The following is a 144,179-nucleotide window of genomic DNA, read 5'->3' on the forward strand; positions in this document are numbered from 1 at the left end:
TGTACCAAATTTCATGCTTTTAACACAAACTGAACGATTGTTTTGGTTATCTGCTGCACTACAACCCCTGGCAAAAATTATGGAATCACCGGCCTCGGAGGATGTTCATTCAGTTGTTTAATTTTGTAGAAAAAAAGCAGATCACAGACATGACACAAAACTAAATTCAATTCAAATGGCAGCTTTCTGGCTTTAAGAAACACTATAAGAAATCAGGAAAAATAATTGTGGCAGTCAGTAATGGTTACGTTTTTAGACCAAGCAGAGGAAAAAAAATATGGACTCACTCAATTCTGAGGAATAAATTATGGAATCACCCTGTAAATTTTCATCCCCAAAACTAACACCTGCATCAAATCAGATCTGCTCATTAGTCTGCATCTAAAAAGGAGTGATCACACCTTGGAGAGCTGTTGCACCAAGTGTACTGACATGAATCATGGCTCCAACATGAGCGATGTCAACTGAAACAAAGGAGAGGATTATCAAACTCTTAAAAGAGGGTATATCATCATGCAATGTTGCAAAAAGATGTTGGTTGTTCACAGTCAGTTGTGTCTAAACTCTGGACCAAATACAAACATGTGAAGGTTGTTAAAGGCAAACATACTGGTAGACCAATGAAGACATCAAAGCGTCAAGACAGAAAACTTAAAGCAATATGTCTCAAAAATCTAAAATGCACAACAAAACAAATGAAGAACGAATGGGAGGAAACTGGAGTCAACGTCTGTGACTGAACTGTAAGAAACCGCCTAAAGGAAATGGGATTTACATACAGAAAAGCTAGACGAAAGCCATCATTAACACCTAAACAGAAAAAAACAAGGTTACAATGGGCTAAGGAAAAGTAATCGTGGACTGTGGATGACTGGATGAAAGTCATATTCAGTGATGAATCTCGAATCTGCATTGGGCAAGGTGATGATGTTGGAACTTTTGTTTGGCGCCGTTCCAGTGAGATTTATAAAGATGAGTGCCTGAAGAGAACATGTAAATTTCCACAGTCATTGATGATATGGGGCTGCATGTCAGGTAAAAGCACTGGGGAGATGGCTGTCATTACATCATCAATAAATGCACAAGTTTACGTTGATATTTTGGACACTTTTCTTATCCCATCAATTGAAAGGATGTTTGGGGATGATGAAATAATTTTTCAAGATGATAATGCATCTTGCCATAGAGCAAAAACTGTGAAAACATTCCTTGCAAAAAGACACATAGGGTCAATGTCATGGCCTGCAAATAGTCCGGATCTTAATCCAATTGAAAATCTTTGGTGGAAGTTGAAGAAAATGGTCCATGACAAGGCTCCAACCTGCAAAGCTGATCTGGCAACAGCAATCAGAGAAAGTTGGAGCCAGATTGATGAAGAGTACTGTTTGTCACTCATTAAGTCCATGCCTCAGAGACTGCAAGCTGTTATAAAACCCAGAGGTGGTGCAACAAAATACTAGTGGTGTTGGAGCGTTCTTTTGTTTTTCATGATTCCATAATTTTTTCCTCAGAACTGAGTGATTCCATATTTTTTTCCCTCTGCTTGTTCTAAAAAAGTAACCGTTACTGACTGCCACAATTTTTTTTTTCCTGATTTCTTATAGTGTTTCTTAAAGCCAGAAAGTTGCCATTTGAAATGACTTTAGTTTTGTGTCATGTCTGTGATCTGCTTTTTTTCTACAAAATTAAACAACTGAATGAACATCCTCCGAGGCCGGTGATTCCATAATTTTTGCCAGGGGTTGTATAACCAAGCCATCAGGAATGCAAATAAGTAATTAACAAATATTTGCTCCTGAATTGTGGCTTAAAAATTTTCAGTTAGCTCATTGCGATCTTTTAGCATTATAATTTAAAGTGGTTATGCTGTCAAATTCTACTGAAAACTAATATAAATGAAAGGTGTCTTTAAAACATATTAAGGTTTGCAGCCAAGAATTCCTTCAGACACTGAGGTGGGTGATGTATTCTAAAAACCATCAGGTCTGTGGAAAATGACCTCAAATTTCCACTTGGTGAGGAGGCATCCTTCAAGTTGACACTGCACAGGATGACTGGACACCAACACCAGGGTGTTAAGGTTCAGTTGTGGAGTGGAATCAGGGTACAAACAACCCTTACTTTGTATGATGATTTTTGGACTCTGTAAAAGGAGGGAATGATATGCAAAAAGGGCTGTAATTCCTAGTGGTTTTTTTTTTCTTGAATTAAAGTTGAAAATCTACAAGCACAGTTGAATTGTTTCATTTCAAAAACTAGAAAAGCTGTGTCAATGAACAAATACTTGAGGACCTGATTGCTCTACCATAAGAAAAACAATGGGCAGGTTTTTATTCTTTACGTATGTAGAACAGAAAGCGTCAGCAGCAGCACTGTCGCTTCTAAAGAGATGTTTTCATCTATCTGTGGACAATTTCTCAAAAAGGTACAGCAAATGAAACTGGTTAAATCTTCAGTAATGGTCGAGTTTAGATTTTGAGGCACACCAAAATGTACAACTATTTTGAGATTCTAGTAACCAACTATTGCCAACTGCTGGTGAATAAGTTAAATGTTTTCTATCAGTTCAGCTGTGTCTAGCTGGCTGTGGCTGCTTCCAGCCATGTAAATGAATTCAGTTCTTTCCACAGTGCTGCAGCATTTTGTCCAAGCAACACAAACTCACATTTCATACATAGAAAATTTAATCAAAAATTAAATATGACAACCAATTATAAAGGCTCAAATTAGGACCAGGATCAGATCAAGACAAAAAGGTCTCAATATACAGCTGTAATGTAAAAGCGACAATTTTATAACCAGGTGGGGGGAATACAATTATGTGAAACAAAAACAAAATTAATCCCTTGCAGAGTATGATATGCAACCAATAACAGTGATGTGGAATTTATAGAAACACTCCTTTGAAATTATTCAGCAATATGTCCAGAAATGCTGAAGATGTAGTCCCTCATAATTTTAACCATAAACAATTTGCTTCTGCACCACTAATTTTTAAGTTTAGTTTTCAAATAAAGGATTCACAATCTTATATTGCAAAACATTAACAATGTTCACCTTTTCTGCGAAAAGTGTAAGTGAAAGTGTAAAGAATAAATAGATAAAATAAAAATAGAAACATAAGCACAGTGATGCACACAGTGAATAAACACAGGCTACCAGGTAAAATCTGAACAAATTTCACATTTTGCTCCATATACCTGCTGTGTCAGTTATAAATACCAACAGTCACAGTTACAAAACTTTAAACTTCATTTGCCAAAATGAGTCAGTGGGGGTAATAATATTTTATCAGTTTTATGTGCCAGATTTAAAATTCCCAGTTTCCTTTGAATGATGAATGATTAACTTCAAATGCTTCCTCCCTATCGACTGCAAGATCTCAAGGAGTAAAGTCAACCCCCCCAAAAAAGAAACAGAAATAACATTAGCTGTAATTTTGTTATACCACAGAAATAATGTTGCTTTAGAAACAAAATCCAGAGGAGTTACACCTTTAGGTTTCACAGTTTGATAGAAAAACAATGCCACAGTCCTCAAAAGTACAAATGAGTGATGATAGTGTAGTGCTCGAACAAAAACAAAGGAGTGTATCTCAAGATGGTATCCATGAGGACAATCCCTTAGATGAGAGACGGGCACTCATTGAATAATGCGACCACAGAGCTACAGTATGCCAACTGTAAACGTAAAGAATTCACATTAGAATAAGAGCAACCCACAGAGACAGACAGAAAGAAAGATCAGCATGAAGGGGTTAGAGGGTAAAGACATGTAGATTCCAAAGCATCATGAACACATTGAAAAAGCTTCAATGGCCTGGACGTGACACAACACAGATTGCACGAAAGATTCTTATTTGTCGTCCAGTGGCGATAAAACAATAACTGAATTAACTAGGTTCATCCATTAACAAGCACAAATATCACTTTCTGCTGGTTCCAGCTTCTCAAACGTGACGATTTTCTGCTTTTTACTGGATGTATGTTTGAGACCATCAGTTGGCTAAAACAAGCACTTTGAAGTCTTTGTGGAATTGTGACAGACAGCAGTCATTTCCTGACATTACGCAGACAAATCAGTGAAATAATTAAGAGCTGTACTGCTGACATTCTGTGGAAAAAAAAAATTGTTTTCAGGTAGAAGGAGAAGTCACATCTGTACAGAACAAAGAGAAAATAAATGCTACACACCATTTACTACTGCCCCCTAGTGTTCCCTCACCGTATCAGTTTTTGGGTTGTGCTTCGAGTGCCCGTCCACTTAACCAACAACAGCAGGTCTTTTGGTCCTGTCAGCTCCAAACTGATCAGTTCTGCATATTTTGTGTTCTTGGCATATGTCTCTCTCACACACACACACACGATAAATAATCACCCCTTACAGTATCAATACATATACTTATCAATGTGGACTCAGAGCCCGAAATATTTTCTGAATGTAAAGATTTGATTTACTCGCATGTTTTTTTTTGTCAGCACCATCATGAAAGGCACAGTCTGTAAACGGACAAGTCTGTCCACAGAAGAACTTTAAACCCTCAATCTGTGTAAACGCAAAAAAAAAAAAAAAAAAAAAAAAATCACACCATACAGCGGAACAAGCTAAAGTGTTTGAGATGATGACCCTGAATTCAAACTACATCGATGTCGTCACAGCCGAAGACTGAAACTTCATATGATCACATAACAAAACCCAACAATTTCCACACCATTCCAAAACAATAAAAAATGTAATCAGCTGTACAGATGTTTGAGTTTATGCAACTTAAAAAGATCTCATTTTAAGTTGCGTAAACTCAAACATTTGTGCAGCTGTTTACCTTAAGTTTTCTCAACTTTTTTTTTTTTTTTTTTACTGTTCACACGTCAACACAACACAGGTGTCAGTTTTGTTTTTTTCCATAAGTAAACCTCTTCCATTATTAAACAAACAAAGAAAAAAAAAATCATCACACACAACAAGGATTATCATGCTTTATGCTTTCATTAGGAAAGTGATGTGTGCAGCGTGCTATATAAGCCTTAAATATAAATCTATCTCCAGCTGGACTTTAAAATGCTTTCAAGCAAAAAAGCCATCTGATGTCTGGTGCTGACAGACACAAAGCCCCACCCAGGCTCCAGAGCGCCATTGTGTACATGGCATCGCGAGTGGAAAAGGATTCCCGTGGGAAGGCTCCGCAGATGACAAATGCAACCAGAGCGCGCAGCCTACAAAATCAAAGGATTCTTCAAGTAAAAACCAAATGCTAGTAACGTCTGACATTAACAAACATGTTGAAGACAAAAAGCAAAAATTGCAGTGAAACTATTTTATTTTTTTACTTCAAGCTAACTCCAAATATTTCAAGTTTTGGGACTAGTCTCCACTTAGTGTAAACCAGAGAGGTCTTTAAACTTTGCTTGGGAACAACGCAGATCTCAGCACCATAAGTCTTTCAAAGGAATCACAGAGGCACAAATAAAACAAGACACCATTAAGAGCAAAGTCCAAACAAATATGCAATTATTACAACAAAACAGTTATTTTATGAGATTATAAAAATAAGTCTGAACCCTGTGATGATCTAGTTACATTAAACTGCATTTCTGCCATTTCACAACCAGATTATCAGGAGTTGACACCTTTGTTCATATTATAAATTAGTTATTTCTGCATTTGGCTACTTTCTCGTCAATAAGATTTTCTTAAAGGTACAACTTTTTTCTTCATAAAAACGGCACTATATTTTCAAAATCTGATCTCAGTGGCACTAATACTCATTTATAGTGTTCTAACTTAAACCTAGCATCTTTTTATAAGTGCATTAAAATTGTCTTTCTATAATAATAATATAAACACTACGTAATTACATGAAATAGCAGCTCGTCTGGTTCTGATGACGTTAGCACAACCCATTAGCACAATGACATTAAGCTACGAGGGCAGGCAGCCGACACCCTCAAACTCCGGCCCTGTGGGTGAGGGGCACTTCCACAACACAATACACAGAGCTGGGCTTCCAAAAACACATCAGATCCCCTTATTGCATAACTACTGAATTCAAAAGTACATTTTAGAAGTACTGCCTTCGAAATAGATAGCATTTCAAGTACTGAAACTGATTCAGGTGTGGAATACCCAGCCCAGACCGTCGCTGAACCAAAACTCGAGACAAACTGCAAATGCCAGGACCACACATTTGAGTCACCAGGTATGTGGTTAGCCTCCTCAGAAATTCACATTTAAAACTGCTGCACCACTGCAAAGGCCAGAGGTCACATGTTCTTATGTAGTTATATAATTGTTTAAAGAAAACATAACCTCATGATCCCCCAAAATCATTTTTGCCAATATTTAATATAAAATTTACTCTTGTTGCAGTAATGACACACCTTTTCCTGTGTGTTTGGGACATTTCTTCATAAAAAAAGAAAAATAATAATTAAATAAAATCTGAACTTGGGGTAGAGTCTTCCGGGGACCAGGTTGTGCACCATTGTTGCATTAGTGGAAATAAGGCATTAGTAATCCCAGAACAGCGCAAGACCACAGTCTATTTCTGCAGAGAACACAGAGTATAAATTTCTTCATGATGCATCATTGCTTTTATAATTGTGGCAAAACCTAATTCTCTTAAGAGCATGAAACAACTGTGAAAAAGGGGGTTTTATTTCATGATCGATTATTTTCTATGATCATGAAACATTCAAAATTCTGTAACATTCAAAAAAGTTTGCCCATGTGATTTCATAAAATATTTTTTGATCAATAAGAAAGTGCGTCGAGTTATTTTCTGATCGTGAGACGACAAATGTGAAATATTCACGTACAACCTGCAATATCCACGTATAATCCTGACGTGTCAAAATACACCATCACTGATTCACAGACACACTCGAACCAACACACGATTTAAAACCTTCACCCTTCCAACAGTTCACTCTCGATCCAAATCAGGCACTTTATTTAATCTCGTCCTCGCCACCATCACAGACCGACACCTCTCCGCTGTGGCACCCACTCTATTCTTCTTAAGAATGCCAATAACACTGTACATTCCTGAATCCACGTTCACTTACCAAAACATTGCTAAAGGTCACATGACCTGCTCTGTCTGCAGTAACACTTATTGCACTGAAGGAGCTCTTGACAAAACTGATCACTTCCTTATAAAAACTGGGAAAAACCATGAAGTGTGTGGTCAACCAACGATTTATATATATTAAAAAAAAAACAGCCTAAGGTACTCTATTGCTGAAAGTGAATGTTAAGTTAAAAAGAAAACTAATAAATAGTAAGAGAAACAGAACACACAGGAAAGTTTGGTATAACGTGCTGTACCAAGCTGAACTGCAAAAGAAAGAGTTAAAAAAAAAAAAAGTCCATCTCATAGACAACATGCAGCTCTGAGTAAGGCGTCAAACACACGATGCCTCATGGAGCAGCTGTACGTGGCTTTGTTAGGTTTCATTCAGAGTCTGTGTTCAGAGTGCAGAGTTACGCTTCTTCCTCTGGCTGAGTGTTGGTTCCAGGAACCACTGGCTTAAAGGGAGAGAGAAGAGTAACCGTAAGGCAGCCTCCCGTTTGGAGAAAAGACCCAAGCACCGCTCCACCGTCATGCGTTACCATGGCTAGCACGCTTTCCTTTTTGCAAGTGGAGACGCACAAATGTAGAAAATCCATCAAGGACATGAACCAGAAAGGATCCGGCTCAGTCACGTCATGAGGGGTACTGCTTTGTACCCACCTGTGCACCACAGTCTTGTATCTCCGTGATCTGTCGCTTCACCCACACATCACAAAGACAAAATGGCAAATTTAAAAATAAAACTTTAGCTGCTGTCACAAACAGATGACAAGGACACAATGTAGGAGCCAAGTGAGGATTAAAAAGGAGAATCCATCATGCTTAAAGTGACAGCAGATGAGATGCTGGAGACGGATGCATAGGCAGGTGCCCACAAACAATCAGCTGGTTTTAAACTGCATAATGTGACATTCTCCTCCGGCTTACAGCGTCCTGACGCACCGCGCTGTTGGCAGCATTCAACACTCCACGCTGGCCCAGTACAGAGCAGCTGATCCACGTCAGGTGCTAAGACTGGATTTCTGGAGAAGGGATGAGGAGGATTTCAGGCGAAGTACATGGTCCTCAGTGTGTCATGGTGGATCTGAACAGCCTTGGCGAGCGCTTGCGGGTCCCTGCCGTTACTCTGCCCTGAGACGTGGCTTCCTTCCGCACTGTCACGGCGATAGAAAGAGACACAAAACACAAGGACAAGTATCATTATGATTTTACTCACAGCTTAAACTTTAGTTGCTACAGTAGCTCAGGACAAAGTAGTTCCAGCAGGTCAGAGCGTCTCAGCTCATATGGGAAATTGATGATATATATATACACACGAGGTCTGTTAGAAAAGTATCCGACCTTTTTATTTTTTTGAAAAACCATATGGATTTGAATCACGTGTGATTGCATCAGCCAAGATTGAACCTTCGTGCGCATGTGTGAGTTTTTTCACGCCTGTCGGTTGCGTCATTCGCCTGTGAGCAGGCTTTGTGTGAACAGTGGTCCACCCCTCTCATCGTATTTTTATTGCGAATAAATGTCTGAACGATTTGGAGCTTTGCTGCATCAATTTTTTCCAGAAACTGTGAGAGACCTCCAGGTGGACACCATTTGGAAAATTCAGATGGCTTTCAGGGACGATTTTATGGGGATTACACAGATTAAGGAGTGCTCCAGCCGGTTTAAAGACCGCCCACAGCTGCTGAGGGCGCGCTGCGCTCTGAGCGCCGATTGACAGGCTGAATCAACCAGATCATTTCCAACGTGAAGGCTTTGTTGATCCGGGACGTCGTCTCACTTACACAAAAATGGCAGGAGACGTGGACATCAGTACTTTTTCGGCACATTACACTGTTACAGGAGTTTTTTCATGGAAAGAAAAGCGGACGGATGCGGCACGGTGAGGCTTCATCAACGGCGTTGCTTTGCGCCATGCAGCACCGCCGCGACGAGCGGAATTCTTCCACTCCTCTTTCCATGACAAAAACTCCTGTAACAGTGGAATGTGCCGTTCATTTCCAAACTGGACGCTGTGTTTTATCCGGGACGTCCTCTGACTAGCACAGGAATTGCGGAAGACGTGGACAGCAGCACTTTTTCGGCACATTGAGACAGACGTGCGGAGGAATTCCGCGCATCGCGGTGGAGCCGCATGCGCAAAGCAACGCCATGATGAAGCCTCACAGGACATGTTCTGGCATGTCCAGGCACATCCACAATTTCTCGGTTAGTCACACGACTGAAAACCCACCGACAGCCGTCTGAAAGCCGTCCTGTGAGACCAACACGGAGGTGGTTTTGTGCCGCGCCATGAGCGGCTCCGTGGCACATCCGTCCACTTTTCTTTCCATGAAAAAACTCCTGTAACAGTGTAATGTGCCGAAAAAGTACTGATGTCCACGTCTCCCACCATTTTTGTGTAAGTCAGACGACGTCCTGGATCAACAAAGCCTTCACGTTGGAAATGATCTGGTTGATTCAGCCTGTGGATCGGCGCTCAGAGCGTGGTGCGCTCTCAGCAGCTGTGGGCGGTCTTTAAACCGGCTGGAGCACTCCTTAATCTGTGTAATCCCCATAAAATCGTCCCTGAAAGCCATCTGAATTTTCCGAATGGTGTCCACCTGGAGGTCTCTCACAGTTTCTGGAAAAAATTGATGCAGCAAAGCTCCAAATCGTTCAGACATTTATTCGCAATAAAAATCCGACGAGAGGGGTGGACCACTGCTCACAGGCGAATGACGCAACCATCAAGCGTGAAAAAACTCACACGAAGGTTCAAGCTTGGCTGATGCAATCACACGTGATTCAAAACCCATATGGTTTTTGGGAAAAATAAAAAGGTCGGATACTTTTCTAACAGACCTCGTGTGTGTATATATAAATATATATGAAAATTAACCTTGTGTAGTGAAATGTTACTTATCAAAATAATAATTTTTTTTTAAAATTAATTTTGTATTGTGAAATTCAATCCAAAATTTGCAAAATAAAGTAATCGCCGCAAAATTAAATGCACTTATATATATATATATATATATATACACGAGGGCTGTCCGTAAAGTATAGGTCCTTTTTATTTTTTTCAAAAACTATATGGATTTCATTCATATGTTTTTACGTCAGACATGCTTGCACCCTCGTGCGCATGCGTGCGTTTTTCCATGCCTGTCGGTGACGTCATTCGCCTGTGAGCACTCCTTGTGGGAGGAGTCGTCCAGCGCCTCGTCGGAATTCCTTTGTCTGAGAAGTTGCTGAGAGACTGGCGCTTTGTTTGATCAAAATTTTTTCTAAACCTGTGAGACACATCGAAGTGGACATGGTTCGAAAAATTAAGCTGGTTTTCAGTGAAAATGTTAACAGCTGTTGAGAGATTTTGAGGTGATTCTGTCGCTTTAAGGACTTTTCACGGTGCGAGACGTCGCTCAGCGCTCTCAGGCAGCGTCATCAGCCTGTTTCAAGCTTAAAACCTCCACATTTCAGGCTCTATTGATCCAGGACGTCGTGAGAGAACAGAGAAGTTTCAGAAGAAGTCGGTTTCAGCATTTTATCCGGATATTCCACTGTTAAAGGAGATTTTTTTAATGAAAGACGTGCGGACGGGTCCGCGCGTCGGGACGCAGCCCACGCGTCGCGGCGGCACAGGAAAAACACCTCCGTGTTGATAACCATTTGTAAAATCCAGGCGGCTTTTGATGGCTTTCAGTGGAGTGAGTATATGAGAAATTGTTTATCAGCTGGAGATGTTCCAACTTGTCCTCAAGGCTTCCAACAGAGGTGTTTTTCCTGTGGCGGAGCGTCGCGGCGGCTGCGAGCCGATGCTGCAATCCGCCCGCACGTCTTTCATTAAAAAAATCTCCTTTAACAGTGGAATATCCGGATAAAATGCTGAAACCGACTTCTTCTGAAACTTCTCTGTTCTCTCACGATGTCCTGGATCAATAAAGCCTGAAATGTGGAGGTTTTAAGCTTGAAACAGGCTGATGACACCGCCTGAGAGCGCTGCGCGACGTCTCGCACCGTGAAAAGTCCTTAAAGCAACAGAATCACCTCAAAAAACATAAAAACATATGAATGAAATCCATATAGTTTTTGAAAAAAATAAAAAGGACCTATACTTTACGGACAGCCCTCGTATATATAGACACACACACACACACACACACACACACACACACACACACACACACACACACACACACACACACACACACACACACACACAACCCCTGGCAAAAATTATGGAATCACCAGCCTCGGAGGATGTTCATTCAGTTGTTTAATTTTGTAGAAAAAAAAGCAGATCACAGACATGACACAAAACTAAAGTCATTTCAAATGGCAACTTCCTGGCTTTAAGAAACACTATAAGAAATCAAGAAAAATAATTGTGGCAGTCAGTAACGGTTACTTTTTAGACCAAGCAGAGGGAAAAAAATATGGACTCACTCAATTCTGAGGAATAAATTATGGAATCACCCTGTAAATTTTCATCCCCAAAACTAACACCTGCATCAAATCAGATCTGCTCGTTAGTCTGCATCTAAAAAGGAGTGATCACACCTTGGAGAGCTGTTGCACCAAGTGGACTGACATGAATCATGGCTCCAACACGAGAGATGTCAATTGAAACAAAGGAGAGGATTATCAAACTCTTAAAAGAGGGTAAATCATCACGCAATGTTGCAAAAGATGTTGGTTGTTCACAGTCAGCTGTGTCTAAACTCTGGACCAAATACAAACAACATGGGAAGGTTGTTAAAGGCAAACATACTGGTAGACCAAGGAAGAAATCAAAGCATCAAGACAGAAAACTTAAAGCAATGTCTCAAAAATTGAAAATGCACAACAAAACAAATGAGGAACGAATGGGAGGAAACTGGAGTCAACGTCTTTGACCGAACTGTAAGAAACTGCCTAAAGGAAATGGGATTTACATACAGAAAAGCTAAACGAAAGCCATCATTAACACCTAAACAGAAAAAAAACAAGGTTACAGTGGGCTAAGGAAAAGCAGTCGTGGACTGTGGATGACTGGATGAAAGTCATATTCAGTGATGAATCTCGAATCTGCATTGGGCAAGGTGATGATGCTGGAACTTTTGTTTGGTGCCGTTCCAATGAGATTTATAAAGATGACTGCCTGAAGAGAACATGTAAATGTCCACAGTCATTGATGATATGGGGCTGCATGTCAGGTAAAGGCACTGGGGAGATGGCTGTCATTACATCATCAATAAATGCACAAGTTTACGTTGATATTTTGGACACTTTTCTTATCCCATCAATTGAAAGGATGTTTGGGGATGATGACATCATTTTTCAAGATGATAATGCATCTTGCCATAGAGCAAAAACTGTGAAAACATTCCTTGCAAAAAGACACATAGGGTCAATGTCATGGCCTGCAAATAGTCTGGATCTTAATCCAATTGAAAATCTTTGGTGGAAGTTGAAGAAAATGGTCCATGACAAGGCTCCAACCTGCAAAGCTGATCTGGCAAAAGCAATCAGAGAAAGTTACAGCCAGACTGATGAAGAGTACTGTTTGTCACTCATTAAGTCCATGCCTCAGAGACTGCAAGCTGTTATAAAAGCCAGAGGTGGTGCAACAAAATACTAGTGATGTGTTGGAGCGTTCTTTTGTTTTTCATGATTCCATAATTTTTTCCTCAGAATTGAGTGATTCCATATTTTTTTCCCTCTGCTTGGTCTAAAAAAGTAACTGTTACTGACTGCCACAATTTTTTTTCCTGATTTCTTATAGTGTTTCTTAAAGCCAGAAAGTTGCCATTTGAAATGACTTTAGTTTTGTGTCATGTCTGTGATCTGCTTTTTTCTACAAAATTAAACAACTGAATGAACATCCTCCGAGACCAGTGATTCCATAATTTTTGCCAGGGGTTGTATATACACCTCTTTAAAAAAAACCTAGTAAATAAGGCAAATTGAAATAATTTCGCCCTACCTGTCATGTTCTTTGTCCACCAGGTGGTAGCGAGCACGGAAGGCCACCAGATGGGCATAGTAGGCCGGTGCTGGGATGGAAACAGACCGTGTGCAGCGCACGTAGGTGTGGCACAGCTGGTAGGTGAGGAGCTGGAACTCATCAGCCGTGAAACAATTGTCATCCCAGAGTACATGGTAGTGGGAGGGCCGGCTCGTCCCCTGGGTGGATGGAACAGAGTGAATCACACAACGATTCTGTACATAGAGAACATGCAAAACAATGAGCAGCTAAATTTAGATTAAGCAGGGAAGTCCGGCTATTCCACAGACATGGGAAAACTGATCCCTAAACAGCTACCGGTTGTGCAGATGATCAGACGATAGCTTGAAATGCTTTAAAAAGATTGTTTTTGGGTTTGTTTGTTTTTTTATGTTTTGGGTCTTGGTGGACTGATGTCCTCTAATGATTGCAGTCAGACATTTGTTTTCATAGGGGGACAACTTCAACATTCAGCCAAAGGACGACCTGGTGAACCCAAGTTGAACGAGTGTCAACTGCATAACATTCATGTTAATAAAATTTTATTCAATAAATTAAAATAATAAAACTGACAGTTAATATGAAAAACCCTTTATGTCATAGTAATTGCACTATACATGATGTAATCAGTTGATATCAGCAATCTCTAATGAGGCATAATGTGAAGTTTAAAGGACATGCCGCACAGAAATCATAAATTTAGGCTGTTAGTGACCATCCGATAATACTCCAGGATTACTTTGTGCACTTCTGAGACTAGTCTCAAAGTATACGTGTCAAGGATTTTATATAGTTCATGCTCTTATTATCATTTATTTTCTTTAGTTTATGCTTATATTATTATTTATTTTCTTATAGTTTATGCTTATTATCTTTCCTCTTTGTGAGAAGAGGAGGTTTTAGAAAGAAAGACTTGTTGTCTGCATTCTTCATGATTGAGCAAACTATTTTTCATTTTGCCTTATCCTGCTTTGAAGAGCCACAAGGCTCATGTTGCAGGAATGGAAGGTTTCAGCTGTTACCTCGCTTTGCTATCACCCTCTTGCAGACATGACTCATGTGTAACCTCTCCCGACTGTCCTTGTTTGTTTTTTCTCATGTTGAACTAAATAAAAGGCTGGGCCAGAGGAGGAGATTTTAGGAGAGCTTTGTAGCTGAGCACTTACAAGCTGCTTCATTGTTCTCCTCCTCTGCGCAGAGCAAAAAATATATATTTGTCTCTCTCTGACTGGTTTCTTTTCAGTGTTTGTGCCTCTCATTTCTTTAAAAACAGGGTGCAAACCCAACAATACGGCATTCGCAACAAATGGCTACGGAGACTGCCGAAAACAGAGTACTTGTGAGTATTCATTTTTCCGAGTGTTTCCAACAGCATTCACAAAGCTTTGAGGAAATGTCCCAGTGCAATGGTGAATGAAATGTTTACATAAGTGTGATGTCATGTTATGATGACATGTTTTTAAGTGATAATTCTTCATTTTTATGCAGTCACGGTAAAAGGACTTGGTGCACGTCCATTAGTCATGAACACAGCCTGTTAAAAACAGTCTCTGCTCGAGACTCAGCTTTTGCAGGTTATAAGTGTTGTCATCGATATAACTGTGAAAACTAAGAAATACATCTGTGTGATCAGGCAGCCTGAAAAACAATGTAAAGTTCCACATGCATGCTCACGGCGGGAGCTATAACAGGGTTAAAACATGTTCATCGATTAGACTCTTTCTCTCCGATTGTTCTGTCTGAGTTATTTTCATTAGTTACTTCATCCAAACCATCAACATGTTTATTAGACCCCATTCCTACCAGGCTGCTCAAGGAAGCCCTACCATTATTTAATGCTTCGACCTTAAATATGATCAATCTATCTTTGTTAGTTGGCTATGTACCACAGGCTTTTAAGGTGGCAGTAATTAAACCATTACTTAAAAAGCCATCACTTGACCCAGCTATCTTAGCTAATTATAGGCCAATCTCCAACCTTCCTTTTCTCTCAATAATTCTTGAAAGGGTAGTTGTAAAACAGCTAACTGATCATCTGCAGAGGAATGGTCTATTTGAAGAGTTTCAGTCAGGTTTTAGAATTCATCATAGTACAGAAACAGCATTAGTGAAGGTTGCAAATGATCTTCTTATGGCCTCAGACAGTGGACTCATCTCTGTGCTTGTTCTGTTAGACCTCAGTGCTGCTTTTGATACTGTTGACCATAAAATTTTATTACAGAGATTAGAGCATGCCATAGGTATTAAAGGCACTGCGCTGCGGTGGTTTGAATCATATTTGTCTAATAGATTACAATTTGTTCATGTAAATGGGGAATCTTCTTCACAGACTAAAGTTAATTATGGAGTTCCACAAGGTTCTGTGCTAGGACCAATTTTATTCACTTTATACATGCTTCCCTTAGGCAGTATTATTAGACGGTATTGCTTAAATTTTCATTGTTACGCAGATGATACCCAGCTTTATCTATCCATGAAGCCAGAGGACACACACCAATTAGCTAAACTGCAGGATTGTCTTACAGACATAAAGACATGGATGACCTCTAATTTCCTGCTTTTAAACTCAGATAAAACTGAAGTTATTGTACTTGGCCCCACAAATCTTAGAAACATGGTGTCTAACCAGATCCTTACTCTGGATGGCATTACCCTGACCTCTAGTAATACTGTGAGAAATCTTGGAGTCATTTTTGATCAGGATATGTCATTCAAAGCGCATATTAAACAAATATGTAGGACTGCTTTTTTGCATTTACGCAATATCTCTAAAATTAGAAAGGTCTTGTCTCAGAGTGATGCTGAAAAACTAATTCATGCATTTATTTCCTCTAGGCTGGACTATTGTAATTCATTATTATCAGGTTGTCCTAAAAGTTCCCTAAAAAGCCTTCAGTTAATTCAAAATGCTGCAGCTAGAGTACTGACGGGGACTAGAAGGAGAGAGCATATCTCACCCATATTGGCCTCTCTTCATCGGCTTCCTGTTAATTCTAGAATAGAATTTAAAATTCTTCTTCTTACTTATAAGGTTTTGAATAATCAGGTCCCATCTTATCTTAGGGACCTCGTAGTACCATATCACCCCAATAGAGCGCTTCGCTCTCAGACTGCAGGCTTACTTGTAGTTCCTAGGGTTTGTAAGAGTAGAATGGGAGGCAGAGCCTTCAGCTTCCAGGCTCCTCTCCTGTGGAACCAGCTCCCAATTCAGATCAGGGAGACAGACACCCTCTCTACTTTTAAGATTAGGCTTAAAACTTTCCTTTTTGCTAAAGCTTATAGTTAGGGCTGGATCAGGTGACCATGAACCATCCCTTAGTTATGCTGCTATAGACGTAGACTGCTGGGGGGTTCCCATGATGCACTGTTTCTTTCTCTTTTTGCTCTGTATGCACCACTCTGCATTTAATCATTAGTGATCGATCTCTGCTCCCCTCCACAGCATGTCTTTTTCCTGGTTCTCTCCCTCAGCCCCAACCAGTCCCAACAGAAGACTGCCCCTCCCTTAGCCTGGTTCTGCTGGAGGTTTCTTCCTGTTAAAAGGGAGTTTTTCCCTTCCCACTGTAGCCAAGTGCTTGCTCACAGGGGGTCGTTTTGACCGTTGGGATTTTACATAATTATTGTATGGCCTTGCCTTACAATATAAAGCACCTTGGGGCAACTGTTTGTTGTGATTTGGCGCTATATAAAAAAAAATTGATTGATTGAGGTCCAGATCATCAAAGAAGTCCTGGCTGGCACCGTCAAGCATAGATGGTGCACAATGGCCAGTTGGAGAACCATGTCCAGGTCCACGCCATCCTCCTGTGGACAGATGTCCCCCATGGTTCCACTGCCTTTAAGCCCACCTCTGTGTGCGGGGGCTAACCACAGCTGCTAGCATGAGACGTTTTCCCATTGTGGTCCTGATTTAGAAGAAGATTAATAACAGGTGTGTCTAGTCCACTGACCATGAGCCATGGCTGCTGGACTTTCTCAGCCACTTCCAAAAGTGGTTCTCTATCCGATCATCTCTGCTATTTTGGTGTGCTCACACGGCAGCTCTGCCGTCAGCTCCTCACCAAGTTTGCTCACAGTTCTGGCATGTTAGATAAAGCCCATTATCTCCTGAAAATAACATTCTGACTTTTTCCAATGTAAGAAATACATCTGCATGTTCAGGCAGCCTGTAAAAACAGCACAGTGGAGACATTCAAAGTGGGCATTCACGGCGGCAGTAAAATAACGTACTGCAACATAGACAGTAGACTCAGTACACGTTAGGATCCAAAATCCGACAGACTTTCAAAAAAAATTAAGAGTTTCGGGGTGACGTATGTTGTCTCCTCTATGTACATCCTATGTAAATTCGACTTTAGAATCAAAGCTCAGAAGCTTCATTATCAGACGTAGCAGCATTCATTTCACTCCATCTGTCGACCATCAGGATGTTTCCGAGTTTGCTAAAATGTATGTCACACAAAGAGAAAGAGAAATGCAGAGCGGAAATGCACCTACTGACTTGCCGAGCGAGAGGGATAATTAGCAATAAAATACATCAGCGACCACTAATTATTACCACGTGCATGGATAGTCTTACAGTCATGAATACTTTGATGTTGTGTTGCTAACTGAGACATTAAATAACCTGCTTCATTCCATCCTTTAATGGAATGAAGCTTCTGGTGAAGCAGTTGGCTGAGAGGCTCAAGTGTCAAGGCTCTGATACTTAACTCATCTCAGTCACTACTTTGTTGTTGGGCAACATTCTTTACCATGAAATATTCATGCCAAATTCCTCCTTCTGAGCAACACTGAGCACAAACCACCACTTAAGTATGGAAGGGTCTGTTTTGGCTGCTGGATGAATGACCTGAAGATTCTGGTAGAAAACTGAACACCAAGTCACAGTGTTGCAAGATGAAAAGTACAACGTGACTGTCAGCTAACACAAGTTCACTGCTGTTATTAATTTTGACTTCTGTGTTTGTGCTGTGGATCACCACAGCAGATGAGAGTATCCATATGGACAATGGGCACGGGTGGTTTTAAACCGAGAACCTTGTGTTTTGGAAGCAAGCACCCTAACCTCTGATATGGAGAAAATACAGAATGTAACCACTTTAAACTACAAATTGATGCTTCCAATTTCAACAACACAATGGAGTGTACCATCACTGTTATCTGATCAGTTTTTCTTCTCATCCTGTACAATAAGACTTGATATCAAACTTTGGGCAAAAAGTATGCAGACTCATGAAATAGGATTGAATTCAGAGTTGGTTACCTGGATCCCAGCGTGACTGCAGAGGTAAAAGTCAAACTCGTAGGGATGTGTGATGTCCGTGTCCACTGTGGTGCCTGCAGGAATGTTCCCACTTCGCCCAACCTGCAAACAGTTTACTTCATCTTAACTGAAAACTGTGCAGGGCAGAGAAACTACAGATGTCAAATTAAGGTAACTCTTAACAAATGAAGACGACCAGCAAACTAAGAAGCGCATGTTGCTCACCCGCTCGTTGCGATCTGCACAGAAGAGGCGTGTGTGGTGTCGTTTCTGCACGACTATGTAGGTAATGCCTGGCTGGTATTCCTTCTCTAAACTGATGCACGCCTCCCTGATGGCCAGCAGCTCATAGTACAGCACCTATACAGAAAAATACAGAACCAGGAATAAGAATACTCCAGAAGAACAAATACAAACTCCTGTTACCATCTTACATTTTAAAAGAACCTTAACAACACCATAAACAAGCTACTAATTACCAAAAAACAAGAGACCTTTGATCCCTTTTTAAAAAACTAAACTGAAATTTTCCATCAGTTTGTATATTTGAGTGTTGCAACATTTATATAAAAATATGTACCTGTCTGAACTGGCCTTCTGACACGCCATCCCTGTAGAAGATGATCCTAGTTGGCTTATAGCGTGTTGATTTGTAGAACTGGATCAAGAGTTCTCGCACCATAGAGGCCAAGTCCTGGATAATCTCCTGTCTGGGCCTTTGGACCCGAACTGTAGCACAGTATCTGCTGGGGTGGGCGTCCATGCTGCCCACTACCTATTGGTGCAGAGCAGGCAGCTTAGACCAGTGATTCTCAACCGGGGTGCCGCAGCACCCTAGGGTGCCGTGATCGATCGTCAGGGGTGCCGTGGGTATTTTTCATATTCGCGATTACCGTGAATTATTTATTTTATCCACAAAGCATAAAACGACTCAGAATCTGATGTCAAACGTGCTGCAGCCTCGCTCTCGTCTTAAGGCGGGACAATAACAAGGAGGCTGATGGCCGATTAAAACAGTGCTGTCTCCTTCAAAAGCCGTCTAAAATGCGGAGCTGTCGCTGTGTGTGTCTGTGCCTGTGTGTGTGCACGCAGAGTTAACAGGCTGCAGACTGCGAGGGAGGGGGTGCGTGAGGGAGGGGGTACGTGAGGGAGATTCCTGAATGCAGGCGCGACACATTCAGTGCGCAGCGAGCGCGGAGCAGAGAAAGGATTTTAACCCGAGTGAATGTTAACAAAACGGAAACGTGAAGCTGCCTTTACTTCTCTCTGAACTTTCTCTAAAAGGTGTGATTCTGCCGTTACCGTCCTGTTCACACCATGTGCGCATCGTATGCTGAATTTATGAGATCATGAGATGAAATAAACGGTCAAATATCTTTAAAAACATATTTAAAAAATGAGAATATATGAATGAACTGAGCCACAAAAAAAAACAAAAAAAAAAAACAATGTTCAGACGCACAGATCACAAAAAGCAGGTGAGAACTCTGAACTTTAACAGCTGTTATTTTCCAAAGGTATTTATTTGTTCAATCTTGAGCTTAATGCAGTGTTTAAGCACAAAACGTGACTGATGAGGAGAAACAATTTCAGAAATGCAACAGAAACAACCACAAATCAGAAAAAGTTGGGACTGTATGTAAAATGAAGATAAAAATAAAAATGTTGCACCATTCCCAGTTTCTCCACTCACAGAAGCCAAACATTCTTCCAGAGTTGTGTAATTATACTACAATAGTAGAATATAAAGAAGGGGGAAAAAAAGAAAAAAAAAATAGACAATATATTCGTCAAACGCAATTATCTGTCTGACAATTAATCGTCTCCAGAAATTCCTAATCATGACAGCCCTACTTGAGATCAGAGCGCAAAATGCTTGAGGAATTTCGAAATGCGGTGTTTTCTGTATCGATTTTCTATTAATAATAATAACAATGATATTTGGGTTTTGCGCAAAACCAGAGGTAATAGTATTATAATATTATTTTGGTTGGTGGGGTGCCGCAGGATTTTGTAAATATAAAAAGGGTGCCGCGGCTCAAAAAAGGTTGAAAAATCACTGGCTTAGACGCACAGCTGTGATAACGTGTGAAAAAGCATCCCAAACAAGGTGAAAACATCTGGGAAATAAATTGTTGTTATTATTATTATTATTTTAAGGAATTCTCACTGCTGCAATGGATGGCTTTTTCCCATCTCCTGCTGGAGGGTGTGTGACATCAGCCCCAAGAAAGATGACAGGCTGCTGGAACACAGAAGGTCTGGATGGATCATATGAGATACAATTAACTTCCAATCATGCCTCCCACAAGGTCTTTACCAGTTTGCGATTTTTACCGCTGATGTGGAACCAGGATGTTGTTGATGCCTCCCAGTTTCACGTTGATTTTGAGGCAGAGGTTGGACAGGGTCTGAGGGGATGTCTTTACTACATTCTTCACCTGGACACATTGGGTGGCCATGCCGAGGAGGGTGTCTCCCACTCGCTTCACTTCCGCTGTGGGTTGCAGAGTTGGACAATCTGCCTTTAATTTATACTTACATTTAACTATCAGAGTTTCTGGAGGTATAAGTCACACCTATCACAAAAAAAAAGTCTCTTGAAGAGGAAAAGATATTATGTCACATCGATCAGCATTTCCAAAGGGGTGAGGTTAACAACGAAAAGAAACTCAGTAGCACATGTGCACACCACAATGTGTGCTGCTCTTTAAAATAAGAATTTTTACATACCAAAAATAAGCAAGATAGACAAATGAACCTGCACTGGACAACGTATTGAAGGTTATTTGATCCAGCTGAACACTGACTGCAGATCCACAGCATTAGAAACACTACAATAAAAATTAGAGTAAATTAGAGTTTAAAAAAAAATAATTTTTTTATTAGCTCTGTAATTTGGTTTTTTTTTGTGCATTGCCGTCATCGTGTGCATTTATTATTGCAGTGATTCCTGGGAAACCCCTATATAAATAGTTATTATTGTAAAAAATAATGAATGCATGATTTTGCGGTATACAAGTCACACCAGAGTATAAGCTACAGAACCTCCCAAACTAGTAAAAATAAATAAAATACAAAATAAAACAGAGACTTGTACTCCGGAAAATACATATGGTACACATCGATCACTGATAGGTTCTCAGTAGAAATTTTTAACTGCCTCACAAACATCACTTAATGACTGAAGCAACAACAATAACTATGTGTGTTAGTCACCTTGACACTTGCAAGCGTTTAACCTCCGCACTGCCGCGCAATTCGTCGTGCCAATGCAACCCTCTGGATGCTCTGCTTTGTGCTGCTGGAGCTGCACTGTATAAAATAATTATTTCGTAGCAGATGAATCATTTGCTCTTAGAGTTTGACTGATGAAACCACCTCTACTCACTTACGGAATCACAGAAGAATTTTCTACAGCTGCAGCTTTTTTCCTCTCTCGCTCTCATGCGCTTCATGATGTGGAGAATACATTTGGAATAGTCTAAAAGGTAATTATTTGTAATATTTTTATTGTAATGGCTTGGTAAAACATTTGCATTTTCATTCTTTCCCATGAGTATCTGTAAAATTAAGTTTATGATAGATTTAACATCTTGTTATAATCATTCAGACATGTTATGCTGCGCTGATGCAATGACTCACACTCAGTGTTTTCGATTTTTTTGTGCAATGTTCATGTGACGTTCATATAATTAACACGTGCCAGAGATTTTGAACATTTCAAAGTTTTCTTTGCGCACTTGCACAAAGCTGGACACGGTTTACAATGAGTTTACTCTCTGGCATGGCAGATTGTGTACCAGTACACGGATCAAATCTGTGCAAGTGTCAAGGCACCTTTAGCCTTTACAAGTATTGGTCACACGCTAGTAAAATCAGAACTGTGATAGCGGTTCACCGTTGTATCAGCTTTACGTGTTGCCATTTTAGTACCATAGACGGGTGTTTTGCCAGGCAGGATCACGATGATGAGCTGCAGGCCGGCGTAGGTGTTCTTAAGGTGTCGGAACATGGGCTCCACACTGTCAGCTCCTTGGGCGTATTTACAAAAACATGGCTGGCCTTGAATTGGCATCCCAGCATCCTTTGAAATCTTCCGCAGCTGGTCAGTGAAGCTCCTGAACATGAGTGGGGAGAAAAAAGGATGCAACATGTAGTACAAGAATCGACTGTATATATAAACTGCAAAGCCTGCATGACATCACCCATTGGTATTCTATAGCGACCTGGAACAGCCGAAATGACACGCTGTGCATCACCATGTTGAGAGCCCCCCACCCCCCTCGACACACACTGATTCACAATGAACTCATTAATGCATAAAGGGGTGGAGCATGGGAGGCTCACTGTGTGACAAAAAATGCAGAGAACACACCCCTCTCTTCAAGTCCAAACCACCAGCTAAGAGGCTAACGTCATTTCAGGTGTTTATTAAATCATAATTTTGGGGACCACGCAGTGGTTCTCATAACAATTAACTATGGGCAGCTGCTAAAAGTGCTAACATCGTTAGCATACAGCATTAAATAAGACAAGAGTTTCACTCAATGTGAACACTGCAGCAGAGACATCCTAGATCAGTGGTGCCCAAGTTCGGTCCGAGATCTACCTTCCTGACACTCCAATGGCAATTCAATGAAAGGCTCATTAAAAGCCTGCTAATGAGCCTTTCATCAGATTCAGGTGTGTTGGAACAGGGAGACAACTAAGAGTGTCAGGAAGGTAGATCTCGAGGGCCAAACTTGGGCACCCCTGTTCTAGATAATCCGTTAGGACGTTTTACGACACAACAAGCCATATTATTTGAGGTGTTTGTAATAAGATTCTCCAAACAGACACAGGAACAACACAACAGCATGTGGCTCCACACTGAGTGGACACAGAGATTGGGAGAAGCAAAGTTGCTGGACCCAGCCGCTGTCACGCAAAACAACTACACCCACAATTATACAGAACTTTATGGCTTAAAATGTCTTCAACTAAGAAATTAGAAAATAAAAAAAATTAAAAAAAATTCACCCCACTACAGTTGTCATGAAGGTGGGAACTATTTGTAGAGAGCAAAACTGTTTTTGTATCAAGCTGTAAACATGTTTATTTCAACTCTAAAGTTGGACATTTTAAAATGGGCTTCTATGCGAATGTGCTCTGTTTTGGAGCCAGCCTCCAGTGGCCAGTCAAGGAACTGCAAGATTTATGAGTTCCAGGTTGGGTCAAAATACAGACTCGAGTGTTGCTGCTTGAGTATAAGTACAGTCAGAGATAAAAAAACAAAAACAAAACAAACAAACAAAAAAAAACAGAAAAAAAAAAAAAGTGTGCAGGAAAGCTCATCCAGGGCCTGAAATGATTATTATTTTTAGATCCTTCACGCTTTCAGTCATAAAAGACATGTCGCCCGTCATTTAACATCCCAGTTAGCAACACAACATCAAAGTATTCATGATTGTAAGTGTGTTCGTGCACATGCGCTAATAATTATTGGTCTCTGATGTGTTTTATTGCTAATTATCCATCTCACTGAGTGAGTTAACAGGTGCATTTCTGGAAAACGTCTCACTCAGCAATTCTCTGCATTTCTCGACGTGTGACATACATTGTAGAATAAGCAGAAACATCCCAATGTCTGACAGACAGAGCAAAATGAACGTGGTTATGTCTGATAACAAGCTTCTGATCTTTCATTTCAAAGTGTTGGCTCGGATTTACAGAGGAGACAACATACTTCACCCCAAAACTCTTCATTTTTTCAGAGTCTGTCAGATTTTGGAAACTGACATGTGGTGACACTGCTGTTTGTGTCACAGAATGCTGATTTACTCAGGGATGAAAATGGTGAAAAACTAAAAAGCTGAAACCTCAAAATCCCCCCCAGGAAAATGTTTGAATTCTTGGAGCTCTGAATTGCAATCTGAGGCTATTCCAGACAATAAACTGTAGTGAATGCAGCACCCACTTTGGTGAGAAAAAAAAAAAAAAAAAAAACCTGAACGTGAAAATTGTTAAATTTCTTGGAGCAATAATATATTTGAAAAACAGTTGGAAACTACACATCAAATATATACAAACCAAATTATCAAGAAGCATTTCAGTGTTAAACAAAGCAAAACAGGTTCTGGATCACAAATCACTCTGCATCCTATAATGTTCCATTGTCTTACCGGATTTCAATTACTGTGTAGAGATCTGGGGCAATAACTACATGAGTTCGATAAAACCACTAACTATTCTTCAAAAAAGGGAAATACGGGTCATTCATAATGTCGCTATCAAGAACATACTCACTCACTCACTCTTCTTAAAGTCAAAATGATTAAACTAAACAGACAGTAAAATTTCAAACAGCACAAATTTGGTACAAAGCAAAAAAATATATCCTTTTACCAAAAAAACAAACAGCAACAACTTCAAAATTAATAAAAATCCATACAAAAAGAAAACATTCTGCATTTCATTTTCTGAGGTGAGACTGTGGAATGGTGTGGGTGAGGAGTTAAAGCAGTGTCCAAACATTCAGCAGTTTCAAACAAAATATAAAGAATGTGTTTTCACAGGGTACAGGGATAGAGTGGGGGTGTGAGAGTCACTAGGGGTTCACAGAAAATCGTTATTGATTATTTCTATATTTATTTATGTTCATTATTGGTTGGTTTTTCTGTTGTGTTTTGTTTTATCGGGTTCTTTTGGTATTTGTCTTTCTAAAATTGTATTGTAGCATTATTATTATTATTGCTGTTGCTGCTATTATTATTATTATTATTGATTGTTAACAGTAGCATTTTTAAGAAAGGGATAGGATTTGAGAAGCTTAGTCTTCTTCCCACTCCTTTTTGAATGAACTTTATATTGTCTGTTGTTTTACTTTTTAATAAATAGAAATAAATGAATATTACAATTTGAAAACGCATTTGACTTTAATGCTAACTATAACATTGAAAATGCCATAAACATGCTAACGTTAGCATCACTCCCGTTTTTAAGTTATAAAATATATCTATTAGCTGTTTCAGAAGACCATAACAGGTCAGCTTAACTTAAAAGGTAAGTATTACTCAGACATATGCTCTTTAAAGTTCAACGGGGGGAATAAGGAGCGCACTCATAGCTCAAAAACCCAGAGGACCCCTTATTAGCTGCCCAAAGTGTCTGATGTAAAAAACACTAAATTAGGCACTGAACATTTCCTGCGCTTTCTAGTGATCACTGATCTCAAAAATGACCCAAGCAACAGGCAAAAAAGTGGAAATCTGCCAAAAAGCGGCGATTTTTCATTCCCGTTTACTACCGCTGTGAACATGGATGTGGAACATCTCCACAACGCCATTTTTACAGACCGCCTGAAACCACAGATGTATTTCTTACATTGGAAAAAAATTCAGTCAGAAAAAAAGTCAGAAGACGTTATTTTCAGGAGATAATGGACTTTCTATCAAATGTGCCACAATCATGGGAGAACTTGAGGAGCTGACAGCAGAGATGCAGTTGGACATTATTATCTGGCCCGCAATCATGTGTAATCTGTGCGTGAGGATTTATAGTGGACCTGGACATGTGCTCTGGCTGGCCATCACTGGTGATCTGTGTGTGAGGACTTAAAGCGGACCTGCGCATTGTTGTCCAGCTGATGATCGCGCATGCAATCCATGCTTGGGGACTCTGATGATGTGGACTTTACATATTTAATCTTGGAAGTTATTTTACAAATGGGTGAGTGCCCTGTTCAGTTTTTTCCCACTTTTGTATTTTGCTCTCCTCAGTGGAGCTAGTAGGCTTTGTTTTTTTAGTTTACTTCGAGTCTGTCGGATTTTGGCTCTTGATGTGTGGGGAGCAGCACGCTGTTTTAAGGTACATGCGGACCTCTCCGCTGTTTTTCCAGGCTTTCTGATCACACTGATGTATTTTTTAGATTTTTCACAGTTACATCGATGACAACACATATAAGTATGCACAAAGCCGATTGTCTAGCAGAAGCTGTTTCTAACAGGCTACGTTAATGACTAATGGCCGTGCAGGTACACCAAGTGTTCTCATGACTGGTCCTTATACAGTGAATGCATCAAATAACAGCTATCAATGAAAAACGAGTCATCATACCACGACATCATACTTATGAAACCTTTGGAATTAATCTGTAGTTCCGTTCTTAAAGTTAGCAGCTTCATTACATTCAAGTACTGGGACATCTCTAAAAGTTACATCACTGCTGTCAGAAACATACAAGTACTTTGCTTTCAGCAGTCTCCGTAGCTGTTTGATGTGAATGCCATATACTTTGAAACCGGTCATGGAAGTGCACAAAGTAATTCCGGTGTATCATCGGATGGTCACTAACAGCCTAAATCTAAATTGTTATGATTTCGGTGCAACATGTCCTTTAAAATACAACCATTATCCCTCCTTCAATGAAATTCACCCTACATGGTTTTTTTAACATGCTGTTTCTTCTACTCTGGTCACAAATAATCATTACAACATATACTCATTAAAAATATAAACGCAACACTTTTGGTTTTGCTCCCATTTTGTATGAGATGAACTCAAAGATCTAAAACTTTTTCCACATACACAATATCACCGTTTCCCTCAAATATTGTTCACAAACCAGTCTAAATCTGTGATAGTGAGCACTTCTCCTTTGCTGAGATAATCCATCCCACCTCACAGGTGTGCCATATCAAGATGCTGATTAGACACCATGATTAGTGCACAGGTGTGCCTTAGACTGCCCACAGTAAAAGGCTACTCTGAAAGGTGCAGTTTTGTTTTATTGGGGGGGGATACCAGTCAGTATCTGGTGTGACCACCATTTGCCTCATGCAGTGCAACACATCTCCTTCGCATCATCTGTGAAGAGAACACCTCTCCAACGTGCCAAATGCCAGTGAATGTGAGCATTTGCCCACTCAAGTCGGTTACGACGACGAACTGGAGTCAGGTCGAGACCCCGATAAGGACGACGAGCATGCAGATGAGTTTCCCTGAGACGGTTTCTGACAATTTGTGCAGAAATTCTTTGGTTATGCAAACCGATTGTTCCAGCAGCTGTCCGAGTGGCTGGTCTCAGATGATCTTGGAGGTGAACATGCTGGATGTGGAGGTCCTGGGCTGGTGTGGTTAAACGTGGTCTGCGGTTGTGAGGCTGGTTGGATGTACTGCCAAATTCTCTGAAACACCTTTGGAGACGGCTTATGGTAGAGAAATGAACATTCAATACACGAGCAACAGCTCTGGTTGACATTCCTGCTGTCAGCATGCCAATTGCACGCTCCCTCAAATCTTGCGACATCTGTGGCATTGTGCTGTGTGATAAAACTGCACCTTTCAGAGTGGCCTTTTATTGTGGGCAGTCTAAGGCACACCTGTGCACTAATCATGGTGTCTAATCAGCATCTTGATATGGCACACCTGTGAGGTGGGATGGATTATCTCAGCAAAGGAGAAGTGCTCACTATCACAGATTTAGACTGGTTTGTGAACAATATTTGAGGGAAACGGTGATATTGTGTATGTGGAAAAAGTTTTAGATCTTTGAGTTCATCTCATACAAAATGGGAGCAAAACCAAAAGTGTTGCATTTATATTTTTGTTGAGTGTATATGTGAACTCACTTGAGAATCTCTTCACGGCACTGCCTCTGGGTGGCAAAGCAGGCGATGGCCCACATCTTGATCTCCACACCAGTGTGGAACTGCTTCCCCCTCATGTCCCACACACCATGACTGGGTGTGGCCACTGTGCGGTTCTGCAATGACAGTGCACAGTTGATCTGATGGGGCTAACAATCACACAAAACACACACACAGCACATGCAGACAGCAGACTGCTGAAATGTTTGAGGCAGTAAGTACATCAATGTCCAATAGCATCAAATTTATCTGTGCTTTCATTTTGCACTCAGATCTGAATTCACTGTGCATGCAGGATATACGTCAGATTCAATTTTCTGACATAGAGTGCAAATCAAAGTATTTTCAAAGTAAAACTGCTTTCAAAAAGCATGATTATATTAAAAATAACAAATCACAGCACACCAAATAAAAAGGACAGATTCAAAGAAAAGGATCATTTAAATTATGCAAGCATGGCAGCACCTAAATGTCATTATTGTTCAATCTGCCCATTAGATTTGTGACTAATTACTTCCTCAATAAAAATAAACATACAAATAAAAACATGGCAAAAAATGCTTGAAGCTGATGTTTAAAATATCAAGCCGACATTCCATTTACAGTGACACAAAACACACAAAAATGATTATCAAAAGATATGATTAATTTCTGATGATCACTTGATTATTTTACTGTATAAACCAAGTAACTGTGGAAAGACATAAAAAGTGAGAAACATACAGGGGAGCAGTGGCAGGGTCTCCCCACAGAAAACTCTGCAATGTCATACTGGCTCAAATTGAGAGACGGCAGTTATATGATGCAAGACAGCAATTCTGAACATGTCTGCAGCCTCTGGGTTTGCCACTGGATTTACAACTGTAACATGCTGAGATATATTAAGTGACAGCAGTGTGGACATAGCAAGAATTAATTAAAATCAGATATGAGGAAAACAGAGCCACATTTCACCATTATACCTGCTGTTTCTTCAACAGTCACAACACAAACTTCAAGAAAGTTTCTACAATCATACAATAATCATTTAAAAAATAAATTAACTAATAAATGATGAAAACGCATGAGAGCTGGGAAATGGAGTGATAAATAGTGTCTACCACTCCCAATATCCTACTGACATTTGTTAGTTACAGCAAGCAATTTGTTACTTACTGTCAAAATAAATAAAATGAAAACACTCATGAAACCGAGCAACTCTCAACTTTTTCTGTCTACGATAAGCCACACCTCCACCATCCTAGGTAGAGATAGCGGAGCACATTGTTAGCACAACGGCTATCGACTAAATCTCTGCAAAATTGAAGGTTTTGGCGGATAAATTCTCACTTCTATCAATTTGCCACTGTTATGCAAAGATAAAGGTTCAGACACAGGCGAGTCCTCCAAGTTGACATTACAAATACTCAATTAGTAAGTGGGTGTGGCTTTTAATTTGGATTTTGAGTGGAAGTAACAACTGCTTTGCTGAAAATGCTAAATATTATTTGGGTGGTGTGAAATAATGACAGCATTTACCTCCCTTTTTCAAGTCACATTAATTTTCTACACCCCTATTTGTATGCTTTTTTCATTATTTCTGCCCTTGAAGTGGTAAATAGAAGTGATGTTATGCTCAAAGCAGACGGCTCAACACAGTATTGATCTTTCATCTTTCTTGCCATATTTAATTGTATTAAATGCTTCGAAACAACCATTTTCAACACAACTGCTTCATATTGATTCAGTGGTTCAAAAAGCTTTGGTTTCTCCATCACTAGTAAATACCAATTGTGTGAACGATGAAGATACAAGAAGAAAAATGACAAAACATGCATCCATGTTCAACATATCAAGATAGTTTTTGATCAAATCAGCTTTAAAACACATGAAATATCTTGAAAATTTATCACTCCATTTTTTCAATTTACATGCATTTTCATCACCTCCACATTTAGCTTTACTGCAAAGCGGAAGGAGGTTACTGTAACAATCATGTCTATTGTTCTCTGTCTGTAGCGACATCTTCAAAATGCAAAGAGAAATAGGAATTCAAATTGGGTTGGTAAACTCAGTGGACTGTCCTCTTGTAATATAGGTCAAGATCAAATTAGAGGTCAACATCTAAAAACAAATTAATGATTATATCTCAGGAACTAGCTGAGATACTGAAACACAGATGTCTGCTCTACTGGGGCCAACAAATGTATCAGAACGCTGATATCAATGACGTCATGTGATGAAGTCAAGTGAAGTAGAAAAATGAGTTGGTGACAGTGAGGCACTGAAATTGTCTGGATGTCTTGCTATAATTTGTTATTTAAACTACACTAGGAAAGCATCTGCAGGATGTTTGAAAAAGTCATTTTAAATTGCTTCAAATGTTAAGTGTTTAAATACTTTGTTAGTCATAGTTTTAAAATCACCATCCATTTCAGCAGCAGTACATCTGAAAAATGTTTGTTTTTTCAAAACCAAATTGGGACTATTAGCCTAGCATTTTACCATTTCTATGATAAACTGGAGGAAACCCTGCCATCCCAGACACACAGAAACACATGCATATGAAATGTGATTTAAAAGGAAGATACCATAAATGGTTCAGAGCTCACCCTGCCGCCATACTGCAGCATGGGGGCCGGCAGGACTCGGCCCGTCACCTGAGCCATTTCATCACGCACGCGGAACTGGAACTCCTGCACAAACGGGTCAGCCTCATAATTCGCACTCCGCACCTGTTAGAAGAAACAAAATTCAAAATGAAAAACAGCATTGTTGAAAAACAGAACAATGGAGATAACATGAACAACTGTGAGAAGCAGAGTAAAAAAGAAAAGCAGGAGACTCACCAGCCTGCTGATCTCTTCCTGTCGGTCCGGAGCGGAGCGAGCCGTGGCTTTGATCATGGTCGATGTCTGGTTATCTGTTAGTTTTTTAATGCAGCGCTGCCCCGCAACAATGTTGCACACCTGAATAGAAAACATAATTTTCATGTTCACAGATTTAAAAAATAATAAAGAATTAAAAAAATTAACAAGCGTATTGAAACAGCACGTTGATGTTCATCCTCACCTCCAGGGGCAAGTAGGTGTGTTTCTGTTCCTGACCCACTTGCAAACAGGGCAGGTGAGGGTACTTCAGCTGCAGATTGTACTTCTCTCTGAAGTAATGCGCTACTGTGCGTTCAACTGTCTGACCATTCTCCAGCTGCAGTGGAAATCTGAAACGTTCATAGAAACAAAAATGAGTTGCTCCGTTAGATTTTTTTTTTTTTCCTGCCACTTTAAATGAGGGAGAACAATTGCAGCACAAATGCGAACAAGCGTACGTCTGGAGGCTGGCAGGGCGCCGCGTTACATTGCAAACTCTGTACTTCCTGCGCATGGTTCCACAGTGTGTCACTTCCACTTTAAGACCTGTAATGATGTGAACAGGCAAATCACACTGAAGAGTTTTAAAGAACATTTCAGTTTAAAGGCGTTTTCAGCAACACAATAAGGAGTGATGGCAGAAGCTTTCTAGACGTGACACACACACACACCTTTGATCTCTTTGGTGAACTTGACCCTGTGGGAGTCGGTGAGAGGACGTGGCTGCTCATCAATATTGTGAATGTCCAGGACCTCACACATGAACTGGATGACTGGCTGGGCTTTGTAAAACGCTGTGGCCGACACTGAAAAAATACAACAGTGACACCAGCAACAGAGAGTGGTCAACATTTGAGGCGTTTTGTGAAATACGCAGGACTCCTTGGGGGGTGGGGGGCTGCATTTCAATATTATTAAGGAGTAACTTAAAGTAATTCAAATAACATTGACTCAAAGAGAAATCACCTCCTTATTAGGCAAATAATAAGGACTTCATTTTTTATATACAACTGTATTCCCAGAACACCTGAAATCAGTAAATACATACAAATGTATTCATTTATTCACCATCAATATTGAGCATCATCTTCCACATGGCTGGACGCACGGACTGATGGAAACCAAACCAAACCTCTCTGCCTCCCCCAAGTGGATGGTCGTAACCTTCTGGGGAGGAGAAAAAGGATCGTCCAACTGGGGTGTACCTGCAGAAAGAGGAAAGCACAAAGGAGGCAAAAATGTAAGACGCAGCCCACAAATAACTCCACCAGGGATGCAGGATGTGTTCCCCAAGCAGTTGAATGTGCACACCACACCACCAACCCTGCCTGAATTAGAAATCTGAACCCCCAAAGCCTAGAAAGGTTTTCACTTCATTGTTACTGAAAGCTATTTAAGCTTTTCAGTGCACCAAATGGCATATTCTAAGTGGTTTGCATACATATATTAATCCTGATATCTCCATGATGTACCACCTAATATAACAAAAATATACTCTGTGTAGTATTTTAGGAAATGCGGGATAAATGTGTCCAACTTTTTGCACCTGTTACAATATGTGACAACCTTGTGATTGAAATGTATAACAAATCAAAGAAACCATAGTCTTGCGCTAAGATTTATCTTCTTCTAAGTGATCAACAAGAAAGCTTTCTCAAGCTAAACCGCACACCGTCAGACTTATGGGTGAGTAGTTAATCATTTTTAAATTTAAACTGCAATTTGAAGACTGATATTTACAACAGTTCAAGTTTACAGCCAAGGAGTCAAACTGATGCCACATCATAAACTCACTTCATTGATGGCAGGTGGCGAAGTACGACATCCACGGCGTGAACAGGGTTGGTGCTGAGCGGTTTCTCCAGGTCCAGTGGCTCGGGCATGCTGCGGCCTATCAAGACTTCGTGCAACATGTGCCAGCTGACCAACGACACAAACTTAATGGTGACTTTAAATGGCCGGTCCTTCCCACCTTCCCCCGGTAGAGTGACATCAAGGTCAACCTGAAGAGGGAAAACGAGCAGGTTTTTTTTTTTTTTTTTACCTTACCTCTTAGTCATAAAGACCATGTTACCCTTATTAATGTTTGTTTCAGCACCCCATCAGAATTTTGCCCCACTTGGTTCCCCCCAAATAATATAAAATAACTCAAAACTGTGACAGAGTGGCCTAGAATGCACCACTGCCAAGTCAAAACAGGGTCTTACCCCACCAGTGGCAACGGGAAGCGGGGTTGCAGTGTAGAGGCTTTTCTTCCCATCGTAAACTGGTAAACGGTCCCCAAAAATTGTCACCTTGAAATGTTGAACCATTGAATCCACAACCTCCCTTGGGGGACAGAGAGAGAGAGAACAAGACATTTGTAAAAATATTACCTAGCTGTCGGAAAATGTTCTATACCAGCATTTCTCAAACGTTTTCATTTCAAGGACAACTTAAATAAAAATAAAAAAATAGAAATAAAAAATCCCAGACCACCTAATTCCCCAAATATCTTAAGACAAAAGGTCTGCTTACCACTCCAACAGTACATTACAAATTACAAACTAAATTGTCATAAAACAAGTCAGCTGTGCTAGCAACACAAAACAGGCAATTCAATTAACAAATATGTGCTACTATGTTTTAGATTTGGAGTCATTTTTAAACAGTTTGTGAAACACTTTCAAGCTAGAATAGGATACTAATTTAAAATGCCATTTTATCAATATACTCACAGACCACCAGAGGTCACTCACAGACCACTCTTTGAGGAAGACTGTTCTACACCATCTACCAGACTGAGCAATCAGAAGAGCACAAAAATCACGAAACCCAAAACCGATCCAGTCTTTTCCATTACCTGTTCACCCGGCGTGGACACTTGTCAGGTTTGATGTCCACCTCGTACAAGTAGACGTCAATCTTGGGGATTTCCACCTGAAAGCAGTTTGCCAGAAGCTTGATGGACTTCCCAATGGTGCCATAGCCAGGTCGTCTTGGCAGTGAGAAGAGGGCTTGGGCTCCTGCAGCTCCTGCAAACAACATTTCTTTTTTTGATTTATTTTTTACACTTGAGGCCACAAGCGGCGTAACATTTACCTGCACAGTGTCTCTAATCTGAGCCATGACATCTAACAGTTCTTCAGAGATATTTTTGGTGTCTTGGTGACCTCACTCAGTAATGTCTTTCTGGCACAGTCACAATTAAGACAAGAGCAGTGTTGCCACAGTTACTTTGAAAAAGTAATCCAATTACTGATTACTGATTACTCCTTGAAAAAGTAACTTAGTTACTTTACTGATTACTCAATTGTAAAAGTAACTAAGTTAGATTACTAGTTACTTTTTTAGTTACTTTTCCCAGCTGCCGACAACAACCCTCTGCCACCTCAACATGACAATGATACCTGTTTTGCCAAAACTTACTTTATAGTCACCCTTTCTTGACTTCAATGAAAATAAATACTTGTTTTATAAAAAGTAAAATAAAGACCTCTTTCTTGACCTCATATTTAACTGTTGACAGCACTGTAACAGTAAAACTTGCAATTTCGAACCTACATTGTTTATAAATGTAACTATTAAATTCATTCTAGCATTTTTCTAACATTTAAATTCTCTCTAAATATTTTACTTGTCGAAATTAATATTATTTTAAGTAGTATTAGTAGTTGTAGTAAAAAAAAGGCTTCAAAACTGGACCTTTAATCTAGGGGTGTTGTGAGGGGGACACATCCTTGCCCCACGCCCCCATTCCATCTGGATTCGCCCCTACTTTGGCGTTTGAGCACAAAGAATGGATAACATTTATTTATGCAGAAAACGTGACCAGATTTACAGGTAAGAAAGTTTTATTGTGTTTTCACATCATGTGGTCCTCAGAAAGAGAGTTTAGGTGCATTTGAGTGGAAAATAGTGTTAGCTGTTGACGCGTCGCGGAGGATCAGCTGTTTTAACGTGCAGATACAGAGCGGCTCAGCTCAGAATTCTAAATAAAGGAGGAAAAAAAGTATAAAAATGTCTTTGTAAAGCTCAGTGCAGGTGTGCTGACCACCGCCCTTTAAGAGGTGACGACGAGTCGAGCAGCTGCAAAAAACCGCGGATGAAAAGCTCACAGCTCACTGAAAGTGGGCAGTTCAGTCGAACCCCGACCTCCTGCCCACGGACCAAGTTTAATGCTGCTATCGACCCACAATGAAAAATAATAGTAACGCACAGTGACATGAAGAAGTAACTTTAATCTGATTACTGATTTGGAAAGATTAACGCGTTAGATTACTCGTTACTAAAAAAAAGTGGTCAGATTAGAGTAACGCGTTAGTAAGTAACGCGTTACCGGCATCACTGGACAAGAGTTGTACTCTGGGAACCTGACAGATGATTCCTCCACATTTAATTTTTTCTTAATGAGAGAGTGCTCAGCCAACAACCATTATGTTCGATACTTCTCCATTTACCGCTTGAAAGAAGAATGACAAAACTGACTGACACCCCTACTACCAACTTCTTAATGGCATGTAGAAGAATTTAAGCCTAACTGAAAATAAAGTTCTCTATTTTGATGACAAAGCCAAAACTGCCCTGGCTTTACTGTAAACACCATATCAGGTTTATGATAATAAAGCTTCATAAATACATCATTATGATCATGAAGTATGTTGGTGGGGACATCACACTGTGAGGGTGTTTTTCACACAACAAGCTTGAGAAAACTGACAGTAAAATAAGCAGCTGTGAACCTGTAAATCCCCAGACCAACTCTTGGTAAAATTCTGCACTGGGTGAACTGATAGCGAGATCATCCGGTACACAGTGGGTGCTATGGAGTCAGTTGTAGGTTGTGTCAAAATTTTGGGCGTTTTCCACAAGTAATGTCTCTATGAGTCTGTTTCAAAACATGATTTTGCATTCGCTAACCCTGTGACCTCATTAGTCTGCAAATCCGGTCATTGTTTCTATGGCGATTGTTCACCCCACTGGGACTATCCATGTGCCAAATTTGGTCAGTTTGGACCCACAGGCCTTGGAGATACAGTGACAAATGTGTGGACAGATGGAGGGTGCTCTCATCTATACCCCCCCACCCTCCCGTAAGTACTTTGTTGGTGTGGCAAAGCATCTGCAATCAACACATTAAAAAAAAAAATCTGGGACTTTGCTGCAATACAACCAAAATCATCAGGAATATTACTGAGAGGAAACATGCTGAAGAAGGAAGTGACAAAGACGAGACAGAGTGTTTGAAGAAAAGACCGTCAAAAGCTGGCTTCTAATGAAATGACAAAAACCACAAACAAACCAGCCAAGAACATTTTCCACATCAATCCGCTAATCTGCTAAAGATTAAAAGAGTTTAGCAACATTTTCTATAAAGACCAGCTCAGCAAACATTTCTTGACACACTTGGCCTTGAGCAGGCCTTGGGCTTGAGCAGAATTGGGTGGGTGTCATGCTGTAAAAAATGTGATATCAGTTTTCATAAATGCTGATCTGTAAGTGAAACAATGATGCCACACAACCACGTAGTTTCCACAACTGAGTCACAGGATCCAGGTCGGTACCTAAAACACCAACAAAGCTGACCAACATGACAAACAGAACGCAGGAGTGAGTACGCCTCTGCTGCCATATCCCTTAAATGTCAAATGATTCAAAATTGTATCACCTCTCAACCAGACTGAGAACTCGCCTGCGCCTTATGTTTGAAATGGTTGAAATTCAATGTGCAGAAAGTAAAAAGTAAAGAAAAATCTAGCACAGAAATGACTAAGAAGAGCAGTTGGAGGCTTCAGGGTCGCGGGCCAGCACTGCTATAAAGGTCCACCTTCCAGAAAAGGCACACATTATGTCCCCAGGTCATTACCTCTCATGTGCCGTTCCCATAGAAATAGCACCCATGTCTACAGTTTCTCCATGACAACTAAAGTCATGCTGACAAGAAGAGGAAAAACAGGAGCTTTGCGCTCTCATGACAAAACAGTCCATTTTATTTTTCATTACATGAAAGCAAAAATATAATTCAAAAAGAAGCTAGTGACAACAAAAGAAATGAAGCATGCTTAACTACGGCAGCAGTCAGAGAGCACACATCTAAATAGGAATAAAACTGTTTAGCAAAGTTGACATAAGCTGTTCATCTTCTGATGGCCTAAACGTCCATCAAGATCTATACAAGTTAGCTCAAGTGTTCTTGAACTAAACTTAAGACAAACCATAAACATGACCTCATTTAGAGCAGAACTCCCACAGCACACGCTTTCATTAAACTTCACAAACGCGGATCAATCGGCATATTTGTAGACCAGCAGCTAAGTGACGTCTATGTATTCCAAATTTAATTAATTAATTAATTAATATATATATATATATATATATATATATATACACACAGACTAAGATTCTGGAGTTAGACAAAACTGTTTAACAAATAAATAGTTTATCACATGCACGTTTTTACTAACTTCTGAATATGCATTCAGACCTACATCAAATTATCAATGTCTACTTCAAAAAATAATCCAACGAAAATTGACAGACGAACCACGCACTTTGTCCACTTTTGCCATGATTTTCGGACTGGTGCCTGTTCGGGGTATCTAAAGGATCAAGTTATTATCGAAGTACCAGTGTGACACGTTCGGTACGTGCAAATGTAATCACTCCCTGTGTTTACGTCAGCATTTGATACTGCGAGCTGTCAGTCTGCTGTTTTGTGCAGCAGGTCTGAGTTGGAAAAAAAAAAAAAAGTTCCCTTCTGTGTCTCAGAGTGTGAGGACACAAAGAGCAGATTGCAGAATTTACAAACATATTTTTAAGCTATTCTTTCATAGTTTGTGCCGCTCTGTGCATGTCCTCGCTGTGTGGGTAAACTAAAAACATCTGCTGACGTATGATGCTTCATAGCAAATACTAACGCTTTTTTTTCCCCCAAATACACCTAGTCTCTTTCTGAGGACGAAGTGAAGTAAAAAGCACTGATAAGACCTTCTTACCTCTCAATTAGATCATGCGTACCACATAAATACTCCAACTTCTCCATTCTACCTACTCAGAGACTGCAAACCAGGGGTGAATCCAGATGGAAAGAGGGTGTTGGTGGGAGGGAGAGGAGCCATGCCCCCCCAAAATACCCATCAATTAAAGGTCCACTTTTGAAGACATTTTTTCATACTAATAGAATACTACTACTACTACTTATGATAATAATAAGTTTAATAATAATACTAGGGCTGAAACGATTACTCGAGTAACTCGAGTAATTTGTTTACAAAAAATGTTCGAGCCAAATTCTTTGCTTCAACATTTTAGCATATACGCCAGGCCTGTAGGTGGCGCTGTAATGCTCCCACAAAACACAGAGAAGAAGACAACAGAGCATGCGTATAGAGGGTTTTCAATCACGTGACCGATTTGCTGCAGGACAGGTGCGTCTCCATTCTGGATTACAAGGAGCCTGGCACATGATAGAAAAATGGAGAGAATGTACGGTTATTACGATGCTTTAAATCCTCGAGATAAAGCTATCTATCATGATAGATGTGTAGCAGTTAGTTCAGTGGATCCGTATCTTATATCAGATAGTGAATTTAGTGTTGATGTAATGAACTGGCCGACAGTGTCACACTGCGATATTGTGAACTAGGAAGCTGCTGACCAGGTCAGCCTCGCCGGCCTCCTGCAGAGCATCACAGCGGAGCTCTGAAAGTGGAGGTCTCTTGAAGTCCTGAGCGATTTCTCTCACCAGGCGCTGGAAGGGCAGCTTGTGGATCAGCAGCTCGGAGCTCGAGGACCACAATGTAAATAAGCATCCGTATTGGAAACGTTCTTGTGTTATCCTTGGCAGTATTTTTATGTATTCTTATATAATTTTATTGCCGAATAAAATAAAATAAAATTCTGGTAGCAGTGGATTTCTGGTAGTGGCGGATCTCTCTCAGTGCCACGGTGCCGTGAGGCTTCTTCACACCGACATTGAAGCTTCTGTAATTGTTCGCCAAATGCGCGTAGCGTATCACAGCAGCCACCGCGTTGTAATCCAGAATAGCCGTGGGACACAAAATGACGTGACCGATACGTCACATGAAAACCATCTATAACCAATGTAAGAGCTAATCATTGTAGCAGCCAACGCTACAACTTTACAAAGCAGCACAGTGAGCAAAATAAAGCCTTTTAAGAGAAAGAAGGTCCATGATGATCATCTGAAACTGACTTATGAGTAAGTGAGTTTGTTTTGGTTTTTTTTACAAACACGGTTTGGTCCACTGGCTCCTCTCCACGTCCACAGATGAAGGTCTGTTTTAGTGAATCATGTTTTATAAAAAAAAAAAAAATGCTTTAGTCGGATTTGATAAGAGTTTTTCACAGGCTGTGATCACCTTCACACGCAGCCTAAGGATCAGAATTGCCTTTATTCACCAAGTATCCACAGAATACAAGGAATTTGACTTCGGTTTGAGCTGCACTCTCACTGTATTGCATGTATAAATATACACTAAACACTGACTAAAATCACAGTAATAAAAAGTGCAAATGAAATGTGCAAGTAAAATTTACAATAAGAGAAAAATAAAGAATGACCTGTCGACAGACTGATGATTTCACAGACGGCCTGCGCATATGGTTCAGGAAAGCTCCAAAACTCTTAGTGACGTGATAACATAAATAATTACCTGGGAAAACAGAGAGATGGAACACCCTGAACTTAAAAAAAAAAAAAATCTGCATGATGGCACAGCAACATTGAGCCATTGTTTAGGGAGCACCCTGCCTCTACTGATATTGTTTAAAAACACAAAAGTACTTTTTATCCAATTACTCGATTAATCGATAAAATAATCGATAGAATATTAAATTCCAAAAATACTCGATAGCTGCAGCCCTAAATAGTAGTAATTTTAACAACTGTTTGAGGTTCTAGTTTTAAAATCAGGTCATTTAGAGTTCAGGAAGCCATAAATATGAAAATGATTGTGGGGTTATTATGTGTTTGACAGCTGTTTGAGGTTTGATCAACAGATAAACTCTATTGTCAAAGCAAGTTTTTTCCAGCTACATCTTCTCGCTAAAGTAAAGTCCTTCCTTCGTAGATGTGATCTTCAGACACTCATTCATGCTTTCATCAGCTCCAGACTTGCTTACTGTAATACTCTTTTCGCTGGTGTTAACCCATCTTCTCTTGTACGCTTCCAGCTTGTGTAAAATGCTGCTGCTTGTCTTTTAATGAACACTTCCAGAAGTGGGCATATTAGGCCTGTACTTCACTTACTCCACCGGCTTCCAGTTCATTTTAGAATTGATTTTAATGTTTGTTTTTAAAGCTATTAATAGCCTTGCACCATCTTGTCTGAAATTTTAACTCTCCACACATACACTAGGACATTACAGACATCTGGTAAACTTTACTTAGATGCTCTGAGGTCAAATTATAACCTCTGGGGTGATTGTGTTTTGTGGTAGCTGAACCCAGACTGTGGAACAACTTCCTGATTTACACACCATTTCTGACCCTCCACATTCCAAACCAAAGGTCAAGACTTATTTTGCTCTCACCAAAATGACCTGATTACAGGCCTCGTTGTTCCGGTGAGAAAAACCCAGAATGCCCCATTTTCTCAGTTTTTTTTCTTTCTTTCTCTGTTAGTCCTGTTATTATGTGTCATTTTTATCAGTCCTTTATTGAAAGTCTCCTGTGTTTTTCTTTCATCTGCTGGTTTCCCAGCCTTGCACTGAAAGATAAAAACAGTTTGTACAGTATTATAAAAATATGTTCAAAGATCACCGGAGTGAAATTTAGGGATCTAACTAGTTTTTGTGACCAGCAAATTTTGAAGAAGGCAAATGGTATTTTGTCTTCTCCTGGTCACGTGCTGGCAGGTGAATTTTCCCTGTTGCCTTCAGGTCGTCGTTATGTTTCACCGGTCTGCAGGACGAACCGGTTGTTAAAATCTTTTATCCCCTCTGCTATTCGTCTCTTAAACTCTTTGTAGGGTCTATATGGGTATGTATGTATGTATGTATGTATATATATATTAGATGGTTGTGATGACACTGTATCCCATGGTATTTTTATTCTGTTTTATGCTAACTTATTTTCTATGTGTTTTTCTGTATTGGGTGGTTATTGTGTTTTGTGTGCCAGTACCCAAGCTGCTGAAACTAATTGCCCCTGGTGGGATGAATAAAGTTGTCTAAGTCTAAGTTGACCTCAAATTTTCAAAAACTTCCCCACCTCCACACCATGCCCCCCCCTCTCGCCTTCTAAATTTTCTTACAAAAACCCCTGCGTTTGGACTAAACAAAGTCTGAAAAAAAAAAAAAGATACACAATGAAAGCAAGCAGTTGCAGGCTTATTGAACATATCAAGAGATTCCTCAAATTATGAATTTGTGTTAAAAATTCCAGGTTTATGAGTTTTTGTTGTGAGAAGTGATACGGTGGGTGGAGAACGCACAGCTCAGCTTCAGTCATTGAGACAGATTTGTTCAATTTACTTTTGCTGCCCCGAAGGCAACAAACTGATTTAGCCCCCATAATGCTCAGTTTATTGGTAATTAACACAGAGTGCACATTATTGAATAGCTTTGGTAACCATGGCAAGAGTGTGTGAAAAGCACACATCTCTCTCAGGCTTCAGGAACACCTGACAGGATTGTCACCTGCATTTGGCACCTGGCAAAGAATAATCAAGGCATTTCTTTAGAGAAAAAAAAACATGCAAGACTGGTTTAAGTTGGACACACACTTTCATATAGAAGTGACCATTAAAAAGTAGTGGCGAAAATCTCCTCAATGTGTAAAAGTGAATTATGAAGCCCAGTTGGTTTTGTGCCAGTAAACTGTGCAGATATTAAATTATTTAATCAAGCAAAAAATAAATAAATAAATAACCAATGGGGTGCTAACTTTTTCATTTTCAACATCTTCCTTTCTTTTCACTCTTACAAAATTACAGTTTAACTCAAACACTACTTCAGTTCAACTCAGCAGTTTTATTCTGAAATCCCATCACACTCTTTTCCTCTCATCACAGCTTGATTCTGAGTTCCTTGACATTCTATAGTATGTACACGGTAGGTCGCTCTGTGGAATAGGAGTTACACTACCATCTACATAAACCAAAGTTAAATTCCAGGTGTTTGCTTCAGGCTACCTGTCTATCTTGGCCAACTAACTTCAACTGTTGTCTCAGTCCACCCAGCCACAAATGGGTACCGGTGTCGCAGTCTGAACGGCCCACCTTTCTAATTGGTCCCCCTGCCTTCACTGCAAATGCGTCATTTCAGAGCATCAGCATCGATTCACCGATTATCGCCTCGTTTCTGCTTAAAACCGCATGCCAGTCATCATCTATCTCAGCGACAGATCTCTGAAGCTTTTGTACAACAATCATTTCCACATAAAGTCAGCATTATTTCATAATAAAAGTTGGGGGACCGATCAGGGTGCGACAGCAGCATGCCTGACTCTGACTCTCCGAGTCTGACTCTCTATACCCAAACCGATCAACGGGAATAATGTGATTATTAACCACCAGATGACAAAGTAAAACCTCTTACGTCATTCTAAAGTCAGTTTTAAGCCTTGGCAGGGGACATAACCTGTAAAACACTGCCGTCCCATGTAGGAAGAATTGTAGATGCTCATCCTCTTTATCGTATCCAGGGAGAAACATCAACCAACTGGGCCTCAGGGCCTGTGCAGGCCTCACTTCTGTATAAGACTTCAACATTCTATGCATGTTACTTTCTCACACCTACACCAATATACATTCTTAGGAGAAGCAATTACAAGACTTGATTACAAGGAGTGATGCAACATACAAGATCAAAGTTATAAAAGTTGGGGGTGGTAATGAAGAGCAAATGCATCTATGCTTCTGAGAAAATTAAGACAAAGTTGTCGTTTTGCATTCGTAAATTACTATCAACATCCAACTGAATATTCACTGTTTTATACAGTATGCAGCTTGTGATGATGAACAGAGCCTGAGGATGATCGATGCAGCTCAGCCTGGCTGCTCACCTGTTGTTCCGATTTCCATTCATGAGGTCTCTGTCCGGATGACCCGGCACACTGAGGTCAGCTCTCCCCGGAAGCTGCAGTTCGACAGGCCGCCTCGTCGCTTCCGACTTCCCGCTGAGGTGGTACCTTGGCCGCTCGGGGGTCCACTGGTCCGGATGTCCTCCCTCACCTGCCGCACAGCTGCTGATAGCTCAAAGTTTATCACGATATCCCGGCTCCCGTTCCGTGTCACAGTCGCTGAAAGTAGAACGGCACTGTTATGACAGCTGGAAGTGTTCGTGGCAGTTGAAACGTATCGCCGCTACGGCTACCAACGCGGCTAACATTAGCTTAGCCGATGACAGGCACCGTATAAACAATATTTACCTTGTTAATAACACAAAAGTCGTCCCTGTGTTTTAAGGCGATAGTCCGATACTTCTTTTATCAAATGACCGTGTGGGGTTTCACCGCCTCGGCGTCCGCCGCCTGTTACGAACGAGAAAACCGGTCTGAAGTCAGCATTTTACACCGCCCTCTGCCCCGCTACTGTCAAGTTAGCAAGAATAGACAACCAGCAGATCAGCAACATGCTTTCAGAATAAAAGATTTGAAAAGCCCGGTTGAGATGGGGGTGGGCGTTAAAAGAATAACTACTTCAGCAATTAAATATCTATTTTTTTAAATGCAAAACTGTGATTCAGGGAAATTGTGATCACTAATTTTTTGCTGACATTTTGCTGACTGAATAATTAATTAATTAATATTGAATAGATTAACAAATAAAGCAATAATTAGTTAGGATAATACTGAGAAGATGCATACTTGTCTAGTTAAATGTGGGACAAAATTTAAAAATTAAAGTTTGATGGTCATCATCATCATCTCAATTAAATATCCAGCAAATTAACAAATTTTCAAGGCCCATATTTTTTTAAATACAAAATACATGTTTAATATTATTAATAATTAGTATTATTTGTAGCAATACTAACGTCAGCAGTAGCACACTAAATAATTTCGCGGGCTCCGCCCACTAGACAATTTTAAAGCTTTAAATTTGTCGAGAACGTGACATAAATTCGGCATAATCCCGACCTTTTGAGGGTAACTTGACAACTACTCCTCGGTCGAGGGGAATCCGTCAGAACGGAAAATACCAACTTTATTCAACAACATCACTTCCCATATATGCTAAATTTTTCGAAGCACTCATGTACGATTTTGATATAACACGCATATGGGATCACTTTGGCTGTAATTCAGGTACTGATAAGATTTGCAATTGACACGAAATATGGCTTGAAGCAAAGTACTGCATGCAAATGTTGGCAGATACACACTCCATACTGTAGATGTCGCTGTACGTCTCTGTGTTTTGACCACAAAACTTCTATTTTCCAGAAATAATGTTGTTGAACTTAAGAGGGTACCGAAGAACTCTGTTTCATTACGCCACTTACTTAGTTTACCTGATACTCAGTCCACATCCAAAGCAGTTATAGATTTTGTGAAAATAACTCAACTTGCGAGGAGACTTTAGTTTTGTTTGTTTGCTTTGTATTGTTTTGTTCTTTTTTTTCTTTCTTAGTTTAGTCGTCCATTGACATCCCAAAGTGATCACACATCATACCAGTAGATGGCGGTAGTGCACTGAGATTGCAAGCCGCCAATAAAAGTCACAGAAGAAGAAGAAGAGGAAGAAGAAGTTGTTGCAGCTAGCAGTCACAAACAGGTATTAAAAGATAAACCGTTTTATTGTAATGTATAAAACAACCATTGTGTGGTCTTTTTTTTTTTTTTAGACAGAAATGTGTCTAAAGTGGTAATGTAGCTCAGGCTTGTATGTTTATGTGGAAACAGAATGGAAAAGGTGATCAGCTGTTTCCAGAGGAGGCCAGATGCTGTTTCTAGGCTGATTTGTTTTCCCTGGGCAGGTGGAGGTTCCACACACTACGCCCGCTGGGGCAAAGTCCTCTGCAGCTCAATCGAAGGTGACGATACCCAATAACTGTCATGATTCTTCTCCTCAGACGCTCGTAAACATTTCATGTGGAGTGCAGTCGTGGTCAGAATTATTGGTACGCCTGTGTTTTAGGTACTTAATCCCAAATGTGTGCACACTGCACGGTACTGTATGGTAAGTCAGAAGACTGGTGAGGAAAGCCACCAAGACACACACTAGGAAACTCCAAAAGGAGGCTTCTGTGGCTGTGATTGGAGACAGAAGCTGGAGGTCATTCAAAATAGAAGCTTTTAATTAAAATTGTTAGTTCAATAAGTTACATAATGATGTTCAATGTAGAAATAGAGAGAATTAGAAAAATATTATATTTAATACTTTTTTACATTCATATACAAGAGATATAAGGAAAAATAATTCAGAGGTATGATCTCAATTGAAAATAAGTTTAATTAATTTAGATATTTACCTTCGTCAGCGAAGCTGGGTGGAATTTATGTTATAGCCCCTGTTTGTTTTGGTTTTTTTGTCTGTTTGTTTGTGAACAGCCTGGAGCCCACAGTTTTTCATATATTGTTAAGAAATTTTTACTGAAGATTCATATCCTGAAGTGATTGAGTTTTGAAGGTCAAAGTCAAATTTGTGGAAAACTGGAAAAATCCCTATCTTTAACATTGAATGAATTTTCACAAATTCATAACTCTGTCAAAAAAGATAACATTTCTTTCATGTTTGAGAGCGTGATGCAGGATGGTATCCTTTTTCGACTAACAAAGCTTGATCTGCATCTGATCCAGATTACAGATTTTGTGGTCATTTAAATTTAACATTGAAACCCCTATTTAATGTATATTTTACATTATATCCCTCACTCGTGAACAAGACCCCGAGATACTTAAACTCCTCCACTTGAGGCAAGGACACTCCACCGACCTGAAGAGGGCAAAGCACCTTTTTCCAGTCGAGAACCATGGCCTCGGATTTGGAGGTGCTGATTTTCATCCCAGACGCTTCACACTCGGCTGCAAATCGCCCCAGTGCACGCTGAAGGTCCTGATTTGACGAAGCCAACAGAACCACATCGTCCGCAAACAGCAGAGACGAGATTCTGTGGTTCCCAAACCAGACCCCCTCTACACCCTGGCTGCGCCTAGAAATTCTGTCCATAAAAATAATGAACAGAACCGGTGACAAAGGGCAGCCCTGGCGGAGGCCAACGTGCACTGGAAACAGGTTTGACTTACTACCGGCAATGCGAACCAAGCTCCTGCTGCGGTCGTACAGGGACCGGATAGCCCTTAGCAAAGGACCCCGGACCCGTACTCCCTGAGCACTCCCCACAGGGTGCCCCGAGGGGAGTGAGTAGGGGGGCAAAGCTCTCGATTTACTGATCGATCTACGTTCCGATCCTCACCTGTGGTCATGAGATTTGGCTCATGACCGAAAGAACGAGATCGCGAGTACAAGCAGCCGAGATGAGTTTCCTCTGCAGGGAGGCTGGGCGCTCCCTTAGAGATAGGGTGAGGAGCTCGGTCACTCGGGAGGAGCTCGGAGTCGAGCCGCTGCTCCTCCACATCGAAAAGAGTCAGTTGAGGTGGCTCGGGCATCTTTTCTGGATGCCCCCTGGACGCCTTGCTGGAGAGGTGTTCCGGGCACGTCCCATTGGGAGGAGGCCCCGGGGAAGACCCAGGACACGCTGGAGGGACTACATCTCTCGGCTGGCTTGGGAACGCCTTGGGGTTCCCCCGGAGAGGCTGGGGGAGATGTGTGTGGATCGGGAGGTCTGGGCAGCTTTGCTTAAGCTGCTGCCCCCACGACCCGACTCTGGATAAAGCGGAAGAAAATGGATGGATGGATGGATGGATTTACATTATATCTTAATTTGGCCCAAGCAGAGGGTCACCCCTTTGAGTCTGGTCTGCTTGAGGTTTCTTCCTCAGAGGGAGTTTTTCCTTACCACTGTTGCTGTGAGGGTTGGTAAGGTTAGACCTTACCTGTGTGAAGCGCTTTGAGGCAACTCTGTTGTGATTTGGCGCTATATAAATGAAAATAAATTGAAATTGAAAAATCAAACATGCCCCAGTCACTCTCATATTTGAAAGTGAGGTGCAGACTGGCACTCACTATCACCTAACAAAGTTTGATCCGAATCTGGGGCCTCATGTACAAAAACTGCGTGGATTTCCTACTGAAACATGGCGTACGCCAAACCCAGAAACTGGTGTAAGCACAAAAATATTCAGATGTATCAAAGTGTGCTTAGACATGGATCTACACATGGTCTGTTTGTACATCCCAATAAACATGGAATTGAGTGCACATGCACACACACCAAGCTCCTCCCTTTCCATGCCTCTATTTAAATATGCAAATCCCTGTAAATAGGCCCTGGAGCTGGGATTTCCCACACTGTCATGTTAGTCAACATGAGCACAGAGAAGAAATTAGCCAGAGTGTGTGCTGGGAATGACGTGGAGACACGCAGGGATAATTTATTTCAGACCTCTGTCACGCGGACTACACATGAAATGGTAAATGCGTTTGTTGGAGCGTGTGTGAGGCCGAAACACTGTGGGCTCAGGACAGTGCACGCACACTGATGTTAAAATGGTGAGAAGTGCCACCGCTGACAATGTGTGACATTCACAACATTAAACACACGTTTATTGACACACAGGCAGATATTCGGGGGCTTAGTAGTTTCACCATCAAGAAACAAAATAAGTAATGATAATAATAATAAAAACCAACATATTTAAATGCTCACATGGTCAAATGTGCCTGCGCTGGTTTTTGTTAGGGACAGTTACACAAACAAACTTTTTACCCACGCAGCCATCCATTGCACACTGTGCCATCTTATAGCCTGTTCTCAATCCCAATGCATTTGCGCATCACTTATGGTTGAAATATTGATGGAATGAAATTGTTTCCTAACAAAAACAAGTTCATCATGTGATGGCACCGTTTTAACAATATGTGTGCAGCCAATAGCTCCGATTACATTAGGGAAACCGGCTCTCGATCTTTGCAAATTGCACTTTCATGTTGGACTGTGATCACATTCCAACATGACAGTGATGTACCTGGATGACATTCGGATGATTGCATTCCAAACAGCTGGCATGACTCAGTCCAAGGTTGACTGGCACACTCCTGACTCATCGGCCAGCTCCCGCTAGAATGCCATTGTTGCCAGGAACCCCAGCGTTGTCAGTCCTGTGTGAGCACAGACGACCACTGGCTCCTTGCCATAGTGCACTCTGGGCTTGCCACAGTTCTGCATGCAGCTCCAGTAACAGTGGCCTTGGTAATCATAATCCATTTATGAGCCAATTATCGTCATTTACAAGTAAATTCTTGCATTCACTGAGTACATGCTCACGTCAGATTGCACCATTTGCAAGGTCCTCCAACAACGCTAACGCAGCCGTTGTTAGTGCCATTTTATGCATCACTTTGCGCGTGCTTTTATATCCACCCATACAATTGCAAACATGTGGGTGTGTTAAATGTTCATCAGCGTGTCTCTCATGTGCACATCACTCTGACTTCATGTTTTGACACTATTAATGGTTCCTACCATCACCTCTACGTGTTGGCAGTGGAACAGTAGCTGTAGAAACGTGCGTGCGCCAGCCAGGATTTTTGCTTGATGCATCACACATTTCCACGGTTATATCACTTTTGATACATCTAAGCATGAGCATGGAGACAGATGTACGCTACATTTTTGTGCATACGCACACTTTGTACATGAAGTCCCTGATTCCGATTGTGGATTTTGTGGACATTTGATTTTAATATTGAAAAGCCCATTTGGTGTACATTTTGCATTATATCTCAATCAAAAGTGCCTCAATCACTCTCATTTTCCTGTCATGGATTTACCTACACCACCAAAATTGGATGGAGGTTCCAATTTTATGCCTGTTTGTCTACCAGTTATCAGTCGGAAACCAAGTGCCAAAAAGTAATCACAAATTGTGCATAGCAGAGATAACCAATGTTCTGTGAAAATTATCTGAAAAAGAAATCAGAAACTGAAAAAAAATTTTAAAAACTGACAACACCACAACAAACGTCAAGTGCATGAACTAAATACATACTCCTGACATTTGAGCACATCTAATTTAGCTCATGAAAACCCACTTCTAACAGGACTTTGACCTTGAAAAATTTTTCCAAGGTAAAATTTTGTTGAATTGGAAATTAGTGTTGGCGGAGATGAGCGCAGTGCTCTAGTATCTTTCTATATTTTTAGCACAATGCTGGGCAATATCACAGAGTAAAATGACTTGGCCTCAGATGATGTGATGTGAGAGCGGTCTAATTTTGCACTGAGCATCTCAACTGCGAAATGTTGTTTTCTAGCATGCAGCACAGTCTAGACTGTGTGTTATAGTGTGAATTATACGTGAAGGAATAACCAGCAGAAGATTGAGGATTGTTCCAGGCTGTGCTCAAAACTTGCCAACTACATTTTGGTGTGTCGGCTCGGCAGCCAATTCAATGGTGTGCCATTTTGGAGAGTTAGCAGTGGGAATATCAACATGGCTGAATTCACATTGTGTGACTTTTGTAAGCAAAAGACCACACCAAAGACAAGAAGACCTGTTAAAGGTGAAGCCTTGAGGAAGCTGCAAGATTTCTGTGGAGACACGGAAGTTTGAAGTTTGATTTGAATTTTCTACACACAAACACACACACACACACACATATATACGTATATACCCCTCACTAGTGCAGGATACGTTTGTGATTTATGGTATGAGGATCAAATCTTCAAAATAGATGAAATTATCACCTGGAGACTGGTTTTCAATATGTGTGACTTGCCATAAATAAAGTTATATTTTGACATGATTGCATTGTGTGATTCCATTCATATTTAATATTATATTTTCTAATACCATTACAGAACTGTAGGAGAAATTTTGAGGATAAACCCCCTTAACAGCACAGCTTCTTTAGGTGGATTGGGAAATTTAAATTGTCCATAGGTGTGCGTGCGGGTGGGAATGTGTTTGTTTGTCTATATGTGGCCCTGTGACAGACAGAATACACAACACAACAACACTTTATGGATCATTTACACCATTATGATTCTGTCTGCAATGGAATATTTACCGCAATTTTTTTTTCTGTTCCTCCCCACTACTTGCAGTTTTTGCTGTCAAGCTTCCAGGCAGGGAGAGTCGAGCCAAAGAGCCATTCTTTGAGGACATGCAGCAGATTGTGGATGAGGTTATTGGCGTGTTGTTACCAGTGCTGAAAGAGAAACCATTTGCCCTTTTTGGCCACAGGTATGATAACTAGAAGGGCACCCAGAGTGTACATACTATGTACATGTGATTTCTTAGTTTTTTATTTTTAATAAATTAGCAAACATTTCGAAAGAAAACATTTTTATGTTGTCATTATGGGGTGTTGTGAGTAGAACATTGAAGGAAAAAAAATATTTACTCCATTTTGGAATAAGGCTGTAACATAACAAAATATGGAAAAAGTGAAGTGCTGTGAATACTTTCTGGATGCACCGTATGCATACCTCCACAAATAGAGTAATAGTAGCTGTTATCACATCTACCCACTGACCAAAAATGGTGATCAAGAAGAAATGATTGTAACAATACACTAGCTTCATGATACAGTGCATATTGTGTTATGCCTGTCGTGATTCAATATGTATCATGATACATCTTGAAGAGAAAAAAAACAAGTATATGTCGCATCTTTTTTAATTTAAATTTTTTTGTGCATTTTTGTAGTGTACTTTTATTATTGCGATTTATTCTTTTATTATTGGAGTTTTTTTGTTTATTGTTTGGTTTCTTGAGAAAGTCCTATACAAAAAGTTTTTAAAATAATTATTATTAGAAACAAAAGTGTGACTTTTGTGTATATAGTGAGGAAAATAAGTATTTGAACACCCTGAGATTTTGCAAGTTCTCGCACTTAGAAATCATGGAGGGATCTGAAATTTTCATCTTAGGTGTATGTCCACTGTGAGACATAATCAAAAAAAAAAAACAAAAAACAGAAATCACAATGTATGATTTTTTTTTTTAAATACTTTATTTGTACAGTAGTGTTCAGAATAATAGTAGTGCTATGTGACTAAAAAGATTAATCCAGTGTTTTGAGTATATTTCTTATTGTTACATGGGAAACAAGGTACCAGTAGATTCTCACAAATCCAACAAGACCAAGCATTCATGATATGCACACTCTTAAGGCTATGAAATTTGGCTGTTAGTAAAAAAAAAAGTACAAAAGAGGGTGTTCACAATAATAGTAGTGTGGCATTCAGTCAGTGAGTTCGTCAATTTTGTGGAACAAACAGGTGTGAATCAAGTGATCCCTATTTAATGATGAAGCCAGCACCTGTTCAACATGCTTTTCTCTTTGATAGCCTGAGGAAAATTGGATGTTCAAGACATTGTTCAGAAGAACAGCGTAGTTTGAATAAAAAGTTGATTGGAGAGGGGAAAACTTATATGCAGGTGCAAAAAATTATAGGCTGTTCATCAACAATGATCTCCAATGCTTTAAAATGGACAAAAAAAAAAAAAAAAAAAACAGATGCGTAGAAGAAAACGGAAAACAACCATCAAAATGGATAGAAGAATAACCAGAATGGCAAAGGCTCACCCGTTGATCAGCTCCAGGATGATCAAAGACAGTCTGGAGTTATCTGTAAGTGCTGTGACAGTTAGAAGACACCTGTGTGAAGCTAATTTATTTGCAAGATTCCCCCGCAAAGTCCCTCTGTTAAATAAAAGACATGTGCAGAAGAAGTTACAATTTGCCAAAGAACACATCAACTGGCCTAAAGAGAAATGGAGGAATATTTTGTGGACTGATGAGAGTAAAATTGTTCTTTTTGGGTCCAAGGGCCACAGACAGTTTGTGAGATGACCCCCAAACTCTGAATTCAAGCCACAGTTCACAGTGAAGACAGTGAAGCATGGTGGTGCAAGCATCATGATATGGGCATGTTTCTCCTACTATGGTGTTGGGCCTATATATCGCATACCAGGTATCATGGATCAGTTTGTATATGTCAAAATACTTGAAGAGGTCATGTTGCCTTATGCCGAAGAGGACATGCCCTTGAAATGGGTGTTTCAACAAGACAATGACCCCAAGCACACTAGTAAACAAGCAAAATCTTGGTTCCAAACCAACAAAATTAATGTTTTGGAGTGGCCTGCCCAATCCCCGGACCTAAATCCAATTGAGAACTTGTGGGGTGGCATCAAAAAAGCTGTTTCTGAAGCAAAACCAAGAAATGTGAATGAATTGTGGAATGTAAAGAATCTTGGAGTGGAATAACAGCTGAAAGATACCACAAGTTGGTTGACTCCATGCCTCGCATATGTGAATAAATCATGAAAAACTGTGGTTATACAACTAAATATTAGTTTAGTGATTCACAGGATTGCTAAAAAAAAAAGCAGTTTGAACATAATAGTTTTGAGTTTGTAGCGCCAACAGCAGATGCTACTATTATTGTGAACACCCCCTTTTCTACTTTTTTTTTTTTTTTTTTTTACTAATAGCCCAATTTCATAGCCTTAAGAGTGTGCACATCATGAATGCTTGGTCTTGTTGGATTTGTGAGAATCAATCAATCAATCAACTTTTTTCTTATATAGCGCCAAATCACAACAAACAGTTGCCCCAAGGCGCTCCACATTGCAAGGCAAGGCCATACAATAATTATGAAAAACCCCAACGGTCAAAACGACCCCCTATGAGCAAGCACTTGGCCACAGTGGGAAGGAAAAACTCCCTTTTAACAGGAAGAAACCTCCAGCAGAACCAGGCTCAGGGAGGGGCAGTCTTCTGCTGAGACTGGTTGGGGCTGAGGGAAAGAACCAGGAAAAAGAGATCGATCACTAATGATTAAATGCAGAGTGATGCATACGGAGCAAAAAGAGAAAGAAACAGTGCATCATGGGAACCCCCCCACAGTCTACGTCTAAAGCAACATAACCAAGGGATGGTCCAGGGTCACCCGATCCAGCCCTAACTATAAGCCTTAGCGAAAAGGAAAGTTTTAAGCCTAATCTTAAAAGTAGAGAGGGTATCTGTCTCCCTGATCTGAATTGGGAGCTGGTTCCACAGGAGAGGAGCCTGAAAGCTGAAGGCTCTGCCTCCCATTCTACTCTTACAAACCCTAGGAACTACAAGTAAGCCCGCAGTCTGAGAGCGAAGCGCTCTAATGGGGTAATATGGTACTACGAGGTCCCTAAGATAAGATGGGACCTGATTATTCAAAACCTTATAAGTAAGAAGAAGAATTTTAAATTCTATTCTAGCATTAACAGGAAGCCAATGAAGGGAGGCCAACACGGGTGAGATATACTCTCTCCTGCTAGTCCCCGTCAGTACTCTAGCTGCAGCATTCTGAACCAACTGAAGGCCTTTTAGGGAACTTTTAGGACAACCTGATAATAATGAATTACAATAGTCCAGCCTAGAGGAAATAAATGCATGAATTAGTTTTTCAGCATCACTCTGAGACAAGACCTTTCTGATTTTAGAGATATTGCGTAAATGCAAAAAGGCAGTCCTACATATTTGTTTAATATGCGCTTTGAATGACATATCCTGATCAAAAATAACTCCAAGATTTCTCACAGTATTACTAGAGATCAGGGAAATGCCATCCAGAGTAACGATCTGGTTAGATACCATGCTTCTAAGATTTGTGGGGCCAAGTACAATAACTTCAGTTTTATCTGAGTTTAAAAGCAGGAAATTAGAGGTCATCCATGTCTTTATGTCTGTAAGACAATCCTGCAGTTTAGCTAATTGGTGTGTATCCTCTGGCTTCATGGATAGATAAAGCTGGGTATCATCTGCGTAACAATGAAAATTTAAGCAATACCGTCTAATAATACTGCCCAAGGGAAGCATGTATAAAGTGAATAAAATTGGTCCTAGCACAGAACCTTGTGGAACTCCATAATTAACTTTAGTCTGTGAAGAAGATTCCCCATTTACATGAACAAACTGTAATCTATTAGACAAATATGATTCAAACCACCGCAGCGCAATGCCTTTAATACCTATGACATGAATCTAAAGAATCTACTGAATCTGCTGGTACCTTGTTTCCCATGTAACAATAAGAAATATACTCAAAACACTGGATTAATCTTTTTAATCAAATAGCACTACTATTATTCTGAACACTACTCTATGTTACTGCTGCAAATATGTATTTGAACACCTACCAACCAGAAAGAATTCTGGCTCACACAGACCTGTTAATTTTTCTTTAAGAAGCCCTCTTATTCTGCACTCTTTACCTGTATTAATTGCACCTGTTTGAACTTATCTGTATAAAAGACACCTGTTTACACACTCAATCAATCACACTCCAACCTGTCCACCATAGCCAAGACCAAAGATCTGTCTAAGGACACCAGGGACAAAACTGTAGACCTGCACAAGGCTGGGATGGACTACAGGACAACAGGCAAGCAGCTTGGTAGAAGACAACAACTGTTATGATTATTTATTAGAAAGTGGAAGAAACACAAGATGACTGTCAATGTCCCTCAGTCTGGGATTCCATGCAAGATCTCATTTTTTGGGGTAAGGATGATTTTGAGAAAGCTCATAACTACACAGGAGGACCTGGTCAATGAACTGAAGAGAGCTGGGACCACAGTCACAAAGATTAAATTAGTAACACATGATGCTATCATGGTTTAAAATCCTGCATGGTTTAAAATCCCCCCTGCTCAAGCCAGCACATGTCCAGGACCGTTTAAAGTTCACCGGTGACCATCTGGATGATCCAGAGGAGGCATGGGAGAAGGTCATGTGGTCAGATGAGACCAGAATAGAGCTTTTTGGAATCAACTCCACTTATCATGTTTAGAGGATGAGAACAACCCCAAGAAAACCATCCCAACCGTGAAGCATGGGGGTGGAAACATCATACTCTGGGGGTGCTCTTCTGCAAAGGGGGCAGGACAACTGCACCGTATTGAAGGGAGGATGGATGGGGTCATGTATTGCGAGATTTTGGCAAACAACCTCCTTCCCTCAGTAAGAGCATTGAGGATGGGTCATGGCTGGGTCTTCCAGCATGACAAAGACCCCAAACACACAGCCAGGGCAACTTAGGAGGGGCTCCATAAGAAGCATTTCAAGGTCCTGGAGTGGTCTGGCCAGTCTCCAGACCTGAACTCAATAGAAAATCTTTGGAGGGAGCTGAAACTCCAAACCTGAAAGATCTAGAGAAGATCTGTATGGAGGCGTGGACCAAAATCCCTGCTGCAGTGTGTGCAAACCTGGTGAAAAACTACAGGAAACATTTGACCTCTGTAATTGCAAACAAAGGCTACTGTACCAAATATTAACATTGATTTTCACAGGTGTTCAAATACTTATTTGCAGCAGTAACATACAAATAAATTATTTAAAAAAAATCATACGTTGTGATTTCCAGATTTTTTTTTTTTTTTTTTTTATTATGTCTCACAGTGGACATGCACCTAAGATGAAAATTTCAGACGCCTCCATGATTTTTAAGTGGGAGAACTTGCAAAATCACAGGGTGTTCAAATACTTATTTTCCTCACTGTAAGTCACACCAGTTGCAGGACCTCCCAAACTATTAAAAAAAAAATGCAATTCATAATCCAGAAAATACGATAATTATATTGTTTCAAATTTTGTAGAAAGTAATCTGTGGTGAATGTTTTAAAGAAACAAATTATTCTGATGTGTAAATTGTAATCCTTGATGTTATCTGTTTTCCTATTTGTATATTTGTTTCTTCCATGCAGTGGTTGAGTTTACATGGTATCACAATACTTGCTTTAAAAGCTATTTGGTACAGGGTTCACAATACGATTATCACGATTCACAATGTATCATTACGCTCCTATGATCAGGATTCTGATTTGCCGGTTCATGAAGCATACCCCAAAGTCAGCAGGAGTCGAGATACAAACCTCTAACGTAAGTCACAGAAGTCTACAACGAGCTGTCACAGCCAGAAACTGTGCTTGTAGCTGGATAATTTCTGTGTGAAGTCGTAGAACTCTGGGACTTTGAGGAGAACAATAAAATCTCAACCATGTGTACCCTTAAATGGTAGATAAAAATATAATTAGTGCAATATAACTCCTTTAATTTGTTTATTGAATACGTAGAGTGTGGAACTCTTAACACTTTGACAGCATGTGACATACGGATCCTACTCCAAACTCTCTGAATGTCTACATGAATGTCTGAATGCCCCTGAACCAAGATCTTCTCCCACACAAAAATTCAATGAAATCTATTTAGCACTTTTTGAGATAAGTTGATCACAAACAGACAGTCCTGTCAGTGAAGAAGTCACTTGGATCAATGATGAAGTATCTCCACATTAGACAGTTTCCCTTTCATCAGTTACTGGATGTAAAACAACATCATACATGTTCACTTTTTTATTCCGCTGCATGCAACTTGTCATGTAGGATGTTATAACTTGGCATATCTATGTGTCATAGTTTTGGTGCCTTCACCAGTTTTGCTGTGGCAGATGCTATGAAGATAATCCATAAGCTGGAACCAGTTCACATGTTTCTGTCTGGTGCTTCTGCACCTTATGTGAGTCAACACTTGACATCAAAGTCTTTTAAAAGCTACATACCACTTGAAATTTCAGAGCATTTCCTTTAAAATAATATGACACGGGGTAAAATGTTCTCCACTTAACCTATGTTCAAGCTGCAAACTTGCATGAGTGGGATAGTTTCAGAAATTACTAATGAGGTGGTAGAAGAGTCATTGTGATATCGTTCATTATTTAACAAAAAAAAGTAAGAAATGTAATCTCTCCATCAACATATGAAACTGTCTTTTCAGGGTTGCGTGTAATTTCATATGTATTTATGTATATACAATGTATGTACTTCATTAAGCAGCAGGTTTGTCATGTTGCACAGTGGCCTGTACTCAAGGTTCTTGAAATGGATAAATATTGCCACCTGGTGGACATTTACCATGAATTGATTTACAATAAAATTTTCACCAAGAGCTCTAATTTTATTTAGCTTTTTATTATTGTTGTTGTTATTTTAACAATTATTGTTATTATTTTAAAACTATGCATACATATGTAGTTATACACATATAAATGCTTTAATACAGGCAAATGCATAGTATTGTGTCTCCAAATTGTACTCACTCCCTTTTTGGAGTTTACATTTTTATTATTTTATGACCTCAACTCAAAGTCAAGAAATTAAACTTCTTTTTGCGCTAGTTTGAAAAATTATGTTAATCTCAGTGTCAAAATAAGTCCACTATTAAACTTGGAGTTCAGTTAATTGAATAACTAGAGAACGGCGCTCGTAGAGCTCAAACCTCCATCAACACGATTTTTCAATTCCACAAATTTTTACCTTGGAAAAAACTTTCAAGGTCAAAGTCCAGTTAGAAGTAGCTTTTCATAAGATAAAATATAATAATTTGAGCCTAAAGATTATCAGTTTTAAATCAATATACTCTCGTATAACTAACTTATAATAAAAAGAAACAATAAAACGTAAAAGCTCAACAGAATAAATAACTTTTACAGGCATTGTATACACACACTTGTGCAAAAATATATATGTTCCTGACAACACAAATGTAAGCTCACAGGTTGGCATAGTTTTTATTATTGGTGCAACATTCGTATGCTGTCACCTTTGGTCTTTTAGTCTGAGATGCGCATCAAAACCCCAAAGAGAAGCATGTTATCGGATGAAGATTTTCTGAAGTGGATGATTTCAGTAGGAGGCACACCACCTGAGCTGCTGGCCAATCCTGACGTGCTGAAGCTTTTCCTTCCTGCCCTGAAGGCCGACCTGCATGTTGTGGAGAACTACTGGTGGAGTGGCACTTTTTAAAATTTGTAACACATGATCAGTATTTATAGTGATTACATCTGCTGCCTTTGCATTCCTGCAGGTATAACAAACCACAACGTCCATTCCTTTCATGCCCAATCACATGTTTTGATGGAAAGGATGACATTCCTCATGATTTAGAAGGTCAGTGCTGTCATCACTGCTTTCTTAGAAACCCAGTCTAACCTGCTACAAAAGTCATAAAAGTGCATCAGTGAAATTAAAACATGAGTGTTTTGGACAACAGGTTGCAGCAAAATATAATTCATAACAAAAGAATGTAAACGTAACATATACATTTCACATTAATATTATCAAAATAAAAATGCATATGGTGCATTCGGAAATTATTCACAGCGCTTCACTTTTTTCCACATTTTGTTATGTTACAGCCTTATTCCAGAGTGGATGAAATTAATTTTTCCCTTCAAAATTCTACACACATAATGACAATGTGAAAATGTTTTTTTTTTTTATAGTTTTTTTTTTTTTTTTACCAAAAAAAAAAAAAAATAACTCAAATGTACATAAGTATTCACAGCCTTTGTCATGAAGCTCAGAATTGAGCTCAGGTGCATCCAGTTTCCACTTATCATCCATGAGACGTTTCTACAGCTTAATTGGAGTCCACCTGGGGTAAATTCATTTGATTGGAAATGATTTGGAAAGGCACACATCTGTCTACATATAAGGTCCCACAGTTGACAGTGCATGTCAGAGCACAAACCAAGCATGAAGTCAAAGGAATTGTCTGTAGACCTCCGAGACAGGGTTGTCTCGAGGCACAAATCTGGGAAAGGTTACAGATTTCTGCTGCTTTGAAGGTCCCAATGAGCACAGTGGCCTCCATCATCCATAAATGGAAGTTCAGATCCAAATTCAAATTTATTAATTTATATAGAGCAATTCACGGTGAGATCGTCTTAAGGTGCTTCACACAACATAATAAAAACAGAAAAAACTGAATAAAAAATTTCAAAACACAATAAAAAGACAAAACCATAAAAGAATACAAGAATAAAAACACATAACACTAATGATAAAACAAGGAAAACAAATGAGTCTTTAAACGTGATTTAAAAGTCTCCACAGTATCCAGTCGTATGTGTGCCGGGAGCTTGTTCCACAGAGCTGGGGCACAGTAGAAGGCTCTGTGACCGGCAGACTTTTTTTTTCACCCTGGGAACACATAAAAGTCCTGCACCCTGAGAACGCAGGGCCCGAGCTGGTACATAAGGGCTTACCAGGTCAGCCAGATAGGGAGGTTTAAGTCCATGAACAATCTTATTAACTAATAACAGTACCTTAAAATCCGATCTTGCAGTTGATTTTTTTTTTTTTGATTATACTATAACTGGATTAAAACCGGAAAATGATATATTAATAGTGATAAGAACAGTACTCTGTGTAATCAGGTGAAGAAAATTGATTCATGGTCTGTTTTATTGTGATTAATGTTGTCCATTTTATCAACAGCTTGGAAAGACATCTCATCAGGAGATTTCACCATCAGAAAGTTTGATGGATCTCATTTCTACCTCAAGGATTCTGAAAATGAAAAAATCATCTTGGACTATATAACAAAGTACCTGGAAACAGCAGAACTGGACTATTTATAATGAAAATCTTAGAGTGACCTAACAATTTTTTTTTTTTTTTTTTTTTTTTTTACTACTTCAGTGCAATGTAATATAATTTCATTTTTGAAACAGTGTTGTGGAATATTAAGGGGTAATTTTTTGCAATTCATTTGACTCTGAAGATGACAGTAAGTCCTATACTGAGGCCCTGAGGTCCATCAGACCGGGACTTGTCCCTAGAGACTGTGGAGTGATTTTATCCTTTAAATCCAACTGACCTGCCCCCTGACCTTGCATAAGTCTACAACTCCCCACGGAGCAGTCTGTCCCAGGTTCTGTAGGTACTTCTTCAAGTTCTCAGTCTCAGAAAAGGTCAGAGGACAAAAATTGTTCTTGTATTATTTTTCATCATGGTCTCCTTTATTGCACTTGATCCACTGATGTTGAAGTATCACTGACCCTTCACAGAAGGTCACAACAAATGTTGCAACACTGTCATACCTCCTTAGAAAGGATTTTGTATGAATTTAGCTGTGTGCTTGATTTCATCTACACCATTTTTTGACCATGATTTCTTGCCTCGTGTCCAGTGGTGGGCACAGTTCCGATGATCCGATAATCGATAATTATCGAAGATAATGTTTTCATTATCGGATTATCTTTTCAGATAACTTTGAAAACCATTATCGGACCACTTACCTTCCAATACATTTTTGTCCAATAATTTTTAGACCATTAACATGGTAAACAAAGCTGAACAGCTACAAACTCTTAGAAAATTTAAAATCAGTTGAACACCTACCTGTAAATGTACTGTAGCAGATGTGTAGTTCTACCCTCTGCAAAAAGAGGAGAGCTGCTTCTAGAAGAAGACGCTCTATCCTCTGCAGGCAAAAGAGAACTGGTCATTTTTAACCCCATACTGATACGACACCAATATCACCCAAGTCATCCAGAGGCATACATTTTTAATTTATGGTTTGAATTTTAACCAAACTAATTTCAGACAAGTTATTTAAATTAACGTCATGTCTGAAGTTTTATAAAGTGAAAATATCAGATATATGGTTTAGTTTTAAATTAATGCGCTAATTTTTAATGTTTTAGTGTGGACATGCTGTGTCGAAGTGCATTATGGGTATAGGATAATCTCAGTACGTTCACAACATGAAAAATGCATTTGAGACACTTTGATCAGGCTCCACGGATAACAACATTAAACTCTAGTTCCTAAAACTCTTGTGAATATATTCTCTGTGTTTATAGACGTTATTGTGTTTGCGTTTATTAAATTCCACGCATCTTAAACGTAACAGTAACAGCAGATACAGATTATCTGGAATTCTGTTTTGGCAGGTCTGTACTGCCATCTACTGGCCAGTAGTGTTCATGGCAGTATTCAAACTGAAGCTGGGCTGATGCTTTCAATCACTGTACTCAGTTCCAGCTCAAACTCTACCACAGAACCGCACGCTGTAAAAGTTCAGAGCGCCCGATTTATGTTCTCACACACGTACGTTCAAAAACTACACATCGGACTCGTGTTTCCAGAAGCAAAACGTAAACAGAAGCTTTTTTTTTCCAAACTTAATTTACAAAAACTCGATGAGAGACATCAAAGTTTAAAAAACAACAAAAAAAACATTACAAGACAGGTCTGCAGTATTTGCACAGGCACAGTGCGAGAGGTGGTCGGGAGATGTTAAGCGCAGCTCGTTACTCCATGTATACTAAACGATGCAGGGCGTGTGATTAACCTGAAACTCGGTGTGATCCAAAAAATTCTCTCACCAATGAAAAATCAACTGAAAAAGGGCCAAAACTTGCACTGGCACCAGTAGATCATGGCAGTGTTCTATTTATTTTGACACCGGTTATATCAGACGGTTATCTAATTACAACTTGTCTTTGTTTTTGTTTTGTGTTTTTTGAAAATGCCTTTTTTTTACAAGTAAAAAATGGCATATTTTACAAAAGCACATTTATCTGTCAACACCAACACATGACACACCTCACATTAACGTGTTGGTTTACATAACCAATCAGTGTTAGCAGAGGCACATTTTACCCAGAATGTCTGTCTGTGTTACAAAACTTCAGAATTAGTGCATTATTCAACATTAAAATATATATGTTATATCTTAACTTTGCACAAATGACAGAATTGACATTAATGGAGTTATTCTATCAGTATTCATTTTATTTACACCAAACCATAAGTCAGCACTGCTTTATTTTCCAAGACCTCAGCCTGACGGCAGCATTGTGATTGAGAGTTGAGCTTTGTAGCTCCTCTCAGCTGCGTTTGTGCTGGAAGCCATGTAGTAAACTGGAGCTTCCAGCAGGGGGCAGGATGCTCAAAGACAGAAGTGCTGACTCATTGTTTGGGTCTGTGGTCACCTTTGCTGCTTTCAGAAGCGATCGTGGTGTTAAACTCAGTCAGCTTGTTAGTAGTTGCAAGTGTACCGGAGACAGTACTGGAATTTATCGGTTATCTGTAACTTCCACTACATTTTTCGGTGGTTTATCATTTAACTTTATCAAAGTTTATCAATTTTTTTTTCTTATCTGTGCCCACCACTGCTCACGTCCTGCCCTTTCACCAAGTTTCATGAAAATCAGTTGAAAGTTTTCAAAAAATGACTTCTTGCAAATGAAGCAGTTGACAAAGGTGATTGCAGCACCAAGACGCTTGATTGCTAACAATGTTTGTACATGATTAGGATTGTTAAAAAGCTAATTTATTCTTTAAATCCAACTGACCCGCCCCCTGAATCAACAAACTGAATCGATGTCTTGCTTTAACTGCACACTGATTCATGACAAAAATAATCTTTTGCTGACATTGTTTGCAATAAATGTCCAGAATATACCCCTTGATCTGACCCTACACCAAATGTAATGTGCCCCACACCACATTTTATGAATATCAGTTGAAAGCATTTTCAATGACCCTGTAAACAGACAAACTTCATCATACAATACCATACTTTATTTGTGAATAAATACTTCTTTAGCATTCAACTAATGTTCACATCCTTCAAGTTTAAAAAGGTTCTCACACAAATAAGATTCCAAAAAGCTATTCAGACTATAGTGCTACAACTGATTTTATAGTCCTTCTATCCTTCATATCATGCTAAATAAGTGCCATGAATTAATTGTGTGTGGATATATATATAAACAAAATTCACACATTCCTAGACTGTGCTTGAAGATGGATGGGTCACATTTAGGGGCAAAACACTCGTCTGGATTTAGTGGATCACTGTGAATCAGGTTCAGCATGCTAATACATAACGTGCTGTATCACATAGAGAATCTCATTTCCTCAGTCAAACGTTAAAGCAGGAAGTGAAGCCGTCTCAAAAGCACAAAGGTTATGTGATGGTAAATGTTTTGTCTGGAAATGTGGGACAGATTAAACAGTATACTGGGAAACAGAAAACATTGCCAGGTGAATGTTGGAAGAATAGATGGAAGTTCTATGTTTTTGGCAGCCAGGTTAGAGGGAGATGAAGTGTGGGAGGATGCTGTCAGGGGGGCAGGAATGTTATGTTACATATAGGTATTGTCTCCTCGAGGAGGTGGTGGCGGTGGTGGTGGCGGTGTCGTCGGTGGCGGAGGCAGATCTTTGTTGTACGTCTGCTGTGTGTGAGACACGTTGGCCTGCAAGAAGGAGTCGGTGGAGCGGGTGCTGATGCGAAGTGGAGCCAGATGTCGGAGGTTGGTAGGTGTCCATGGCAACCTGAGTTGGGCCCTCTGTGAAGGCGCCACTGTGCTGCTGTCCAGTTCGGATTCTGCTAGCCAGGGTGGGATCTGTATGGCGTCTGTGTCCATCATGAAGGCTGGATTCTCAATTCCAGCTAAAAGAAAGAGGATGAAACAAGCAGTTAATTTACAGGAAGTCTTCATATACAGTGCATCCAGAAAGTATTTATAGCCCGCCGTCACTTATAACACATTTTATGTTTTATTGCAAAATGGATGAAATTCTTTTTTATGTGTGTGTGTCCTGTAAATTCTGCACACAATACCCCATAATGACAATGTGAAAAACCGTTTTTATGAGATATCTGCAAATTTATTAAAAATAAAAAACAACCTAAGAAATCACATGTATGTACATGTAGCGGGATGAAGGTCCCGGGTCCTGATTGAAAAGACGTTCCCGCTAACTTGGCTAACGGGGAATTCCCCTTTGGCTGACCTGGTAGAGGAATGGTCTTTAGTGCGAGCCGCATGGGTTCGATCCCACCGCCATCCCGCCCAAGAAGGTCCTGCGGTCACAATCTGGTGTCACGAACAGGATGTGGGTAGTCACAGAACATGCTTAAATGCACCTGTGACTTAGGGACGAAGTCAAAAATGGTGGGGAGATACGTAGCGGGATGAAGGTCCCGGGTCCTGATTGAAAAGACGTTCCCGCTAGCTTGGCTAACGGGGAATTCCCCTTTGGCTGACCTGGTAGAGGAATGGTCTTTAGTGCAAGCCGCATGGGTTCGATCCCACTGCCGTCCCGGCCACGAAGGTCCCGCGGTCACATACATAATTATTCACAAGCTTTGCTATGAAGCTCAAAATTGAGCTGGGATGCATCCTGTTTCCACTGATCATCCTTGAGATGTTTCTACAGCTTAATTGGAGTCTACCTGGGGTAAAGTCAGTTGATTGGACATGATTTGGAAAGGCACTGTCAGGGCAGCAGGCACAATGTGGCTGGACGCAAATGCAGGACTCTGGGACACAGATGTTGGAGTAATAAAAGGCTTTATCTTAAATGTTGCAGGGGTATGGTACACAGAATGTCAGGCAAATGGGCAGAGGTACAAACAGGCGTGAAACTGAGATGTAATCAAAAACAAGCTGAGGTAATTCAGAGTACGGCTATGACAGCAGCGGGATCCAGAAACAACAAAACTAGGTCCAAAACAAATGGCAAGGCAATCAGAGCAATAACAAAAGGCTGGAACGAGGCTTGCAAAAGACAACAAACTGGCACCTCAGTGAGGAAAGTGAAGGGCTTAAATAACAAGTGATGTAATTAGTGGAACAAGATACAGGTGTTTGCAAAGGTTCTGGAAGGAGGTGTGGTCTGCTGAAGCAAAGAAGCGGGAAGAGAGGCAAGAGAGTGAGTAAGTGAAAAACAAAGCAGATCAAAAGCAAGAAGAGTCAGCGACAGAAAGAACCAATGGTGAAAATATAACATGCTCATGGGCCAACCAAAGGAAATGTGAACAACAAAGGGGCAAACTAGGAAATCCAATGACAGACCTAAAAAGAGAACAAGAACAATAAAAAGACTATAACCAAAACTAGAACAGAACATGGCTGAAGTATATAAATGTTATAACAAACCACGATAATAAAATAGTAAATCAAACTAAATGTTAAACAGAAAATAAATGATGAACCGAAAACAAAACCAAAGACTACAGAAAACAATTAATGCAATAAATGACAAAAGAAAAGATAAACCCTAACAGAGAAGACCACTGACAGCAGGAACATAACCAGATAACAAAACAGAAAAGATAAATGAGAAATAAAACCACAATACCATAACATGAAGAAAAGAAAAAAAAAAACAACCAAACTAAGGCTTAAATGACTAAACTATAATCATATGAAAAATAAAACATTAGAATCAGAGAAAACCTGGATATGGACAGGGGATGAACCCAGACATAAACCCCAGGCCGGGGCAGAACCTGACAGGGACACACCGGTCTACATATAAGGTCCCACAGTTGACAGTACATGTCAGAGCACAAACCAAGCATGAAGTGGAAGGAATTATGTGTAGACATCCGAGTCAGGATTGTCTCAAGACACAAATTATGAGAAGGGTACAAAGCATTTCTGCTGCTGTGAAGGTCCCAGGGAGCACAGTGGCCGTCATCAGCCAAAAATGGAAGAGGTTCAGATCTACCAGGACTCTTTGTAGAGCTGACCACCCATCTAAATTGATCAGGGAGAAGGGCCTTAGTCAGGAAGGTGATCTAGAACCTGATGGTCACTCTGTCAGAGATCCACCATTCCTCTGTGGAGAGAGGAGAACCTTCCAGAAGGACAACCATCTCTGCAGCAATCCACCAATCAGGCCTGTATGGTAGAGTGTCCAGACAGAAGCCACTCCTTAGTAAAAGGCACATGGCAGCCCACCTGGAGTTTGCCAAAAGGCACCTGAAGGACTCTCAGACCACGAGAAACAAAATTTTCTGGTCTGATGAGACAAAGATTGAACTCTTTGGTGTGAATGCCAGGCGTCATGTTTGGAGGAAACCAGGCACCATCCCTATAGTGAAGCGTGGTGGCAGCATCATGCTGTGGGGATGTTTTTTGGCAGCAGGAACTGGGAGACTAGTCAGGATTGAGGGAAAGACAAATGCAGCAATGTACAGAGACATCCTGGATGAAAACCTGCTCCAGAGCGCTCTTGACCTCAGACTGGGGCGACACTTCATCTTTCAGCAATGCCCCTAAACACACAGCCAAGATATCAAAGGAGTGGCTTCAGGACAACTCTGTGAATGTCCTTGAGTGGCTCAGCCAGAGTCCAGACCTGAATCTGATTGAACATCTCTGGAGAGATCTGAAAATGGCTGTGCACCGACGCTCCCCATCCAACCTGATGAAGCATTCAAGGTGCTACAAAGAAGAATGGGCAAAAGTGCCCAAAGATAGGTTCGCCAAGTTTTTGGCATCATATTCAATAAGACTTGAGACTGTAATTGCTGCCAAAGGTACATCAATAAAGTATTGAGCAAAGGGTGTGAATACATATGTACATGTGAGTTCTGAGTTTTTTATTTTAATAAATTTGCAAAATTAAAAAAAAAAACTTTTCATGTTGTCATTATGGGATGTTGTGAGTAGAAGTTTGAGGGGAAAATTTTATTTACATCATTTTGGAATAAGGCTGTAACAAAATGTGGAAAACTGAAGTACTGTGAATACTTTCAGGATGCACCATACTCACTGGCCACTACATTAGTTATGCCTGTCCAACATCTAAGACAACCACATAGCAGTTTTTAAGTTTTGAGTTTTTCCACAAACTGCTGACCTATCATGATGTTCAGGCACAACCATTTCTATAGAATACAGAGAATGGCTAGTTAAAGATCAGCTTATCCCACAATTCCCTATCCTCAGCCAGGTCCTCTAACTTCCTGTAGCTTTCCCAACCCAGTTTGGAAATATCATCCCGCCAGTGTGTCCTCAGTTTTGCTCAGCACCTCCTCCCTGTTAGACGTGGCTGGAAGATCTCCCTAGGGAGATGACCAGGGGGCATCCGCATCACTTGCCCAAACGACCTCAGTTGCCTCCTTTCGATGTGAAGAAGCAACGACTCTACTCCGGTCTGGTATAACGTTGCTAATGGTAAAGAATGGCCAGACTGGTTTGACCTGATAAAGGCACCAGCAACCACTTTCCAACCAAGTTATGCAGAAGACCAATTCTGAATGCACCACATGCCAAACCTTAAAGCCATTTGCCTACAGCAGCAGAAGAATGCACCACGAAACTAAGTCTATAGCAGGCATGACTTCATCAGCACCGGATCATGGAAGATTGAAAAACCAGTGCCTGGTAGGATTTGGTATAAATGACATAACTGCATTGATCCATCCTGCAACTGTGACACTATCATGTCAGTGTAGACGGATATCTTTGAGGAATGTTTCCAGCACTTTGTTCAATTTGTACCATGAAGAATTAAGGTAGGTCTGAAAGGAAAGGGGGTCCAAACTTGTGCTAGCATAGATGTACCTAATAAATTGTCCTGTGAGTGTAGGTTGAAGGTGGAAAATGTGATGACGTTACCTCCTGCAGTATAGGTGCCTCTCATGGGGAACGAACCGCCTGATGCTGTGTTTCCTGAGAACTCATCATCTGTAAAAAGAGCGAGTTTTGTTTTTGCCAGTTTCGCCAATATACGTATATTTGTTTTAAGCATGTCAGATGCACTTCAGATGCAAACCTTCATCACCAGATGGGTAGCTTGTGGTTCTCTCCATTGATTTTCCACTTGCCATCTGGGCAGCAAAGTCATCAATTACACAGCTGTGAAACTGCTTGTCTGTCATAAAGAACTGTTTCCATACAGTTTCAAATGTTTCTAGGGGTACCAACCTTTTGCTGCTGGTCTTTCTTGCTGTGCTTTATTGGTTTTGGTGGTGCCACACCCATCTTTGCAGACTTGAAGGACTCCAGTCGGCTCCTCATGGTCCTCTGGAAGATCTCCTGCACCTCGTTTTCATCTTTGTTGACATCAAAATGGCTCCGGCTGTACCTGTGTCTATGCTATAATATGCACACAGGTGAAGAACTGGAGAATCAGTGAGAGTTTTTTAACTTGTTGCATGTGTTGCATTCACTAGTTTGTTGCAAAGCGCATTTACCTGTTTCCGTCCCCTGTACAGGTGCTGCTGCAGCAGGCGGTGCGAGTTGACAGCCTCTGATTTCCTCATACTATGCATGTTCTGCTCATGGATTTCCAAGCTCACTGATGGCACTGTCTCTCTTCTATTGTGTCAAAAAGAAGCAAAACAAACAAACCATCAAATCAGTCATGTCACTTCATTCAGACTAATTTATGATTTGGTAGTAAATTCCCGAAGTGAGATGTTTGACTTTTACTTTTTGATGACATGGCACTGTGGGTCTAACACACCTGACTTCTTAGAGGCGGGGCTAGTGCAGTATGTGTGCACCCTATTCTCAACTCAAGATCTTTTTTCAATTTCAATGCGTTCTCCACTTACAGTCTGAATAGTTGTCCAGATAAAACATTAGGCCTTTGCATAAAATGACAGAATATAACAAGGCTGGCCATCAAATGGTCAAGATCTTGAATTTGGACCAATACGTCCGCATACGCTACCTCTGTGCACAGGCGTAATTCAATTTGGTTCCTTGACTACAAAAAAAAATAATAATAATAATCAGTAGCTGGGACATTTCTGAGACTGAATGTGTCCCCTCAGTCTTAAATACATTAAATAACTAAAGGTTTACTCAACAAACTATGTTTATTAGCAGTATGGAAGCTGAAAATGGTTACAAATGTCACAATAGGTTGGTATCATGCTGCGTTCGGAACCCTCAGACATTTGGAAAGACCCGACATTTAAAAAAAACACAGCTTCCGGAAAAAGTGCGTTCATGAGAGTACAGGTGCCTTGACATTTGCATGCATTTTGGCCCTGCACTCCCACGCACTTCGTCATGACAATGCCACCCGCTGCATTCCCAGCTGGATGCCACGCTTTGTGCCGCTGGACGCTGCGTATATAAAATAATTATTTCATAGCGGATTAATCATTTTCTCTCAGAGTTTGGCTGATGAAAACACCTCTAATCACTTCCGGAATCACAGAGGACCATTCCAGCTGCTCTCTAACTCTCCTGCACTTCATGGCGTGGAGAATACATTTGGAATAGTCTGAAATGTAATTATTTGTCATGTTTATATTGTAATTGGTTGGTAAAACAGTTGCATGTTCATTTCTTCTTGTGAGCTGCTGTAAAATTATGTTTATGATCAATTTAATCGTTCAGATGGGCTGCGCTGTGATGCGGTGCGCTGACGCAATGTCTCGCACTCACACTCAGTGTTTTTTAATTGTTTGCGCAATGTTCACATGAAGTTCACATAATTAATGCGTGACAGAGATTTTGAACATTTCAAAATGTTCTGTGCGCACTTGCATGAAGCCGCGCACAGTTTACAGCTATTTACAACGGTTTTCAACAAGTTGACAACACGTTTACTCTCCTGCACAGCAGATTGCGTACCAGTGCGTGAGTCAAATTCATGCAAGTTTCAAGGCACCTTAGCTCTGTAATTTGACTCATCAACTACTTAGCCTTTACTACAGTAGAACTAGACTAATATTATCTTTGGGGTAAACTGAAATTGTAAGATGTTTTTGCTGATATGGTGTTGGTAATGAACGTAACTGATTGTGCATAGAATAATTAATGTATTTTTTGCATTTTGGGCAGGTGATGGAGGTGATGGTCTGTGGTGGTTAAGTGTTGGGCTTGAGACAAGAGGATCTTTGGTTCAAATCCCAGCCAAACTGGGAAATCACTAAGGGCCCTTGGACAAGGTCCTTAATCCGCCAATTGCTCCTGATGTGTAGCTGAGCCTCTTGCATGGCAGCACACTGACATGAGTGAATGCAAGACATCATTGTAAAGCACTTTTCCTTCTGATTCAGAAGGAAATGTGCCATGTAAATGCTGTCCAATTACCATTTTTAAAATATTTTTTTTTTCTTGCCCACAGTTGCTTGGGGTCACTGCAGCAGATCCGATACAGGCTTGTGTTGGGATTTACACCAGATCTACTCCTTGATGCAACTCAAGTGCTCCATGGAGAAACCTGCTCATTTGTTCCTTGTGTTCCCAAGTGGCCTCCCAGCCAGGATCTGCTTCACTTCTGAGATCTGATGGGATCAGGTGTGCCAAAGGTATGTTTTTTGTTGTTGTTGTTGTTTGTTTGTTTTTTATATTTTTGTCATCACGTTTGACATCAGTGCCATCAGTTTAAGTACATACTAATTAATTTCAAATTGTTAGCCTTTTGGTACTGATCTTCAATGAAAGGATGTGCTTACCGTGTAGACGGACCTCTGCTGAGGTCATTTGACATGTCAGCTGTGATGTCAGGCATGACCTCTGGGTATTCCTTGCCAAACTTTTTCTTGAAGTCAATAAATGCCGATTCATTTCGGATAAATTCCAGAGAACCTCTGCGTTCACCCTGCGACAAAAAACAAAAGAGCAGAACATTTTTCTGCCATTTGCCATGGAAAAAAACTAGACTTTTGTCCACTTCGCAAACATTTCTTGTATTTAACGCTTTCATTAACGGCAGGTGCTCGGTGTGTTTGAGCCTCACCTCAGTCACGTAGCTCACTGCATCCTTGAGGTTCAGTTGGTGGAAGACTTTGAAGACATAGTCACGTTTTTTCCTCACTGACGGCTTCATCAGGAGCCATGTCATCCAATTCTCCTCAAAGTGATTCCACCTTCATGGTGAGAGCAGAGACAAATGCATCAACGTTACGACAAGGAAAACTCTCGCCACATTTCTCCAAATCAGCACATACTTATTACTCATGTAATTATGTCCAATTTGTCCGGATATGTCTTCTATGGCAACGAGCGTGTGATCAAACACCTAAAGAACATAAAGAGAAGATCTGTAGCAGAAGAACTATTTCTGTTTCTTGCTGCTGCAGCTGTAAAAAGGTGAAATATTTAACTTCCAGTTTCACCTTGTCCTGCACTTTTTCTATGAGTGTGAGTTCGGAAATGGCAGCCTTCTTAACTTTCAGCCAGTTCACTAGAGGCTTCATTGTTACTCCCTGTAAGGACACAAAACATGTTAGACTGTTGTATTTAAGATGCAAAACGATGCATCTTAAGGCTGCAGGTTTTACGGCGTTCTAACACATAGAACACTTACCTGAAGTATGACTGTGAAGTACACTACAATCAGAGTGGTGGAGATCATCAAATTCTTTTCCTTTATTTTTTTCTCATCGAGCATCACTGCCAAGCCATAAGCAACGGCCCCTCGCAGGCCACCGTAGCTCATAATCATCTGATCAATGAGCTCCAGTGGGACCAGCCGGAACCTGTTCAGTATCCAGGTGAGCAAAAAGACACCTACGACATATATGCACATTATTCACAGCCAGAGGCTCCACTGGTTGGATTATCACATCTTCTCTGACTTAGGAATAAAGTGTGAGTTGGCTGCAGAAGATTTTCAGATTTTAGAGCGGGTTGCAGGGTTCTGGAGTTTACCAAACTCACCTATGATCCTGTACACAAAGATGAAGAAGAGTGTGAGAAGGATGAAGCCCGTGTTCCACACCCATAATGTTGTATCGATGGCAGAGATGCCGAGGAACACAAAGATGATGGTTTCTGACCCGTTCGCAAAAACCTTCATAACATATCTGACGGTGGTGACGGACTTCTCGTCCATGTTTGCGTTGATATACTTTTGGCAGCACACACCACAGAAGACAATCCTACAGTGTAAACACACACACACACACACACACAAACATGCATTTATTGGAACTTCTTAAAGATTCTACCTGTTGCCACTCAGTCGTGTGTAATGTCTAAAAACTATTTTCTTTCAAGTGTTGTTTGGGTTTTTTTTTTTTTTTTAAATATACATATTTCTGTTCAAGCTTGGAGTTCTAGTTTAAGGATTTTCTATTTGGTTGTACCACCCAAAATGAATGCATGCACAAATTCATGTTTTGAATAACAGAGGTTCTAGGGGGTCTGACACTCCTAAAACTAAGAATTGGGGGTTAAAAACAGCAGTCTGTAGGGTTCAAACAGTTGCAATTACAATATACAGCAGGTAAAATAAGTTTTGAATGCGTCACCATTTTTCTCAGTAAATATATTTCTAAAGGTGCTACTGACATGACATTTTCACCAAATGTCAGTAACAACTCAAGTAATCCACACATGCAAAGAAATCGAACCATAGATGACAATAAATTAAGTTTAATATGTGCAATAATGTGAAGTATTGAACACCTGAAGAAAGGGAGGTGAAAAAAGAATGGAAAGCCAAGACACCAGGTGAAATCTATCAGTAATTCAAAAACAATCCTGCCCCTTGTCAGTGCAAATTAAAATCAGATAGTTCAGTCCCAACTGATGGCCTATAGAAAGGTGTTACACAAGAAACGTCTCATGATGGATTAAAGCAGAATCCTCCTAAGAACTTTGCAACCTTATTGTTGCATTGGTTACAGAATGATTTCTAAACTACTGAATGTTTTTGAGAGCACTGTGGGGCCATAACCTGGAATTGGAAAGAACATCATTTCACCATAAACTGGCCATTACCAGGTGCTCCGACAAAAGACTGGAAAGAGTTATCACAAGCGTTGTCCAAGAGCCAAGGACCACTTGTGGAGAGCTTCAGAAAGAGCTGGAATTAGCAGGTACAATTGTTTCAAAGAAAACACGTAATGCACTCAACCCCCATGTCCTGTATGCATGCTCACCACACAAGACTCCATTCCTGAAAAAAGCACCCCCACACCCTTATTGACCAACAAAACCCACTGAATGCTGTTTCTGAATGCTCTTTTCAACAAGTGACTCAGCTACATAAATTTCTGCCAGACCATGATTTAGCAGAGAATAGCGAGGCTGTTCACCTTTTTTAGCCAACGACAAAATTTTCCATGACAAAATCTCTTGTTAAAAGTGAAATCTGCCGGAAAATGGCTGATGTCCAGCTCTTGTGATAACCAGAGAAATTGCACATGATGGTCCCGGAGCCATACAGCCATCCATTTAGAAATGAAATGGTTGTTTCTGCCTGTCGATCGCGGCTCGGAGTGCGGCGCGCCGTGCGCCATTGTGGGCCATCCTTAAAGCGGTAGTAACACTCCTTAATCTCTGTGAAGCCCAGAAAATTTTCACCGAAAGCCAAATGAATTTTCCGAATGGTTTCCAGCTGCCTGCCTCTAACAGTTTCTGAAAAAATTCTGATGGAGCAAAGCCCAAATCATTCCGCCATTTCCCTGACAATAAAAATCCGACGAGGGGGGTGGACCAGTGCTCACTCAAAGCCTGCCCACAGGCGAATGACGCAACCGACAGGCGTGAAAAAACTCACATATGCGCACGAAGGTTCAAGCTTGGCTGACGTAAAAACATATAAATCAAATCCATATATTTTTTTGCATAAAATAAAAAGGTCCGTTACTTTTCTAACAGACCTCGTATGTTTCTGATCCAATGTATGACACTAACAAAGGATACTGTGGTCAATTAACATAAGTCACTACCTAGCTTATTTAATACACTTTACTTCCAGAGGTTCTGAATTAAATTGTCAAGCATCTATAGATGAATGCAATGTTGATAAATACAGAATGTGCATGTTGCATGTTCTTTTTCATCACTGGAATTAATAGTGCACTGCAAATTAACATGCATGTTGCATTAGGACAGGGCACGAGAGGAAAAGGGAAACAATTCCAACGCTGTGCCACAGTTTGATCCTAATGATTTCTCAGTGAAGGCAGATCACAGAAACATTTTAATCGTTCATGATCTAATATTGTCATATGGCACATCACTAACTGTAACTACCAGCTTGACAGAAGTGTCACTAATATATCCATTATTACCATCAAAGGTCATCCGCATTGGTTCGTTAATGTGTGGTAAGCGGGATAAAGAGTTGGGCTACCTATATCTTGACCTTGGTTCAATTCCCACTCAGGTTAACTGTCTGTGTCCTTGCACAAGACACTTTGTCTGCAATGTCCCAGTCCACCCAGTTTCAAATTAGTAGTACCAGCCTTGGCTTGTGACAGACTGGTGTCCCATCCATGGGGAGTCATAGGCTCTCATTCACTTCATGCTCAAGAATCTGAGTATAAGCACAGGTGCCATCGAGCCTCAGGGTCTAGGTAGACAGGACTTACGAGAGGATGGAGGACAGAGAGAGCATCTCAGCGGTCAGGTACGAGAGGTATCCCAACACAAAGATAAAGCCTGGCTCAATGATCTGGATGTTTTTGGTGCATCTGGTAAGAAGAGAGATCAGGAGTCCAAACACTAAACCCACGAGAGAGCCACCGAATGCCACTACAAAGAAGGAAACTGGGCAAAGGGGAAAACAGAAAAGAAATGCGTTTCTTTTTGTTATCCTTAATAATACTGTTTCATGAAAAATCAAAGTGTGCAGACAGATGGGACTATAAATGAAGTATCAGTGGGACTCAAACCTTGGTGTTGTTTGTTAGCACCTCAGCTACCTCATACTATGGTGGCTGAGAAGTGCAATTCAAAATTACAAATGGCCGAAACAAATTTACAAGTCCTGACACAAATGGCTGGGAAGTGCAATTCAAATTTACAAATGACAGATTCTGACGGAAGGGGAATGTACTAAACTACAGACATTCCCCTTCCGTCAGAATCTGTCATATATAAATTTGTTTCGGGCATTTGTAAATTTGCATTGCACTTCCCGGCCATTTGTGTCAGAACTTTGTAAGTTTGTTTTCGGGACTTTGTAAATTTCTTTTTCCCGTTTGTAATTTGAATGGCACTTCGCAGCCACTGCATCATACAGAGAAATAGTTTTAAAATGGTGAAATAATGTAAAAAAATGAACATTAGTCCTTACTTATTCCTTTGATGATCTCCACAGCATTAATCTTTGATCCTCCCAGTGACACAAATGCATCAAATACATTGAAAAGCACCTGAAAAAAGAAGACAATTAATATGTCTGATGACTGGTATGAGATCCTGGATTTACAGCATGCCATTAAAAAAAGCGCATTAGATGGATCTCTTCCTTCTCTCATTGAGTCAATATGTGAATCCATCCATCCAATCATGGGTCACCGGCGTGAGGCGGGGTATACCCTGGACAGGATGCCAGTCTGTCACAGGAAATCTGAACCATAATGCCAAAATTCTATAAATCAAGGCAACATTTCAAATAGCATTTTGATCAACCACAGCAGGAAGAACATTCAGCCAAGAATTGAAAATGTCAGATTACATTCATTTGAAGTACATAATATTTGCCCATGTTGTATTTAAAAAAGATATATAAAAAAGAATTCTTCTGCCTGTTCTGAAATTCTCTCTCTCTCTCTCTCTCTCTCTCTCTTGTTCCTGATTTGCTGCTCATCACTGGGGTTATATAAGCTCACTGGATGCAGTAGTTCCCTGCCAGATTGATGCACCTTGTGCCTTCTTTCCAACTCTGTTTTTTTGTGTTCCATAGTCCTGCCTGCCTCGTTGTGTACCTGACCTCCTGCCTGTTTGAACAATCACACCTTAGCCTGATGATTTTTGTACTGCTGTGTTTTTTGAACTGAGAGCTTCAGAGCTGTTTGTTTGAGCCTCACATTTGTGTCCAGCCATTTTTGGCCAAGCTGCCTGTCACAAAGTGCTCCTCCAGTCTTTTCTACCTGTACGATGAGAGTGGTGTCTTATTGTGACCATACGCACCACTGTCACGCCGTCGTTCAGGAGAGACTCTCCAAACACCACGATGAAGAGAACCTCATTAACATGGACCTCCTCAAACACAGCAAGGACGGCCACAGGGTCCACAGCAGCGATGAGGCTGCCGAAAAGAAGGTACTGCAGCAAACCGATGTCCAGGTTACCTAGACCATCCAGATGAGAAGATACTTCAGGTTGGTTTGTTGGAAACTCTTCAAGAGCTCCTCAGTTTAGACAATACCTGACAGGGGTCAAAATACATTTTTTAACCTACTGGCACTGGTGCTAGTAACAAAAAAATTACTTGCACCAAAGAAAAAGTTACTTGCACAACCAAAAGTCAGTCTTATATCAACCTTAAAACTCCTCCTCTGATGTGTCAGACTCTTAATTCCTGTCTGGGGAGAGTTTGCTGCTGTTGCTGCTCTCCCCTCAGTTTTTTTTTCTTCACGTAAGCGCGCAAACAAATTGTCTGTGAAGATTATTTTATTTATTAACTACACAGATGTATAATAAAACAAATGGTGACTGGTTTATAACACAATTATGACGGCGTTTCAGTGGAGAGAGAACGAGGAACTACGGAGCCCTGGAAGTGTCATCGCAAAATGTTTTGCATGTGGAGAGAATGTGTGCACGTTTTATTATATTGTGTGGTCATTTTATTATATTGTGCACTCGTTTTATGATATTGTGCGCACGTTTTAAGCATCATTTGAGTAAAACAAGGGCACGATCTACTTAAACGTGGCCACAATTTGTAAAATAAATGCTGACTATTCATCAAGGAAGTGGCTATTCGCACGGCCACCGTGTCCATAACACTTATTTGGCTATTCGCACGGCAAGACTCTGGTGGTAAAACTGGTAACTACCTGTATAAACAAACATATTGCATTAAATGAGAGTTATGGACACGGCCGCCGTTCAAATAGGGTAGGCTTTTTGCCACCACAGTCTTGCCGTTCGAATACTGAAATGAGAGTTATGGACATGGCTGAATAAAAAAAATTTATCAAAATCGAAAAATATTAAAGGCGTTAAGACATCTTGAATGCAGTATGTTTGTAGTTCCAAGTTTTGCCACCAAAGTCTTGCCGTGCGAATAGCCAAATGAGAGTTATGGACACGGCCAACGTGCGAATAGCCACTGCCATTAGTCAACAAACCATCAGACAGTGTAATACATTTCCCAAATAGAAATGGATCTGGTCAGAGTATCATCATGGTTTGGGCGCACAAGGACATACAGAGAACTCCAGCTGCTCAGCTTGACATCATCTGGAGTTTAAGCACATTAAAAAGGATGTTGAGGTAGAAGCGTCGTGAGGATGACAATTTAGGTCGTATTATGAATTTAATTTTGAACGAAAGGAAAACGTGCGCACGTTTTATTCATTCGAGGGCTCAATTCAATGAAAACATGCGCACATTTTATTAATTCGAGAGCTCAATTAAAGGAAAACGTGTGCACGTTTTATTAATTCAAGGGCTCAATTTAAGGAAAACATGCGCACGTTTTATTAATTCAAGGGCTCAATTAAAGGAAAATGTGCACACAAATTATCACAGCCAGGAAAACGTGCGCACGTTTTATTAATTTGAGAGCACGTTTTATTAATTTGTGCGCTCAATTAAAGGAAAACGTGCGCACAAATGATCATGGCCAGAAAAAAAAAAAAAAAAATCACTTTAAGTGACCTCTCCCGGGTTCCGTAAAGGAACCGCAGCGACAACCACTTATTTTTTCACGTGCATGCGCGAACTAATGGTCCGTGAAGATAATTTTATTAACTACACAGATGTATAATAAAACAAATGGTGACTGGTTTATAACACAATGATGACAGAGTATGAGGGGGAGCACGGAGCAAAGCAACTTGCGCTGTGTGTCTGAGTCATAAAACGCAGGGAAGACAAAGACAACACACTGGAAATTTTTTTTTCCTTATTTATTCCTTTATTGTTTCATTTTACTGGTGCTTATAGCTGATAAAACTTGGATAACGTTACTTGCACCAGTGCAAGTGCAGTATAAAATTATGTGCACCGCTTGAATAATACATGCACACACTAGTACATGCACATACCATTTCGAGCCCTGCCTGATCAAGTCAACTGTAGGACAGTACCTAACAGTCTTGCTGTAAGCCCAAAATCAGGATTTTGGGGGAGGGCACCTTAGTCTTTGAGAAATCACCTGAAACCCAGTAGAGGTCACTGTTTCTGAGGTTCAAAGGCAACAGATGTGGTTAAAACAAACAGTGATGCCTCTAATCTGACCACTTTTTTTTTTTAGTAACGAGTAATCTAATGTGTTAATCTTTCCAAATCAGTAATCAGATTAAAGTTACTTCTCCAAGTCACTGTGCGTTACTATTATTTTTGCATTGTGGGTCGATAGCAGCATTAAACTTGGGTTCGACTGAACTGCTCACTTTAAGCGAGCTGTGAGCTTTTCGTCTGTGGTTTTCTGCAGCAGCTGGGTGATTCTTTAACTACGGGCACTATTGGCCTTGTAAATGTAATTTCCACCACACTATTTCCTTACAATATAAAGCGCCTTGGGGCAGTGATTTAGTGCTATATACATGTGCTCTGATGTCACTGTTTATCTCCATAGAAACTACCCAAACAATCTTTCATACAAACTGTTTAAAGGGACATTAGTGTTGTGGTGGAAATTACGGCAATAGTGTGGGAGAACCACATTTTGTTTAAAGAAAATCAACAGTTGTATGACATTGAATACCCCAATTATGTTTTGATTATTTTACTGATATTTTATTCAGAGATATTTTAAAACATTAGAAAAAATGTTTCTTTACCATTCATTTTTATCATTGAAGATCAAAAGTTTGGGTGTGGGACAAGCACAAAACGGCAATATTTGCATATAATGATGCTGAAAAAAGGTGAAAAAGTCATCATAGACTACTAGAACAAATTTCTTAACACACTTTCATTGTAAAGATAACTATAAAAGTGTGAAATTTCCCCTTTTTTCTGTTTTTCATACAATATGATCAAAGGACATAATAAGTGCCTGTAGTCTAAGAATCACCCAGCTATGACTCATGTCCTCACCTCTTAAAGCACGGTGACAACAGCACACCTGCACTGAGCTTTACAAAGACATTTTAATGCTTTTTTTTCTCCTTTATTTGGAATTCTGAGCTGAGCTGCTCCGTATCTGATGGTTAAAATTCAGCTGATCCTCCGCAACGCGTCAACAACTAACACTTTTTTCCACTCAAATGCACCTAAACTCTCTTTCTGAGGACAACATGATGTGAAAATGCAATAAAACTTTCTTACCTGTAAATCTGGTCATGTTTTCTGCATAAATAAATGTTATCCATTCTTTGTGCTCAAACGCCAAAGCAGGGGTGAATGCAGATGGAATGGGGGCGTGGGGCAAGGATGTGCCCCCCCACACACACACACACAACACCCCTAGATTAAAGGTCCAGTTTTGAAGCCTTTTTTTACTACAACTACTAATACTACTTCTAATAATAATAATAATAATTTCGACAAGTAAAATGTTTAGAGAGAATTTAAATGTTAGAAAAATGTTAGAAAGAATTTAATAGTTACATTTATAAACAATGTAGGTTAGAAATTGCAAGTTTTACTGTTACAGTGCTGTCAACAGTTAAATATGAGGTCAAGAAAGAGGTCTTTATTTTACTTTTTATAAAACAAGTATTTATTTTCATTGAAATCAAGAAAGGGTGACTATAAAGTGAGTTTTGGCAAAACAAGTATCATTGTCATGTTGAGGTGACAGAGGGTTGTTGTCGGCAGCTGGTTAAAGTAACTAAAAAAGTAACTAGTAATCTAACTTAGTTACTTTTACAATTGAGTAATCAGTAAAGTAACTAAGTTACTTTTTCAAGGAGTAATCAGTAATTGGATTACTTTTTCAAAGTAACTGTGGCAATACTGAAAACAAACCACATTTCTACAATTCTGGTCATTATTTGGTTTAATAATTAAAGTTAAAAATGTTCACTTTATCAGTCTTGCAAATTAATGTAGTATTGGATAATAAAAATATTAAAGTTTTCAAAAATGTCCCTGAATATCTGGGGCAAGAGGTTCAATCACAGCAGACCAATTCACAGCAGCCACTTATGAAAACATCGTATGTTCATAAGATAATGCTAGGAGTTCAAATTAGATTGTTTTGGTAAAAATCAGTTGACAATTGACAAAAAGCAGAATTTATCAGCAGAAACCTATCGCTTATAGATTTACACTCTGTGGGTGGATTTGTACCTCCACATTATGGTGTTGCTGTTGATATTGTTGGTATCTCATTCATTACACCTGTGTGCACATGCAACATAATTCAAAAGAGTGTGGGTCCAATTTGGACAAATTTGGTAGGACGGTTGAGGGTCAACCAAGGATAAAGTGGCTGAAAGTTGAGAAAATCAGTTAATTGTCAAAGGCTCAAACCAAGATCAAAACTTGGCTTGATTCTAGGAGATATGTAGAATGCCTCTTTTGGGAAATTGGTTAAATACACCCGTAGCTATTATGAAACACTAACATAAAGTGATATGTCACATTTCTATTGGTCACATGACCTTTGACCTTGGGTGACTTTGAGAGATCAAACCCCTTAGTTGTTGTTGTCCTTTCAGCTGCTCTCATTTTGTTCAGGGTCTCCACAACAGATAGCCAGATCTGCATTGGTATTTGGCACAGGTTTTACACCGGATGCCGTTCCTGACACAACTCCAGTTTTGACCTGGAGAAACACACACAGCCTGGTGTTCCGAAGAGGTTTCCCATCCTCAAGCTGCTGGTCAAACTCCTTAGTAACCGTCTATTACTTATTGTTCAGACCATCTGTCCAAGCCAAAGTGATGCTACCCTTTTGGGCCACAAGCAGCTTGTTAATGTCATATGTCATAAAGGTGTCACTTACCCATGGCCCCTCCCAAGTGACACCCCCACAGTGACAGCCCCAGACTCGCAGCATTCCAGCAGGTGCCAATAACTGCATGCATTAGGATGGCGCCCATGTTGCCGAAGAAGAGCTTGTTGGGCATAAAGTAACCTGAATCCAGGATGATTTGAGGCAACAAAAAGTAGAAGAACACGGTGGGGGTCAGTTTGAATGTCTGCTTCTTGTCTGCACCCCAAATCATTCCCCCGAGGATGAAGCCGAAGCAGATGAGCAGAGCACTCTCTGGGATCACACTGGTCACGTGGTGGTTGGCTTCGATGACTGTAGAGATTTTGAACACATAGAAGGTTTGTTGTGAGTAAAAATATCTGGATAAAAACAAAATTTTACAAGAAAAGGGTTTTTTTCCTCTTCATCTCAAAATCATACTACAATATGAGCAATGTTTTCTGTTTGTTCCCTTGATCCCCCTTGGTCCTTTGGACAGGTTCTCTGAAACCTGATACGTGGCTGAAGGTCAATGCCAGAATTGGCTGAAAAGGGGTCCCCCCCCCCCAAAAGTCAAGGTCATTGGGGTCAGTGGACAAATGTTAATTTGCATCAAACCTGGCACACATATGAAGAAGGGTCAAATTTGCCAAATGTCAATAACTGGAGCCAAGGTCATGGTTTCCTGTCTGTTTGCTGGCCTACTTGTCACAAGTCCTTTTGCTGATTTCTGCTAAACCTGGGATGTCATAGTCAAGGTCAAACAATTTAATTTTCAATCTGATTTGGACCAAATGTGGTACACGCTAGATGGATTCTAGAATGACTCCTTTAAGGTCAGTGATATGGGTCAAGTTCATGCTCACGGTTACCATTAACCACTAAAATAAAATTGTATATTTTAATAGTCCTTCTTAATCTAGGTCAAAACTAAGTATGTCATTTTGGGACTTCGGCTGAAAAGTGTTAAAGTTGTTAGGTTCAGTCAACAATGTTTCCTGAGATTGCAAAATTTGCAAATGATCAACTGTTTCCCTCCATTGTCTTTTCTTTTTTCTCTCCATCTCTCTGCTCTCACTCTCTCTGGGCACATATTAACCAGCGACATGGTACATATCAACATTTAATATCTCTGCAGAACTGAAGAGACCTTTGGTAGAGGTTACGTAGTTGGCTTTGTGTACTGTAGTTTTTCTTTGATGCATTTTAAAATATCAATTTATCATAAGAACTGCTGTCATCAGCTGCAGCCCGCTTGGTTGGAGAGTAAGTGGGTATCAAAAATGTATGAATGAAAGAATTTATCACTTGAGTCTGTAAAATAATAAATGCAGAAAAAAGCCACCCAGTTAAAATGTTCATCAACTTAACCTTTAGATGTCATCTTTTCCTGTGAACTGTACGGGTTCACAGTTGCAGCCACCAAAGGCACACTTTGTTGGATATGTGTGTATTCCACTATTAAATCAAATAATTTATCACTTTCAAATCGAACATTTCTTATTGTTGAAATTATGTATGGCTAATTTACTTTTGCATGCATATCTTTGCACAAAATACATTCATTATTTTTTTTAGAAAAACTACTTTCACAGTAAATTTTGCAGAGTAAAATATACTCTGCCAGGACTACATTTGGTCCCTGTCCAAACAGAGTTAAATCAACTCTATCACTGTAAAATCACCTCTATCATGCTGTGAATGACTTATTGAAATTGGGAAAACTTGATTTGACAAGACGGTAGAGCTGATTTTACTATATAAAAGAGTGCATTTAACTCTATTTGGACTTGGACCAAATGCTGTCCCGGCAGAGTATGTTTTACTCTGCAAAATTTAATGTGCTGTTATTTTGAGGATGAGATACAATAATTAACTTCTATATGTCAAATCTGAGCACCTTCCTATGAGTTATCACAACACTGCAAACCAATCTGAAACAGAAAAGAACTACTGAGCTGGACTGCAAAACTAATTTTCCACATCTTAATACGAGGTCTGTGAGAAAACTATCCGACCTTTTTATTTTTTTCAAAAACTATATGGATTTGAATCATGTGCGCTTGCATCAGACAAGCTTGAACCTTCGTGCGCATGCGTGAGTTTTTTCACGCCTGTCGGTTGCGTCATTCGCCTGTGGGCAGGCTTTGAGTGAGCACTGGTCCACCCCCCTCGTCAGATTTTTATTGTTTAGGAATGGGGGAGCGACTGCCGCTTTGTTCCATGAAAATTTTTTCAGAAACTCTGCCAGACAGCCAGATGGAAACCATTTGGAAGATTCAGATGGCTTTCGGTGAAGATTCTATCGGTATCACACGGATTAAGGACCATTAAAACTGGATTAAAAACGGCCCACAGCGGCGGAGGGTGCACCGCGCCCCAAGCGGCCATCAACAGGCTGGAACGAGCAGGACAAACAACATCTCTGTGTTGGAAACCATTCATAAGATTCAGATGGCTTTCGGTGGCTTTTCAGTCGAGTAAGTATCCGAGAAATTGTTTAACAGCTGGGCATGTTCCAACTTGTCCTGTGAGACTTCCAACACGGAGGTGTTGTTTGTCCCGCGCCATGAGCGGCTGCCTCCCGACGCGCGAATCCGTCTGCACGTCTTTCATTACAAAATCTCATTTAACAGTGGAATGTGCCGATAAAGTGCTGATCCCGACCTCTTCTGAAACTTCTCTGCTAGTCACACGACGTCCTGCATCAACAGAGCCTTAAATTTGGAAGTGATCTGCTCGTTCCAGCCTGTCGATGGCCGCAGTGGGCCGTTTTTAATCCAGTTTTAATGGTCCTTAATCCATGTGATACCGATAGAATCTTCACTGAAAGCCATCTGAATCTTCCACATGGTTTCCATCTGGCTGTCTGGCAGAGTTTCTGAAAAGATTTTCATGGAACAAAGCGACAGTCACTCCGCCATTCCTAAACAATAAAAATCCGACGAGGGAGGTGGACCAGTGCTCACTCAAAGCCTGCCCACAGGCGAATGATGCAGCCGACAAGCATGAAAAAACTCACGCATGCGCACAAAGGTTCAAGCTTGTCTGACGCAAGCGCACATGATTCAAATCCATATAGTTTTTGAAAAAAATAAAAAGGTCGGATACTTTTCTAACAGACCTCGTATTTACCTTTGCTCTACACCTACTTGACATCACCAAGCCAGATAATTACTTTGTGCATTTGATGGTTTAGAGTGTTTGTTTGTTACATACCCAATTTACCCAGAAAAGCCACCAGCACCCATAATGCAATCAGATAAGGAGTTTCTACATGGTGCCACTTAAAGCTGACGATTGGTATCCCGCTGATGCTGGAGCCGTGTTCATATCCTGTCTGGTTAGGATTTGATCCTGACTCTGCTGGCTCTGGATGGGAACGCTGACGCGTCAGTGGTGCTTCAGCCTTCACCCCGTTGACCCGTGAGTTGAGGCAAATCAGCAGCACTGACACTAACAGCCAGATGTGCATGTATCCACAGTGCTGCATTTGGTCGTATAAATGAAATGAGTAGGTTACAAAGAGAAAACAGATTAAAAACGTTTTTTTAAAAAAATCAGCCAACTACTCGTACAGGATGACACACTCTTCTTTGTGTCTTCTTCTTGTTGCATTGCTCTTTCTATCTCTCTGCTCTTTCACTGTATTCTTCTGCAGGTGTCTATCTCACAAACACTTTGTGTTCTTGCATTTTTCATTCCTCACACCGTAGTGGTGCAGTGAATCCCGCAGGAATGCCCATGAAGCTTTTTCTAACTGTCTTCAATCATAGTTATTCATCCCACGCCGGTCACCGGTTATTCTTCTACACGGGTTTGTTGCATCACACGTCTTTTATGTGTGTGAACACTGTGGAGCAGGTCATGTAATAGTTCACAGCTGCAGGTCCTGGTTCTGTCACTAATCATTTTATTTTAATGATTAACACTGATGTTACTCAACATTCATTTTAAGGCAACGGAAATGCTTTCATCACCACAGATTAGCCAAGTGCTAAAAGGACACAAAAGGGAAAACTTATTCCTTTATCTCCTTCTAAAACAGGCACTACACACGAAGAGGGTTACGTTCCTTATCAATATGTAGTTATAATGTATATTATACTTTTAGAATTTTAAGTCATGCAAGTATATATATTTAATTTTGTTGTAATGCATGTTGTAATATTGTCTATGTATTATATAAATAAGTAATAATGATAATGCTGCTGTCCTTGTTTCTAAATGAGCAAGATGAAAATCATCATGATGCAATTGTGATGCTTAGAAGAAGAATTGTCTAAGTACATAAGTCAAAATTAAGGTCTGATTAATGTTTATCATATTGTTTAGTTCTGCAAAAAGAGCATTTTTAAGCATTTTGGCACATGTATTGAAGTACACTTTGACTTGTTTCTCTATGTTCTTTGAAGTGAATTTAATTCTTAAATGACTGTTGGCAGACATCTTTCCAAGGCGCACTTAAAAAAAAAAAAAGATTATGCTGGAACAACTAAAAAGAGGGTCAACTGAGAACACTCAAAAACACGCCCTTGGGGAGTTTATGTGCTTGGTCTTGGGCGGGTGGTAAGGTTAGACCTTACCCTTATGAAGCATCTTGGGGCAATTTATGTTGCGATTTGGCGCCATATGAATTGAATTAAATGCCAGATAAGGTGTCACAAATAAAAAATTCTGAGAATGTAAGTACAGTTATAAATTACTTACTGTTGTTGGACCAACCTAAAATAATTGGTTTGACTGATATGACACAAGTGAAATAATTGTAGCAAAATTAATTTCACACACAATGTGTGTGCACTGTGTTAGCTTAGTTTGAATGAATATAAATCAGTTTGACTAAAGCAGTTTTATGCTGGTCCATTGATTCTCTTTTCAAACTGTGCAAAACCTAGTTTTGTTATTTTAAGCTTACAGCTACTTAAAACCATATACAAGTAAGACATGGTGTGAAATCTATTTAAATAAGCTCATTAGCACTTTTAAATTATCTTTTGCTTTTGATACTTTAAAAAAAAGTACTTAAAAGCAGATGTTCTCATACATGACCAGATTAAAGGAAATGTAAGACATTTTATTGTTATTTGACTAATTGAACATCTTAGCATAAATTCAGACTGGATGTAATAAATGTACCTCCCTACAACGGGGGAATGGACTCTACAGATCTTCCTCTACAAACTGTTTTCTGGCTGTGAAAGGATGTTTTCTTTGTCTGACTGCTCAGTCTTGTTTGAGGAGGACAAGGTACAATGGCCCCATTGGTTAAAAACAATGGTCTGGATCAGTGATGTGATATTTATACTCTCACACAGGTGTGAGTCCTTTTCAAGGTGTAAGCGACAAAAAATAACTACACTAATCATGTGGTCTCATGGTGACATATAGGAGGTAGCTGTTGATGTTTGGAAATGATTAATGATTGTCAGGAGAGTCAACATTTCCTGAACTTCCTTCAATTTAAAAAAAAAAAATGTAATGCTTTGCTGGTTGATTTGCTTCACCGCTCTCTACACTGGAGGGTCAATATTGCTATCAGTCATGGATCGTGCCACACCTGATGCCAGTACAAAGACAGCTTCCCTGTACACTGTCTACTAGTTGTTAGTGCAGGTTAAGAAGTCCAACAACAATTATGTTTGTGAAAAGGAGAATCATACATATTGCTCATCACAAGAAAAGGCAACGGAGCATGAATCCCTGTTGTCACATGAGGTAGTGGTGCAGCGTAGCTAAAATTTCCATAACAATTGTGGATTTTGTGATAAAAGCATAGAATTTGGCAAGGTTGGGTAGGATTACTTTGAAGGAATACATGTACATACATTTGGATTACTTGTAATCTGATTACTTTTGGATTACATTTCAAAGTAATCCTACCCAACCCTGGAATTTGGTACACACATAGCCAAAGGTATTCTAAATAAAACTGGATATTAGTGCAGCGGATAAGAGAATATTTAGAGGGGAATCCTGCAAATGGGGATAAAAGCATCAAATTCGGCAAAAATACTCCTCAGACAATCCTCTTTTGAAAAACCGATTGGCCACTTGAATTTTCAATCGGTGGTCAGGTAGGGGTCAATTGAAGAATTACACAGAGGTCAAAATTAAAAGATGCTCCAATCATATTGAAAAATATTCCACATTATTTGGCTGATCATAAAGATTTCAAAAAGGTATAGTTTCGACAATCTGTGACTGAATTCTATGGAGTTACGGGATTAAAAACAGCAAAAATGGTGACAAAGGTCAGTTTCATTTTGTACAGGGGTCAAAAGTTAAAGTTGCTCCAATTTTGAAAAAAAAAAGGAATAGTTTGGACCATGTATCATCCCACTTATCACATTACGGGGTAACATATGTCACATGTCGTAGAATCCAATAGACATAGACCTTGTTTGACCTTTACTTTGGAGACCAAGCATTCAACACTGTCAACACTATTCCATTTATTAATCCTATTAGCTCAACCAATAATTTGCATCACTTTATACCAAAATTGGAGCAACTTTAACTTTTGACCCCTGTGCAAAATGACACTGACCTTTGTCACCCTTCTTGCTGTTTTTATCCCGTAACTCCATAGAATTCAGTCACAGATTGTCCAAATTATACCTTTTTGGAATCTTTATGATCAAGCAAATAATGTAGACTATTTTTCAATATGATTGGAGCATCTTTTAATTTTGACCTCTGTGTAATTCTTCAATTGACCCCTACCTGACCACCGATTGAAAAGTCAAGTGGCCAATCGTTTTAGTTTTTTTTTTTCTTCAAAAGAGGACTGTCTAAGGAGTATTTCTGCAGAATTTGATGCTTTTAACACCATTTGCATGATTGTTTCACTTATCTGCTGCACTATATTGGGCCATCATGAATTTTCAATGTCACCCATAGCAGCCATTTTTCTAAATGAAAACTGATAAAAATATACCACATTATTTGTCTGATCATAAAAATTCCAAAAAAGGTATAGCTTAGACCATCTATGAGTGAATGTTATACATTTATAGGGTAAAAACAGCAAAAAGTTGCTCCAATTTTGGTAAAAAAAAAACAAAAAAAAAAAACAAACAAAAACCAATGCAAATTATTGGTTGATTTAATAGGGTTTTAAAAAGGAATCATTTGCACCATTTGTCATTCTTAGTTATCATGTCATGGGTTAACATATGTCACATCATAGAATCCAATGGATGTTGACCTTGTTTGACCTTTACTTTGGAGGTCAAGCATTCAACACAGTCAAAACTATTCCATTTGTTAATCCTTTTAGCCCAGCCAATAATTTGTTTCACTTTTTTTTTTTTTTTTTTTTTTTTTACCAAAATTGATGCAACTTTAACTTTTGACCCCTATACAAACTAAAATTGATCTTTGTCATCGTTTTTACATATTTATTGTTTTTTACCCCATAACTCCACAGCAGTCATACCTTTTTGGAATCTTTATGATCAGACAAATAATACAGTATACCTTTCAATATGACTGGGACATTTTTACATTTTAGCCCCTGTGCAATTCTTGATTGACCCCTGTAGCTCATTAGAGGTCAGCTCCAGGATGCCTCCACATCTAAAAATAAACATTACAACTTTCATATGTTTATTACAGAAATTCACAATTACTGTACTTTTGCCCATCTGCTGCACTAAGGGAAACAAAATCATGACCGGCGACGGCATAATGCAGTCTGTAACCTCATCACTAGAAGACACTAAATCCTGCACACTGTAGCTTTATAGTCAACAGCAGTAGAGTTTATTGTAATGATTTTGTTGTTCATAAATTTGCTGCTTAAACACATGCTTAACCAGCATAGCAGATAGATCAGTGGATAGGAGTTGAACTACCAATAGTCCACTGGGCCTATAGAGGATTTAATTCTTAATTTTCTGAAGTAATTATTTCACAAACCCTTGGAAGGGACCAGACCCACAGGTTGGGAACCAGTGCCATAAGTCTTCAAAATAAAAACATTTAGCTGCTCAGGCCTGAAGCCAAAACATGTCACGCTTGAAATCTTCAGTGGTGCCTTATTAATAAATGACCTCCTTCATCCTGCTGCTGAGGGGAAAAACTGAAACTATTATTATTATAATAACTATAAGTTATTATTCTGAAATTGTTACGGTTTAATATACGGGGGGGCACATTATGAGGCACCATGAGTTTATTTGGTTGGACTGATTCACAACAGAGAGGAGGTCCTGAACCTCGCTACTTGGTGCTCCCTAAATAACTTGGCACTTAACTCCTCAAAGACAAAGGAGTTGGTGCTAGATTTTAGGCGGAAGAGGGAGGACCCCCCCCCCACTTCTCATTCAGGGAGACAGCGTAGAGCAGGTCAGTGACTTCAAGTTCCTGGGAACATACATTTCTCAGGACCTTACATGGGGCACCAACACCAGTGCCCTTGTGAAAAAGGCACAGCAGCGTCTGTACTTTTTAAGGTCACTGAGGAAGATCAACCTGTCCCAGGAACTGCTGATGTCCTTCTATAGGTGTTCTGTAGAGCGCGTCCTCACCAACAACATCTTGGTGTGGTACAGGAGCTGCTCTCAGGCTGACAAGAAGGCTCTGGAGAGAGTCAGGAAGTCAGCACAGAACATCATAGGAGGGCAGCTGTCCTCTCTGTCAGACATCTATAACACCAGATGTCTGCGCAGGGCCAGAAGCACCAGCTTCGATGGTTCACACCCTGGGCACAGCTTGTTCTCACTGCTGCCCTCAGGAAAGTGGTACCGGTCCATCAAGGCCCGCACATCCAGACTCACCAACATGTTCTACCCAAGTGCAACACGGGTATTGAATGCACATTAGCCTACAGTCTGCATTATTCATTGCATTTATTTTTTATAAAGGTGAATGCAATGAATAGTACAGACTTCTATTTATACACACCTACTGGCTCCTTGTAAATACATGTATATATTCTTATTTGTCTTTTTATATTTACTTTTACATCTTGGCACTACGGGAGTTGTCTTTTAATTTTGTTGTACCTTGTGTATAATGACAATAAAAAGCATTCTATTCTATTCTATTTATTTGAAGTTGAGGTCACTGATTTTCTGGCTTAATAGTTATTTTAAAGAATTCTTATTCCATATTGACATTTTTCTTTGTTTGACGAGAGGAAATGTTTAATTTTGCCTGTTTGCAGATGACATGACAGAAATGAATTCCAGAAATCACTCACACCTCTTACCTATTGTCTTTAAATTAGACTGGCTGTTGCAAGAATGAAAGAAAAGCATTATAAATCTCTTCAAGAGGACCTAAATCTCATTCACAAGCAATCTGAAACTGCTATTTGCACATCAGTAAGGATAAAGTGACATTAATAATGTACACATATTAAATGATTTTGCTTCTTCCTGTTCACTCGGGGGTCACCATAGAAGATCTGATACAAATCTGGGTGTTGATTTGGCACACATTTTACATGAGATACCCTTCCTAATGCAACTTCACATTACATGGAGAATAGGCACAAGTGGTTTTGAACCAGGGACCTTCTGTCTTGGAAGTAGTGACCATTTGGCCACTGTTTTGAAATTTGCATTGCTCTCATATGAGGATATCAGCAAAATGTACAGCTATTTTCAAACCCACAAGCATATTTGCACAAATCTTGCCATTACTTTTTTTTTTAAATCTTTATTTAACCAGGTTGGTAGGGTGGTGGCCAAGTGGTTAATGCGCTTGGTTTCAGTTCGGAAGGTTCTGGGTTCAAATCCCACCCCTGCCACATTTTTCCATGTAATGTGGAGTTGTGTCAGGAAGGGCATCCGGCGTAAAACCTGTGCCAAATCAACATGCAGATCCACCTTGGATTTGCTGTGGCGACCCCGAGTGCAAACAAGGGAGCAGCCGAAGGGACTTACTTTACTATTTAACCAGGTTGGTCCCATTGAGATCGAGACCTCTTTTTCAAGGGAGACCTGGACAATTATAAAGTTTCCAGTTCACCTAACATGCATGTCTTTAAATGACGAAACCCATACAAATACAGGGAAAACATGCAAACTCCACACAGAAGCGCCACAGGTGGAAATCGAACCCATGACCTTCTTGCTGTGAGGTAACAGTGCTACCCACTAAGCTACTGTGCTGCCCAATGTTGTTGCAATAACATTATGACTCATATATATATAAATTTAATTTGTGCAAAAGAGCAGATTTGATGGTAACACTTCAGAGCTGACACCTAATCTTTCTGCAAATATTTGCCCATTTTCTGCAGCCTTTGCTCTTCCTAATGTGCACAACTTGAAGTGCAATCTTCAAATTACTGGGGAAGTGTGGCAGGTTGGACTCACTGCACTTTATTGCTGCTGAAGGTTGTATGATGGAACTGCTGTCCTTTGTCATCCTTTTATAAAAATGTAACAGGTTGTTATAAACCTCTACTTGCAAAGCATTTTTTTAAAGCACAGTTAAATGAACTTGAAGTATGTTGAGTCAATTAATTTACCAAATTCAGTTTAAAAATATGAAACTGAAGCAGGTTCTATGTGGCAAAGCAGAATAATGAAGTGGTGTAGAAAACACTGCAGGCAGGAGCAGATTCTAGTAATTTGAATATATCAAATCAAATCAATTTTATTTATATAGCGCCAAATCACAACAAACAGTTGCCCCAAGGCGCTTTATATTGTAAGGCAAAAGCCATACAATAATTACAGAAAAACCCAACGGTCAAAACGACCCCCTGTGAGCCAGCACTTGGCGACAGTGGGAAGGAAAAACTCCCTTTAACAGGAAGAAACCTCCAGCAGAACCAGGCTCAGGGAGGGGCAGTCTTCTGCTGGGACTGGATGGGGCTGAGGGAGAGAACCAGGAAAAAGACATGCTGTGGAAGAGAGCAGAGCATTGAATATAAGCATTGTAATTTAGGCTTCTTTTCTCATCTCGTCAAATTAAAAAATGTAAGTGCTAAAATTATAATCACCACTTCCAAAGAAAAAAACCTGAGCCAGTAGTTTCTGATTTTTGTTTGCTTCCTCACAGATCCATTTTATACATAATACACAACAACCACACTCCCATATTTATGCCAGCTGAGGTATCCACAAATAAAAATGCACATAAACAAACAGACCTGTGCATGCTCGTCCATTTACATTGTCCACAAAGACACAACCCAAACGCATCTGTTTGTGTACACATGAAATATGAATGAACATTTTGACCTTTATCTGCATAGGATGTGACAGAGGTTAACAAAGGTCAAGCTGTTGTTGGGCCCCAACAGCCTCACATCTTTGTCTAAATAAAATTACTAAAGTGTAAAATGCTAATATAACAGTCAGTCCGTGTAATCTCACTACATGTGAATTTAAAACCCCGGGGTTAAGGACTAAGACCGGATGGAGGCTTTTTAGTACAGCAGATAACTGTAAGAATCGTTCAAGTCTGGTTACAAGCATCAAGATTTGACTGTGTATACCTTTTGGTACATATTGTAGAAAAATAACATTAGCCATTTGAATTTTCAATAGGGGGCCAAGTAGGGGTCAATTGAAGAACTGCATAAGGGTAAAAAAAAAAGTTCCAATCATATTGAAAGCTATACTACTTTATGTGTCTGATCACAAAGATTCCAAAAAGGTATATTTGGACTATCTATAACTAAAGTTGATTTGATTTGAGATCTCTTGTAGTCACAGTATTTCTTCGTTCTTTCCTTTTGTTTTGCCCACGCATTACTGTTTGTCTGGAACATGTCACGTTATTCAGTTAGTTTTTCTGTCACTTACTTTTCTTGCTTTGCACTGCTTTGTTTTGCCCTCCCACACTCTCTTGCCTTTCTTCCCTCTTCTTTGTGTCACGAGGCCACACGTCTTTCCAGAACCTTCCACACACCTCCTTCACATCACCTTGATTAGTTTGCTCCTTATTTAAACCCTCATAGTTTCACAGCTCACTGCCTGATTGTTGACTCTGTTCACTTTCTCGCCTCTCGTGCTCATCCTGTTTGCGCTTCTGTATTTTTTGACCTTGCTTGTGTACTCTGACCTCTGCCTCACCATTACCCTGAACTCAGCCTGTTTTTTTTTTGTTTTTCCTATATTACTCCTCGACACCGCTTGTATGAACTTTGCCCGTTTATGGACTACGACCCAGCCTGCACCATATCTGATACCTCTGCCTGTATATCTGACTACCTGTGTACCGAATCTACTGCCTGGTTACACGATAAAGCCTTTTATTCATTAAAACCAACCATGCCTGAGAGTCTGCATTTGTCTCCTACCGATTCCTGTGTCAAGCTGCCACCAGTCATGACAGTAAAATGCGTTAATGTAGCCAGAACCAATTTTGCTGAGTGACCTAAATAGAAATTTGTTGGGTCAACATGATGAATTTGCATCATTGTTATTTAATTACCAATGGGTTAGGCCAATTAGATTTGTAAGGGGAAATGTAACAAAAAAACAAAACAAAACAGTATGTCCGTTTGGCTGCTCGCTTGTTTGCACTCAGGGTCACCACAGCAAATACAAGGTGGATCTGTATAAAATGTGCTGATCCAACACAGCAAAGTTAAGCTGACATCTAACTGTACTATTTCAAAAGTAGTTGTAACTACCCTAATAAATGAAGTAACTCATAATCATATCAAACAAGTTTGATTGACCCAAAGACATTACATCAGTGTTACATTTACCCTTACAAGGGCAGGGTTGGTGGCCAAGTGGTTAGTGCACTTGGTTCTGTACGGCAGGTTCTTGGTTCAAACCCCACCCCTGCCACATTTCTCCATGTAATGTGGAGTTGCGTCACGAAGGACATCTGGTGTAAAACCTATGCCAAATCAACATGCAGATCCACCTCAGATTTGCTGTGGTGACCCCGAGCACAAACAAGGAAGCAGCCAAAGGGAACTACTTTTTATTTTTGTTACATTTACCCTTACAAATCTAGTTGGCCTGAACCATGGTAAATGGACTGCATTTATATAGCGCTTTTCCATCTGCAACAGACACTCAAAGCGCTTTACACACTAATGCCTCACATTCACCCCAATGTGAGGGTGCTGCCATACAAGGTACACACCGGGAGCAACTAGGGGATTAAGGGCCCTTAGTGATTTTTCTGGTCAGGCTGGGATTTGAACTGAGGATCCTCTGGTCTCAAGCCCAACGCTTAACCACTAGACCATGACCTCCCCTCGTAACTGAGTAACAGTAACGCAAATTCATCATGTTGACCTAGCAAATTTACATTTGGGTCTACATTTACCTTTACTAATCCACATGGCCTGAAACATGGTAATTCAGTAACAGTAACACAAATTCATCATGTTGGCCCAACAAATTTAAACTTAGGTCACTCAGCAAAATTGTTTCTGGCTAAGTTAATGCATTTTACTTGGGTAGAAATGCCTTACATAATTTTACTATGTTCACTGAGCAAGGTTTTTTCTTTTATCTTTTTTTTAGTGCAGCTGTAAACGTGGTACCAGCCTTGATGGGCAAGTAACCTGCATCAGACAGGCGTCCCATCCGGGGGGGGGGGTGTCTGTATTCTGCTTCACACACCGGAATAAGTATATCAGCACCGACACCAATGCGTATCAGGACCGACAGGATTTACTACTTCTGTCCATCTCTGCTGTCACGTGCCTTGTTGCCATAATAACTCATCACCTCCATATTGGATGCATATGCTCTCTGCACCAAAATCCTTATCTTTTTTTTGGGCATATTAAGCCATTTTGACAGCAGTCAGAAAGATAGACAAGGAGAGACATGCAGCAAAGACTTGCCTTGGTCAGGATGCAAATCTGTAAGCCGCATTTGCCCCTCCACCACCGTGACCTTCTTTCTTTCTCATGTCTTTTTATTAAACATTTCAATGTAATATACAATACAGATTATGTAAAGAATTTTCAAAATAATAATAACAATTTTCTCTCCATGAACATAAATAAATAATAACAGGCAGCCAGCTGCAAAACAAAATATAACAAAAAGAAACCCAGAAAAAAATTTAAAATAAGATAAAATAAATAAAAATGTAATAAAAGGATGGGGGTAGAAGGGGGCTAGGGAGGACAGGGGAATCAGAGGCAGTAGTCATGGATCTCTCAAAGAAATCCAGACAAAAAATTTTTTCAGATCCATAAATTGTATATCTGATTTTTTTCTAAATCCATGATGGACATTATATCTTTTACCTATTGTACATGTGAAGAGAATGAAGAATCTTTCCACTTGAGTATAACAGCTTGTCTAGCTAACAGAAATGAACATTTCAAGACGTTAAACTTGGAATTTAAGCCACTCCAAAAATAGTACAGAATGGATCTGGTCACCGTGACCTTCTTAAACTGAGGTCACATCAAAGTCCTGTCACATCAGTGCTTCCAGATATCATTTCCATACTGGATACATTGACTAAAATTTCGCACATGAGCACTCTGTGAGCCTTGTGACGTAGTTAAAAGTAGGTCACAGTCACAACCTTGTCGCAGCCGTAACTCGTACCCACACACTACATTTAATAACATTTTACACTGGTGGTGGGGGGGGCACAAAAGTATATCACTTGTGCTACACCATCTAATGTCTTATAAAAATCCTGAATAAAAAACATTTGATAGGAAAAAACAGCTTGTAGTAGAGTTGAAACAATTATTTGATCAATTAATTATTATTTAAGATAGTTATTCAAGGATAAACATCAAATTCTGTGTTATTCCAGTTTTTCAAATATGAGGATTTCCTCCTTTTCTCTTTTGTTTGAGCTTGGATGGTTTTGACTGGAGTGGCTTAAATTACTTTTAAACCTCTGTTTTTGCTAAAGTGGTTCAAAGAAGGGATCATATTTTCAGTGGCTTCAAAGTGCTGTTGAACAACAATAAAAATGTCATAAACCAAAAGTTTAAAGTGGACCTAAACCTGTTTTAATCTGTTCAACAGCAATCTGAAATACAATTCTTTTCTGTCATTTATAAAGAACATTTATTTTAACTTCTTTGATAAAAAAAAAAAAATGTTTGCATTGTGTGTATATTTGGGTTCCAGTGTCCCTCTATTTTATGATATTGATTTTTAATATTTAAATGTTTTTTTAATCTGTGGTGTTTCAGTGTAAATTTAGCATTATAAAGCATTTGGAAATGTATTTATCTTGGATGTCTATAAATGAAGTTATTATTATTATTATAAAAAGGCTGTTTTACATTTTTTAAAGATGCTTTAAAGAGATTTTAAACTGATTTTAGCAGGATTAAGCAGTTCTGAATAGTCAGTTGGTTGGATCTAAATTTGATCACGTTCCGCCATCTTCTTGAGTTTTGGGATATTGTGATACCTTTGTTTTATCTTTCACAAAACCCAACAATGAACCAAGTGATTCTAAAATTCATCATCAGATTGCTCAGTATTGAAAGTAACTGGGAGAGTGTGAACTGACTGGGTCAGTCCAATCCTCTCTGGACTCACTGAGCTTGCAGAGCCAGCTGACCAGGATCCACAGGGCCACCAGGTATGGGGTGCTGACATGTTGCCACTTCCAGCTCACAATGGGGAGGGTGGTGATGGCTCCCCCTCCATGACCCGACTCACCCTGACTGTCTGTGCCATTTCCCTGGATTGAATCATTACGAGAGGAGGTGTCTGAGGTGGTCCCATGACCACTGCTTGTTTCGTCACCTTGTCCAATGCTGGTCTTGGTGGCCAGGCTCGGGCTTCTGGACACCCATAGCAAAAACAAGAAAAAAAGTGCAAATCGCCACTTGTTTGCCATTTTTGGTTGAATGTCTTCACAAAGTCTCAAGTCAATCTCAAACTAAATTTGAATTTGTCATTTCTTGACTCCTCGGGTCCCAGGCTTCTCTCACTTTGCACTTACAGACTTCCACATCTTCAGATGCTCTGACCGTGTTGGTTCCACTCTGCCGCCCTCTTTGCCAAGGATACACCTTTTCACAGCAGGTGAAGCTCAGCCCATGCTGATGCTTGTCTGGCCCCTCCCACTTGTACCCAGACCAGCTTGTTTGGCCACTTTACTCAATGGGACATTTGGTTCTCCATCATTTCTTTAGTGGCTGTGAATTCAACTGTTTATATGGTATACAAATTCAAAATACCCTTATTTCAGATGCACAGCTTCCACAAACTAATCTCATTTTAATAAATTATAAAGTGAACACTTCCTTGAAACTCCACTTTTGTAAAATCTACATCTGGCTAACTTCACCAAACAATTTAAAAGGGCAGGAGTTATGGTGCATCCAGAAAGTATTCACAGTGCTTCTTTTTTCCCACATTTTGTTCTGCTACAGCCTTATTACAAAATAGAGTCTATTCATTTTTCCATCAAAGTTCTACTCACAACACCCCATAATGACAACATAAAAAAGTTTTATTTTTGCAAATTTATTATTAAAAAAAAAACGAAGGAATCACTCATACATAAGTATTCACACCCTTTGCTCAATACTTTGTAGATGCACTTTTGGCAGCAGTTACAGCCTCAGGTCTTCTCGAATATGATCCCACAAGCTTCTTGCACCTATCTTTGGGCAGGTTTGCCCATTCCTCTTTGTAGCACCTCTCAAGCTCCATCAGGCTGGATGGGGAGCATCGGTGCACAGCCATTTTCAGATCTCTCCAGAGATGTTCAATCGAACTCAGGTCTGGACTCTGGCTGGGCCACTCAAGGACATTCACAGAGCTGTCCTGAAGCCACTCCTTTGATATCTTGGCTGTGTGTTTAGGGTCATTGTCCTGCTGACCGTTGTCCCAGTCTGAGGTCAATAGCACTCTGGAGCAGGTTTTTATCCAGGATGCCTCTGCACTTTGCTGCATTCATCTTTCCCGCAGTCCTGACTAGTCTCCCAGTTCCTGCCACTGAAAAACATCCCCACAGCATGATGCTGCCACCACCATGTGCCACTGTAAGGATGGTATTGGCTAGGTGATGAGTGGTATCTGGTTTCTTCCAAGCATTCACACAAAGGAGTTCAATCTTTTTGTCATCAAACCAGAAAATTTTGTTTCTCATGGTCTGAGAGTCCTTCAGATGCCTTTTGGCAAACTCCAGGTGGGCTGCCATGTGCCTTTTAGTAAGGAGCGGCTTCTTTCTGGCCACTCTACCTTACAAGCCTGATTGGTGGATTGCTGCAGAGATGGTTATGTTTCTGTAAGGTTCTCGCTCCACAGAGGAATGCTAGAGCTCTGAAAGAGTGGCCATCAGGTTCTGGGTCACTTCCCTGACTAAGGCCCTTCTCCCCTGATCACCCAGTTTAGATGGGTAGCCAGCTCTATTTGCTGTTTTGCAGTTGTGAATCTCACACCATCTCGCGATCCATAAACAAACCTGTGAAGTATGGACAACAAGACAGCATCAGGGCACAGCAGAAGTCACGAGTGCTACACCTCCTCTACATAACCCTCTCAACTTGGGAGAATGTGTCATCATAATTCCCCATGAACTCGCTGGATCAGCAGCATCCACATTGTTGCTAACCATTGTGCCATGCTGTGCTGTGCTGGCTCCACTGTGCATTCTGGGAAGCCAAGGGGATTGTGGGAAATGTGAAAATACTGACTTCGTGCTTGGTTTGTGCTCTGACATGCACTGTCAACTGTGAAACCTTATATGTAGACAGGTGTGTGCCTTTCCAAATCAACTGAATTTACCCCAGGTGGACTCCAATTAAGCTGTTGAAATATCTCAGGATGATCAGATGACCTGAGCTCAATTATGAAGTTCACAGCAAAGACTGAATACTTATGTACATGTGTTTTTTGTTTTGTTTTTTTATAAATTGGCAAAAATCTCATACGTAAAACGTTTTCACATTGTCATTATGGGGTATTCTGTGTAGAATTTTGAGGGGAAAAATAATTTTATCCATTTTGGAATAAGACTGTAACATAAGAAAATGTGGAAAACAGTGCAGCAATATGAATAGTTTGTGGATGCACCATATATGACTGTCCCTGTCTAGTCACCTAAACGATATGTCAGCAGAGTGCATTTGAGGAGCACACATTGAGTTTTGGCACATTGTGGCACCAAACCAGTCTCCATCCTTCCTGTGGTTATGACCTGAGTGAATGTTTTAATACTGACAGGATTGTTATTGTTGTGGGATCGTCTTGCACTGAGGCAATCAATGGTCCACTAAGTCAATGGATGTTTCCCAATAACAGTTTAGTGGACTCTTGCCTTGGTTATGCAAGAGGATTAAATTTTAGTATATCGGTTGAAAAAAACTTCCTTTAATTTATTTCTATAACAATTTGAGATAGGCTTTCATACTATGGCTAACATTATGGGATATGATTATGCACCCCTTATCAATCAATCAATCAATCAATCAATCAATTTTTTATATAGCGCCAAATCACAACAAACAGTTGCCCCAAGGCGCTTTATATTGTAAGGCAAGGCCATATAATAATTATGTAAAACCCCAACGGTCAAAACAACCCCCTGTGAGCAAGCACTTGGCTACAGTGGGAAGGAAAAACTCCCTTTTAACAGGAAGAAACCTCCAGCAGAACCAGGCTCAGGGAGGGGCAGTCTTCTGCTGGGACTGGTTGGGGCTGAGGGAGAGAACCAGGAAAAAGACATGCTGTGGAGGGGAGCAGAGATCAATCACTAATGATTAAATGCAGAGTGGTGCATATAGAGCAAAAAGAGAAAGAAACAATGCATCATGGGAACCCCCCAGCAGTCTACGTCTATAGCAGCATAACTAAGGGATGGTTCAGGGTCACCTGATTCAGCCCTAACTATAAGCTTTAGCAAAAAGGAAAGTTTTAAGCCTAATCTTAAAAGTAGAGAGGGTGTCTGTCTCCCTGATCTGAATTGGGAGCTGGTTCCACAGGAGAGGAGCCTGAAAGCTGAAGGCTCTGCCTCCCATTCTACTCTTACAAACCCTAGGAACTACAAGTAAGCCTGCAGTCTGAGAGCGAAGCGCTCTATTGGGGTGATATGGTACTACGAGGTCCCTAAGATAAGATGGGACCTGATTATTCAAAACCTTATAAGTAAGAAGAAGAATTTTAAATTCTATTCTAGAATTAACAGGAAGCCAATGAAGAGAGGCCAATATGGGTGAGATATGCTCTCTCCTTCTAGTCCCCGTCAGTACTCTAGCTGCAGCATTTTGAATTAACTGAAGGCTTTTTAGGGAACTTTTAGGACAACCTGATAATAATGAATTACAATAGTCCAGCCTAGAGGAAATAAATGCATGAATTAGTTTTTCAGCATCACTCTGAGACAAGACCTTTCTGATTTTAGAGATATTGCGTAAATGCAAAAAAGCAGTCCTACATATTTGTTTAATATGCACTTTGAATGACATATCCTGATCAAAAATCAATCAATCAATCAACTTTTTTTTATATAGCGCCAAATCACAATAAACAGTTGCCCCAAGGCGCTTTATATTGTAAGGCAAGGCCGTACAATAATTATGTAAAACCCCAACGGTCAAAACGACCCCCTGTGAGCAAGCACTTGGCTACAGTGGGAAGGAAAAACTCCCTTTTAACAGGAAGAAACCTCCAGCAGAACCAGGCTCAGGGAGGGGCAGTCTTCTGCTGGGACTGGTTGGGGCTGAGGGAGAGAACCAGGAAAAAGACATGCTGTGGAGGGGAGCAGAGATCGATCACTAATGATTAAATGCAGAGTGGTGCATACAGAGCAAAAAGAGAAAGAAACAGTGCATCATGGGAACCCCCCAGCAGTCTACGTCTATAGCAGCATAACTAAGGGATGGTTTAGGGTCACCTGATCCAGCCCTAACTATAAGCTTTAGCAAAAAGGAAAGTTTTAAGCCTAATCTTAAAAGTAGAGAGGGTGTCTGTCTCCCTGATCTGAATTGGGAGCTGGTTCCACAGGAGAGGAGCCTGAAAGCTGAAGGCTCTGCCTCCCATTCTACTCTTACAAACCCTAGGAACTACAAGTAAGCCTGCAGTCTGAGAGCAAAGCGCTCTATTGGGGTGATATGGTACTACGAGGTCCCTAAGATAAGATGGGACCTGAGTATTCAAAACCTTATAAGTAAGAAGAAGAATTTTAAATTCTATTCTAGAATTAACAGGAAGCCAATGAAGAGAGGCCAATATGGGTGAGATATGCTCTCTCCTTCTAGTCCCCAAAAATGACTCCAAGATTTCTCACAGTATTACTAGAGGTCAGGGTAATGCCATCCAGAGTAAGGATCTGGTTAGACACCATGTTTCTAAGATTTGTGGGGCCAAGTACAATAACTTCAGTTTTATCTGAGTTTAAAAGCAGGAAATTAGAGGTCATCCATGTCTTTATGTCTGTAAGACAATCCTGCAGTTTAGCTAATTTAGCTAATTTATGTTTTGATCATGTCTGGGAGCATGTGCTGGTGACATATGTTGGCACATCCACCACCCTACAGAACTGCCTTTTGTCCAGGAAGGTAACCGCCAAGGTAGACAAGTGGTCCATCGAAACTTCTCAACAGTAGTCATGTATGTGTTACAGCAAGGTGATACTTGGGTGTCTCCTTGGCCTTTCCCAGTGGCTGGGGTCCTCAAGACTGTATGTGTGTGGTGGACCATACCAAGAGAAACATGCCATCTGGCCAGAATGTCATCGCTGGCATTCCCTCACAATGCATGTGATATTCCTCATCTAAGTCTCCCTATAACTCTTTGTTTGACACAGTCATGCCAGCTGTACGTAAAGATTGTACAAAGAGCTCTGTCATCCTTCAATTTTCAAAACCCACGTATTTCTGTTAAAGGTCACGGGAGTCTGGAGCCTATCTCAGTGGTACAATCACACAGTAGGACAGAACCACCTGGACCCGAAGTGTTGTAATAGTGCAAAACAATAATGGAAAGCACAAATATGTTCACTTTATAATTCTTAAATGTACAGTAGTGTTCAGAATAATAGTAGTGCTATGTGACTAAAAAGATTAATCCAGGTTTTGAGTATATTTCTTATTGTTACATGGGAAACAAGGTACCAGTAGATTCTCACTAATCCAACAAGACCAAGCATTCATGATATGCACACTCTTAAGGCTATGAAATTGGGCTATTAGTTAAAAAAAAGTAGAAAAGGGGGTGTTCACAATAATAGTAGCATCTGCTGTTGACGCTACAAACTCAAAACTATTATGTTCAAACTTTTTTAGCAATCCTGTGAATCACTAAACTAGTATTTAGTTGTATAACCACAGTTTTTCATGATTTCTTCACATCTGCAAGCCATTAATTTTGTTGGTTTGGAACCAAGATTTTGCTTGTTTACTAGTGTGCTTGGGGTCATTGTCTTGTTGAAACACCCATTTCAAGGGCACGTCCTCTTCAGCATAAGGCAACATGACCTCTTCAAGTATTTTGACATATCCAAACTGATCCATGATACCTGGTATGAGATATATAGGCCCAACACCATTGTAGGAGAAACATGCCCATATCATGATGCTTGCACTACCATGCTTCACTGTCTTCACTGTGAACTGTGGCTTGAATTCAGAGTTTGGGGGTCGTCTCACAAACTGTCTGCGGCCCTTGGACCCAAAAAGAACAATTTTACTCTCATCAGTCCAAGGAATATTCCTCCATTTCTCTTTAGGCCAGTTGATGTGTTCTTTGGCAAATTGTAACATCTTCTGCACGTCTTTTATTTAACAGAGGGACTTTGCGGGGGATTCTTGCAAATAAATTAGCTTCACACAGGCGTCTAACTGTCACAGCACTTACAGGTAACTCCAGACTTTGATCATCCTGGAGCTGATCAATGGGTGAGCCTTTGCCATTCTGGTTATTCTTCTATCCATTTTGATGGTTGTTTTCCATTTTCTTCCATGCATCTCTTTTTTTTTTTTTGTCCATTTTAAATACATTGGAGATCATTGTAGATGAACAGCCTATACTTTTTTGCACCTGCGTATAAGTTTTCCCCTCTCCAATCAACTTTGTAATCAAACTACGCTGTTCTTCTGAACAATGTCTTGAACGTCCCATTTTCCTCAGGCTTTCAAAGAGAAAAGCATGTTCAACAGGTGCTGGCTTCATCCTTAAATAGGGGACACCTGATTCACACCTGTTTGTTCCACAAAATTGACAAACTCACTGACTGAATGCCACACTACTATTATTGTGAACATCCCCTTTTCTACTTTTTTTTTTTTTTTTTACTAATAGCCCAATTTCATAGCCTTAAGAGTGTGCATATCATGAATGCTTGGTCTTGTTGGATTTGTGAGAATCTACTGAATCTACTGGTACCTTGTTTCCCATGTAACAATAAGAAATATACTCAAAACCTGGATTAAACGTTTTAGTCACATAGCACTACTATTATTCTGAACACTACTGTATAATCTGAAAAGTACTCATGATAGCTTACTACAAACTGTCTCCAAGCTAGTTTAGCAAGTTGGCATTTAGCTGGCTCAGCAAAAGCTCATTTATGAGCAAATAAGGTGCTACCAACCTACTACCCAGTTTGTAAGTTTATTAAATTCTTTACATAGTTGTGTATTTATCCCAATCTTACAGCCCCTGTTTCAATAAAATTTGTGAATAATTTTATGTTAATCCATAATGCAAAACACAATTATTCGAATATTAAAGCAGTGAATGAATATTGCAGAAAATATGAATTTAAAGTAAACATAATAGTTTTGTTGTTCATCAAATTATTTAAATATATTGCACTTATTTCTCAGATTTGTCTACACTCAAAAAAGTAAGTGAGGTTGGTTGTACACTTTATATCAACTTTTTTTTTCAATGTACTTAAAACACACACATCTTCAACCGCTTGTCTCAGATCAGGTCGTGGGAGGCTGGAGCCTATCCCAACAGTCACTGGACGTGAGGCAGGGTACCCTGATGCAGGGCCAGATATAGACAAACAAACACATTCACACCTGCAAGCACACCTATGGACAATTTAAAGTTTCCAATCCACCTAACCTGCATGTCCTTTGGATGTTGGAGGAAGCCCCAGCACGTGGAGAGAACCCACACAAACACGGGGAGAACATGCAAACTCCACACAGAAACGCCATAGGTGGGATTTGATCCCATGACCTTCTTGCTGTGAGGCAACAGTGCTAACCACTAAACCACCATGCTGCCTACTTAAAACACATCATTTCTTACATTATTTTTCTAATCTACAAATTTCATTAGTTTAGATTAATTTAATATTTTTCTTTTCAACAAACCTAATGCAATTTTGTTAAAACTGTTGTCCAAATAAATGTAATTAAGGTCAATGTTTTGTGAATGTATAGAAGTCTTTTATGCATTGGTGAGTTAGCACAATGACCATACAAGCATGCTCATTAGTTTTATCATCTAAAACAAAATAATCAACTGAATATGATCATGTGAGCCATTTGGGATGACATTACACATGTTTTTATGAAAATTTTTACTTGTGAAAATGCAAATATTAAAGTCATTTCCCAGGGTTGTGACTCTGCATTGCAATCTTTGAAGTTACTTCCTTGTTCCACTCTGGCATGTCATGTTGAGACTGCTTGTACAATACAGAGGATTGTTGGACAAATAGTTTATTGATTTGAAGACATTTTGTGCAAGAAAAATCCAAGAACTGAATGTGCCTCAGAATGCTTCCTGGAATCGATTTCTTCGATTTTAGTATTAGCAGGTTTTCTTTTGTAGATTTCCACAGATTTCTTTTTTTTTTTTTTTTTTTTGTCTTATGACATCACTAAGTGGGATAAAAGTCAGAATTGTGCACTGATGGGGGCATGCAGAAAGTATCTGATGTTACCAGGAAGGCAGTTTGATCTGTTTGTCTCACTCACTGGACATCCACTCACTGTGTTGAACCTTCATTGCCACTATTTCTGTGTGTTTAGGTGGCACAGGCCTGAAATGAACCTTAGTTTGTACATGCTCTTCCTTTTCCATGAACTCTTAATCAATTTTTGCCTCCTTCCTTGGCTGTATCAGCCCTATCAGCTTCTCTTCTCATTTGACAGATACCCCCTTATCAGAGTCTATATTTGGAATGCTGAGGACTTTTGCAATCAGGCAATTTACAAAAAGTAATACATAAAACTGCCTCAAAGACAAATATGCACAAGGACATTATTTTTTCATATCAGTTTCCTTGTTTTAATGTTCAAGGAGTGGCAAATATGCTGTAGAGAGGAATGAATATGTTTATGCCTAAGGGGTTAAAGGGGTAATTTTGTGAGTGAGAGATTTCGTTTACATTTTTTTTCTAAAATAGATAGATAGATAGATAGATAGATAGATAGATAGATAGATAGATAGATAGATAGATAGATAGATAGATAGATAGATAGATAGATAGATAGATAGATAGATAGATAGATAGATAGATAGATAGATAGATAGATAGATAAAATCGGGAGGGGAACCTATGGATCATCGCCCCCTGGTGTGGACATGATGGTACTGCAAATATATACGCAAAACTTTTTTAATTTTCAATTTTTTTCAAGGTTGAACATTGCCCCAAAATATTTATGATTAATTTAAATATATAATAAGTAATATAAGAAAGCCAAGATTTCAATTCATCATTTATCTGACTCAGTTTAAAATGTCTTTACCCTCACATGGAAACTGGAGGGGGCTTGGGAATATGGCCAACCAGTCTACATATGTTTTGTGGACTTGGATCTCTTGAGGTGTCCTTTGCCCCCCAGTTATCTTCCTAGGCATGTATTCCAGGCACATCCAACTGGGAAGACACCCCAGGTACACATTGGAGGGATTATATGTCCCATCTAGCTTGGATATACCTCAGAATCCCAGAGAAAAATTTAGAGGACTTGTCCAAGGATATGGGAGTATGAAAGGGTAAAGCTAGGCTTCCTTTATAGAAATAAATCATGTTTCCCCTTAAGTACCTGGAAGCTCCTGATAACTGCTACCTTCCTGCCCTTACTGGACTATGTGGTATACAGGTGCATTTCAACCAGTTGTCTACAGTCCCTGACCCCACTGTATCACTGTGCATTGAGATTCATCACTGGTTGTCACCGCCTCACACACCACTGTGAGTTGCATGCCAAAGCTGGCATCCCTCTTTGATCGTAAAGCGATATACATTGGATGATGCTTCAGAGATTGGAAAGCTATTAGGCTCTGCGTTTGAACGACATGTTATGTTTCCGTGTACCTCGTGTCCACACTGAAACACAAAAGAAAGTTTTCAGTTTTTCTGCTCCCTCTGATTGGAATGTCCTCCAATCTGAACTGAAACTGTCTGGGTTAATGTCTTTGAATGCCTCCACTCTGTTTTAAGAGATTGTGAATGGAATTCTTTTGCACAATGCCTGTGTCTTTAAATTCTAGAGTTTTGTTTTTTTACCCACACATTGTTACAACTCACAATGACCAAAATTATTGTATGTTATTTGTTATTAACATTCTCTTGATGATGTTAACTTGTCAATTATGACGTGTGCTGCTGCCGTTATTGGCCAGGTCACCCTTCTAATAAGAGGTCTTGATCTCAATGGGATTTTATCTGGTTAAATAAAGGTTATTATTATTAATCTGATGCTGCCACAACCTGGACCTGGATAAGCAGCCACAAATGAATGAAGTTTAAAATAATATAGGTGTTTGGAAATAATTATTCCACGTCACCCAAAATTGTGACATAAACCTATCTATAAAATTGTTCACAGACTGGCACCTCCCTACCTAGCTGACCTAACTAAACCTTACGTACCGGCCCGGACTTTGCGTTCTCAGGATGCAGGACTACTTTGTGTTCCTAGGGTGAATAAGAAGTCTGCGGGTCATAGAGCTTTCTCTTATTGTGCCCCTGTTCTGTGGAATGGTCTGCCTGCGTCAATAAAACAGTCAGATTCTGTGGAGACTTTCAAGTCCAGACTTAAGACGCACTTATTTTCCCTTGTGTATTGCTAGCATACTGGCATAGTATAGTTCTATGGTTTTTACTCTTTTAATTCATTTTATTAGGAAACGGAGTATGCCGTGGCCTCAACTTTACCTAGATTCTGGGTCTTTTAGTGAAGCTTAGGGCTAGTGGCCGGCGATCACCTTAGTATTACCTGTTTTTCTTGTTGTTTAATGCTGACAAATTATACTATATTTCTTGTCTTTCTGATGCCTGATTCAGTTTTTTTTTTTCTCTCTCTGTTTAAGGTGCAGCTCCATCCAGAGATGGGTGTGGTATTTGTGCTGGAGACCCTCCTGTCCACCAACAGAATTTCTTGTATATTCGTTTTGTGAATTGTTCTGTAATTTATGTCTGTAGCATGGCCCAAGCAGAGGGTCACCCCTTTGAGTCTGGTCTGCTTGAGGTTTCTTCCTCAGAGGTTTTCCTTACCACTGTTGCTCTTGGGGTTAGTAAGGTTAGACCTTACTTGTGTGAAGCGCCTTGAGGTAACTCTGTTGTGATTTGGCGCTATATAAATGAAAATATATTGAAATTGAAAAAGTAGATCTGAGTGGATCCGGGAACCTTTTCACATTTCAAAATGGGCCACAGAGTTCTTAAGCTTAGGAATGACTGGTCCATAGGGTATTTTCAGCTACAATCTTTAATATCTGCTTTTGAGACTCTGGAGACCTACAAGCTTTTTGAAAAAGTGTATAAAAAAAAAACCTTTAATGCAAAAATGGTCAAACTTGCAGTGTCTCTTTTTAAGTTTCTGGAAGTACGTAAATGTCATCTTCATTCTGTTGACTATTAAATTGAAAGTAAAATATTTCTCTCCATTGTTGGAGCTGTGCTATCGTGTACATGCTGTGGTCTCCTGCAGGACATCAGCCTGTTTGCTCAGCAGCACTGTTGACACTTGAGCAAACAGGCTGCAAAGGTTGTTAACTTGCTTTAAGATTCCTTCATATGTCAAAGGTCAGTGAGAATCGGTGAGACGCTGGCTGTGGACATGACCCTTCCTTTAACAGCAAACTGACAGAACCGGCTCAGACTCAAACTGCTGTCAGATATTCGGCATAAATAAAAGTGTATCTGCTGGATTGTTTTTCTTTCTGGCAACAACACGACACTGTGCGGCGTTTTATTGCCGAGTCACTGTCTCCTCTTTAACAGGAAACCAAAATGAAAATTTCCTCAGTCCTGTGATTTATCAGTTTTCTGATCCGATATTAAGATTAGTGCTGATCCCAAAAGAACACTTTGATTTCAGGAATTTCTAAATAAGTGATTTATAAGTTTAAATAGTAAGATGATGTTAAACAGTGACTCGTGCTTTCTTTGCAGACATTCCACAGCCTTTTTGAGTGTTTGCTCACATAACTCAAAAACTGCTACTGTGTGTTCGACTTTCACAAGAAAAAAGTAAAGTTTGCACACAATCCGCCATTTTTTAAAAAGTCACTGAGTACAAATTCTCTACAGATCCTGAATAAGAGCAGTGTCACCTGCATCCGACGGAAAAAGGACACATGCAGGTTTATGGTTCAGATAATTAGATAAATGACAAAGAAACAGCAGGGGGCGCTGTGCTTCATGGCAGTTTTGGCATGAAAGATTTTTCAGCCGCTAGATATCACAGATTTCATAAGATAAACAAAGCTTTCTGCACAGTAAAATCACCAGTGTTAAATTAACACTGCCAATGTTAGTTTTACACTGGTGATTTTACTCTGTGTTCCAGCTCGTCTGATGTCAGAGGGTTCAGCATCCTGCTGTCTGATGGTCCCCTTGACAGCCAAGTACATGTTGGCCTCAACTAAAAATTAAGGGTTCTGGAGATACTAGGTTTTACATCATATATACATGTGCGCACGCATACACGTACACAGTGGCCACTTTGCTTTTAATATATAGATGATTTACCACCTCCTGCTGGAATGGTATCTGTGAGTCCAGAATGTAAATATCAATGTCCCTTGTTCACTATTGTTAGCTAATATCCGTAGTTTCTCCAAAAATATTAGTCCTATCAATGTTCCGTTTTGGCTGCGTTCATCCTTGACCCAAAATACATAAGCATACCAAACCGAAAATGTCAGCTCTCCCCAGTTTGTCCATGATCAAAGTCATACACATGCATACTTCCATACAACAGTTTGCACCGTGTTAGCACCCGCTTATATACAGTCTATATGGTTAGCACATTAGGAGTCAGGATCAGCCTGCTCTGTGTGTCAGTGGAGTGCAACCTACCCATTTATTACAAATGCTGACATTTTATATGAACTAGAGTGTTGCCTGTGGGGATCCATGGGCTCTACATTGGGTAGTGTTTATAAAATAGGTAGCTGACATTTTTCAAGAATGGTAATAAATTGTACAAAGTTTCTATAATGAGTTGGAATGGCGTCTGAGTCCATAATGTGTTTAGAACCTTAGACCTCAAAAGTTTTTTGAAGAACTCAGCTCTTTTATTTCCTGTTAATTACATATTTTTTAATGGTAATTTACTGTCTCAATGTATTTATGAATAGTTTAGGTTCTTGTTATCATATACCTACTACTGAGTATTATTAGCATTATTATAATGGGTAGTTTCAAGGACAGGAATGTGGAAGGACAGATGGTAGTTGATTTTGCAAAAAGGTTGGAAATGGCTGTGGTGAATACCTACTTTAGGAAAAGGGAAGAGCACAGGGTGACATATAAGAATGGAGGAAGGTGCCCCACATTCTGTATAGGAGCTGCAAGCTGAAACAAAATTTGAGACTGTAAGGTGGTGGCAGGAGAGAGTGTAGCTAGACAGCATAGGATGGTGGTGGGATGACTTTAGAGGTGAACATATCATTTCTCTTCTTAGGCGGTCACTCAAAGAGCCCCTTGAAGTGCAGCAAAATGACCAATTGTGTATGGTTGCTAAGGAAAAATAATAAATATCTGGCCAATCTGCACCTGAAAGTGCTGCTGTTTTTGGCAGAAACAAAAAACCCCACTGTGTCATGATCCTGCCCTTGATGGGCTTCCTGTCATGAGGTTTTCGTTGATCTCTGCTTTCTTGTTCTGTACATCTGTATTTGTATTCTCGCCATGTTCATGTTTTCATTGGTTTGTTTTCTGTTCATCATTCATTTATTGTGTAGTTTTGTCTTAGTAGCTGTTTTGCCATATTGTTTTCATGTATTGTTACCTTAGTCACTTCAGTCTTAGCTTGGTTCTGTTTCTCTCATTTCTTGTGTTATGCTTTAGTCTGGCTTTTTCTATGAAGTTTACTTTTGTCTCTGGTTTTGTTTTCAGTTTATCACTTATTTTTCTGTTCAGGCATTTTTGGTATTATCTCTTATTCTGTAGTCTGGGTTGTGTTTTCTATTTAGTCTATAGGTGGTTTTGCCATTTTGTTCTTGTTAGTTTTTATACTTTAGCCATGGTCAGTTCCATTCTAGTTTTGCCTTAGTCTTTTATTTTCTGACTGGTTTGTCCACCTTAACATTTATTAGTTTTTAGGTTATTTATTTCCGTTAACATGTTATGATGTTCAGTTGTTTTTTCTCTGTTTTCTTTCATCTGTCTCACTGCACTTGTCTCTGTATTTTGTCCTCTTATTTTTCATCAGGATTATCTTTTGGTTTTTGCTGTTCAGTATTTTTGCACTTAGTCACGCCCACCTGAACTTTCCTGTTTGTTCTGTTTGCCACGCCCCCTTCCTGATTCTTCCGACACACCTGTTCTCACTTTCTTCATTTCCACCCTGGTTATTTAAGCCCTCGAGCCTTGCCACTTCGTTGATTTTCACAGTCCTCATACCAGCCTTTTTCATAGCTCTGCCTTGTCTTGCCGTTTACTGACCCAGCTCTGTTTTGTGACCTCGTCTTGCTACTGCCCACATACTTTGTCTGCCTGTGTAAAAGATTTGAGCCTGCCTTTTTGACGACGCCTTTGCCTGCCGACTACCTGTACCTCTGCATCCTTGACTGTCTAACTGTGTACCGAATCCCAGCTCGTTTTGACCGATAAAGCCTTTCAATTTCAACTCCACTGTCTGAGTTTTTATGCATTTGGGTCCCACAACCTTCTGTGCCACATCACCTCGAGTTCATGTCACACTGATGTTTGGGTTTTTTTTTTTTTTTTTTTTTGTCTCCATGTGACCACAAACTGCTACACATTAGCTGTGCTCACGTAGGAGGCTCAGAGTTTGGTAGGTGGGGGAAAAAGCAGCACAACGGCATCTAAAATCAGCTCCCAGCCTCATGTCTTAAATGGAGCCAAGTCTGAGTTTTGTGTTTCTTCGTTTGTTTTTTTAGCGGAGGCGTGTTGTTGCACATTGCGCCCAGGTCTGTGAGAAAAAAAAAAGTGCAAACTGCTTCACTGAATAGTTCGGAGTGGGATGACTGCTGTATCGGGGACAAGGAGTGAGGATTTGGAAAAAAGTTGTCTGGATCCTCTCGATTTGGCCCCTCACACACTCTCTCTCCTCCTCTCTTTTTTGGAAGGGGGTGTGAACATTGTAGTATTTACATAATGTTCTTTTGTCAATTGAGGAATTTTTTTCCATATTTTGAAAGAGTCTAAATTTGGTGATATTTTCTATTCTGTTAAGGGGGTGTTATTGTGAACTCAGGATCTGTTTGGCTGAAGATAATGGCAGTGCAGTACAGTTTGGTGTACTGTGTGTGTAATTGGTGTCAAATGGTAAAATGTTCCTTTCTCAAGAACTTGTGTTGTATTTGACACTGTGTTACGGTTGGGCGTAGGGACAGACTAAATTGAACCCCAATAGCAGGTCAGCCAAACAAGAAAACAGAAGATCAAAAACAGCAATTTATTAATTCACAAAGATAAAAACTGAAGTCTTTTGGTGCAAGGTGAGTTCAACACAGGGGTAAGCTTCATCAAAGGGTGAATTCAACACAGGAGTCTTCAAAAACAGTAACAGTTCTGAGGAATATCTTCTTCACCAAAGGAGAGCATAAAGTCCACAATCAAAAAAGGGAAACTTAACATACTACGCAGAATGTCCCAAATCAATATCAACTTCCTCCTTATGTAAAAGATAAATGCAAAATACAAAAATTGCAAGGATGCTGGAAAACTGAGGGAAAAACAGCCTCCTCCTTGAAGGGGGAGAGCACTTAGGAAATAGCAGTCAAAAGCAGGATTTCCAAAAATGCAGAGTGAATTCAGAGTACTCACAAGAGGAAATGGATTCCAGTGACCCAGCAGTAACATTCAAAAAATGCATACATGCAATGGACCTACAACTAAGGCCAAACAGGAGTCACAATATATAGCCAGCCTTAACTGTTGCAGGTGGACACTCAAGCAGGTGCACTTAATTAGAGACTGATGTGTAAAGAATTTAAGAAAACACCAGATGGCAGTAAACAGATATTACTTGAAACTGAAGATAATAAAAGGGAACACCAGATGGCAGCAGATAGCCAGACATAGCTAGAAACTGAAGGAACTAGACAAAGGCAGAGACTACTACTTGACAGGATAAATGGTGAAAAGACAAGAGGTGATGACCTAACAAGGAGACAAGAGCTGAAAGAAGATATGCATATACTTTGGGATCAACTGTGATGACATAAGGAGATGAGTGCAGGAGTAGATAGGAGCTGGGGACAGGTGTGAGAAAAACAGACAAAGAGGAGACAAGAGACTAAAACCCCAACACTGACAACCACAACACACTGTGTACTGTACTGTGTACTGGAATAGGCAGACAAATCTATTGCCACCAAGATTTTTTTCACCAGCTGCCACTGGATGGAGGGGAAGCAATTTTGGACAAATGTAAAAGTGCTGCAGATGTGGTGAGGGAGACGGCTAGGAAGGTACTGGGTTTGACATCTGTACAGCAGAAGGAAGACAAGGAGACTTGGTGGTGGAACAAAGATGCCAATGTCCAGGAAAGCATCAGGAGAAAGAGGTTGGCAAAAAAGTTTTGGGATAGTCGGAGAGATGAAGACAGGAGCACAAGGAGACGCAGCATAAGGTGAAAAGAGAAGTGGCAAAAACTAAAGAAAAGGCATTAGTACAGGTTCAAAGCAAAGGTATTGTTCAGATTATGAAGAAAGCATGAAATTTGGCACACATGTAGCACAGGGTATATAGAAAATAATTAGGGGTGGACACCAATGAAACTGATCTTCTGAAGGAGCGTGGCAAGGTTTTTTAAAGATGGCTGCCAGAGTGCAAAAACTGCTTTTTTGAATAGTTCTGTCCTTGAATAGTTCTGTCCTTGAATAGTTCTGTCCTTGCACACTTTTTATGACTCATGGTGAAATTATTTTTAAAAACTCAACATTTTTACCCCCCTGCCTTTGACTTTCACATTGAAAAGACTGTGTGTTTTTGATTGATCTTACTTGAAGAAGTGACGGCAATTGTAATAATCTAAGTTTTACTGTTCATTTTTGTATGATGTTGAAAGCATAATATTACATGCATAAAACAAAAAATTGCATTGTCGTGAATTTCGATTGATATGCTGTGGCAACTCCTAACGGCAGCAGCCAAAAGATGTTCATTATTATTATTATTATTATTACTATTATTATTGTTGTTGTTGTGATTATATTTTTACTTCTGTTTTGTGGTTAAAGTGTTGTCACTTTCTTGTGTCATCCATGTATTTCTAACGTATTCAATAAAAGCGCACAGGCACACACATGCACTCACACTTTTAATATATAAATGATTTACTGCCCCCTGCTGGAATGGTGTGTGAGTCCAGAGTGTAAATATTAATGTTCATTGTCCAGTGTTATTAGCTAATATACTCGTATATGTAGTTTCTCTAAAACTATTAATTGTGTCAAGGGTGTAGTTTTGGCGCCGTTCAGCCTTGACCCAAAATACACCAACATACCAAATGTCAGTTCTCCACAGTTTTTGTGTGATAAAAATTGCACACACGCATAGCTTTTTGTCTTTCTACAATCTGCTGTAAGCAGTTGCTTTTAATTTGACAAACAGAAGACATGTGGCAGAAGACATTAAAAGTACTACATATTTCCCTTATGGTACCAACATGACACTTAAGTCACTCATGCAACATAAGACTTATCTAAAATGACTAACTGAACTACAAAAACAAAATAAGTCAATAACACTAACAACACTGTTAAACTAACATGAACCACATTAGCAACATTTAAAACCACAAAACCCAGAACGCTCATGGTGCATTGCAGCACAATGTCCATTGTTTACTGGTTAGCTAATATCACTAATTTCTCCAAAATAGTTGACCTATCAACTTTCTGTTTTCGCAGTGTTCATCCCTGACTCAAAATATATAAGTGTACCAAATGGCAAACGTCAGCTTTTCCCAATTTCTCCATGATCAAAGCCATACACACGCACACACACAGAGGGCACTTGGCTATTATAATATAAATTGCTGCACTTCAGTTACATAGCTGAAGTAAAATGCAATAATAATGACAATGATAAATGGACTGCATTTATATAGCACTTTTCCATCTATATCAGAAGCTCAAAGTGCTTTGCATTGCATTCACACACCAATGTCAGGGGGCTACCATGCAAGGCACTCACTACACACCAGGAGCAACTTTGGGATTAAGGACCTTGCCCAAAGGCCCTTAGTGATTTTCCGGCCAGACGCGGGTTTGAACTGAGGATCCTGTGGTCTCAAGCCCACTGCTTAACCACTAAACCATCATCTCCCCAATGACAATCACAATAAAAACATATTTTTAACTATGATGCTGTATATGAAACCTTTGATACATTGTTTGTTTTATTACACTAAAAGCAAGAAACTGTCTAAGGGAAGTTAAGTACAACAAGTAATGACTAGTAGAATAACTCTGACATTCATTGGACATATAGATGATACAACCCCAATTCCATTGAAGTTGGGACGGACAATTGAGGGAGTGTGTATATAATAGCCATCATTTCTTAATGGTTAATGTGATATTTGTTAAACCTGTGGAATTGAAACTGAAGGTATACTGTGCATTTAGAAAGTATTCACAGCACTTTTTGCACATTCTATGTTACAGCCTTATACCAAAATTGATGAAATTATTTTTTTCCCCTCAAAATCCTACTCATAACACCCCATAATGACAACATGAAAAAGTTTTTTTCTTTTAATTTTTGCAAATTTAATAAAAAATAAAATACAACCCCAATTCCAATGAAGTTGGGACATTGTGTAAAATGTAAATAAAACAGAATACAATGATTTGCAAATCCTCTTCAACCTATATTCAATTGAATACACCACAAAGACAAGATATTTCATGTTCAAACAGATAAACTTTATTGTTTTTGTGCAAATATTTGCTCATTTTGAAATGGATGCCTGCAACATGTTTCAAAAAAGCTGGGACAGTGGTATGTTTACCACTGTGTTACATCACCTTTCCTTCTAACAACACTCAATAAGTGTTTGGGAACTGAGGACACTAATTGTGAGTGACATGATTGGATATAAAAGGAGCATCCCCAAAATGCTCAGCCGTTCACAAGCAAAGATGGGGTGACGATCACCACTTTGTGAACAACTGTGTGAAAAAATAGTCCAACAGTTTAAAAACAATGTTTCTCAATGTTCAATTGCAAGGAATTTAGGGATTCCATCATCTCCAGTCCATAATAGATTCAGAGAATCTGGAGAACTTTCTACACGTAAGCGGCAAGGCCGAAAACCAACATTGAATGCCTGTGAACTTCAATCACTCAGGCGGCACTGTATTAAAAACCAACATCATTGTGTAAAGGATCTTACCGCATGGCCTCAGGAACACTTTAGAAAACCATTGTCAGTTAACACAGTTCGCCACTACATCTACAAGTGCAAGTTAAAACTCTACCATGCAAAGCCAAAGCCATACATCAACAACATCCAGAAACGCCACCGCCTTCTCCGGGCCCGAGTTCATTTGAAATGGACAGACACAAAGTGGAAAAGTGTGCTGTGGTCTGATGAGTCCACATTTCAATTGTTTGTGGAAATCATGGATGTCGTGTCCTCTGGACAAAAGAGGAAAAAGACCATCCAGATTGTTACCAGCACAAAGTTCAAAAGCCAGCATCTGTGATGGTATGGGGGTGTGTTAGTGCCCATGGCATGGGCAACTTACACATCTGTGATGGCACCATCAATGCTGAAAGGTACATCCAGGTTTTGGAGAAACACATGCTGCCATCCAAGAAATGTCTTTTTCAGGGACGTCCCTGCTTATTTCAGCAAGACAATGCCAAGCCACATTCTGCACATGTTACAACAGCGTGGCTTCATAGTAAAAGAGTATGGGTACTAGACTGGCCTGCCTGCATTCCAGACCTTTTGCCCATTGAAAATATGTGGCGCATTATGAAGCGCAAAATACAACAATGGAGACCCCGGACTGTTGAACAACTGAAGTCATACATCAAGCAAGAATGGGAAAGAATTCCACCTACAAAGCTTCAACAATTAGTGTCCTCAGTTCCCAAATGCTTATTGAGTGTTGTTAGAAGGAAAGGTGATGTAACACAGTGGTAAACATACCACTCTCCCAGCTTTTTTGAAACGTGTTGCAAGCATCCATTTCAACATGAGCAAATATTTGCACAAAAACAATAAAGTTTATCAGTTTGAACATTAAATATTTTGTCTTTGTGATGTATTCAACTGAATATAGGTTGAAGAGGATTTGCAAATCATTGTATTCAGTTTTATTTACATTTTACACAACGTCCCAACTTCATTGGAATTGGGGTTGTAAATGATCCCTGTTCATTTGTCATGAACTGGGATATTGTTCATGTGCAGGATCACCATGTTCAACTGGGAATTTTTGATTAGTTGATAAATTAGGTACTTTGGTTTCCTTCACTGTTGATGACCTCTAATATAAATTTTCCAAACATTTGGTATAGTTCTGTGATGTTTGAGCCTAATATAAATTGGAATAATTGTCTGCCATTTAAATTTGTTCAATCTGTAAACGTATTGTCTAGAACCCGACCGATATGGATTTTTTGAGGCCGATGCCGATAACGATATTTGGATGAAAAAAATGACAATAATCGATAAATCGGCTGATTTGCCGATAGCCGATAAATCAGCCGATATTATTTATTATTTTTTTAATGAATAAAATGTTCTTTTTTGGACCCTTAACAAAAAAGGTATGCGCTAAAAGCTGAAGCTTTGTCCTCATATTGATTAACTTTATAACAGAGAAGAATTTTCAAGTTCAAAAAATCAATAATTAAACCTTTGTGAAATTAGCAAATACATATCCTTAAAAAGAGTTGTGAAATACATCTGATCTTGTACATCTTGTTGATGCAACTTAGATATACATTCAGGATAAGGATATAGATCCTTATACACTTACTTGTATGCTTTTGTCAGCCGATCAGTGCAGTGTGACGGCGAACTACGGGGGCTGGTGATGAACACATTTAAGCAGGGGTGTAAGCAGCTCTCAGTTAAATGGAATTAGAGCTCCATCTACTGGACAAATGGTGCAAGGACATTTTATATTGCCGACACAAACATTATTTCAGTAACTGTTCTGTTTATGAGAAATTATCGGCGTTCTATCGGCAAAATTTCGGCCGATAGTGAGTACTTTGAAAAGGGCTTATATCGGCCAATAATATCGGCCGGCCGATATATCAGTCGGGCTCTAGTATTGTCACACCAACTGACGACGTAGAATGGCAAATGCCAATTTTTATGATGGGAATTCTGAAATTCTTGAGGTGAGGGGGGCTTCAGCCCTACCAAGGCTTACTGTGGAGCCGCCCTTGATTTTATGAGCTTGATTAATGTGTGACATTTTAGATACTTTTAGTTTTAGCGGCGGAAACGGTCTGCATGGGTTTGTAGTAGTTTGTATCACGTTTACACACCAGGAAATAAACGTTGCGTGACGAGGCACAGCTTCCGCCACTGTCGGCGTATGTCTGTCGCACTTTCGACCACTTTGGTCTCTGACTTTGGTTAAAGGGTGCATGCGCGTGGACGGCGCGCGCAATACTCACATGATATTTCCCAGCATTCTCTGGGGCGCGCTCGCGCTGTCGGAAACAAACAAACGAAGGCGCACATCAAGGAAGACGCCGGTGAGTGAAAAGCGATTAAACAAGTTTTAGTGTCGAAAATACAAATGAGTTTATGGGTTATTTTCCCTGAATTGGATTGTAGTTTTTTTTTATAATTTCGCTGCCTTTCCGCACAACTTCAAACAGAAGAGCAACAGCAACAAACTTCTTCGAGGTGCTTTACACTTAAACATTTTATTCACTATTTTTAATTTATATCTGTGTAAACCTAAGTTTTTAAAAAAAGGCATATCAAATTATGAACAGCGTATTAAGTCGTTTGTTGAAAGTTGACGTTTTGCGACAGCGATGACGTCATATGTTTTTTTTTCCTATTCATTCTCAGTTATGTTGAAGCTGAATTTTAAGCTGGAATTCTGTATTAATTCACACCAGCATAATATGAAGCCCGTCCATCTCAAAGAATTTTAAATTGATTGTTACTTAAAAAATAACTTGCTTTTAATTTTGAGGAGAAATTAAAAGTTTGGTGATGGCATGTCCTCTTCATCAGGATATGTGGCACATATCCTGATGAAGAGGACATGCCATCACCAATGTGCATCAGTTTTTGAGTTGTTGACAAAAATGTGAAAGTGCAATCGCATGGGCAGCTAACATCAACATACTGCAGACACAAAATATATGGCCACATATGAAACATATCTATAGGTCAGGTCTTGGAGCATGTGCTGGTGCAGCCACTGCATCCAGCACATCACGAGATCACCCTCGTTCCTAGATGCCAACCACACAGGTAGGCAACCAGTTCATCACTACCTCTCGAAACTAGCCATCTATCTGCCACAGCCATATGAGATGCGGACATCACCTTGATCTTCACCAGTTGCTTGTATTCTCACCACTGAGGCTGAGTACACAGGTTGTGTGCAGAGAAACACGGCATGTCCAAAATTTCCTAGCTTTCATTCCCTCACGTACGCTTCACCTGAGTCTTCATAAGTAACCATTCCTTACCTTAGCTCAGTGGTTAGTATACAAGTCTCACAACCTTATTGTAAGACAGGAACCACCAGGAGCCTAAATATTTGGACCTTTGTCCTGCAAAAGTATCGGCATCACCAAACACCTCTGTCCAGTTACCTCATATCTCCATAAGATCTTTCCAGGTATTTCTTAATCTCAAAGGCTGAGGATATGAACATTCCTGTAAAGAGAAGTGAATGTCTCAAGAAATTCAACACTGACACGTTGATGTACTGATCTTGTTGAAATTTTATAGTGAAGTTGGTATTGTGTTGAGGAAGAGGAGATTATAGCCAGATGTGGAAATTTTTAATTAATATCTTATGTCGTCCATTGATTACTATGTTATTTGTACTTTAGAGAAACACCATCTCTGCAGATGTGACTATACATCATTCTGAAAATGCTGTGTGTGCAAGTTTCACGAAATCTAGCTGCGGGCCAATAGGAAATGCTCCCTCTATGTCTGTATTACCATTTCTCGTGAGACACATTATTTCCTCATTCTTGCAGTCCTATTTTGACGTAAACTTCTTCAGCCAGTATTTCTCTCATGATTATTATTTAGCAAGTTATTTGTAATGTGGATCACAGTTATCCCAGTTAGGAATGCACTCTACACATTAGTTAGGTGTTGAGTCGCCACTGTGGGGCATCACCAGACTCACGTTTTTGCAGCATTGAGCAGATGAGAACAGATTGGACTCTGGTTGAAGAATGCGCACCCTGTGTGCTCTTAAAGGTATAGTGCCACTGCTTTTTTTGTTGTTGTTCTTGGTTTGTTTTTTTTGTTTTTTTACATTTAAGTCATAAAACAAATTTTCGTTGGCACCACTTTAATTTTATTCCTTAACATTTAGATAAGGATTCATAATATGATCTTGCTAATATGATAAAAATTCATGCTGTCTGGAAACAGTTTAGAATTTCAGCCCCCGAGGGGAAGAAATTCAAGGGATCAGATGATATGACCAACATTTGGTAGATTTGAAAGTGATTTACAAGAAATCTTATGGATGTTAACGTAAGATGGGTCACAGGTAATCTCAAAACCTCACACGTGCACACGCACGTCCTCTTGTATTTAGTCTTCATAACAACGATGAAGGAAAACACCATATTCACGATGGAATTTCCCCCAGATAGCTATGTCCTTCATTAAAATGAGCTGTAGTTTTGCAACTTGTTAAAAAAAAATAAACTGACACTATAATGCTTGGATTTTGGCTGAAGCTAAATTTTCTCAGTTTTGTGGAATTTGAAAGGCCCTATAGCTTTAAGTATAATATGTGTTAATACAATTTTTAGTTACACAGCTCAATAATGAATCATAAACACAGATGATATTCTGAAACTGATCCACCTGGAGGAAAATGTCGTGAAAACCCCCACAAAAATCTCACAAAGAGCATTAGGTACAGTTGACATTACTGTCAGCCTAAATGAGGGTGGAAAGGATCAGTCATAAGCCATGGTAAAACCTCCAGTGCTCTAATTTTGCATTGTGCTGCAGGCTGTGCACACTGACAGCTGATGTTGAGATTGTAGAGATTTTCTACTTATTAAAATGTTTAACACCACACTGCATGACTTGCCTGCTGCCTACGTACTTACCATTATTTATAATCATATTCAGTCTTCAGAAGTTGCTCCTCCGTATGCGCCATTATTAAGACAAGTGGATTCCATCAGTCAGCTGGACTTGGTGTCAGCCAAGTTTCAAAGTGCTGTCCATCACTTAAAGAGGAAATTCAACCCTTGACCCAAAAGATAACAAGAGGATAATCTCCAAAGCAGTTACTTCATGGGGTCATTATGATTTGTGTGTTTACCCAGAGGGTGATGGTCCATTTTCAAGATAAAACAATGCACATGATGTCTGCTGAGTTGATGGCTACACAGAAGGATAGAAATGTAGCTTCTAAAGGATCACACCATTTTTCTCTCCCTGTCTCAGATATGAATTGCAAGACTGTGTTTGCAGCCCTGGAGAAGGTGTGTGAAGATAATATTTCTGCTTTGTGCGGGCCATCCAGTTTACCATACGGCGATGTTACCAAGCGCTTGGTCACATGTATGGAACAGATTCAACAGCATGGCCGAGCCCTGGAGCCTGTGGTCACCAGCTTGACTACCGTCTACCATCATTACGACTTTGACGCAGAAACACCAGGAAATGGATACCGCTCTCTGGTCAAGGTACGACTGATCCAAACACAAATCACTGTTACTCTACTTGTATATTATTACTGTTTGTTACGTTGTAATTAGTCTGTATTTTAAAGGGAATTTATGACCCATTTTAATAATTGTTACACCATGAGCAACTGTTTGTGAGACCCAATTTGCACAGACTGCAGAAACCCTTAATGGTGGATTAGATCTTGTTGCCGTGGTTGGATTGAGCGGTCACAAAAGTTGGACTATATTTCCCAAGAGCCATGTTGCCTCCTGTTACAAAAGTGTTCAAAATTTCTCATATAGAACTGCAATAATTTCCATTCTTATGGCCCAAGCAGAGGGTCACCCCTTTGAGTCTGGTCTGCTTGAGGTTTCTTCCTCAGAGGGAGTTTTTCCTTACCACTGTTGCTCTGGGGGTTGGTAAGGTTAGACCTTTCCTGTGTGAAGCGCCTTGAGGCAACTCTGTTGTGATTTGGCGCTATATAAAGGAAAATAAAAATTCTCAAAGTTTTATGCTGATTGATTTAACCTGTCCATGTTGACATAATCTGCACAAATTGCTACAGTTAAGTCTTTATTTTATACTTTTAATAAATAAAAGAAAGTACTTTTTTATTTATCCCATTCTACTGGCAAACAACATTTAAAGCAGTTTACTAAGTGGTAGCTTTACAATTAACTGAACTTTCGAATTCAAAATCACGTAAACACTATATGAAACTATTTAAAAAAAATAATCCAGTAATATTAGGTCTTTCATGTTTTTCCCCTTTACTTTCTTTTTTTTTTTTTTTTTGCCAAGGCCAGAAAAATTAGTAAAAAAAAAAAAAATAACACTGCTTGCTCGACATGTTCCATTAACCATCCCCAACAATAGCTTTAAAGTACTCGCATATCATCTTGAAGCTTTTCCCATCACGAGTGTCACTGATCTTTAAAAAAAGTTTCAGCGAAGAAATGCAGTTCACACAAGTTTATCCTTTACTTTGCAGTTTTATCTTCATCATTTGATAAATGAGACCTTATGACATCAAATAGAGATGACATTGGTTCTTCGGGTAGATATTACATTTTTTAAAACTTGCACAGTATCAGGATATTTCCGTCCACCAAGGATGTAATAAAATAATTGGTGTTTATTTAATTATTTATTAATGTATTTGTCTGTCTGTCTGTTAGCAGGATTACATCAAAACTGCTGCACAGATTTTCCAAATTTTTCACCACAGATCGATATTAGGGCATGGAAGACTCCGTTACATTTTGGAGGTGATTCAGACCCAGATCTGAATTCTGCCTCAGGATTTCACTTTATAGGCTTTTAAGGATTCATCAAAAGTACATCATGGATTCTCACCAAATTTTCACCACAGATAGATATTGGGGCATGGAAGACTCCACTGAATTTTGGAGGTAATCCGGATTGGTGGACGTCAGAAATCTCAGTTTGATCTTGTTTTCCATATTTGTCTTAGGATGTTAAGAACTGAAGATTAAGTGACTGAATCTGGCTGATCTAGCTGATATTGCTCATACTAATGTGAGTTTTCATCAGCAACTAAAAATCCCCAGAAGGGGAAACAAATGCAAATCATAAGGTGGCATGTAAGAACAGTCTGATACTGTTACATGTTGGAATTATATATTTTTTTTAACTCAAACCCCCAAGCTTGAGAAGTTGGGTAGAACTCCGAGGATGGTATAACATCATGTTTTCCGAATATTTATTTTTTAACACCATGGTCAAAATTCCCATTGTTACAGATTGTGACATAATTCAAAATGATATCACCCTATCATGACATCATAACTGAATCACAATGACATGACCTCATGCTCTTTTGTTTATTTACGTTGAAGACAATGCTCCAGCATGTCATATGGTCAAAAATAATCAAACAGTACATTATTGCATACTGAAAGATTTCTGATAAGGCCTTTTCTCACATAAATATGATAGAAGTTAAATGGTAAATGGACTACATTTTTTAGAGCACTTTCCACCTGCATCAGAAGCACAGAGTGCTTTCCAGTTACACTTCGCATTCACACAGACACACTCACACACCGACTCACACACCGATGTCAGGGTGCTACCATGCAAGGCACTCACTACACACCAGGAGCAACTAGGGGATTAAGGACCTTGCCCAAGGGCCATAGTGTTTTGATTTTTTTTTTTCCCCCTGTCTGGCTGGGTTCTGAACTGAGGATCCTCTGGTCTGAAACCCAATACGTAACCACTAGACCATCACTCCTACTAAGACATAATTGCAAAAGCTAAAGGAGGATCCATAGAGACTTTTAGCATTTTATTGAGTCTCATTTCTATCAAGTCTACTGAAAGGAGTGCGTACACCAATTTTTGATTTTTATTCTATTTTTTTCTGTTTTATTTTTTACAACAAAAAAATCTATCATTTTGCCCATTTTGACTGGACTAAAGTGAAACTCATTCAAATTACACGAACTTTAAAAAATAGATATTGGGTATGAATTTTATTTTATTTCTTGTATTTTTTTGTGCATTGCCGCAATAGTTTGAGAGGGCTGCAAAAAGGGAATACAAGGAAAAACTTAAATGCTACACAAAACTGTGTGTGTGTGTTTTTTTTCCTGCCCAGGGGGAACTTATGAGGGTTTTGTTCATGCTACAAACAAAACCATTAATTGCAAAAAAAAAAAAAATCACAGGTAAAATTATTTTTTTAATTATTAGTTTGACAGGTACACAAAAGTAACCGTTGATGTCATGTGCAGTGAAACCAATAAGTGCAGTAATTCAAATGTTCCTGTGGTAACTATGTTGTCACAGTACAAAAAGGTTGAAAATTGCATTACAGGAAAAGAACAGTAATATGTTGACTTCTAAACACCTGAATGAAGATCCAGGTCTCCATGCCATATCTCAGAAATAGCAGTGCTATGTAGCTTTTTTTTTTTTTTTTTTTTTTTTTTTTTTTTGGAAATGTTTTACAGTAATTGCAGGTTTTCTAATTCCTGAGTGTAAAATTCTCATTTGTTATTCCTACACATTTTCTTACAGGTCTTGGAGTCTTGTCTTTTGCACATTATTCACAAGGGACGTTACGTTGCCTCCAATTTCCGCAAAGCCTTCTTCAGGGCAGACCACAATGCCTCTGAGATGGAGGCCTACTGCAGCGCCCTGTGCCAGCTGCGCGCCCTGATCCATCTCGCCCACCAGCTCATGAGCAACAACGCATCAAGCCAGCTGTGCTGCCTGCAGGAACCTGAACTGAGCCACAGGTTTGTGCAAGAGTACAGCTCCATGCACAAAGCCTGTTTCTACGGTCGCTGTCTTGGCTTTCAGGTCAGCTAACAACAATGGTTTTTTGCACACGAAGCATAGTTTTTGTTCTGAAACAGCAAGTGTGGATATGCATTGTTAGAAAACAAAAATGATGGCATAGGGTTAACAACTAGCATTCTAGGTGAAATTCACTTTGAGAACTACTGTTTTTTGCAAAATCTAGTGTTGCATGGCAAGCATATTCATAATTGTCAGTCAGTGTGTGTAGGACTGCAGAATTTCCATTATTAACTCCTTTAAAAACTATTGCATGTTCAGCTTTGAAATTTTGGATTCTGATACCTACAGGTGAGGATCAGTAAACCTTCTTTTTTGGGCCATGTTGGCATCTTTGAACCCAATAACGTGATTTTACATATCAGTTTAAATAGGGATGCTGGTCCAGTGGGACATGCCTGGGCTTTTTCATGCTGGCACACACAACATGAGCCTTTTATTTGCATGTGATTTATGGAGTCATTCAAATTATGTGTATGGTATAAGATGCACAAGGGTGGTTTATTCCGAATCATATTTTAATATTAATATTAAAGTATTAATAAATATTAATATTCTAATCATATTTGGACTAATTGTATATCACATGTAATAGTTTTAAACAGCTCAGAGTTTTTGTTATTCCTCCCTGTTCTTTTTGTAATATACTGCCCCTTACAAAGAATGAAATTGATATATTCCTCAGTTTGAATTTATTGAAAGTCACACTGAAAACCAGGCCTGGGTCCCCAGAGACAGAGCCCATACACAATCCTAATCTTACTGGCTCCCCACAGACAGGGGGAGCCCTCCTTTTACCTGAAACTCACGCATGATGATGGAAGTGAAACTTAACTCTTATGATGAAACCTTGAACCAGTGAGAACCAGGTTCCAGACACTTCTAAACAGATAACAAAAGCAAATACTTGATAACTAACATAAAATAAGGAATTAGCACAGATACTATCTAACAGTTTTATTGCCCGTTGTTTTTTGTTGTGTGTTTTTTCGCAGTACTCACCAAGTCTTCGTCCGTTCCTCCAGACTATCATTATAAGCATGGTTTCGTATGGAGAGACGTATGGTAAACAGCAGTCTGGTTTGGGTGAGTCTTGACTTAGATTGAAGTAAAACTTTTTGGACTTACTCAAATGTGAAAATGTATTCCTCTTCCAGGCACAGCAGCCCTTTCCCTCTTAACATCAGGGAAGTACGTCATTGATCCAGAGTTGCGTGGGACTGAGTTTGAACGCATTACCCAGAACCTGGACTTGCAGTTCTGGAAGTCCTTCTGGAATCTGACGGAGTCTGGTCTTATATCAGTAGGCAGGGTCAAACATATCGTTCCTCTCCTTTTAGTGACACTCGCCTTTGGTGTTTTAGCTCCTCACTTCCTGTTGTGTGTCTATCCAGGGCTTCAGCAGGATAACCTCGAACACTGTGCAGGTGAACATCACCCTGACTGTCCCGCCTGTAGCTCTGTGCCTTCCGCTGGCTTCAGACCCCAGTCTGTCTGCCACCGTGTCACCTCCACTAGCCCACTGTGGCCCCGGGGCGGTCCACCTGCGTCTGATCTCCTATGACCTTCGAGAAGGACAGGTGAGGCTCCACAGATGAAAAGAAAATAAATAAATAAATGAGTCCAGGAAATCTGAAATTGTGCAGAAGATAATGTGAATCTTGGGGTGAAATGCATTTTAACTCTGACAACAACAAGAAAAAGTTTGAAATTGGAGATGGCACATTTCCACAAAAATGAACAATCTTGATGTTTTGCATTGGGATTATTGCACATTTGTGGCTGCAGCTTCATTAACACCACACCTGTCCCAATGCAGCCTTCACCAGAACAAATGTACATCTTTGAGATCTGCATAAAATTTGACTTGTCTGTCATGGAATATGGACAGACAGGATTAATCAAAATTAGCATATTAGTTTTGAAATTTAAAATATTGAATGATATCCCGTCTCAATAGCCAAAAGAGTGGAAGTGATCTATAGATTTCACACCTGGATCACAGTTAACACCAAAATTTAATGTGCGTTTTTCTCTTGACAAAATTAATCCTTCCACCTAGGTTTGTGGAGATAATCTGACAGTTGGAGAAATTGAGGTAAATGTTAAAAAAAGAGCATTTTGCCATTATATAAAACAAGAGAGATGCTAATGATGAACAAAACTGTAGAAGGGACATCTGATCTTGAGCATTTCTTTTTCTTCTCTCCTTATTTAAAATGTTGCAATAACTTAAATTGTTAGTACTGTACCAAAGGACATTCATATTATTAAGAGATCCAGATCACCCATTTTATCCAGATCATTCCATGCAGATTCTTATAGTACTGAGGTGGTAGCCCCTGTTTTAGAAAAGGAGCATCTCCAAATATAGAAGCTAAAGTGGTCTTTCCCCCATTTGGCATAGAATCATATTTAAAATACAGGCCATTTCTCAGTGAGCATCCAGCTGACCTTGGAAGACTGATTATGTACACTGAAATTAAAATAGGTGCAAATTACTACAGGGTAATTTGACAAAATGTGATTTCCCTTCCATAACCAAACTGTGCTTTAGATTGTGTTTCATTGATTGTCATTCTGTTATTGATCACCTTATTATTAATTGTCTTATTTTACAGGACAGCGAAGAGCTGCTAGCTTTCTCTCGGACTGATCCGCCCCCCATCTCTTTGTCTCGCGTCCCATGGGTCCAGAGGCAGCCTCTGTCCCCTTTGCTGCTCATCCACTTCCATGGAGGGGGGTTTGTGGCACAGACTTCCAAATCCCATGAGGTACAGTATGCTGGGAAAAATGTTTGCAGCACATAAAGTATCAGATGGAAAATACTGTTCCTTGTCCCACTAGTCATAATAATAATTAGCATTAAAGTTTACAAAGTCATTCATTTTTTTTACACCTGGTCATGCACAGTGTTACGTTTTTGTTCTCCATTCATTGTGCCAGAATTATCTTCGAAGCTGGTCCAAAGAGCTGAATGTCCCAATCCTGTCCGTGGATTACTCTCTGTCACCCGAAGCGCCGTTTCCCAGAGCACTGGAGGAATGTTTCTATGCCTACTGCTGGGCCCTGAAGAACTGTCACTTGCTGGGTTAGTACATGCAAATTCAGTAAGGTATATCTTCTATTATACATTCCAAATCTAAGGTGGAACTCTTGTATTTTGAAAGAATTTAGAAATATTCTACCCAGGGTTCTAGGTAGAACCATTTTAGTGCTGGGTAAATTACATGATCGTGGCTCGTGACCGGGGGTGCAGGGGCCCCCAGTGGGGGTCAAGGGGGCAAAGCCCCCTGAAGCTATAGGGTTTTATACCCCTAAAATGTTATTGGCAAACCCTATTTTAACCAATTTTGAGTGGTTTTAGATGCATTGAAAGCAAGAATAATAGACAAAAAATGACTGATGTAATATTTGTAATACCAAAGTTCATTTAAAAATGTTTCTGTCAAAGTCTAAGTTAATAAAATAAATAATAGTGTAAAGGTTAAAAACACATTAATATTTGATGGGCATATAGCATTTGCTCTATTCTTCTTCTTCATTCCTCCATGACAGGTTTTTTTTTCCAACTTTTTTTTTTAATATGTTTATTGCCTTTTTCATTTTATACACAAGGTCATACTAGGAGACAGGGGCGTGCTGGGAACATTTTTCAGCCCGAGAGTTTCATATCCAACAGGCCCACAAACCGCCAGCGCACAGGGATAATAAGAGTTCTGCTGTGGCATTTATGACTGACTGACTAAAAGTTAGTTAAGCTGGGCATACACTATACGATATTTTCAATCGTTGTACTTGGCCCCAGGTCAAACTGTGCGACAAAACCGCAGGGTTTAAAAGTTCAGAGCGCACGATTCATGTTCTCACACTGTACGGCCCGATGCTCTGATGCGATCTGACTGTTCACATTGTACGTTCAAAAACTACACGTCGGAAAGCAAAACGTAAAAGAAGCTTTTTTTTTTTTCTTTTTAAAAAAAAAAATTATTTCATGCCTATCAGCGCACACAGTGAGTGGAATCAGTTGGGGGAGACTGAACGCACATGCGCGCATACACACAGCAGACAGCAACATGATTCACGAGAGGATGATAAAAAAAGAAAACATAAACATTCATAACAGGTGTTGCTACTTACACTGTTGTATAAATAAACTATATTTAATACGGAGTCTACAGCTGTGCTCATCTGTCGTAAATCCTGTTGTGTGTGCGCGCGCGCGTGCGCATATACGTTCAGTCTCCCCACCTGATTCCACTCACTGTGCGCGCTGATAGACATGAAGTTTAATATGATATTAGGTTATTGCGAGGGAAGGCAATAAAAAAAAAAAACCACAAGACTTTACATGAGATCACTGTTTGCACTCTCCGGTGTTTGCACATGCACAGTGCGCGACATAATCAGCATGTAGACGCTTGTAGCGCTGCTTCAACAGCACGGAACCCTCACGAGTCACGACGGCCGACCAAAATATCAAACAGGTTTGATTTTTATCCGACCATATGATTCCCCATCGGGAGGTGGTCGTGAGATGTTAAACGCAGCTTGTTACTCCATGTACACTGCATGACGCAGGACGTACGATTAAGCTGAAACTTGGCGCGATACAAAAAATTCTCGCATGAGTGAAAAATCGGCTGAAAAAGGGCCAAAAATCGATCACTGTAAGCCCAGCCTTAAAACAAGAACGGTATTGTTAACTCACCAGTACACCACCTAAGGCTGGTGTACAGTGTGAGAACTTGAATCGTGCGCTCTGAACTTTTAAACCCTGTGGTTTTGTCGCACAGTTTGAGCTGGAGCCAAGTACAACGATTGAAAATATCGTACATTGTCTGCCCAGCTTAAGTCAGTGAAGTCTGTAAGTAGCTGGAAGAGGTGGTACTGGGCTACAAATGTTGATACAGCTGACATCCAGGAATAACAGGCATGTAACCTGTTATGCCCGGCCCTATTTACCATTTCCCTCTTCGCTCTGTCTTCTTGAAAAAATATCTGTGAGCTTTGCACACTTGGCAGCATCTTCCTCCAAAGCTTTTCTTTTTCTTAATCTAGCTTTTTCAGCTCCACCTGGCTTTTTTCTGTCCATCTTTTCATTCACGGGACACTCCTCCTATACTTGCTAGTAGAGCAAGTCCCATCTGGGCGCACAGGGCTTGATTGGACTGAACTAACTGTAATGAATGCACAGGGGTGTTAAACGTGTAATGGTATGTCCCCACCTTAGGCTTTGGAAAAGATAACAGCGTTGCAAAAGAAGCAGTCTTAAGTTATTTTCTTGTGAATTTTCGTGATTGTAAAACATTTATAATGTCTTCTCTTTAAGATACAGCAGCCCAAGTGTCTTGCTGTGTAGCCTAACAGTTAGTGGTGGTCATATATGTATGCATATATATTTACACCCCCTCACAACGGCCCCAGGTTGGACCAGCCCACCGGGAAAACTCCTGACTCTCCAGATTACCCAGCACGCAGTAGCTAGGAGACAATAAACAGAAATAATAAAATAAGTAACAAGATAAACAAAGCAACCAACAAACAAACAGTGGCCCGTATAGAATGTGACATTTTTAAGTTCAAAATACAAATGCTCGCTTAATGACTGATGAAATTTCCAGTCCCATGTATGTTATGAAAAATTCCCAAGTTTTATGGAAGACATCATCCTTGTGGTGTAGTCAGCAGGTGAGATAGTCCAAGGAAACATAACTGAAAACAGTTTTATGCCATTGTGTCTTACTGGGAATCTGGTCTGAAATCCAATTAGTAAGCAAACACTTTCTGGCACAAAAAGTAAGCATTCGGTACAGTTTCTTATTAAATTTGTCAGTAATAATAGGGTCATTTAACCCAAGCAGCAAAAACAAGGGGTTGCAGTTCAGATTGGTTGAAAATATTTTGTTCAGTTCTTGTCCGATCATCTGCCAGAATGTTGTACTTTTGAGCACGACCAAAAACAATGAGTAAGAGTGCCAGTCTCAACTTTACACTTTAAGCATAACGAGGAAGAATCAGGTTTGAATTTGTGGCGAAGATACGGAGAGATATGGGCTCTATGGAGAATCATGAGTTGAGTCGCTCTAACTCTATTACCGACACATAAAGTTTTTGCATTGCTCCAAGTATCCTTCCACTCATCCTCAGAAATGACACAGTTAAGTTCCTTTTTCCCACACTTCCCTCAGATGTGAGGTGTGAACTGTAGAGTACCTTTTAAGGATATTATAAAATATTCTAATGGAGCCAGGTGACTCGTTTGAAAAGATTTGCCTTTCTGTGTCTGATATGTCTTGTTGCACAGGATCCGCAACATTCCTTTGAATAAAATCCCTCACCTGGAGATATTGATAAAAATCCTTCCAAGGAATATCAAATTTTCCTTTTAACTGATTGAAGGACAATAAAAACATGTCCCTCGAAAAAGTCCTTCATTTTAGATAAACGTTTATGGGCTGAATTTTGAAATCTGTTATCTGCCATGCCGGGTACAAACTCTGGATTCTTCCATAATGGTGTGAACATAGACATTATGTTTGTGTGGCCTTCTAGGCTTCTTACTGTCCGCCATGCTGTAACTTAGAAAGAGTAATCGGATTAGAGCAAACGAGCCTTATGGATCAGATCTTTCTGAGAAACGGTAGGTTTGCTAACGGACATTCAGACATGGAACTTTCTATGTCCATCCATAATGAGTTAGATTTATTATGCACCCAGTCAGCTATAATTCGCAAATGCATGCTCATTAGGTAATTTTTAATTTCTGGCAGATCTAATCCTCCTTCTACTGAGGGACGGCATAGCATGGCCATCTTGAGACGTGCCTTTCTTTTAGACCAGAGGTCTCAAACCGGTTCCAGAAAGGGCCGAGAGGGTGCAGGTTTTCTGTGCAACCACCCACTCCAGCAGGTGATTTCACAGATTAACATTACTTTGAGCAGGTGAAATCAGTTAATCAGTGAAATCACCTGCTGGAGTGGGTGGCTGCACAGAAAACCTGCACCCTCTCGGCCCTTTCTGGAACCGGTTTGAGACATCTGTTTTATACCAAATAAAGGAACTAAACCAACTGTATAGCTGTTTAATTGTCTTATGAGGCAGCATTACCGGTACCATTTGAAGTGGGTAGAGTAACCTGGGGAGAACATTCATTACCTCCGCCAAGGAGGTTATGTTTTCAGTCGCGTTTGTTTGTTTGTCTGTTTGTCAGCAGGATAACTCAAAAAGTTTTGATCGGATTTTGATGAAATTTTGTGGAGTGGTTGGAAATGACAAGAGGAACAAGTGATTCAATTTTAGTGGTGATCCGGATCACAATGCTAACGCATTAGCATGTCTATAGCATTTTCAATGTTAAAAGTTAGCATTAAGCAGTTGCAGCTGTCATCACGTTCGGGTGCATTTGTTTTCAAATTCTAATATTTCTTAAATTTATTTTTGTTTATATATTAATAATCTAATGATTATTATATACAATTTTAGAGAAAGAGACAAAAAGAAATATCACTGTGCCAAGGAGGGAATCTCTTTAGGGTCAGTGACCCTATGGCCTTGTTTAGAGAAGTGTTTCATAAATGTTAAAAAAGTCATATATTTGCAGTTTAGTTGAATAATAAACTGAATTTTGTCTCTTATTTGTTTTTGCCTACAAGCACATGCAATATCAATATCAGTGCTCATACAGTAGCTTCTGGGAAAGGTGCAAGTTGCAATAAACTGTGATGCCAAGCGCTAAGGATACATGCTATCCAGTCACAGCAGATGAAACTTTTTACTACTGAGCAAACATCATTGTTAGACTTTTTTAGGTTCAATGATTCCATGGCGTGTAGATGTTATGGCATCAGTGACCCCATGGCCTTGGTGGAGGTTTGCACTCTCTGAGTGCTTCTAGTTTTTAGTAATGCAATTCGGCCTATCCAGGAAATGGGAAGTGTATTCCATCTCTCCAGGTCAAGCCGAATGCGGTCAAACAGAGAGGGAATGTTCGCTTTGTACATCTGCTCAAATTTAGGGGTTACATGTATTCCCAAGTAAGTAAAACCCTTCGGAGATCATTTGAAAGGAAAAGATCTCACAGAAGCTTGTTGCAAATTAAAAAGGCCCAGAGGCATAGCCTCAGACTTGGTAAAATTTATCTGTAGCCCGAAAAACTACTGAAAACACTAATTGCCTCAATAAGGCAGGGAATAGAGGTCTCTGGATTGGTCTTAACAATCAAAACATCATCAGCATAAAGTGTAATTTTATGTTCCTTATCTGCAATTCGAAGACCATTAATGCTATCATTGTCTCTAATAGCCTCAGCCAAAGGTTCTAGAGCAAGAGCAGAGAGCAGAGGTGACAAGGGGCACCCCTGCCTTGTTCCTCTAAATATGGCAAAGTAGGGTGAGCGCAATCCATTTGTGAGTACTGCTGAGAGAGGACTTTTATACAGGATTTTAATCCAGTTTATAAAGATTGTTCCCAGACCGAACTTATTTAGTGTGTAAAATAAGTAAGACCACTCTATGCGGTCAAATGCCTTCTCCGCATCTAGGAAAAAAAAACAACAACAAAAACAATATAACCACTAATTGTCTTGTTTGAACAAGAGCTGAATGAGGCCCCCCCCCGTGTGCGCTCTCTCCTGCCCCCTCCTCCGCACTCTCAATGTTCCTCCTGACCTTTTTGGAAAAGGGAGCCTTTAAACTGTAAACTTCTGAATGTATCAGCATCTACAAATACTGACACTCTGGATTATCTTAATGAAACATTTTAATGGAGTTTTTTCTTTAAGTCAGAGCAGAGAGAGATACATGTCTGAGATATGAAGAAAATGAGAAATATATTTCTTATTTCTTTAATTATTTGGTTGTAATTGCAAAATAAAAGAAAAGTACAATACTATAAGCTTGAAACATGAGCAAATTGGTACATTTTTCAGCAACATTTCAGTTCATTTTTTGGAAAATCTGCTGGGCGGGAGAGGAATTTTGAACTGAGAGCTGGGAGGACATTTGCAGTGCTGGACGGTACCACCGGGCGCCGCCCACGTAACTAGAACCCTGATACTACTATTTTGCTTTCAAGCCTGCACAATGAAGCTTACAGTGGTGTGTGTGTGCAATACCAACCCCACCGTTTACACCCAAGGCTCATCTGCAATAGCCTAACAAGGTGGGGTGGTGGCATTGAGGTCCTCTGGTCATACATTTTATGTCTGTCTTTATCATAGACTTTCCCATAGATGGATATGGCCACAAGACAGTGGAGATTGAAATCAGTTTTCATCCTAGATGGCAGTTTGTGAGCCACATTTGCCTGAAGCATCTGGTTATTACTATGTCAGTAACTTACCCTCACCCCTTCTGTCAGTATGAACTGTACCGACAAATTTAGTCTTTGCCACTGGGGAAGGGCCAAAAGGAGCTGGACTTTGATTATCAGAGTCTATTGGAGACATAGTGCCATTCTGAGCATTTTATAGACAATAGGAGCTTATTCCCAATTACCACTCCTGGCAAGACAACCTTGTAATCCTCAAATACCCCACAGTGTAACATACATGCTCCCGCTTCCTTGATTTTTACTCCCCTCTGGCCGAAGGCCTGAAGGGGGATTATGTTGTGGTGATTTCTGTCCGTCTGTCCCAAAAAGGGTATAAAGATTTTGAAATAAACTCCTCTCAGTTTTAGGAGGAATTTCGGGAACATGGTACAATTCCTTGTTGTCTGTTGGTAATACACATATTTTCATATTGTTCCATTTGGGCTCATTTTACCAGTTATGTCCCTTGATTAACAAACCTAGACACTGCCAGTTTCATGAGTTGGTGCCTCTATTTTGAAATCAACTCCTTTCACATTTTTAGGAGGAATTTTGGGAACATGGTACAATTCCTTGAAATGTTATCAGAATGTAGCAAGCACTTGTACCAAAGCAGTATTTGCCAGTGGGAAATATTGTGTGCTCAGAACACTTGTTACCCGAGGCCATCTGATATGGCCATGGGTATTGCGAAGACTGCATCCGTCTGTTGGTCCATCTGTGCTTAGCATAAGTCCAGTCCAATTACTGCAGAGTCTTCAAATTCTCAGGGAACATTCTTGGGACACAGACTTTGGACAAATTCAGAGATGGTTAACCTTGACCTGTTTTAAGAGGTTAAATAGTTGTATTCTTTTTCATTTTGTTCCTTTTTTTTATATATATATAAAGAGCGGGGGTGACAGCCAATCAGAGTAGAGTGGCACCCGTGATGTCACAGGCTATTCTAGCTAGCTGCAAACTCCATTTCATTTGTGGGTAAATATAAGCACGTCAAAAACTGAAAACGCTGTTTTTGTAACCTTATAACACCTCTGGAGTGACTTACAAAACATTTCGTGGACATCAGCGTGCATGCTAACTTCCGCTAGCTCAAAGCTAGCTTCACTCTTGTCAAAAGCTCATGAATGCACACAAGCACACCCTCCTGCAGATGCTGTTAAAACGTAAATATTGATTGATAGAGGGGCTTTATTGAACATGTACAAATTGTACGTAAGACAATACGATCTTGATAATTACCGTAAATAAGAATAAATGTATAATTAATTTATATAGATAGATAGATATAGTGGGGAAAATAAGCCTACACTGTTGATTTAGCAGGTTTTCCCACCTACAAAGAATGGAGAGGTCTGTAATTTTTATCATAGGTACACTTCAACTGTGAAACACAGAATTTAAAGAGAAAATCCAGAAAATTACATTATATGATATATACACTTTGCACTGGGATACCAATTAAACAACTGCAAATTATACGGCCATAAGGTCGAGGGTATTTTAGGATTGTGTTATATTTAGTATTGTTATGGTAACTATAGTTGTGAATGTGCTTCAGGCTCCACAGCAGAGCGAGTCTGTCTGGCTGGAGACAGCGCTGGAGGGAACCTCTGCATCACAGTGTCCATGAAGGCCATGACCTGTGGCATCCGGGTCCCTGATGGTATCATGGCAGCTTACCCAGCTATCTTACTCACCACTGATGCCTCACCTTCCCGTCTGCTGACACTCATTGACCCAATATTACCGCTTGGTGTTCTTACAAAGTGTCTCAACGCTTATGCAGGTATGTTGGGTACATGAGCCACATGCAGGTATGTGCTGCTTCACATCACAGTTAATGTGACAACACTAGCTGAAAATGAAATATCAGAATGGTTTACATCTAATATGGGAGGAAACAAACTTAAAAACCTGTTTATCAGACGCCTGGTTACCCATACAAGCAGTGTTTGCCTTGATGACTGCCAGGCTTGCACTTTGAAAATGAAAGCAGCTAACAAGCTCATTTTATGACACATGGAACTTCATCCACGACTGGATTTAGTCATGCATGTGATAAGATTATTCCCTGTAACTAACATAGATATGTCCAGCAAGTGGCAGACACGCTACATATTTTCCAGAGTATAAAGCCCCTTTCACATCGGCGCAAACATAGAATTGTGTATTGTGGCGTACCATCTACACCGAGTTATGCAGCTCTAAGCCCAGTTTAAGCAGCTCTATGGTGTGTTTTTGCTCCCTACGCAGCAGTATGCTGAAGTCTACGCATGTAGAACACAAAAAATTAAACCTGTTTAATTTTTTCTGCGTAGAGCGCTGGACGCAGAAAGCACACAGTCTTAAGCAGGTCTGTGCAACATGGCGCTACTCTACACATCCAAAACTGAGTCCGTGCATCCAGAGTGAATCAGCTGGAGAACAGGTGTAGCACGCTTGTGTGGCTGCAAGATCCATGCAGCCCGCAGCGCCTCTGTGCTCAGAACAGGTAATCGAACCTCAACTCATAAATCCAGAAACGGAAAAGAAACAGCAGGTCTTGGCGGGGAGGGGACACAGTGCTCTCTCTCTCTCTCCCTCTCCATCTCCCTCTCCTTGTCTCTCTCTCTCTCGAATGCTGACAAGAAACGGATGTTTAAGTATGCTTGCAAGTTTAAATGGCAATATTCTCTACTGTTTTTTTTGGGGGGGGGGGGGGGGGGGCACAGCGGACTCTGAACTTTGCAATCTGTTTCATGCAGACAGACTTTCATTCACACATGGATTAAATACTACCTGTTTGCTTCAGTCTAATCCACCATCACAGTCTGAGGAACACTGTATCCACATGAAGCTCCTGATTTTGGAAAACGACATCTGAAAATATTTTTAATTCCTGTCGTGGCTGGAAACGTAGCGTTTTAAAACAAGTCCCTCTGTGTTTTTTCTGCTCCTGGTGCGTTTTATCAGAGGATGCCGGTGTCGCTGACCGAACGGTCCCTCGTAAAAATCGGCCCGCCTTTTTCATCTGTGCATGCATTATTAGCCACAGTTCACAGATTAAAACCTTGTTGCTGCTTAAAACTACACTCCAGTCATCATCTATCTCAGCGACAGCTATCTGAAGCTTTTGTACAACAATCATTTCCACATAAATTCAGCATTATTTCATCATAAAAGACAGATGAAGCGATCAGCTGCGGCTAAACGAGCTGCTAGCTGATGTGTTCACTGCACGTTGGTCATTTCAAAGCGTCACTGAATTTCTCAGAGTTTCTGCTTAAAACGGCCTCGTTTCTGCTTAAAACTGACTGTAGAATGATTTAAGAGGTTTTACCTTTATCATCTGGTTAATAATCTCATTAATCCATTTGATTGCTTTGGTTGAAGAGACTCCGTCTCAGATGTGCCGCTGTGGTGTATATATATATATATATATATATATATATATATATATATATATATATATATATATATATATATATATATATATATATATATATATATATATATATATACACACACACACAAGGTCTGTTAGAAAAGTATCCGACCTATTAATTTTTTTCAAAAACCATATGGATTTGAATCACATGTGATTGCATTAGCCAAGCTTGAACCTTCGTGCGCATGCGTGAGTTTTTTCATGCCTGTTGGTTGCGTCATTCACCTGTGAGCAGTGGTCCACCCCTCTTGTCGGATTTTTATTGTGAATAAATGTCTGAACGATTTGAAGCTTTGCTGCATCAATTTTTTCCAGAAACTGTGAGAGACCTCCAGGTGGACACCATTCAGAAAATTCAGATGGTTTCAGGGACGATTTTATGGGGATTACACAGATTAAGGAGTGTCTAAAGCCGGTCTAAAGACCACCCACAGCTGCTGAGAGCGCGCCGCGCTCCGAGCGCCGATCGACAGGCTGAATCAACCAGATCATTTCCAACGTGAAGGCTTTGTTGATCCGGGACGTCATCTGACTTACACAAAAATGGCAGGAGATGTGGACATCAGTACTTTTTCGGCACATTCCACTGTTACAGGAGTTTTTTTCATGGAAAGAGAAGCGGAGGGATGCGCCGCCACCGTGCCGCTCATGGCGCGGCACAAAACCACCTCCGTGTTGGTCTCACAGGACGGCTTTGAGATGGCTTTCAGACGGCTTTCGGTGGTATTTCAGTTGTGTGACTATCCAAGAAATTGTGGATGAGCCTGGACATGCCAGAACATGTCCTGTGAGGCTTCATCACGGCGTTGCTTTGCGCCATGCGGCACCGCCGCGACGCGCGGAATTCCTCCGCACGTCTGTCTCAATGTGCCGAAAAAGTGCTGATGTCCACGTCTTCTGCAATTCCTGTGCTAGTCAGACGACGTTCCGGATAAAACACAGCGTCCAGTTTGGAAATGAACGGCACATTCCACTGTTACAGGAGTTTTTGTCATGGAAAGAGGAGCGGAGAAATTCCGCACGTCGCGGCGGTGCCGCATGGCGCAAAGCAACGCCGTGATGAAGCCTCACAGGACATGTTCTGGCATGTTCAGGCTCATCCACAATTTCTTGGATAGTCACACAACTGAAATACCACCGAAAGCCGTCTGAAAGCCATCTCAAAGCCGTCCTGTGAGACCAACACGGAAGTGGTTTTGTGCCGCGCCATGAGCGGCACGGTGGCGCATCCCTCCGCTTCTCTTTCCATGAAAAAAACTCCTGTAACAGTGGAATGTGCTGAAAAAGTACTGATGTCCACGTCTCCTGCCATTTTTGTGTAAGTCAGACAACGTCCTGGATCAACAAAGCCTTCACGTTGGAAATGATCTGGTTGATTCAGCATGTTGATCGGCGATCGGAGTGCGGCGTGCTCTCAGCAGCTGTGGGCGGACTTTAAACCGTCTGGAGCACTCCTTAATCTGTGTAATCCCCATAAAATCGTCCCTTAAAGCCATCTGAAATTTCAGAATGGTGTCCACCTGGAGGTCTCTCACAGTTTCTGGAAAAAATTGATGCAGCAAAGCTCCAAATCGTTCAGATATTTATTCACAATAAAAATCTGACGAGAGGGGTGGACCACTGCTCACACAAAGCCTGCTCACAGGCGAATGACGCAACCGACAGGCGTGAAAAAACTCACGCATGCGCACGAAGGTTCAAGCTTGGCTGATGCAATCACACGTAATTCAAATCGATATGGTTTTTGAAAAAAATTAAAAGGTCGGATACTTTTCTAATAGACCTCGTAATGCTGTTTCTGTACTATGATGATTTCTAAAACCTGACTGAAACTCTTCAAATAGACCATTCCTCTGCAGGAAGGTCGGATACTTTTCTAACAGACCTCGTGTGTGTGTGTATATATATATGTATGTATATATATATGTATGTATGTATATATATATGTATATATATTAGGAGTAGACCGTTCGGTCTGCAACACTGCTGTCATGCTCTGATCACATCGCAGGCAGAAGCGCTACGCTGATTTAAACTTTCAAAGCGCCCGTCGACCACGATCAGGTCTGATAAAACCTGAATAAGTAGTTGTCGGTGCGATCATCAGACGATGTGATTGTTCAGGCCCTGAAGCGGTGTGATGACTTTTAAAGCACGGTCACTGTTGATGTGATCAGACACCTGATTGCGGTCGACTGACGCCTTAAAAGTTTAAATCATCACAGCGCTTCAATATTCAGGTCATCACAGACCTGATCAGGTCAGCGGACCTGATCAGGAAGCAACCAGTGCTTTAAAAGTTTAAAGAGTCGCAGCATTTCATTCACGGCAATGTTTACCACAGCCAGACTCTTCAGCATTCAGTACACAATGGAAATGATCCACCAAGACAACAATAAATAAATAAATAAAATAATGTTAAATTACTCTGTTTATGACCTGCGACACACCGTGCAGTACCGACCTGAACCAGTCAGTGGAAAACAGGGCTGTCTGCATACACTGATCGTCAAGGTGTGACAGCTGCATTAATTTATGCCAGTGTTTTTAATAAATGGTTTGACAGAGCCACGCTCTGTATGCTACTATAAGCAAGTCTAGGAATGCGACCATGCGCCATCACACACCAGCTTGCACAGGGAACAAACTCTGAACTTTGATCTGATGTTACGAGCTGTGAGAGACAGCAGTGTGTCCCACTGTATGTTGGAAAATGTGAGTGCTGTTTGCTTTCATGAACCGTTTTTAGAATGGCGCGCACTTTCACAGAGGCAGAAGATATCAGCTATGGCTACATATGTGGCAGTAATGCAGCTGTAAAAACCTCATGATACAGTCCACTGTTTTTCTTACTTTAACCTTTGACCCCTGTACAAACTGAAATTGACCTTTGTCACTATTCTTGCTGTTTTTACCCCATAACATTCAGTCAGTCATACATAGTCCAAACTATACCTTTTTGGAATATTTATGATCATACAAGTAATGTGGTATATTTTTCAATTTGATTGGCGCATTTTTAAATTCTGACCCCTGTGTAATTCTTCAATTGACCCTGACCTAGCTGCCTATTGAAAATTCAAGTGGCCAGTCGGTTTTTTCAAAAGTGAATGTCTAAGGTGTATTTTTGCTGAATTTAAAGCTTGTATCACCATGTGAAGGAATGTTTATCTGCTGCGCTAATAAGTCAACAGAGGATGAATCAGCTGCTGTCTGTTAGCTTTATTAATCTAAAATCACCAGAAAAGGTGTATATATAAGGCAACCTGAATTAAAGGAGAAATGCCGCTTTTAACAACCTGGACCTCATTTCTGACATAAAATACGGTCGTTTACTCACCAATATAAGTTTGGCGTCATTAGGAGTCCATGGTTCAGACAACGTGTTCAGGTTCAAATATGGCTCCAAGATTTTTCTTCTTCTACTAAGGTAATTAGAACCTTTTGCGGTACACAGTGCCAACTACTGTACAGGAGAGACCGAGCAGTCAATATGCGTCACAGATTTAAAATGGCTATTTTCAACCACACCTGCGGTGCCGTGACATGTCAATCATCTGGGGTGTTACCTGGAGTGTCCAATCAGATTTCAAGGTAGTCCAGTGACACCCAGCTCCACCCATGCCAGGAAGTGTTCAACATTTGACATTTCCTGTTTAACTGTAGGGTCAAAATTTGGCACTTCCTGTTTCAGTGTGAACTTGCCACTGAATTCCCACGAGATGCCATGAGATCTCGTCTGTCAATCCAGGATATGTTTGACATTTCCTGTTTCACTGTGGACTCAAAATTTGACACTTCCTGTTTGGGACACAGTGTACCATGAGCGAGCATCGTGCCACGGCGCTTCGCTCATACTATTATTAATAACAAACTTGTGAATTTTTTTCGGTATGCAAGTCGCACTAGAATTTAAGTCAGTCGCCTCCCAAAGTAGTAAAAAAACAAACAAACAAAAAAAAAACATGACTTATACTCTGGAAAATACTGTACATATAAGGTCAACCACACTTGCTCCTAATCTCAAGCATCCATCCAGCCTCCAAAAACTAACAGCTTTCCACCGTATGGTGGTGGCAGTGTTCCAACAGGTGTCAGGCAGCTGTTGCATAAAGTAAATTGGTTACTTTTTGGATTGATCCAAGTTAACTGATATCTAATTGGTTTATCCTCATTATATGTACTGTACTTTGAATTTGGTGAGTTATAACATGGTGGTAGAATGTATTGATTTTGAGTGGCAGTGTTAACCTGGAGGGGAGGGACTCATTCATTCAGTCATTACATTTTACAGGGTACCTAGTGTAGCCGAGGCTTTGGCCGGTCTCATAAGAACCATAAAATAATAAAAGAGGAGGCTGGAGGTCTCATGAAGTTGTTTTATTCCTCGCTTCACTCTTTTTTTTTTTTTTCTTTTTTTTTTGTGTCAAATGAAAAACACCACACTGCCTACCACCCTTAAAACTTAGAACTTAAAACCACTATAGGAGGTAAGTCTGGAAAAATAGGTTACGCTAGGTTTGCTCAAAGTCTAGGAATTAGCTTGCTGAAAAGTTATCTTGGTAAGTGCATGTAGCTGCCACAGTGGTGACTGCCACTGTCCGGACTGAGCACTAGAACTTTCAAGAAAGGCCCATGATTGGGTTGCTGTTGTCTCATTCCTTTGTGTGTCCATTGTGTCTATGTTTAAGAGGCTCTTTGTATATTTGGTCCTTTGTTTACCTTGCTTCACATCACTCCCAGGTACAGAGTACCAGACAGTGCAGCCTGTAGTCAGCAGGAACAGTCTCCGTGCTCTGCGCAGAGACACTGCCGTGCTACTTAGTGGTCTCACCCAGGGAGCGTCCAACTGGATCCAGTCCTTTCTGGAACCCATGCAAGCTACATGTAGTACAATCTCAACCCCACCTTTGCAACAAACATCCCAGAGTCTGAGCAGCGACTCCCACAAGAGGCTCAACCATGCCTCCCAAGCAGAAAACTTAGAAAGACCTGTGGATTACCCAGAAGGCTTTGAGCCTCTGCGCTCCAAGTGCCTGGCGTATGTTGACCCGACTACCTGCCCCATTGTCAGAAACCCATTTATGTCGCCTCTGCTGGCTCCAAATAACCTGCTGAGAGGCCTGCCGCCTGTGCACATAGTGGTAAGTTTGTTAGAAATTCTGCTGCTCTTTGTAAAATCTCATCTCTTTGTGTCACTGTGCGATACCGATGCTCTTTAAACTACATTACAACAAGATGTTTTTGGCTGTGCTGTCAACCTTTTTCCTGTTGTCCACTGTTGCCGATTGTAATATTTCCTTCCTGACTACTCCCTGTTCACACAGGCCTCGGCTCTGGATGCCTTACTGGATGACTCTGTGATGTTCGCCAAAAAGCTGCGGGACATGGGTCAGCCTGTGTCTCTCACTGTGGTGGAGGACCTCCCACATGGTTTCCTCAGCCTATCAATGCTCTGCAAGGAGACGGAGGAGGCTACAGCAGTCTGCATTGAGCGAATGAGCGAAATCTTCCAGAAACCGAACCCAAGTGCTTCTTCACGACCAAATGTAGATGGAACATACCTTAGTGCTTGTTCCTCAGGATGACCTACGAGACTTTATGTTGGAAAAACAAGTTTTAAATAATAACAGCAACTGAAAGAAAGCAATAACTGTAACACTGGAGGCAGCTCTGGGATATCGCACTTTGATACAATACTGTATTTTTTATGTAACTTTTTTAAATTAAGTGTTTGGTGAGTGTAATCATTTATTAACTTATCATTTCAAATAGGATGCCTAATGAAAAGGCAAAATGGGCATATTTTTCTATTCATAGTAATATCGAGCTAAAAACTGCAGCCAAGCACAAATTTTGCACAAATGAAACTGTTTTAATCTGCCCTTGCAGTAATTTAACTGACAGTGTTTTAATTGTGTAAACGGCTGTGCCTTGATTTTAACTATACTGTGTTTGCACTGGTGAGTCATCTAACTGAAAAAAAATTAGGTTTACTTGTACAGGAAAACATTGCAAATATTCTGTATTTGTTTGAATTAAATGGATAATCTAGTTTTGTCAGGTTTACAAATTATAGCCAATGTTATAACTGTTTGAGTCCTTATCAGAAGTAGTACATTTATTTTATTTGCATTTACAGTGGAGGATTTCACTTTGTATTTAAAAAATAAAAAATAAAATCTGTATGTCATGCTCTTAGTTTGAAAGTGCTTAGTGGAAGTGGTATCTTTTGTTATCCGACTTTACACAGTTGCTGGTTGAGCCCACTGAACTGTACAGTGGTTGATCCATAGAGTTATATAACTCTATGGTCAAGTCATGGATGTTGGTCGCCTCACACTGGCCACATCAGGGTACTACAGCAATGGAAAGTAGAGTTGAGACTGTTTCTGGGGGAATGTTGGTGGGGAGGGCAGCTGGAGCACCTTAGATGTTGGGGAGGTCTGCTCTGTCAAGGTGGTGCTTCAGGCCACTGCATTCCAGAAACATGCACTCCTTGCAGTCGTGCACAGATTTAGTGCTGGGTCTGGCTTTGATGGTTAGTAGTGGAGTAGCGACTAGAATTTATAAAACACTATGACACATGGATGATGGGCATGTGTGTGTTGGTACGGTGTAACATCATTTTTTATTAATAGAAACAAACTCTACTTTTTCCATTTCAAAGAATTTACATGAAATCAGGTATGACAAAAATGTATCCCCACTCCAATCCAACAGGTGACGCTAATACACCCAAAAGTAGTTTGATCCGTATAAACAAAAAGAAGGTGAATACTGCGCCATCTTGTCACCCAAAAAGCACAAACTGAAGCATAACTTGTTTGGTGGATTCGCTTCATCATAATATATCTTTAATATAGTCCAATAATATTGAATAAAGTAGGCAGTTTGAATAAGTGGCGTCAAAATGCCCTCCTGCTCGGCGTGGGGCTGTTCGAACCGATCAGACGGCGGAAAGCGGATGCATCGTTTTCCGCGTGATCCGGTTCGGAGGAGAACCTGGGAACAGAAGCTGCGCCGAGAAGGTTGGAAGGCCAACGATCGGAGCCTCCTCTGCGAAGTAAGCCAGCGCACACCACAGATCCTCCACTGCCCTTCATTAATATAACGATAAACGCTATTTGCCAACTATCTACCTGTAGTAAGTGTGACGAAGAATGTTGTGGCTTTCTGACAGTGTAAAGTAAGTCTGAAAACATTACGGAAGCCGAGAACGGCCATCCATGGTCCTGAAAGTAAAGCAATAATAATTACTTCATAGTCACCTCAAGGAAAATGGTTTTCAAAGTAATTGCATTCCTGTCAAAGGTGAGGGTTTTTTTGTTTTTTTTTTATTATTATTTTATAAATAAATGATATAGAGAACTGAACATTATGTTCGACCTTTGACCTTGGCATGACCTGTTTGATTTGTTCATTGCCTTTTGAAGATTTTGCCACAGACAACACCACCCAATGCCTAATGTCCACATGTTCCCATTGCTTTTAGGTTCCAGATAGAAATCAGGAGGCAAACGGGTAAGCTTGGGTACAGATCTGCATCAGTGTTTGGCACAAGTCTAATGCCTTCCGCTTGCAGCAGGGTTCCCAGGATATTGCAGTTGGCTCATTTGCCGTGAGCTTGCATTGTGAACTCAGTTGGGTTCTCGATTAATTCTATTGGCGTTGAAATTTTGAACAGTCAACAGATAATCCAGAACCAGATACTGTCCGGCAAGCTCCAGTATGACCATGTACAGTAGTGTTCAGAATAATAGTGGTGCTATGT

At 40.0% G+C, this 144,179-nt stretch overlaps 5 protein-coding genes across 11 annotated transcripts in view; 3 read left to right on the forward strand and 2 right to left on the reverse strand.

Moving 5' to 3' along the window:
• Window positions 1-7,617: 7,617 nt before the first annotated feature.
• On the reverse strand, window positions 7,618-43,311 carry ago3b (argonaute RISC catalytic component 3b). 5 transcript variants are annotated; one of them, XM_034160124.1, is made up of 20 exons: window positions 43,158-43,311; window positions 42,792-42,960; window positions 33,627-33,798; window positions 32,992-33,112; window positions 32,579-32,787; window positions 31,853-31,989; window positions 31,456-31,590; window positions 31,243-31,330; window positions 30,987-31,134; window positions 30,764-30,883; window positions 30,506-30,649; window positions 27,918-28,051; window positions 22,243-22,427; window positions 20,644-20,803; window positions 20,477-20,567; window positions 18,887-19,081; window positions 18,532-18,666; window positions 18,307-18,408; window positions 13,021-13,219; window positions 7,618-8,236 (listed from the first exon to the last, which is right to left on the reverse strand). In XM_034160124.1, exons 2-20 carry the CDS (start codon window positions 42,808-42,810, stop codon window positions 8,118-8,120), a joined length of 2,613 nt encoding a protein of 870 aa, XP_034016015.1. In that variant the 5' UTR covers window positions 42,811-42,960; window positions 43,158-43,311; the 3' UTR covers window positions 7,618-8,117. The 5 variants fall into 5 exon arrangements, with proteins under 5 accessions (XP_034016015.1, XP_034016017.1, XP_034016016.1 ...); XM_034160126.1 differs by having other exon boundaries at window positions 30,527-30,649; window positions 42,792-43,028; XM_034160125.1 differs by having other exon boundaries at window positions 7,618-8,226; window positions 13,020-13,219; window positions 42,792-43,028.
• Window positions 43,312-44,410: 1,099 nt separating this feature from the next.
• On the forward strand, window positions 44,411-59,910 carry olah (oleoyl-ACP hydrolase). Its single transcript, XM_034161346.1, has 7 exons — window positions 44,411-44,505; window positions 44,634-44,764; window positions 49,901-50,039; window positions 56,259-56,358; window positions 57,456-57,625; window positions 57,706-57,788; window positions 59,121-59,910. The coding sequence occupies exons 2-7, from the start codon at window positions 44,635-44,637 to the stop codon at window positions 59,261-59,263; spliced, it is 765 nt and encodes a 254-aa protein (XP_034017237.1). The 5' UTR covers window positions 44,411-44,505; window position 44,634; the 3' UTR covers window positions 59,264-59,910.
• Window positions 59,911-62,611: 2,701 nt separating this feature from the next.
• Window positions 62,612-95,948, reverse strand: LOC117501776 (sodium/hydrogen exchanger 3-like). 2 transcript variants are annotated; one of them, XM_034160732.1, is made up of 16 exons: window positions 95,645-95,948; window positions 80,211-80,513; window positions 75,272-75,432; window positions 74,433-74,511; window positions 73,726-73,903; window positions 71,063-71,283; window positions 70,710-70,912; window positions 70,519-70,608; window positions 70,351-70,421; window positions 70,140-70,269; window positions 69,856-70,001; window positions 67,633-67,756; window positions 67,364-67,534; window positions 67,212-67,266; window positions 67,055-67,123; window positions 62,612-63,090 (listed from the first exon to the last, which is right to left on the reverse strand). In XM_034160732.1, exons 1-16 carry the CDS (start codon window positions 95,946-95,948, stop codon window positions 62,783-62,785), a joined length of 2,613 nt encoding a protein of 870 aa, XP_034016623.1. In that variant the 3' UTR covers window positions 62,612-62,782. The 2 variants fall into 2 exon arrangements, with proteins under 2 accessions (XP_034016623.1, XP_034016624.1); XM_034160733.1 differs by lacking the exon at window positions 95,645-95,948 and adding an exon at window positions 83,400-83,711.
• Window positions 95,949-117,038: 21,090 nt separating this feature from the next.
• Window positions 117,039-142,013, forward strand: lipea (lipase, hormone-sensitive a). 2 transcript variants are annotated; one of them, XM_034161474.1, is made up of 11 exons: window positions 117,039-117,188; window positions 120,112-120,353; window positions 123,382-123,666; window positions 124,659-124,749; window positions 124,821-124,966; window positions 125,058-125,243; window positions 126,285-126,437; window positions 126,610-126,754; window positions 134,537-134,764; window positions 141,149-141,549; window positions 141,733-142,013. In XM_034161474.1, exons 2-11 carry the CDS (start codon window positions 120,114-120,116, stop codon window positions 141,991-141,993), a joined length of 2,136 nt encoding a protein of 711 aa, XP_034017365.1. In that variant the 5' UTR covers window positions 117,039-117,188; window positions 120,112-120,113; the 3' UTR covers window positions 141,994-142,013. The 2 variants fall into 2 exon arrangements, with proteins under 2 accessions (XP_034017365.1, XP_034017366.1); XM_034161475.1 differs by lacking the exon at window positions 117,039-117,188 and adding an exon at window positions 117,233-117,342.
• Window positions 142,014-143,120: 1,107 nt separating this feature from the next.
• LOC117502423 overlaps window positions 143,121-144,179 on the forward strand; it is a 4,488-nt gene continuing 3,429 nt past the window's right edge. Inside the window, exon 1 of the mRNA XM_034161476.1 lies at window positions 143,121-143,471. Coding sequence (XP_034017367.1) covers window positions 143,319-143,471 — 153 coding nt within the window. The 5' untranslated portion in view covers window positions 143,121-143,318. The remainder of the gene's footprint in view (window positions 143,472-144,179) is intronic.

Source organism: Thalassophryne amazonica, chromosome 20 (assembly GCF_902500255.1).
Source record: "Thalassophryne amazonica chromosome 20, fThaAma1.1, whole genome shotgun sequence".
NCBI classification, from domain to species: Eukaryota; Metazoa; Chordata; class Actinopteri; order Batrachoidiformes; family Batrachoididae; genus Thalassophryne; species Thalassophryne amazonica.

What these genes read in the sequence shown, in the direction of transcription:
- ago3b (XM_034160124.1), bottom strand. An exon ending in CGCCACCTGCCATCAATGAA is followed by an intron (nt 31,990 to 32,578) that starts GTGAGTTTATGA and finishes CTCTTTCTGCAG; the next exon opens with GTACACCCCAGTTGGACGAT. An exon ending in GCAGTCACGCTGGGATCCAG is followed by an intron (nt 13,220 to 18,306) that starts GTAACCAACTCT and finishes CCATCCACCCAG; the next exon opens with GGGACGAGCCGGCCCTCCCA.
- LOC117501776 (XM_034160732.1), bottom strand. Translation starts at nt 95,948, where the DNA reads ATGGCAAACAAGTGGCGATTTGCACTTTTTTTCTTGTTTTTGCTATGG. An exon ending in TGAACGACGGCGTGACAGTG is followed by an intron (nt 74,512 to 75,271) that starts GTGCGTATGGTC and finishes TTCTTTTTTCAG; the next exon opens with GTGCTTTTCAATGTATTTGA. An exon ending in CATAATTACATGAGTAATAA is followed by an intron (nt 70,270 to 70,350) that starts GTATGTGCTGAT and finishes CTCACCATGAAG; the next exon opens with GTGGAATCACTTTGAGGAGA.
- lipea (XM_034161474.1), top strand. Translation starts at nt 120,114, where the DNA reads ATGAATTGCAAGACTGTGTTTGCAGCCCTGGAGAAGGTGTGTGAAGAT. An exon ending in GATACCGCTCTCTGGTCAAG is followed by an intron (nt 120,354 to 123,381) that starts GTACGACTGATC and finishes ATTTTCTTACAG; the next exon opens with GTCTTGGAGTCTTGTCTTTT. An exon ending in GAAGAACTGTCACTTGCTGG is followed by an intron (nt 126,755 to 134,536) that starts GTTAGTACATGC and finishes AATGTGCTTCAG; the next exon opens with GCTCCACAGCAGAGCGAGTC.
- olah (XM_034161346.1), top strand. Translation starts at nt 44,635, where the DNA reads ATGGAAAAGGTGATCAGCTGTTTCCAGAGGAGGCCAGATGCTGTTTCT. An exon ending in TTTGCCCTTTTTGGCCACAG is followed by an intron (nt 50,040 to 56,258) that starts GTATGATAACTA and finishes TATGTGTCATAG; the next exon opens with TTTTGGTGCCTTCACCAGTT. An exon ending in CATTCCTCATGATTTAGAAG is followed by an intron (nt 57,789 to 59,120) that starts GTCAGTGCTGTC and finishes TTTTATCAACAG; the next exon opens with CTTGGAAAGACATCTCATCA.